Source organism: Corvus cornix, chromosome 1A, assembly GCF_000738735.6.
Source record: "Corvus cornix cornix isolate S_Up_H32 chromosome 1A, ASM73873v5, whole genome shotgun sequence".
Taxonomy (NCBI): domain Eukaryota; kingdom Metazoa; phylum Chordata; class Aves; order Passeriformes; family Corvidae; genus Corvus; species Corvus cornix.
This window is the reverse complement of record NC_047057.1, coordinates 53,088,593-53,222,463: the sequence shown is the minus strand read 5'-3', so window position 1 is coordinate 53,222,463 and position 133,871 is coordinate 53,088,593. Positions and strand designations below refer to the sequence as shown.

Below are 133,871 nucleotides of genomic sequence, written 5' to 3'. Positions count from 1 at the left end.
CAGAATGTCTGGTGAGGGGCAAGAATGTCTTGAATCATCCCAATACAAAATGCCAAACCTCCTCAGTCAAAGTCTGCAGCCTGTTAATTAATCCTTTCCCTTGACCATGGAAACTAAAAGTTGGGGTTTCTTGTCTAGCCATGCATTTAAGTGCATATAAAGTAAATACGTGACTATGCAAACATTGCTGAAGAAGCTTCTATACCATATTCTGAAATATTCAATCTCAATTTCAGTTTCTCTTCTATTTTCCTATTTTCTTCTTTCACTTTCCTCTCTTTACTCTCTTTTTTCTTTTTTTTTCTCTTTTCCTTTTCCTTTTTTTAAAAATTTCTTGTTTACATTCTGTTCTTTTCTAACAACAAATACACATTTTTATAAAAATGTCATCTTTTTCATAGGCTAAAATGTATAACAAATTATATATAATATATGGAGTAGAATAGAAACTAGTTTCATACATTACAGCATAACTGACATAACACATTTAATATTTTTAAATAGATCTACACACACACAAATATATCTGTATGTATGCGTACAAAAATCCATTACAATCCTTCAAGATTTTTCATTACCAGGTAGAAAAAAGGCTCAGCGGGGGAAGAGCAGTGAGAACTCCATTCAGTAGCATGAATCCTCTTTTTGTCAGGCTACCTCTTGCTGCTAAGGTCACTACCCTTTGACAAAAATGGCCTCTGACCTCCCCATCCCCACAATTCTGTTGTGACTGACCCTGAAACCCATGAAATTCAGGGGCAGACATTGCTTTGGAAGGTTTAGATAAAGCTGACTAACATGGGAAGGGCTCATGGTATGCACCCATCTGAAAAGGTCTGGCAGTTCTTTGGCAGAGGATGCAATTTATTCTGTCCCTCTCTTTCACTGAAATCCTAATCCTTCATATGCTACATAAAGTGGAAACTAAAATGCACTGATGATGAATAACAATGTGCCTTTAAAAGGCAGTAACAGTTTCCTAATCTTTATTTTTCAGGTTTTGTAATTTAAAAAAAATTAATTAATTGGCTATGTGCAAGTAAAATGAGTGTTTTGCTGTGCTGTGAAGTAAACCTAAGCAGGCTTATGTGTTATTATAGAGTTGTAAATCTAACAAGCAAAAGACTCTTTTCATTGGGTTTTTCTCCAAAGCTGCATTAGTTTACACATGGATCTGACTCAGAAGAAATGGCTGCACGCTGGATGGCTGGACTTTGTTACTCCTTGCAGTCCAGTGACTGTGCTGTTCTGGTTTTATATTTCAGTTCTTGTGGCAAGAAACGCCTAGGGAGGAAACTCAGGTTCTTGTTTGGGTCTGCATATTAAACACTGCAGGCAGGCACCGTCACATCTGAGCACCTCAGCGCCCCGTCCCTCTGCAGGTGCAACCTCCCTGGCGTTGCCCGCTATGGAGCCGGTCATTTGTGAGATTAAAGGTTTCTCTTTCTCGCGGAGTACCTCCTGAATTGTAGGAATACATATTTCAATGAGAGACCGGCCACAGCTCCGTATGAACATGTTTTTTTTATTAACTTCAATGTATCATTTTCTGCTATCTGGGCAATGAATTTCGATTATAGGGCGCCTTGAGTATGAAAATACTGTGTATCTGCTCTGTGTAGTTTAAACCCACGGTCTTGCAAAACCTTTATAGAGACATGGTTCGCCTATGCCCGGCTCTGCCGATGCAGCCCACCTTCCCCTCCTGCCACTTCCTGAACAAAACGCAGAATTTTCGTGTACCACCATTGTTTGGTGGGTTATACCTGGGAAAAAGGCAGTTGGTTTTGCCGCGACACGCTGTAGCGAAGCCCCGCTTCAGGGAACACACACAGGCTTCGCCCGCCGCGGGAGCCTAATGACCTAAAAGCTCCAGAAAAAGCGGCCAGCCCTGGTTTTGGCAGCCTTTCGCCTAGCGACAGACACGGGGTGGACAGGGCAGGTCGCAGAGAGCACACGATCGGACAAGCCCAAGGAGGAGGGAGGGATGCCCCGGGCAGTGCCCTGTGCCGCTGAGCGTCCGGAGAACGCGCTGCCGCCGCTCCTCTCGGCGGGAGCCCTCGGGGCTGTGGGCGCGGACTGCAGCACCCATCGTGCCCCAGGGCAACAAAGCCCCGCTCGCCCCGCCGCGGGCCGCGCCGTTCGGCATGCTGGGAGATGTAGTCCTCTCTCCGCAACGGCCGGCCGGCGGGACGGCAGCCAATAGGAGGGCTCGGGGGTGGGTGCCGCCGGCCCCTCCAGCCAATGGCGCGCGGACGGTGCCTGCCGGTTCGGGCGGCTTCCGCGGGGAGCGTCGGGCGCGTCAGGGGGCGCGGGGCGCGCGGGCGGGGCGGCCGCTGTCGGCGGCGCCGGGTGGGGCGGAGCGGGGCGGTCGGGCATGGAGCCGGGCGCGGAGCCGGGCCCCGAGTTGGGCGCGGTGCTGGAGGCTGTGGAGGGGCGCGGCGGCGGCGCCGAGGCGGTGGAGCGCGTCCTGGCGCGGTACAACGAGGAGGTAACGGGTCCCATCCCCCTCCCCTCTGCGCCGCTCCCCCGGCGGTGTCGCCGCCCCGCCCCGCCCGACATCGGCAGCGCCGCCGGCAGAGTCCCGCTGCTCCCTGGGCTCGGCTCTGCGGCGGGTCCCCAGCGCTCACCGCTTCACCGCTATGCCCCTGCCCGCCACGGCCCCTGCCCGGCGCAGCCTCCCGGCCCTTCCCGTGCGCTTCCCGCCCGCAGGCCGTGCAGGGCACCGCGGCACTGCCGGGGCGGAGAGCCAGGGCAGTGCCTAGAGGAAAGCAGGCTCCCAAGGGAGCACAAAGCCCATTGCTAGGCTCGGCCCCCGGCACCTTCGGTCTTGCGTTCTACGCGTCCAGTGGGCAGTGTGGGTTATCGGCGATCGGGCTGTAAAAGGAGCTATTTGATAGCGTACATTTGCCTCAGAAGTCCTTTAACCTACGTGTGCCACTGGGCAGGGGCTGGACAGAATAACACTGAAGTCTCTTGGGTACCTGCCCACCTGCCTGAGGTGCTGCCCTTTGTGGGCAGCCCTTTGTCACCGGCAATAGAGAGGCCTTGCCATCGCCTGTGTGGCCGTGTACAGCGTGCAGGGACAGGGGGGGTGTGTGAAATGGGCTGACAAACCTCACTTCATTTTTCCGTGTTTCTGGCCAAGCAAAACGAAAAGGGAAGATAGCTTAGAGCAGGTTTAGCTTTTAATGCTGGCAGGTATGAAAAAGTAGTAAGGGTTTACTGCTGCTGCAGCTTGATATGTGTATGCTCAGTCAAGAAGTGAGGGGGTTTCCTGCTAATGCAGGAAAGTGAAAATCAGAGTGAGAATAGATATTGGGTGGATTTTTGTATTTTTTATCCACCTAGATTTTAGTAGAGCAGTATAGTCCATTTTCAAAGATTATGTCTCAACCCATCAGGTGTCTGCCCTTTGTGTAGATGCTTGTGTGGCTGATACACAGGTCTGTAAAGCTGGTACTGACTCAGAGTTTGGCTTTGCCTGTAATTTAAGTGCAGTCATGTTGAACTAACTGTTGACTGAAATTTAGGAATCTCTTATGGGAAAGAGCATTCAGATTTTTAATTAAAGTTTCATAGCTTTGTTATTAGGGGTGAAGCCAAATGAATGTGGATGTGATGTGGGTATTCTTCAGCCTCCAAGAGGTGTCCTGAAATTTGCTGTCTTAAGTGCACTATGTTTTACATCTAACAATGGCAGGAGTTGATTTCTTCACTCAAACTGGAGCTTGTAGAAGCTTGGGCAACAGCCTTGACATAGGCTGCCTTTGTGCATTTGGAATTCAAAGGTAGAGACTGATGGAGCTACAGGGCACTTTCTCTGAAGGATTGGTAGATCAGGAGTTCGTGAGACACATCTGTTTTAACTTGCTGACCTGGGAGGTACAGAGGAATGATTCTGATTGAAGGAACCTTTTATCTCTGTCCTTACTCTTCAAAATGACCCTGTGTTAAATGTGTTCTGTCAAAAAGCCATGCACAAGCATAATTTCTTAATTTTGCTGTACTGGATTTTATGCCTGCTCAGCAGCTTTCCCAGATGAATTATTTAGGCTTGAGTTGAATTCTCAAGGACACAGTGAGAGCTTGTGCAGCTTCTATTCTGACATTTCAAGTATTTGAGTGAAGTATTAGAGTTAAATGTGTAGCTAAATACCTCTTTTGGAGTGGGATGGGGAGCTCTTAGTACTGTCTCAATATGCCATTGCTTTACTGTGTTTCTTCCTAGAACTTTTTAATCATATTTCCTGCATCTCTTTTCTGTACACTTTGTTACTGACGCTTTGTGGGCCAGCAGAGACTGAGCAGAGTACTCCAGGTTCCAGGGCTTTAGGTTTCCTTAGCTTTTTTCCAAATAACAAATTAAATATGCTTTAATTGAAAAAAAAAAAAAAAAGGATGGATCAAGTGTAGTTCCAAGGTGCAGGTGGCTGTAGAATAACTATAATGAGAGAAATGAATAGATCTGTTGGTGCTTCTCTGTGCTGTCCAATTTGCAGTGATTATTCCAGATCTCCTCTAGTGCTTAGGCTTCTTGCTCTCACTACAGCGCTTCTGTAAATTTGCAAAAATGTTCATGTGCAAACGTAAAGTTTGCATTCTCTTGGTTAATTGCTCATCATTTAATGCTCACCTGCTCTTGATTGGCATGTTGCTGATCTCCTGTGGTCCAGTCGGGAGCCCTGTAAGACAGAGGATGGGAATTATTTGCCCACCATTGAGAGAAGAAGGGAATGACTTTCCTGCCATCCTAAAAGCTCTAACTGATGTTGGTAACCTTTGGTGGTTGGGTAGATGTCCAAGGCCTTTCTGTGTAATCGTGAGTTTGGGTCATGAAAGGTAAGAGGCCCATGAATGTGCTCTGGAAAGTCACTTTTGTTTTCCAGTCGCTTCCATGATGTAGTAAGTTGCATATTAGAAGTAGAAATTGAGAGAGAATTGAGTAGAAATTGAGTAGAATAGAAATTTTTTTTTTTTGGAAGCTGCTCATCATTCTTGATCATTTATTTAGACTGGAAGTATTAAAATGTTAAGAGAACTGTCTGGTATTAGTGCTGTTTTCTTTGACTGTCATAATAACTTTTGCCGTATAAGTAATATTCCACTAATAGCATTCTTCAGGATACTAACATAGAACTAGACCCAACTGCTATTTGAAGTGTTTAATAAAAAATAAGGACTTGTTGTTAGACCATGTCTATCTTCTACCAGAGAAACAAATACCTTGGTAAGGTGTTTTGGAAATTGCCAGATCACAGAAACTGGTAGTTCTTGTAGCAAGGCTTACTTGATTTGTACTACTTGTTTTCTGGGCAAGGTGATGCTGTGGTGGTTCTGGTTTGGGACAGTCAGAGCAGTCAAAAGCTGATCAGCAAGATCTGCTCGGGGAAGAACCTGAGCAATGAGATGTGTGTAAAACACAAGGCAATCTCTCTCATTTTTCACCCTGTCAAGTGCTATATGTGAGGTGGTTGACTCACATCCCACAGATAAAAGGTTGCTCTGCACCAGTAGTAGATGTGAAACTCTTCATTGGAGTCACTTACTGAAGCTTTTGCTGTGGGGGAGGATGGGAAAAGGGTGATGTGGTTGTAGCCTCATTATCTGAGGCTTGGTTTAACAAGGCTCCTGAAGTTTTTAATAGTTTTGCAGGTATTGCCTCTTCATCAGCTGCTGTGCACGTAACAAACACAAACTGTTGTTTTTACTTACAGAATCGGGCTACTTTCAGATTCGATCCTGCAGATGAAGACAAAAGAAAGGTGAGTAAAATAGGCTGTTGAGCTGCATATCTCAATGTAGAAGTATAAAAGAGTAAAGGCAGTCTCTTAACTTAGCTGCCATTGTGAAATGGTGCAAGCAATGAGTATAAAGTTATATTTTAATTTTTGCTTCTTCAGTCCAAGAGACGTGACAACTACAAATTCCCTTTTTTTTCTGAAAGAGAAATTCCACTAGCAAAGCCCCCACTCTTGAATGAAAGTAGTTACAGAAAAGCCCATAAATTATTTTGCTGGGTACAGATTTGAGATGAGGTAGAGGAATAAGGGTAAAGATACTCTTCAATATCTACTGAGATAAAATTTTGCAATAGATTTTTCAATTTTCTCTCTTCTCAGCAGGTAGCAGTAGGACAGATGTATTTCTTGTCTATGTGAGATGCTTAAAGACTACTAGAGATTAAGATGAAGGGATAAGTACAGAAGAAAGCTATTAAGATGTAAGGAAGACAGGGTTGCAGAAGCCTATTATTCCAAAGGTGGCTGTAATCAGTGAGATGTGGTACGTGCATGTCAGGTGTCAAAGATGGGAAATGTGTATTGAGCTGTACAGGTGTGTCAGGGCTTAACACATCCCTTGGGATCCATCCACAGCCTTGCATTTAAAGCTAGGACATGGATTGGTTTTATTTTTTCCTATTATTTTTAGGGTGTAATATGTAATAACAAGCCCCTTCCTTTCCGTTGTGTAATTAGCTTTGGGGCTGATTTGCATATTTATTCAGAAAATGTTCATTAGTGAATGAGGCTGTATGTTTCTGCTGTTTCTGAAATAAACTCAGAGCTTGAAATCAGAATTGCAAGGTTCCTACCAAGGATAGCTTGTCTAAAATAGGGTGCACATCGTTTCATTTCATGATTTTATGCAAAATCTAAATATTTTAAGGGGCTTTTTGTGGTAGAAATGTGTGGGATGATAAGTCTGGCAGTCTTTTGCATTTGCAAACCCGTCACTTGTTTGTACTGTAATCTTCAGTTGCAATTCCTTATAACACAGAGGACCCAGAGACCTCTTAGCTTTGCTTTATCTGTGGCTTTACTCGAAACTGGCACTCAGTGATCTCAGTGATGTGGTGGTGGGCTGTGTGTGTCCCTTCTGATCTGCAGAAGAGCTCAGCTGGGATCCCAATTTGGTGTTCTTGCCTCTGTTCCCTCACTGTCCCTACCATCCCTTTTTACACTGCAAATGAGCAAATGTCTAGTCTGAGATATTGATTGCCAGCTACAGAACATAGGAAAGGAGAAGAGAGCAGAAGCCAGACTGGCAAAAGCCAAATAAAGACAATGAGTTTGGAGGGGTGTTTGTAAGGTATACAGTATAAGGATTTTTTTTTTCCCTGTGGATGGTTGGGTTTGGTTTTTTTAGGGTGTTTGTTTTTTTTTTTTGTTTTTAACAACCCATACACACCAGGGACATGCTGAAAATACAAAAGGTAGAAAGGGCAAAACTATGGCTTAACTAGAAGCTGGGTAAACTGAACAGAGTAAATTGTTCTGCAGTGATCTATGGCTATCAAAGCATGATGCTTTAGGCTATGGCCTAACTAAATCAGCAGTGGGTTTGTGGTACTGAATTCCAGGAGGAAAGTAGATTGTGTCCTCTAGAAGGCAGGAAGAGAGGTAATGCTTGTTTGTCTGGACATAGCCACAGGACTGTAATACATCACGGGGTGATAAAAACACAAGATTGTAATGTGAGCTGTCCTTGTACTTGTCCTGGTTGTTTGTTTAATGGTGTATGTGTCTGCATTGTCCTATCTGTCATGAGTGTTATGGATATAAATCAGATGGAAATCTGTGTCGTATTGTAAGGTCCCTTCAGATACCAGGCACATCAAGTCAGTGCCAATCCTTCTTAACTTGTTATATACCAATAAAAAATATGAATTTCTGGAAGCCTGTTTTCAGTTTCTGGGTGTAAACAGTATAGAAATTGCCAACCAGAAGTAAATGTGTTCTGAAAAAGCAGCTGAAATTGCGGCAGCGGGGTTGTGTCTGAGGAGCATAACGATCTCTTAGAAATCTAAAATATTTGTCTCAAGCAATCAAGAAGTTGTTGATGGTGTTTTGCTGGAAAAAGTTGAGTCTTCAGAACTGCAACACTTCACAGCACCGTGGCATGGTTGAGACAAACAGTTGGTTCTTTAGGTCTGTTCTGGAATCCACTCCAGAGAATTAGTATCTGTTAAACTTGACCAGGCAGTCACCTTGGAGAGAGTTGTCAGGCATAGTGTCTCCCTCTCTGTGGCACAGCAGGTGCTTCAGCTCAAGCTCACATGTCCTAATACAAAAAGGAAAGGGTTTTTTGGACCACTTGATCCTTATTTAATAGCTTTGCTCTCCATTATTTATACTATGTCAGGGCCAAATACTGCTTCTGAAATAGCAACACATTTGTGCTGTTTACAGACTTCAAATGGTAAGAAAATTACAGTACTGTCTGTGCCCTGGAAATGTCTGTCAGCACTGACTGCCTGCTTGGCCACAGCATTCCACAGCTGGAAGTTGCTACAGTGCTGTTTGCTGTGATATAACAGACAAAGTAAATCTGTCCAAGATGGCAAGTAAGGCTTTTTAAATTGCATGGAGGCACTGAGTTTGTGAGAGGAAGGGGAAAAAGGGGAAGCAGCAGCCAAATGTAAGAATATGACTTACAAGCCGTATTCTTACCTGAAATGATTGAGCTGTTTCTTCTTCAGCTCCATACCTTTTTGTCTGCTTCACCATTTGTAGTACTTGCAACATCTGATTTCTCCTGTATCAGGTCCAGCTTACTGTGCTGGATCTCTGATAGAAATCTTCAGAATTTGAGACCAGTGTCCTTGAGTTATTGTCCAGGTTCAATTTGAACATGATGGATCTAAAATTCTGTGGGAAGAAAATCGCCAAAACAGTCTTTTCCCCTTGCATTGCAGAGTGTTTTCAAGGTGTTGAAATAGCTGGTGGTAAATCATATCAAATGTATCATGGCGCTTTCTCTACAAATTAAATTCATGATGTGGGGAGATTCTCTAAGTCTGTGGACAGTACCGTACCTTAACTCTGGAAGGATGGGAGGAATGAAGTATGTTGATGGAGCAAGATGCTGTCATGCTCTAAATCTTAGAACCTCATTCTTAGATAGTGCTTTTGACACTGTGAAGCTTCAGGGAGGTCTGAAGGTTCCTGCAGCCACCAAGGCACAGTTTTTTTCCTCCCAGTAAATTTGTGGCAAGCTTTTAAAGTCTGTTAGTGAGTGTCCTGTAAAAATAATAGGCTCAGGTTCTCCTGTGGGCACACTGTGTGGTAGCTTAGTATTAGTTGCTGTTGTTATTGTTCTGACTTCACCAAAACCCCTTAAGGGAGTACCAGTCTGTAAGAGGAAAAAAGTGCTAAGTATCCTTCATTAATACTGAGCGTTTGTTCTAATTCCCTCTGGTCCTGCCCATTCCCATCCAGCATTTTTCAGCTTTTACTGAAACCTCTTAAGGTTCATGACAAGCCAGTGAAACCAATCTCTCCTTTTAACACCCTTCTTTCACCACAGGATTACAGAGGGTAAAAGCGTTCTCCCTCTCCCTGTCCAGTAAGGTGAGCAAGGAGGGCTGCTGTGAGTGCAGCTGCCCAGGACTTCACCTTTCTGTGACTGTGAAGCAGGTGTTTAATCCACCAGTTCTGACAACAGGGATTGCTCGGTGTGCTCCTCACCTCACCTGCAGAACTGTCGTGCTCTCACATGTTCAAACCTTTGACTTGGAGCTGTGCCATGTCAGAGCTGGCAGGCTCCTGCCAAACAGCCAACCTCCTGCTGTCAGTGCGGGCTCAACAAAGCAGTGCTCGAGTGAAGCGGGCTGAATCCTCAAGGAATACAAGTATCCACCTTCCCTCCCCACCCACATCTGTCCACAAAGACTAGGCAAAAATTTGTCGTGGCCTTCTCAGGGGAGATTATCTAATTGTCTGTTATTCAGCACACTTGATGATACATGTTCTATAAATGTTGTCTTGGCTTCCAGGGGGAGCTTTAACTAATGTTTCGAATATCCTTGGGCTTCCTTCCTCAATGTCTTGGATGCTTAGCTCTGAAACCTAATAGAAACTTAAGCACAGAAACTAAAGAGTTGTACTCCCCTTTCCTTTCCTTCCTGTCCTCTCCCCTCCCCCCAGTCTAATCCGCCTGTGAATAAAGATGGTGGAAGATAATGGAAGTAAAGAAATTATATTGGCCCAAAGCCACACAGCAGGTCTGTGGATGAGCAAGGGAGAAAACACAGGTCTCTTGTATGTCAGGAGAGGTCTTTTTCTACTGGGCTGTGTTGCTTCTTAGCATCAAGACTTTATGCTGTCAGGATAAAGAACCAAAATAGGTTAATAGCTTATATGTCAAAACAAGATGACAAATGGGTTTTTGTGGCATTCCTGTTTTAACACAAGATTTAACACTACAGCATAGACAAAAGGAATGGTGTGTATTGTTCTGTGTTAATCTTACTATTAGCACAAAAGCTGAAAAATCTTGAATTTCAGAGAAATGAATGGCTTTTACAATAAAAAAAGTTAAAACTAGAAACTGCCTTGAGTCTGTGAACAAGTATATAAAAAACAATTCTTGCTGTAGCATGGTTGATGAAAGTCAAAATGTTATCTGGATGTCAGAAGGACAGAACCCCAAACAAAGAAATGTGAAAATCTTGCAGTGACTTAAAGGGTAGCAACAAAGCAACTGAAACTAGAACAATTATCATCCATGTTGTGGAAGGGGGAGGTACCTTCCTGTCTGAATTTTCACTTGCTTTCATTTCCAACCATATAAATGAAATCTGTGCCCCTTAGTTTATGCCATGCTAATGGCCTACAGGGTGGTAGAAAGAGCACCACCTAAAGAAAATTAAAAGCATAATAATGCTTTTGTGGTCACATCTCTTCCTGTTTCTCTTCACTCTGTGTATTGTTTCCCTTGTACCATCAAGGCCAAAACAGAAAATGTGCTGTATGGCATTTGGTTTTAGTTGTCTCCAAGGCAATTTCCTAGTAGGGTGCATCTTCAGAATTTTCCATGGATAGCTCTGCAATTATAATCAGATACTGTAGCTTTTCCTGAGCTGCTGATGGCTCTTGGGATCAGCCAGCAGTGGTTCACTGTCACAGATATCCTAACTGATTGCTGATTCCTCTAAAATCACTCTGAATGGCTCACTGGCTCTAACTCCAGAGAACTTTGTCAGAAGTTAAGCTGTAAGCAGGTTGCTAAATCTCAAAAAAAAAAAAAAAAAAAAGTTCTATTTAATATCTCTCTCTAGTACAACTGTTCAGAGTTAAAACTCTCTGGGTGCTGCGTTTCACTAAGGTTTGAAGCCAGGAGATGATTTTGTATTTTTTAATTAAATTACTTGTCTTTTACTGTATGGAGGGAAGGTTAGACTTCCACCTCTCATAGCAAGTCAGCAGGAGGTTGCTGCCCTTTGGGATCCCTCCTGCAGTGCTTTTGACATTTTGCAGTGACACTTCCATAGCAGCAGGTGCGTAACTTATAGAAAAAAGAATTAAAAAATCATTCAGAATTTGAGAGGCTTGGTATCTTTGTAATCAAACGGGTGTTCAGAATTTGGATTAATTGTTACAGGCCATCTTGTAGCAGCTGATACCAACAAGGAAGACAGTAACTTCTAGCTGGAAATGCTTAAACACAAACTGGCATTTTTCTGAAGTGCTGTGAACTGTCCATTCACTTCTGTGTTATTCCTCAAAACCAAACAGACTCCACACTTCAGCTTGCAAAGCAGAGTTAATTGTATGGAAGACTCTCTTAGCAATAGGAAGTGAACTCTTGTAAGAAGTCGAGTTGTGACTTGGTAATTTGACTGTGGATCTAAACTGGTCATTTTGTGTTTCCTAGGCATTTTTAGGAACACTTCAAAGATGCCACCTTCAGAAATATTTAGTGCAGGTCTAGCATACCATGCTTAAGTCAGGGAGTTGTGCAGATCTGTGTGAGCAGCATTAGGTTAATGGTGAGGAACTCTGAGAACTCTGTACTTGAGTATGTTTTTCCAGCCACAGTAAGGACCTATATGCCTGTACAGGTGGTCACATGTGGGGTCTGTAGTGTTGTGGTGTCTCTGATACTCTGATAAAAATTTCTTATGTTGCCTGTGTGATAGTAAGAGGAGGAGCTCATTCCTTGTTTTCAAACTCTTACTGAATTAGTCTAGTCAGGGGTGTGGAGATGCAGCCAAGATCTTGGTTGTCTGGATGGTGCTTTTGGGTGGGCTTAACCCCAGGACAAGCATACTGGAAATCATATTGTGAGTTCCTGCTGTTTGACTTTGTTTACAGATTTTCTTTTAACATTGTTGAAGTTAAAAGAAAACAAGTTGAAATCTTGTGGTGTTTTCTCCCTTATTCTTCTGGAGTGTCTGTTCTAGATGTGCTTTAGACTTAATGTTTGTTGTTGGTTTTTTTTTTTTTAAATTTTGGCTTTAATTCTAAGTCATCACAGTAATAATATTGGCTTAGATGTCCCAAGTGGAACCTTTGTTTTGAGCTTTGTGCCAGGGTCATGGGCTTCTGTGCTCCCCACCTTTTCATTGTGGTGGTGATGGTGAAAAGTGGAATTCCAGAGTCCATTCCTCAAGAACTACTTTATACTTTACTAGTATTCCTATGCTTTTTGTAATCACTTTCTTGACACAGACTGCCTGAGATCACAATATGAATTTCGGGTCCTAAGCAGACTTCTGCGCTAGTGCTATTCAACCCAGTTGCTGCTCTGGCTCCTTTGGTAGTTTATTAATGTTGATGGTCAAGACACCAAGCTGGGGAGGTGGAAGCATGGAGGAACTGTCCTGGGAGGTACAGTCCAGTTTATATTGTATTGGGAACTTCTTTGTGACTATACTTCTGATGCTAGTACCCACGAGGAGTAGTGTTGTCTTGAGCTTAAGGCATAAAAACCCATTGGAGTCCTCTCACATCAAGCAGTCCCTTCTGGCCTTTTTCCCCTTTTGATTGATTGTGCATTTCTGTCTTATAAAAGGCAATACTTCTGTAATTCAGATGTTACAGTTCTGATCTGCAGATTACTGGAGTGTTGTACTTTCTCATGCTGCATTTATATGATTGTTTACCCTTGCAGTCCTGTTGGTATAAAGAATCCGTGAACTATTTTGACATCAGGAGCAATCTGTGTTGATAAAGCAGCAGTTTTGCTGGCTTGGTAAAACTGCTATAGTCTGTCTTCAAGTAAAACTGCATTATGTATCTGTCAGAGGTGATATTTCTAAGAGTCTTACTTGAAATGGCAGAAGTGTGTCAATTAGGTTGAAGTGGCCACACAAACATGGAGTACTAATCCTTGTATGTTAAGTAGCACTTATTTTGGTTTCTTTTTCCCCCAGCCTCCTGACTGAAACAACCTGAACTTAAAATTCTGCAGGTGTTGTAGGTGGGACTGTTGTACTTTTATGTATTTTTAAAACCTTTCACTTCTCTCTAGCTCTGTTACTCTTCTGGAGTTTTTAGTCCTGATACTGTAACTGGCAGTGGTGGGTAACAGCTGCCATTTTGGCTTAATGCTTTTGCAGATGTTGATGTATTTGGGTTGTATCCATGAGGAAAACCGCTTTTGGTGCTCTCTGGAGGCCTTTTGTAACAGTTCATATTTTGAAGAGCTAATATGGAATACCTAGTTTCTCAAGTCAGATAAAACCTCAAAAGTTATATGGAAGCTTAGCAAAGTAGTTTCTTATTGCCACCAATATTTTGACACTAAAACTGTTCCCTTTTTCTTTGTTGTGTTTGCCTAGAAACTGTGTGAGGGAATTCTGAACATCCTTGAAAAAGACACAAAAACTTCATGTCAAGTTGCCTGCCTGGAGGCCCTCCGGATTCTCTCCAGGGACAAGAAGGTTTTAGTGCCTGTAACCACAAAGAGGAACATGCAGATCCTTATGAAGCTAGCAAAGCTGGACACTGTGGAAGATCCTTTGGAGAGAGTATCTGAATTTCCTGTGATAGTAGAAGCCTTAAAATGCCTCTGTAACATAATTTTTAATAGTTCAGTTGCACAGAAGCTCAGTTTGGAACTGAATCTTGCAGCGATGCTCTGCAACCTTCTGCAGAAATGTAAGGACCAGCAGCTGGTTGATGACATTAAATGCTTTGATTTGCGTCTGCTCTTCCTCTTGTCACTTCTGCACACAGATATTAGGGCACAGTTGCGTCAGGAACTACAAGGGGTGCAAGTTTTGACTCAGGCTTTGGAGAGTTCCCTGAGTGTAAGATGGACAGAAGAATATAAAGCAGCAGAAGATCGTGACAGGCCTCCTCTATCTTTGCAAGAGACAGATTGTGCCATTGAGGCACTAAAGGCTCTATTTAATGTAACACTTGACAGTTGGAATGTCCACAGTAAGGTAAGGCTTAGCTGAAGTGCTTTTTTCAATTGATTTTGTTTAGCCTGCAAGAACCAGCAGGTAGATAGACAAGAGGCACTTATTGTTCCTGTTACTACTTGGGCAAAAAATTTTATCCATGCATTTTCTGTGTAGTGGGAGAACAGTTTGGCTTGCCTAATGCAAGTTAAAACTGTATGTTTTTGAATACAAAAATGCAAAAAATACTATTTCATAAAAGTCTTAGATTTCCAAAAGAAAATAAATGTTGTTCACTAATAATTAGCTAGCTAGGAAAACCTTCTTAATCTAAGTGTACCAGAGGGCTGCATCTCTGGAGGTTGTGGACCATGGCAATAGGGTATTAGATAGAGCTGACAGGACTCCCTAGGTTTTGTCTGTTTTATGATAAGTACATCAACTCTCATTTTTAACAAATAACTGATGAAAGAGTGGTACTGTTTTTAATATCTTTGGCCCATTCTCCCAACACCAGCTTTGGACTTAAACATTATCTTTTAAGATGAGATCAAGTACAAGAACCAAATACAGTTTCATTGTTATGTCTTATGAATAAGGTTTATCTTGGTTTGTTTTCATTATTACATCAGATCTTTTTTTTCCTTAGATAACTGTGCTTCCTATGTGTTGCATCCTTTAATTTATAAACAGAAATTACCAGGATAACTTTGCTGAATAAACAGAGTCTGTGCTACAGCAGAAGAATTATGTAGGGAACCTTTCTTTTTAGTCCACATCATAGTCTCTAGAACAGTGTTGTTTACTTGTCACTGCGCATTGTAAATATGCAGCATATAAAGCTGATCAAAATTCTACAGTAGTTAAAACTCGCAAATAATTGTTCTCTTTAGTGCATTGGACTAAACAGCAAATAAGACATTAATTATAACTTTAAGGAATGTAAAACTTGAGAAAAGTCTGAAGTTTATTCTTTGCTTTAATGTCTCAAGGATATGGTGAATAAGAAATCCTGAAATTTAAGATTCAGTGACGGAGGGATCAGAGAAGCTAATATTTGAGTTAAGGAAATACAAAGAAAGTGAGCTTTCTTTCTTCTGTGTATAGTCCCAACTTCGACCCTTATTAAAAGTATCTTTAACTTTGTCAAAGTTCTTTGTATAGACAAGTGATTGTTTTGGAGGTAAAAACGCATGTAACACAGTTATATGGAAAGTTGGAAAAAGAAACTGTATTACATGTTCACCTCTTGAGAGGTAAGCTCTTGACAGCTGGAAGTTGGTTTGCTCTTACAAAATACTGAATCTGGAGAGATGTAAAGCCCAGCTCACTGCAGGAAGGCAGGCAGGAGATGGCACATGGTTGTGCCTTTATCTGCTGGGGTTTTGTGTGGCTGCTGTCTGTGGAACGAGGGAGAGTTTGTCCTAGAAATCTTTTCCTCCTTAATATCCCAAGCGTGCCTGCAGCTTGCCTTTTTTTTTTTTTTTAATGAGAGTTTAAGACATCTCAGGGCAGGAGAAGCTTATTTTGTGTTTTGAGATAGAGTTTAGATAGTAACTCTTTGCTAGAAATTCCTAAAAGCAGAAAACCTTTAAGTTAAAGAACTTTTTAGTGGCTGTTAGCCAGATATGTTAGGTGACATTCTATTTAGTGAATATTTCAGTGGCAATTTTAATGGTCTGGAAGAAGAGTGAAAGGCATGTTAATGAAGTGGGCTGAACATGCAGAATTTGAAGAGATTCCAAACAGGAGAACACATGGAAAATAAAAGGAGAGCACAGATGTTGGGAATGTGGGTAGAAAGCTAAACAAGACCCACCCTAATGTGGAGAGAACCATTTGAAACACCAATATTTAATGCCCGGAGATGGTTTCAAGGTAGCAAAGCCAGACAAGAGCTGCAGGTGGTTCAGCTGGCAGATTTGGATGCTGATGCTACAAAAGATGCATTGGGTGCTTTGTGCCAGGTCAAGCACTCCAGAACATATAGATGGATGCCAAGAGGAGCTGTTGAAAAAGGGTGAGGACAATGGTACACAGTTAAATGGTTGCAGTTACTGGTGTAGTTTTGTGTGGCTGCTGTCTGGTGGGAGACTGGCATTGCTTGGAGAGAGGACAAAGCAGGGCAGATAAGGTTGCTGAGAAGTTACTGGAATGCAGGAAAGGTATCAAGGGAACAGAAGCAAGGGAGTTAGAAAAAGAGACAGACTGGGTGGAGGGAATGAAACGTGGCAGGAAAAGGCCTAAATGAGGAGAAGACAAATTAAATGAAGAACATACATAGTTTAAATGGATGAAGAGGTGGCCTGGTGTAAATATAAGAAGGAAGAGAGCAGTATGTTAGGAACAGTGGTATGGAATTGAGCGAACACTTGTAACTGGGTTTTCTAGTAATGAAGGCTGATTTAACTGGAAAAACCTCCCCAGTGAGTTTTACAAGGCCTAGTTCAAAGTCAGCTTATGAGAGTTACGTAGCATTAAGCATTCAGTGAACACTAAGGTACAGTCCTTTTATTGATAGGGATGGATGTTATGATCTAATAGGTATTTTCCATCTTTAATTTTTATTATTCTAGTGACCTGAAACCCTCACTTGCAATCTTCAAAATGAAAAAATATCTTCATAATTTATATTTATATAGAATGAATCTCATCAATTTCGTTACATGGCTGCCATCCTTCGACACTGCTTATTAACCACGGGCCCTACTGAAGAAAAAACTGAAGAGTTGCACAGGTTGGTAGAACTGCAGAACCAATCTATGTTAAAAGGTTTTTTGTTTGGTTGGTTTTCCTGAATAGAAATTACTTTGCCTAAAATCTAAAGTGGAAATCTGAGAAACAATGAAAACTACTAACTTGGAGTTAACATTGGTAATCTTTTTTTGATGAAAGCTGTTTTCCTCAAATATTGTTTAAACATGTCCAGTTTTCCAGAGAGAAGGTGGCTGGCAGGATTGTTATTTTCTATCACTGATAATGAAGCTCACCTTTTTAAAATTTTCTTTTTATGTTCATGTGTGTGTATCTGAGGATGAAAATACATATGGAAATTCTAAGTGTAGTTCAAATTGAAGTGGAATACAACTTCTGTTGTTTTGCACAGAAGCTGATGGGAACACTGCATTTTGAGATTTCTATATGTAAGTTTTGCAATTCTGATGGATTGGGGTGGAAGTAACAAGTTGATATTTTATCCCAGTAGTTCTAGGCTGCTTTATTGGAAGTACAAATACTTTTTCCTTGGTAATAGTATTTTTTTCAAAGATGAGTGAATCACACAGTTTTAGGTGTGTGGTTTGTTTGTTTTCCTCAGTCCTGCACCCAACTGTTAGTATTGGCAGCCAGTAATTCAGTCAAAATTCAAATTATTTGTGGTGAGGTGGTGGTTCTTTGTTTAGTGTTATTGTTCTTTCTCCATGACACCCTTCTTTTACCAAGTAGGTCAGCTGTTCACTGGGCCTGGCAGTACAGTAGCTTCTGTCAGCAATGAAATGTTGCCATTTTCTTCTTCAGAAGTATCTGTATGTCTAACTGTAGGGTCTTTTGAAGGCCTTCAAAAGGAACCAGTCTCTAGGAAGAAAGATGCAGCTTTTCCCACCCAGCAATCTTGAAAGTGTTAAATGACCTTGACTAAAATCTTGGAAAGCTCTTAGAGATCAATAGTCTTAGAAGGTGAACACTAAAATCCTACATCAGAGCCCTTCTCAGCTGGTGCAGACTAGTTTGGAATAATTTAGGATACTGCTGCAGTAGTTGCCATGACTGAAGTTAGTGCTGAGTCGTAAAGGGCAGTTAGTGTTTTCTCTTTGCTGCTGCTTGTTGTGGGTGCTTTGTGCTCTCAGCTTCCTTTAAGGGAGGGACTGGCAGGAATAAAATCCCTACTGCTGGGAGAATTTAACAGTTTTGGATACAATCAACAATTACAAGAGAGAGTTACAAGAATTATTATACAGCTGATGCTCTTCCCAAGATCTGTTTCCTTGTCCAGAAATCTGACTAGTCTGATCACTCTGTTAAGTACTGCCCTGTAAAATTTAATTATCTTGTGCCATTGCAAAGGGATGGAAATTATGCAGGTCCTTTTGGTTTTAGCTTTTGCAAACACTTGCAGATGAGATCCAGAAAGGCCTTTACATAAAGAAGTAGGCAGCTGTGAAGATGTAGTGTTGGTGTGATTTCTGTCCTTGCTTTTTCAGTCACAAGGGAGATTTTTTGTAGCAGTGCTGCCCATGTGGGCCTTATGGAGACACCAAGTCAAAGCAAAGGCTCTCCATAATTCTGAGAGGGGGAAGTAGGAAAGGAATGAGGACACACATCACTGCCTTGAGTCACTTCCATTGTTCCCCCTTCTCCAGCAGACTCAGTGTAGCACTGCATCAGTCTTTCTGCTATGCTGAGAAAACAACTTTGTCCCTCAGCAAACTGTAGCTGGTTAAGTTAGCTGAAGAGTAAAGAATGCATCATTGCATGTGGTATTTGATCTTGATTTACGTGCTACAAGAGCACCGTGCAGGATTTGACTGCTGCAATTCAAATATTTCAGCAAAAATGCTGAACCTGAGTTTTGTTTCTGAATGCTACAAGGATGCAGTAAAAGCTGAATAATTGAATAGGCTTTTCCACCAAGATTGTTCATCATAAGGCAACTCTGGAATAGAGAAGCTATACTCAGAAGTAATGCCCTGCAAATCCTCAAAGGAACTGGGGCTGCATCAGAGGACCCCACTCCAGTCTGCTGATGTATTTGGACAAGCAGAACTTAATTCCTGATAGGAGCTTCACTAACAGATGAGTGAACTGTTGTTAGCAGTGTGTAGCTAAGAAAGAGAGGCTGTGTCATCATTTGGGCTATGCTGGACTCTGACCACGCAATCTTTATTGCCAGAGATGAGGTGTGAGTCAGAGAGCAGAGCACAACTTCCAGCTCTGCTTTCCACCTGGAGCCTATCAGCAAGGCAATTATGAAAACTGTGTTAAAAATAAAATAAAATACCAACAGTGGTGAATGCAGAATAAACTTTAAGGAGCATCAGGGAGATATAAATATATTTCTTAGGATTGCTGATCACTTGCACTTCCCTAAGTCTGTAAATCTGTGGAACCTAAGATGCTTCAGTGAAAGGTTTGGGCAGCCCGTTAAAGCACATCGTTCGTATGCCTGTGCTTGAATCTGTAAGTTGAGGATTTATTTTAAGGGAACACTGAATGTTGGATACATGCCCTGAGCCGTGATGTGCTGATTGTCAGTGTGACTATTTCTAATAAAAAAGCAGAAGTTAGCCATAAAAATATCTTAACTACTTTAGTACCCTGTAATGTCATTGTGGTTCTGTTGCGTCATTACTTAATGTTTGAATATGAACAGCTTAAAGTATCACGTATTAGAGTGAGTGCCATTTTTGCCCACTAACAAGGTTTTAATCAAGGCATTCACTGGCTCTAAATAGGCCTTTGCTTCTGAATTTGCATATCAGGAGGGGGCTGGGAGCATGAGTGGGTGGATGTCATGTCCCAGTGATTAATGATCTCTAGGAAGCCGAAAAGGGGAGAGTAATATACGCAGTATTTCTACCCCCTGGAGTAGGAATGCAAACACTATTGTGCATATCTGTGCATAGTCACTGACTTCCTGGTAGCTGGAGAATTTCATACACTCCTCTGCCACAAATAAAACTGTCAGTGGAGTGACAAAGATCAGAAAGCCGGCCTTAATTTATTGAAAAGAATAGCTCAGACACAGTGATCCAGAAAATTAATTTTGTAGGTGTTTGGGAACTTGGTTGTTTAATAAGAAACTGGTAAAAAGAGAACTTTTGATGAAAGGCCCGAAGCCACCAAATATTTGTTGAATTTCAATCTGTTTTGTTTCTGACTATTCCGGAATTATTGGAGAGGAATAACTTCCGTGATATAAAAGACATATCTTGAACAGGAATTAGAAACAAAACAAAGAGAACAAGCGTTCCCAAAAGTAATAGTTGTCTGAATTTCAATTACTGAAAGAGCAAAAGGGAGATGGCACAGTGTGGAGCAGCCACCCAGTCTGATCAAACCAGAACCAGCACATTTGTTAGAAATCCTGTTATGGTCTGATGGCCATGATTTGCTTTCTCTTTTGCTAATTCTTTGTTAGAATTGTATTACTAACTTAGAAACAGAGGGCAGCTTCTAAGTAGATATTATTAAAAGTCGTAAATGAAGTTGTTTGAAAAGTTTTCTCCATTCTTGGAACACTTCATTAGTCCTTGAAACATCAGTGCTCATTGGTTCATTGATAGCTTTGAGGTCTGCATGGGTAAACCTGAATAGTTTTGTACTGTTTCTAAATACATCCATTTATAAGTTTAGTTGGACATCAGCAAGTAAATAATGACAGCATTCTAATTTTTGCAGCATCTGCCTAATTTGTCCCAGTACTCAGGAACAGTACAAGCCCAAGTCTGTACAGTGAGAACAGGGTAGATAGCAAACTCAAGGGATGTGTACCCCACAAGAGACACCCTTGCAAAGTAAGTCCCACCTTACTCCATTAAAGAGGAGGGAGGGACCCTGTGGTCTAATTGAAATCACTTAATAGCTCTTTGGAAATGCTCCTCTTTGTGTGTTGTAGAATGAGAACACTGCCAGTTACTGAAGGGTGGTGCTTGGTAAATAAACCCGAGTCTTTTTTTAATGTGTCAAAAGCCTCCTGTATTTCATGTATGCTGCAAGCTAAATAAAAGTGAAGATATTTCAGGGCACCTAAAAAAAAGGCTACCATGCCCCCCTGTTACAGCAGGAGGAAATGTTGTCTATATTGTATTTTGTCACATTAATTTTGGTAATGTGGATGAGTGGCAAAATTTTTTGTGTTTCAAGGAGGGAAAAAACTCTGACCACTGCAAATCAATGTGAGAGTTCCCCCTGCTGTCCTGCAGGACCAGCTGCCGTAGCTTGCTGCTGGAAGCTGTGCCTTATCCATGGGATGGGACACTGTGGGGGCTGGAAGTAATACTGCACTCCTGCTTTTGGAGCTTTTTGTCTTTCTTTTTCCTTGTTTGTTCCAAGAGCCAGCACTCAGGCGATAATGCAGGCCACCTTCTTTAAAACCCAGAGAGGAAAAAATAAAGCATTGTTTGAGTTGTAGGGTCTCTCTTTGATTGCAGTTGTACAAGCAGTTTATGGTGAGTTGTACTCTGGTTTTAATTCTTTTTTCCAAATGAATAATGAATTTTTAAAATCTGTTTCAGCAATGCAATCAACCTCTTAAGCAATGTGCCTGTTTCTTGCTTGGATGTTCTTATTAATCCGTCGTCCCAAGAGGAAACAGATATAAAATACAATGGTATGAATATGGGAGCTATTCAGATTTTACTGGATTTCATGGAGAAGAGAATAGACAAGGTATGGACTGCAGGGATTTTTCACAAAAGGGGCCTCTTTCACTAAAGCAAAAAGTGCACATATATCAAGCTTTGTATAAACCTTTCAGCCAGTACTTAGCACAAATATGGATGTCCTTCCTTCTAGATTGTGAAGCACCTCAAAATAAAAAAATTCCTGTGAATATCTGAAGCTATTTGCTTATGTGTGTCTGAGGGTGAACATTGGCTCTTTGTTTATGTAAAGTCCATATTTTGGCTGTCATATAGAACTTCACTGAAGTGTTCATAGAATTTGTAAAGGAAAGGTTTAGTCTTAAAATGTTTTATTTGTATTTGGTTTTATTTTAGGGAAGCAGCTATAGAGAAGGCCTGACTCCAGTTCTCAGTTTATTAACTGAATGCTGCCGAACTCACAGGAATATCAGGAAGTTTATCAAAGCTCAGGTAAGTAAAATATTCATCAAAATCTGAATACGAAGCTAATGATGAACTTTGAGGTTTGTACATCAGTGCAGAACAGTGCTATAGAAATAATTTTTCAGTCATGTAAATCATGAGTTCCATGATACATTGTGTAGAGCTGTTAAATGATAACATCAGGGATATTGTAAAGCTGTGTTTATGTGAGTCACCATAATCGTATGAGACGGGTAAAAAACTCAGTAAGGTCTGTTCCCTGACACCCAGCATGTAAAAAACATTTCAGTGCAGTTAATTAAACTATGCAGAGCCGTGTGGTGGCCAGTGAGAATGCAGGTGTTTTTACGGGTTCTGCTTGAGGTTTAGTTTTACCTCAGCAGGAAGGACTTGTTGGGATTAAGACTTGTGTACCAGTGTGGATCAGCTATCCTGTCAGAGTAAAACTGTCCCTGGTCAGAGGCACACTTCATCATGTTGTCTCTTAAAAGAGCTCTTTATTACAGTATTGACAGTATGGCTTTTTACAGGGAAGAAGATTTTTGTGCCATGGTTAAAGACCCAAAGGATCTGTGTAGCTTGGTGGTTGAGTGTGGGCTTTTCTGTTTCGAGGTCAAGTGGAGAGAAGTTAAAAGATGAGCAAGAGAAAGAAATTGCTCCTCTAGTTTCTGCTGTCTTTCTCCTAAGCTGCAGTTTCTGCTGTCTTTCTCCTAAGCTGCAGTGACTTTTGAGTTGCATCCTAGATGCTGCTCCCAGATCAAAGCTGTGCTTGAATTCATAAATGGAGTTTAAAATGAAAAAGAGCATATATTTTCTGCCTCTTTCATCTATATCAGAAAAGTGGTTTTGAGGAATTTAGGGAAGTCATTCTTGTTGATTTTGTCTTCATTCACAGCAGTTCATTTTTAGGATACTTTGCTGATCTGTTAAAAAAAAAAAAAAGTTGCAGAGCCAAGTGTTCAGAAGCTAGAAAATGAAGTTGTCTGCATGTTTTTACGACATCTCGGCATCTCGATGTCAGGATACAATTGCATGCTGACTCCTGCCACAGGACCACTGCCTCATATAGTGCAGAGAATGGATGGATGTTGCTAACTGCATGACTGGATATTTGATATTTTGAATTACCCTCATTGTTAAGTGCTGGCCTTGGGCTTTATTTATTGTGTGCTATTCAAATTGTGATCTGAAGACAGGATGATTGATTTCCTCATGGACTGTCCTATGGCACTCATCACTGTATTAGTATTAGAGTACTCTAAAAACATTAATTCATTCTTACAACACACTGGGAAATGGCAGTCATGGTACTATCCCCATTGGGGGGAGTAAGCAGGGACAAAGTAAAATGTGTTTGCTAATTGTTTGAATACTTAGCTTGAAAAAGACAGGGTCTGTTTTATCCAAAGTAGTCAATACTGTAGCATTCATGTAAGGATCAGTTCCCAGTGAGTCCAATTTCAGTAGTAATTGTGCTGTAATTTTACACAGGACATGGCACTTCATGTTAGACACCTAGAAGAAAGACAAAGGACCTGCACTTTCTTATGACAATTAGTGACATGCTTTGTTTTATTCCCTAGTAAAATATTGAAGATCCATAATTCTTATTAGAGTCTTCAGATCATTAGGTATTTCATATTATGGCTCATATTTGTTTGCAGATCATATCATATATCCTGTGAATGCGAAAAAATTTACATAGATTTTGAGTCTGAAGGCATCCACACAAGGAGGCAGAAGTTAGTTTGCCAAAAAAGCCATCATTCATGCATCTCCTGCCTTTCTTGAAGGTTGAAGTTAACAATATTAATGACCTCTCATGAAAAATAGTGTGTTTGAGGAAATGTTAAATAGTGATTTCTCCAAAATATTTCTGAAATTTAGCTTGAGCTTTTGTGTTTTCTGGTTGAAGTATGCATTTCCTCTATATGTAGAGCCCATTTTTCAAATAAAGTAGTAGAAACTTGTAGTAGAACTTGCAGTGTATTTTCCTGCTTTTCCATTATGAGCATATCATTGTTCTATATAAACTACACAGCATTTTAAGAGTGTAAGTTTTGTTAAGCTGGTATTTCTAATACTTTTACCAGATACATGAGCAAAACAGAAGAAACAGAGAACATGAAGTTATGGCTGCCTGTTGACCAACACTTTTGGGACACCCATTTGTGCTCATAAACTCCTAATAATTGGATTTTTAAAGTCTGCATTTGAAACTGAGTACTTTTGTGCCCAAAATGACAGACCAGAAAACTTAAAATATATTAAGAAGCAAGAGACACTACTAATGGATGTAGGCATAGTTGTCTGATTATTGCCTTTTTTTTGGAAAGACAGAGTATTTTTTAATTCTGTTGACTACATTTGTTTTTGCAAGTATTGGGTAGATATTTCCATGCATTTTATGCTATTCTTCCCTCTCTTTTGTGCTGCCAGGTACTGCCTCCATTAAGAGATGTCTCAAACCGTCCTGAAGTTGGCACAACAGTGAGGAACAAACTCGTGCGCCTTATGACACACGTTGACCTTGGAGTAAAGCAAATTGCAGCAGAGTTTCTTTTTGTTCTCTGTAAAGAGAGAGGTAAAAATGACTTTTTCTTCTCCCTTTTGTATAAGGTCTTGCTGTTATTGGTATATTTGCCTCTTGCTATAACTCTCAATTCTCGTAGCACTCTGGTGGGTTTGTTTTGTAGGTGATTACAGCTGAATAATTTTCTCTATCCTCTTTGCAGTTGATAGCTTATTGAAATACACAGGCTATGGTAATGCAGCAGGATTGCTGGCAGCCAGGGGCCTGCTAGCAGGAGGAAGAGGAGATCATTGGTACTCAGATGATGAAGATACAGACACAGAAGAATACAAATCTGCAAAGCCAAAGTATAGTATTGTTTTCAATTCCACATACCCTGTTGTGTTTTGGATTCTTTTGACATAATTGTTTTGGTTTTTTACCTTTTTCAGAGAGGCCAGTCTTGGAATGATACATGCTTTTATTAACTCTAGTCTTCTGCTGATTTCATGGTCTAATTATTGAGAAACCAGCCTCTAATGGTGGCCATCACGTAGTCATATATGGTCACAGCGGGGAAAAAAATTGCTGTGAGAATGATTTAACATCAGTCTGAATAACTACTTAAAATTCAAGAGTGGAAAGAGATTTTTAAGACTACGATAGAAAAAAAAATATAGTAACAAACTTAGCAAGGATGGGTTTTGTCCCAGATTTTTGAGGAACTCACATGAAGTTGCCAAGCTGCTAACTGTTGTTTTTGGTGTATATCTCTGTAATGGAGAAAGTAATGGTGTCAGATATGGCTAAGGGTTTTCACCAGAACTTTGTTAAAAAGGAACAAGCCAGTAGGTCTAGTTTCAGTTTTGATCGAGTTTCAGATTGCCTGGTACTAAAATTTTTCTAAAGAATCAAGTAGGTTGCATATGTAATATGGAAGGAGCAAAATAACATCTATAGAAGTCATGCATAAGGAATCCAATATACTTGTTGGAAGGATTCAGTGACCACATAGAAGCTCTGTTGATCTTTATTAATTGTTATTGATTGGGTGTTAGAGGTTTTAGTTTGTCATGTTATATCTAAGATTTGGTGCCGTTTTAAGGATGTTCTGAAATTGTTGATAGTGGAGATCTGAAGTGTTAACATTATTTTTCTGTTTTACTCTGTTTGCCTTGAATTACACAGATGTGGTTAGGTGTATAAGGGGAGCTTGTGGTTTATTGAAGGATTCTTATTAAGGTACATGAATGAAGGACAGGATTAAATGGATGAGAATTAGAGGAATTACATTGCTTTTATGCTAAGAAATTAACTCTAAGCCAGGAGATTTCTTTTTATTTCTGCACTTCAGGATTTTTTTTCTTGCTGTTTTCTCTCTGCTCTTCTTTCAAAAGCCTGACATTCAGTTATATGCATACAAGTAAAACTATAACATCTATTTAGCTAAAAGCTAACACTTAAATGAAAGATTCAAGACAACTGTCAGTTGATTTTCTGTATTGCTGTTAAATGTTTGTGATTAAAATATTTGAAAGGATAATGTGCCCTGACAGTTTTCTTTAAAACTACTTCTTTTCTTTTGTTACCTTTTCTGTATCACTGTTCACTTATATTAACAGTGAAAATAAAGCTGGCTTTGTAAATTCTCAAAGTAACTTAATCTGGTCTGAGCAAAAAATCATCATTGTGGAAGGCCAACAGTTAACTAATTTAATGGAAAATTAACTGGAACCTGTCTATATTTTTAAAATTGTGCCTGTACAGAATTAGTTTCAGACATGTATCTGTCCTTCAGTTCCTTATTTTTGTCATTAGTACTAATGACATTGTCATTGTTACCATCATTATTCCCCTGGTTTCAAACTGCTCCTCTATGGATCCAACAACAAGAACTACCAGGCGGTGCATTTCTGAGTACTGACAAGACATTAATGCAGTGAATCAACAAGAAGATACAGTCACGATTCATGAGAAAATACAGTATAAATATGAACCTTGGCTATTTATAACAGAACCTTTCATGTGCAGTTCAGACAGTTTTAGTCCTGATGGTTTCTGTGAGTTCTTCCTCTTTCCTGCTATTAAGAAGACAGAAAATGTACCTATTCCTGCAGTAAACTGTTGTTTTTTCACCTGCAGCATTAACCTTATCACTGGTCACTTAGAAGAACCAATGCCCAATCCTATGGATGAAATGACAGAAGAACAAAAAGAATATGAAGCTATGAAGCTTGTCAACATGTTTGATAAACTTTCCAGGTATTATATTATAGTTGCTTTTGAGAGGCAGCTTGTGTCCTGGCTCTTTACTAAGGTGTAGTGCTTCAAAATAGTGCTAGAATCAACTTCTTTGCAGAATTAGGACCACTTTAATTACAGAGGAAAATGTTTAGCACTTCAAAGAAAAGAGTGGTATGTTGCAGGACTTCAGAGGAAACCTCTTTTGGAGAGGATTGGACAGAACTGGGAAGATCTGGTGGTGAGGGACTTGCCTCCTGAGTAGATAGGCTGATGGTAATGGAGAGAATTTCTTCTTTTAAAGTATGGGACACAATCCAGGCCCAAGGCAAGCAGGCTTATTTTCCCCAGGTTAATGAGCAGCATCTCATTGTAACTACTTATGTCTGCTGCTTATATGAAGAACAAATATAGTGTGAAAATAGTTGTTTTCAGAAACAATAAATTGTATAATGGAGCAATTAAAAGGGAATTTACTGTTAAGACTTACTGTGGATTTATTAGGCTAAGTGTGAACTGGATTATAAATCAGCCTTTGTAATTTGTTATGTGATGAAGATAATGCCATGAAAGAAATGGGTACTTAGTCTGACACATACATTGTGTCATACATCTGTTACATACATTACATAGTATTACAGTATTGATACAGAGAATTGATCTTCAGTTTATAACTTTCTATGTACAAAAGAACATAGACCTATGCTGTTATCTCTAGCTTTTTTTTTCTCTTTGGCTCAGTATGCCTAGAATTTGCTGGTTTTTCTTTCTTCATACTTCTATCCATACTGGAGTGATTGCTTGTAGTTTTTTTTAATTCGTAAGCAAAGAAAGTTACATTCTTGAGAAACACTTATGTAATACTACTTTGCTATTGAACTGAGCTGTAAGAGGTAAATATGTAACTGTATCCATTCTTCAAACATGGCAAAACTCAGCAGCTAGAAATGTGCTTGTTTTGGGAGAGTCTATAGATAGTCAATGAACAAGATCTATTGAGAGAAATTCAGCAAAACCAGTATTTTTTACATCTCTGTTAAAGATTGGGAATATAGCAAAAGATACAGGAGAATCTGGATTTTACATTAGCTGTCAAAAACTGAATTACAAGCAGGATCAAAAGCAGGGAAGGAACTTAGAGCAACTGATCTGAGACTGTTGATGAAGTAATTGGATATTTTTTCACATTATTTGCATGGAAAGCAAGTGTAGTATGTCATAGTCTTCTTAGGAAAGAGAAGAAAATGCAACGCACATGTAATCCTAATTGAACTGCTCTGTAAAATGGAATCATTGCTATGTTAAGCTAGAGAATTAAGATGCTGAGCAGCATCAAGGACACTACAATAAAATGACTAAATGGTCTAAAATGTATTTTGAAAGAAAGATTGAGACTGTGGATAAGCTGAGACTGAGGACAAGTCAGTTGCTGTCACTGCAGCAGTTACACAAAAACTCCCAATGGTTACTGTGGCACAAGAGCCCTTTCAGTTTGGAGGGTCGGAGGCACCTGCTGCAGTGCCTGCCATGGGCTGACAATAACTGAGCAGCTGCTGCCCTGTGTCACCACTTATCCTCTTGGCCAGCAGCTCTGCTGTCACCTTGGGCTTTCTGTGCCCCTTACATCCACCTGCAGTTTCTTCTATAGCACTTACACTGCTTCAGGGCTGGCACTCTTTGCGGTAGGGTTTTTGTTTGTTTAGTATTGTGGTTCTTGTGGGACAGTGTTGTTGATGTGACCCCTTTAGGTGCTGTGATAACATGAATAAAGTCATATCCCTGTTCTTCCCACACTTCTTGTTTTACTAAAATTTGGGGAGGAGGGAAATGCTGGCAGGAAGGAAAAAGAAAGTAAGACTGGGATTAGGGAGGCTGTGGGATGTTTTTCATGAATGTAATTGAGTGCAACTGTGGGCCTTGCAGATGTTAAACAATGTGGGAAATTGCCAGTCTTGTATGCAAGAAGGAGTTAGTAACATGCTGATAGTAGTGGGAGTCCCTCCATGGTTTTGGAATAGGACACTTGTGCTGCCTCCAGCTTCAGCCCTTCAGTGCTGTGAGTTTGCAGACTTAAATGTACATGGAATGCACTTCTTACCCTTGGTTTGCCCCCTACAGATGCAAAGCAGAGGTTGCTTGGTTGGAGTCTTCGGTTGTTTCTGGAGTTTGAATCTTGCTTTGAGGCAGAGTGCTTGTGGCGGGTTTCCTGCTTCTGCTGCTCTCTGTTGTCGTCATAGGGGGGGAAATGTGCCATGAACAGGTTCAGTTTGGTGCAGTGCTTTGCTTATAAAGGGGAGGAAGTTGAACAGTAACAGACAACTTCTTCTCATCTTGAAAGAGTTTATATAACTTTGTGTAACCTGAACAAGAGCTTAGAGTAAACTTGTGTGATGTACAGCAAAACAGGTTTGTTTAGTTCACTGGTATTGTCCCAGTAGTGAAAGATAAGCTTTAAAGAGTTGCCACACTTTTACTGGAGAAAAGTATGAAAAGAAATGTTGAAGGACTGACAAACTTGCTTCCCTCCCTGACTGATGAGGATAATCAGGCCAGTCTGTCACTGGGGTACTCCAGATTTGGCTTTGACTGGCTGAGTATCAGAACTCAGAAAACAAGTTTGCAAAGCACTACTACTTCATTGGAAAATTACAGCTTTCATTAATGGCTGCTGAATGTTTACACTGTACCCTTTGTAAAGGTTTATTGAAGCTCTAAGTACAAAGGGACATCCTTTCCCTAGTTCCATAATATGCCAGTGGATTTTTGCTGTTCAGGTTTCTTTTTATTTTCAGCATTGGCACTGAAAAATTGAAACTTCTTGAGGTCATGTAAAACTGATTGCTGTTTCTGGTCATTTCAGGTCATATTTCTAAAGCTTTTCTATTATTTTAGATTGTTGGTGTTTGGATCTGTTCATGGGGTAGTTAACCATCAACATGGCTAAATTAAAATTTATTACCCAGTTTTGACTCAAAGTCCTGTAGGAAAGCTGAATATTTTATTGTGAACCTATTTCCCCTGCTCCAGTATTTTAACATAGACTTGGATTCCACAAAAACTTTTGTAGAAATTAGTATTTTGCTCAAATTTGGCTGGGTGAGATTACTTTTAAAAATAATTAAATATATATAAATGATAAGTGTAAATGAACATGAAAAATCTTGATTACTGCATTTCTTGGGAGCTGTACAGGTTACTTAGGCTGATCTGGGATGCCTGAACTTGGCCCTGATGTAACTCTGTTGGTTTTGTCTTCAGTAAGTGTCTTGCTGGTTCTTTGAGAGCTGTTTGGTGACTGTAAATCAGTGTCCTCTGCGCATGATGCACATCTCTGAGCTTTGAAAAACTCCCCACATCTGCAAGGATCAGCCTTCCATTTTTTTGTGCAAAACATCCAGTTAGCCACCTTAAGTCAGTGTTGTGTGATATTCTGTCTATATAATAGATTATTGGAGATACTCTGTGTTAATTAAAATGTCTGGAAAAAATGCTAACATTTTTTCTATTATAAATGGTAGGTAGAATTGTATATTAATTGACTAATTTAAAATGTCAGGATGCTTTTTCCAAGCCAACCTTGTATTAATAGCAAGAATCCTTTTGCTGATAAAATGGTCTCCAATTATCACAGCTCGGGTTTTGTTGTACATTGAACAGAAGTCAACAAAACGAGTAAGAGAACCTGTCTAAATAAGGTACCCTACTCATTAAAACCACAAAATTAATCATCGGATCAATGAAGAAGGCAGTGCTACATCGAGTTTGTTTTTTTTTCTTCCCCTTTCTAATCATAGAACAAAATAATGTTCCCTGAAAGGATCGGAACTATTATGTGGCACTCAATTATAAGGAGGTGAATAGGTCCCCAAGAAGCTGTTTTATCAAAGGGGCAGGCTGGTGTTTACATGATGGCTGTTTGATTACAGACACCATCATTAATTCTGTGTGGCAGTGCTGCCCTGCAGCACAGACAACGGGCAGGAGAGAGTCACCCTTCCAAACAAGGCAATGATTTTTGGGTCGTTATCAAGCTAAATGGCAAGCAGGAAGGCAGAACTTGTATGGATATATTTGAAGGGACTCTTGGGAGATCTGGAAGTGGAAGAAGAGAATGCATTTTACCAACTGTTTAATTATGGTGTATTTCTAAGTACACTTGAATAGAATGCTTTGTTTGCATTAGAAAAATGAGTTGTTGCGAGGTGCATCTGAGTATGTGGAAGGCCACATAAGGACATTCAAGCATGTATACACACACACTGTATGCTCATATAGATCTTCATGGATACAGAATTCCCACTGCCATCTACTGGGCTGAGGCCAGTGATGTTCTATGCTATGGATGTGCTATAAACATCCAGTTTCTGGACAGTGAACTGTTCTTTGAGGCTCTGCCTGTCAGTTCCTGCCACTTCCCTTCTCACCTTGTCTCTCCCCATGGACAGTGGCCTCTGGTCGCCCGGGGTGTCAAAGCACAGCTAAGGTCTCTAAGCAGCCAGAGCTAAATGGGCAAATTGCTGAGGCTGGCAGGGCTGAGACCCTTCCTGCCAGGTAAGGAGCAGCTCTGGGGGCTCTTGGTGGTACTGAAGTTTAGCTGAGTGGTGCCTCTGGCATCCTACCCAAAATTCTGTTTTTAGCAGAAAGTTGTTCTGATCTTAGGAAGCTGGCTTTGTGGGCAGCCCAGACCTTTTCATCTATCTCCCTCCCTCTGTCTTTTCCCTCTCTGAAAACTAGGAGTGAGCTTGTGTGGTGTTCAGAGCTTGCAGCCAAGTCATCACTGACAAAAGGATGCCGTGCTCAACACTATTTTAGGACTAGATTATGGTTAGAAACAAAACTTCCCTGCTTCTCCTCCTTCTTCCTTTGGTGGCTTAGCATATTTCTGTCTTTGCACAGTTCAGTTTTACTGGGTAGCACTTGCCTGAGAAGGGATGTGAGGAATTCAGCCTCCTAATGCAGAGAGCAGCAAACCCCTACTAGCACTCTTCCATCCTGCTCAGGGACTTGCAAAGCAGGAAGCTCAGGCAGGAGCAGAAAGGCACTTGATAAACATCCTTGTTTTTCCATGCAAGGTGAGCTCAGCCTGGCTCCTATCGTTAAAGCCTAAAGCTAAAGCGGGATGTGAAAGTGAGGCTGGGAAAGTGAAGCCTCAGAGAAAGAGCTTTGCCTTTATAATTGGGAAGTGATGAGATGGGACATCATGACAATATTTAAAGACATGAGAATTGTTGTGAGGAGAGGGAGGTCCCCACATAAAGGAACCTTGGGACCTTGTTTTCCTGTGTTTCTCTTTCCTTTTTCATGAACAAATTCTTTCTCCTTTATTAACCATTATAATTCATTTATTACCAATTATAAATGGTAAATGGCTAGAAAACTATGTGAGTCCCTGACTTCTGGCTGCAATATTTAATATTGCAATTTAAGAGTATGCTTTGGGATTTTTAAAGCAAAAATCTAGGGTGCTTTCAGCTTAAAGGGCAAGCAATGGTGATTTTGTTCTTTGTGGCTATACTTTTGCATTTTAGAGGACACTTGTTTTGTATGATGTTTTAAGTTTGAAAGCCAAAAAGACCGTAGATGTATAGGGTGTTTCCATTGTGGAAAGAAAAGTCTTTGCTATCAGACACAACTCCAAAGCACTCCAGGTTTGCCTTTGGGGGACCCCTACAGCAGGCAGGGTTCTGATCCTCTTTGGACACCAGATTTGCAGTCTTCGTGTCCTGAGCCCTTTCAATTCTGATTTCAGGTATTCTTTTGATCTCTTTTCCACACATCTTCAGCAGATTCTCTACGAGTGCTGTCACTTGGACAGAATCTGCACACTATAGATTGCATTGCCAGAAGGGAGAGGACTCCCTGGCAGTCCTTAAGTAATGGGAAGCTCTCTCCAGGCTGTTTAAACATAGATCCTGCTCTTCCTCACACACTGAGGGAGAGCCTGGCCTGTGCTCTTTGATCTGGTCTTGCAAACCTTGTCCCCTGGCCTGCAGCTTCCCACCAGACCTGCTCAGCCAAACCACAGCAATTGTTTCTAGTGTGGCATTTGTGAGTTTATCGCCGCAGTATCTGATTGTCACATCAGCACAAACAGCTGCATTTATCTTCCTGGTCTCTCTTGGAGAATTGATTTAACTGCATCTTGACTGTACAGTGTCTGGCATATGCATGCCTTGTGACTCAGATGTTGCCTTTCTTGCTGTTCCTGTGGGTGCTTCAAGGTTGGATTGATTGCCAGCTGTGTACAAGGAATTGTTGTCCCTTTTTTCAGCCAAGGTAGTAGTGCAGACCAGGCAGAGAGCTGGGAGGAGCCTTTGCTTCCCCACTGAGCGATGCAGTTTTATTGTCCATGGCTTGGGAAGGTGGTAGATGTATGTTAAATTGACAGTTTTACTGGGCTGCCTTTCAACCAAGGGGTAAATTAACATCAAACCTCTGCTCCTTTATTTAAGGTGACTCCTGAATATTTAGAGGTATTTTCTCTTTTTTTTTTTTTCCAGCATAAAATCAAAATGTTATCTTTGCCCTTACAGCTTTTGCCATAATCCACATATAAATGAGGTGATAAAAAGTAAGGATTAAATAAATCTTTGCTAATACTTTTTGATTGGCTTAATCAATAATTAATCATCTCTTAGATGAGGCTGTAGCTTGTGGAGTAGATATAATTGGATTAACTGCTGAGCAGCCTTTGGAGCTTTGAAGAGATTAAAATGGCTGTAAATCCTGTAATTAAACTGCCACAAACAAAAGCAATAGTATTAGAATCAGTCAGCTTTTTTAAAATGAATCAGCAAGTCCTTAACACACCCCTAGTAGTGGTGTAGGCAGAGTCTGTTCTCTTAACTGATTTATTTCCTTCAACAAGATGAATATGTATCAAATCATTGTTTTAATTGCTTGGGCATATATTAGCCAAAATGGCAGGTGAAATTTTAGGAAGAACTGACTGTCAGAGAACTCTTAGAAGAAAAGCTAGTTTGTGTGTCCAAAACAGTGAACCTGCTCCTTGTTTTGAGCCTATTAAGCACTGACTTTTCATGGTGTCTTTAATTGGCTAAGTAGGTTTAGCCTACATGAATGAAGTCTTTATCTGTCCTGCTCTTCCCCTCCCACCTATTTGGGAAGGGTTTTTGTGCCTTTTTCTTCAAAACAGAGGGCTTTAGCAGAAATAACTTCCTTTTAGAGGCTCATTATGTACTGAGGCATATACTGTATGTGACTGTACTATAGACATGTGAATTGATATGTGTGCACATGCTAATATGGATTCTCTTTTTAAATCTCTCACAGAGATGAGCTCATAAAGCCAATGGGAGTGCGGCCGGATGGGACAATGGCTCCTTTGGAGGAAGCAGTCAGCCAGTACCATACCAGCAAGCAAGAGAGCTCAGATTCAGACTAAGGCATCACCTGCTTCACTCTCAATTCTCCTCTAATCCACACTTCTTAGAGCCACATCTTTTATCCTCACATTAGCCAGCATCACTTTAACTGTTCTATTATTGGCATATTTAAATGATGGGTCCTGTGCTGTAATGTCTGAATTTTTATTATGTCTCTTTAGAGAACATATCAATTTATTAGTTCATGATCTTTATTAATTTAAAGTTAAACGTATTTCAAAGGGATAAAAAGTGAAAGCCTACAGTGTAAAATAAAAGTCCACTTTCATTTTCCAGAATCCTGTTTTCTGAACTCTGTAGGTTTTCCCATTCTTGATAATCTTTTGTATTGCCTTGCCAGTCTTCCTCTTTATATAATTGTATTAATGAAGCGTGTTTACTTAATGGCATTAGGAGCAGAAGGTGTTTAGACTTAGAAGGCTGATTGACCCTGTGAGGCTGCTGTAGCTGGCATTGAGCAGTGATTCCAAAACTCCCCTTTTTAAAGTGCCCTGGGGTTTCTTACTCTGCTACAAACTTCTCCAGTTAAACTGCTGCTTAAGATTTTAACAATGTGTCAGTGACAGACTGCTTCTAAAACTGCCTTTAAATTGGGAACAAGATGATGTATGTTGTATGTCTTCCCTCCCTGGTTAAGACCACACGAATCTACCCCCTCCTCCCCTCTTTGGTTAAGTAAAAACATCCTTATTGAAAATGGTGTTCAAGTATTGCACTTAAATGTTGCCATGAATGGGAGAGGACTGGAGTGCACGTGCTAGTGTTTCACTGAATTGGGGCCTACTTTTGGAGATTAACTGCTATGCCTCACTTCAAGGGAAGTCAAACTAATCAACAAAGAAATATTTCCTGTCAGAGAGAACTTAGAAAGCAATGGGATAGAGAATGAGAAGGTGAAAAGGAGAAGAAAGTGTCCCTTTCAATTCTGTACTCTTTAAAAACAAAGATTAAAGTTTTAGGCGTGCTGCACTGCTGTTGTTTCCTCTTTGCCTGCTTGGTTTCTTTCTGTGTGTTTCTCCCAGCATGAATTACATGCGCAATAATCCATGCCCTAGTTTCTAATTCTTATTTTGTGCAGAAGCTGACCCATGCCAGTCACTGGGAATGTTTCAGATGTTGGTGATGGTTCTCCAGTTTGTTTCTTATGACTTGACACTGGTTCTCTGAACTAAGGAAGTTGTTCAAAGACCCTGTAAAGGGAGGATTTGGTATGAAATTGTGCTGTGGTTGGTCATGTGAGGACCTTCTACAGATTATATTAGTCTTCCAAAGAACTGAACAGAAAAAAAATGCACTGCTGTCCTCTCAGAAGTTCAGTTAGTGTTTCCAAAGGACACTGCTCAGCCACAGCAATGTCCCTCCTGATACGTATGTAATATGTCATAGCTATTCTGTATGACTCCAGAAGAGGAAGGGAGCAGTTGTCCAAGAGAAGAAATGTGCTTGGCTGCATCTAAGCTGGGTCTCAAAAATGTAATTCTGGGTTTAACATCATTCACTGACTACTCTGAGCCCAGCACAGGCAAGTATTGTGTGCTCTACACCTGCAATCTGTGATCCTGTCCCGAGGAGCAAAACTTCCCCAGCTCTGTTAGTGAGGACCTGTCTTGGTGTCAGCTGGGACTGTTTTGTGGGGCTGGAGAAGGAGTTGTTTCAGTCATGAGCTTCTGTAGGGGCTTCTTGCTGTAGAGCACTATGTCCAGAGCCTGAAAAAGAGCAAAATCTCAATTGTTGTTTTACAAGCTGTAGAATATCTCCTACAATTAGCTGGCTAAAGAGATTAATAAAACAATAATGGCTCCAGGGACCTCATTACAAGCAGTAGAGCACAAGGCTCTTGTGGTCTGCCTCTTGTCATTTGCCACAGGGCAGCAACATTTGCAATCAATAGTTCTGTTTAGTTTATCTTGGAAAACAGATGCTTGTAGAAGGTTCTGCAGACATGAGATGCTGCTTCAATTAAGAAGAAAAAAGGGAAGACCGAGCATAGGAGGTTCTGCTTGAATCCTTCAGCTCAAGAGTGGCTGTCACAACTGGATTGCCTGTAGTGCAGGTGGATGTAGATGAATTAATAACTTGCACTAGTGCAGTGCCCCAGAGCATCTCTTGCTCCAAGGCTGCTGCAGGCTTTTTGGCTTTGCAATGTAACGTAGGTCCAACCTTAGCTGCACTGACTGGAGATCTGGGAATATCTTGGGACAAAGGTCCCTCAAATCAGCAGTGCCTCTGCTTCCTTTTGTGCTGGTGTTTTCAGAGTAACTGTGCACAGGGTAGGATTTCTCTTGGATGGGAGTCTGGAGGAAAGGGAGGTTTTGGTGGTTAAAAAAAGGAGCTCCCTGGAATTTTTTGTGTGAAATTAGGATTTGCTCCTGAATTTATTTTCAAAGTTGAACCTCCAAAACTGGAGGCTCGGGCAGCTGAGTCTTGCTTAAACTGGCAAACTGGGTAGTGTGGGAAAGGGTCTCTTTGTTCCCCAGCAGAGCAGAGAGGGGCTGCCTCTGGCTCTGAGTGAGTGTGGGACATTCCTGGCTGGCTAACTGACCATGGGAATCTGCTCCAACCTGCAATGTTGCAATACCTGGGAGTCCCAAGCCTGGACAACAATGAAAGGTCTGCTGCCTCTGCTACCAGGATTTCATCCCACAGGGTATGAGCTATTCTGTATTATATGAAATATCAATATTTAGTTATATAAATGCATACTTTTTCCTCCAAAACACTTGAGTAAGAAAATACTGTAATCAGGAGAAAGAACCCTTCTGAGTAAAATGTCAGTAGATTTTCTAGTGGTGACTGTAAAGGTGTTATCCTGTGGGTTTTGGGGACACGTACCTTTTATTCCCATAAAGTCTTCCACAGTCAGTCCCAAATCCAAATCTTGTGTTTCGGTCTTTACTTTGGCATCAACAGTCCAAAGCAGCACAGTTCTCATTAAAGCTCATCAATGATTTGGAAACTTTGCTTCTCTTTGTTTCCCATTAGAGTTATGAAACAAAAGATGATGGGAAATTGCTGAAATTTGTCAGAATACTTTGTTCTTTTGCAAAATAATACAGACATATTTGTTTAAATGTTCATGAAAACTTCCTGGCAGGTATTCCCAAATGCTAATTGAAACTTCATGTGCCCCAAAAGTGGTTTTTAGGAAAAAGGGTCGTTTACAATCTGTTAAAAATGTTGTGAGAAAATTACCAGAACTTTAAAGAAGGTTGCCAAAGGGGAAAACCACATTAGCTTTGATGTTTTGAATGTACAACATTGCTGTATGTTTGTGTGGCCAAAGTAGAATTTTTACCCTATATCTTGAGTTTTTCAAAGTACCTGAAGATAGGCAAAGGCTAAAAAAAAAAAAAAAAAAAGAACAACCAGGCAAGAGCACATTTCTCTTACAGTTCTTCAAACTGTAACTTTCCTGTACCTGGGTGAAAAATCAGTTGTCAAAGGCGGCTTTAAGGAAGAGAACATTACAATAAAGCTGTAGCATTAGTGGGTTGCCAAGCACCCTAGTCTGAAAGAGGAAAGTAAACCCCGAAGCACACAAGATCCCAAATCTCCTGAAGGAGCATTCCACAACATTGTACTTCACCTTATTACCACAAAACAGCTAATAAAATCCTGTGCTTTAATAAGGCTGGCTGTAAAAAGACTCTTCCACTGTTCAAACAGTAGAGAGCCAGACTTTGCTGGTCTTTGAACAGCAAGTTAAACAGCTGCCCAGGTCAGATTATTTTCTGGTCAAGCATGGAAAAGCAGTGATTTAGTAGGAGTGCAAAGATGTGGCTCACTTTTAGACAAAAAAAAAAAAAAAAAGCAATTTAATCCTACAAATTAAAATCCTTCTTGCATTAACATCTTAGTTACTTGCATGAGTAACTAAGTAACTCTGGCCCTTCTGGAAAGTGTCAGGGAACATTTCTTGTTCTCCATGCAAAAGCTTTTGCTCATCCTGAAGCTGGTTCTCTCCAAAATACTCTGGTCATGCAATATTTATAGACCAGGAATTTTGGGGGAAATTGATGTGCTTTTGGCTTTTCCATGTATCCTCTAGCAGTGCCTGGGAAGCAGCTCCCTCAGCACTGCAGGAAGAGCAGGCAGAGGAGCCTGAGAGGGTGTGCTGGAACTCCTTCCTGAGCTGTGGTGCCAGCCTGGGTGAGCTGGGCCAGGGAGCAGAGCTGGCCTGGGAGCCCCTCCGCCTTCCCCCGCTGCCTGAGGGAAGCAGGGCAGGCACGAGGCTGCAGGGGGCCCAGGTGGATATGAGGTGTGGGAAAAGGTGGTGGTTGACTACTTGCAGCAAAGCTGAGTGTTTTTCAGGTCTCCTCCTCTCACCACAGCAAGGCAGGTGAGTCCTGTTAATCCTCTGCTTTTCCCTGCGGCTCGGCCCCGGGGAAGGCTGTGCCAGCCTCAGGTTATTGCCCTCGGCTCGGAGGGTCGGTCACACTGTGGCTGCTGCAGGTCAGTCCCTTACGTGGGAGCTGCACTGTCCTGCTGTGCCCTGCTGTCCTCCTTGAGAGCAAGCCCCTCTTCCTTGCTCTGGATGAGTGAGGAGGAGGAGGAGGGAGACCCACAAGAAGAGACCAAACTAATTTCTTGGGAAGGAGGTAGGAGCAGCCCTGTCTCCTCTCTACGCAACGCTGGAGTCGCTTTCAATTCCGCCATGAGACAGCTCCGAGGGCCAGGCTGACCTGCAGCTACTCCCACCTCAGCGGTCTCTAGCCAGGCTCAAGGACAGCAGATGCGGTCTGTGAGGCAGGGAAAAAACCCCAAACCCCAAATCTGCTCATTGCCACAAGCCATCCTACAGCATCATCTCACAGCATGTGGGTCAGCTCAGTTCTCTGTCCTGGCTGGGAGCTACAGGGTCCACCAGGACCAGGTAAGTTCCTCGAGCTTTCTTTCTCCAGAGCAGGCGGGAGCACAGATCACTGAGCTGCTGGCGTGCCTGGGAATCGATCCCTCCGACAGCATGCCAATCTCGGTGGGGTACCTAGGCATGCTTTCAGAGGCTGGTGGGGAGGGAATTATTCAGACCACCCATCTTAGCTGGCTAAATTACCCTGGTAGTCTCTTCTAACTCCTTTTCCAGTCACGGATGAAAGGGAGGACAATTCAGAGTAAGGCTAATTTGGGTGCACTGAATGACCCTCTGCAGGAGCTTTGCTTTCCCTCCCTCGACTACACAGGAAACCTGGGGAGACCAGCTGGTTACATTTAACTGCTAAATTGGTTGCCAAAAGATGGGTGGTGAGAATTCCTTGCAGTTTTCCCCTTTGCTGTGGACCACACTCTTCCCACCGCAGGATGCTCACTTGCTCTCTCCTGCAGATTTGGAGACGGCTCAGTGCAGTGGGATACAGGCCCCCAGGAGCCACCCCAAGACAAAAGCTGCATCACACCCCTTGGCAGGTACTGTATAACGCTGTGTGCAGGATTTTGTGGACTTCCTGCTTAAACAGGTTCTTTAAAGCAGCTTTGCTTATGGGAGCCTGTTTAACATCTTGCCTTGGTATAAGCCAAGTTTTACATACGTTCTGAAATTTGAAAAACAAAGTGAAATCTCCAGCAAAAATTGTAACTAGAGAGGGACAGATAAGAGAAAGAGACTTTTAAGTTCGCTCTGAATGTTACAAATGGAGAGGAAGGTAAGGCCATTCAAAATAAACCCTGCTGAGATTGCCCCTTCCTCTTTGCCTGATAAACCCATTAGAAATTAAAAGAAAAGCAGCCAAGATCATCAGGCTTCAGGATATCCATTAGCCCTCTTTTACATTTTAGAGCTTGTAACAGATGCAGACTGTGGGCTTTAGTCCCTTGTCTAATCAAAAAGCCCAGTTCTTATTCTAGAAGCTTAAAATACAAGTTTCTTCTGTATAAAAGCCAACAAGTGTAAGAATTCAAACCTGAAGCTAAACTACCAGGATTCTCAGGCTTCAGGATTATTTTATGCTCAAGAAGTGATCTTGCCTGGTACATCACAGCGCTGTGGCACATCACACTTCCAAAGGCATTCGAAAAAAACAGTAGTTTATTAGTGTTTTTTCCCTTCTTGAGAAGACACTAGTGACTGTCTGGATTCCCTCCTGTTTTTTCAGTCCCCAAATGTTCATAACACCCTGTTGGGGAGGAATAATTCCCATCCAAGTTGTAAAACACACTTATAAGTAGATGGGAAAAGCATGAACAGAGCTGTAAAGAAAACAAAACCGCCAGGAACAAGATCTTATTTTGCATGCTTCTCACTGTTGTATTTTTGCCCCAATTAGCATATTTTAAAGACAAGCCTTTTTTAAAAAAAAATTCTGCTATCTGCCTGAACTGTTCTCAAGCTTTGAACTTTTTCATCCTTTCTATTGATTATGGCCAAGTGACCCATATTTAAAAAGCATTTACAATAAAATTATAGCACTTTCTTTTGTGCTGCCGGCTTTCCCAGTGAAAAGCTAAAATGTTTTAAAATTGCCACTTTTTGACAGAGGTAATGGCTGTAATATATTTAGTCTCTTCCCCCTTGTTGTGCTTAAAATGGCTATGCTAATAAAGGGCACAGCTGTCGATACTTTATGGCCTGCTGGGGGAAAGAGGGGGAACGAAGGCAAAAAACAGATTGACTGTGTGTCAACAAATGCAGCTGGGAAAGAAAAAAAGAAGCCCCTTGAAGGCCCCTGCAACTTAAAGTCCAAGATAAATGATGTCCCTATGCTTAAAAAAAAAAAAATGGAGGTTGGAATTCAATAAAGGGGAACTGAAAAGGAAACTGCTTAAAACTGAAAGCCTTTTCTCTGCCTCTAGACAGCTTACAAGAGAAATGAGCAAAACTGACCACAGAAAGAGGGTGAGCGGCCAAGAAAGAAAACAAAAGCCTATCCTGGAAAATATATTGCATCAAGGAATTATCTGAAGTGCACTGCGGCCGGCGGGCGGAGCACGTACAGTTTAATGGAGATGCAGCAGCTTTTACTCGCCGCCGCCTTTGGGGAGCGGGCAGCTTTGTGCCCAGGGAGGGAACAGGGCAGCTGGATTATTCATATCAAAGCAGTAAGAGTGGGACACAAGGGCAGTGGGGTGATGGTGGCTGTCCCTCCCTGGGGAGCTGGGCTGGGCTGTCCCCATGGCTCCTGCCCTGCCACTGAGACTGACGGCTTGGGGCTGCTCCTGAGGCACGGAGAGAGCAACAGCAGGGCTGGGAGGGGTGCAGGGATGGGCAGCTGGAATTAATGCAGTGAGGAAATGGCAATATTGGGTGCAAACCTGCAAGAATCAGGCAGTATTCATTCCCCAGGTCATAAGGCAGCTGGTTTGCATGGAGGCAAGCTCCTAACAAAATAACAAGTGGCAGGGAGCCATTTGTTCATTGTCATTTCTTGGACAATTATGGAAGATGAGGGCAGATTTTCCCAGCCTAAGGCAAAACGCCTCTGTAAGTGTGGCTTGTGTTTCCCAGAGGTATCCTGAGAGTATGGGCTGGCTGCACCAGTGCCACCAGAGCTGCTGTATCGACCTGCTGAGAACCAGGGCCCAGGCACTCCCACTGCCTGTTCTGGGCCTGGAAAGAGGCTTCCTGGAAAATAAACCCTTGGCAGCAGGCAGGGCCAGGAGGGCTGGTGAGCTTGCAAATAGCCTCTGCCTCTGCAGTGGGAGGGGATGCGGTCTGGGATGGGATGTCCTGCTCTGAGGAGCTGTCTGCTCTTCTCTTTTACTTTCCCACTTCTGTCATTCTTTACTCCCACCACTTTTTTATTTATTTTTCATTCAAAGCCTTTTTTTCCTGGTGTGTTGTTGCCATTCAAGAACATCTGGAAAAGGTAGTCAAATGGAAAAAAAGAGTTATCTGTTTTCTCAGTTTCTCAGTTTTTGTGTGTGTGTATGTATTCCCTTTAACCTCTGCAAATTCTGTAAAAATGGGAGGAAGGAAAAAATAAGTAACTGAAGACAAGGTAAAATCAAGAAATTGAAAAAAATCCTGAAATGAAATGAAACAGTCATGTCAAATTTTTACTAAAGCAGCAGGACATTAAAATGGCATAGTGAGTTCTCATTTCCTTCTGTAATTGTTTGAAAGAGTTTTAAAAGGCCATAATTTTTACTATCCTTGCTAGATTTCACTTGGTAAAGCTCTTGCACCATTAGAGGTCAATACCTCCCAGTGATTTTGCGTTTGAGGGATGAACAGTTTGGCTTTGCTTTTCTCCAGAGAGGAATGGAATTTGGTATGGCTGATGTGCAAGAGGAAAAACTGGAAGGTAGCTGTGCCCAAGGACAGAAGAGTTAAGAGATTCCCCTACCCACAACTGGGACTTAGGGAAGCAAACCTCCTTGCCTGTGACAGTGACTCACTCTGTGGGTCCTACTGCTGCTTTGCAGTTGACAGCTGGGAAAAAACTGAGAAAAAGAGAAGAAAAATACCTGAACTCTGAGTGTGTGATACAACTGATGTGTCCACTGGTGTGGTTTGGGGTGGTTCCACAGGCAAAGGTTCCCCTGCAGCTGGTCTGAAGGTGGGAACACATGAGCCCTGCTGGACAAAGAGGTCATGTTATGAGAAGAAGTAATGCTAAAGTTGGTGTGGCACAGGTAGCACGGCTGTAAAGTAACTCAGCAGTACCTGACCTGGAGCTGCTGTTGGAGAACATTCTCCAAAGGAAAACTTCCAACAGGTTTCTGGAAGACCCGTGTCCCTGGGGGACTCGATGTCCCACATAGCCATGATTGGGAAACAGCCTGAAGGGGCTGGAGATATCCCAGAGCTGGTGTGTGCTGGTCAAAGCCAACGAGTTACACAGAGGCTGCATAGTCCCTGCACAGGGCGTGTGTGAAAGTGCCACTGGCCACAGGGAGCTGATCCCTGTGTACAGTGCTGCAGAGACCACGGCTGTGGCCAGCTCCCTGCCCACAACCCACGGACCTGCAGAGGCCTGGAAAACCCAGGGCAGTGATTTACGATGGTGCTGCTCAGCACGCCCAGGGGAAGGCTGAGAGGAGGCTGTGTGAGAGCAGATGGTTTTGGCAACTTTTCCTTTGCAGACCAGCACAATTTTCCAGGGGAGATACAAGCCCGGGATAGTGGCTGTTGAGCTCACAGAGTTGCTTTGTTTAATTATCAATTGCAGACTGTTTGATAGGGGCCTGGATACCCCAAGAGCCACCAAGAGCCAGAGGCTGACAATCACCAAATATCTCTGTAGGAACAAGGTATGTAAAACTTTCATTTATCTAATGGAGCTGAAAAATACTCGAAATAGTATTTCATTGCATAATTGGGCATTGAAGTGACAGACTCTGAGCTCTGGTGAGCTTTGCTGTCATCTGAAGCTCTTTGGTTGGTCAACTTGCTTTGGTTGGTCAACCTGTGCAGCCCTGCCTGCTGGTGCCATGGGTGTTCCATGTGCTGTGAGGGGTCTGGAGACCCTCAAAATGTCTGTGTTTTGGAGCAGTTACTTCTAATGCAGATTTTCATGTTAAAACCTTTCAGGTACGGTGTCTCCCATAGTCTTTCTAAACAAAAAAATCTCAGCCAGCAGTAGGTGAAACTTTACCTTTTGTTTTTAATATATATTTATAAATTCAGGCACCTTTGGATGTTGTCCTCATTTCTGGGTCTGTCAGTTTTAGGGGTGAAGGTTGTCAATACATTGTGTCTCAGCCAGGGCCTGACCTTTGGGGCTGGTGTTCTCTTATTTGCAACCCACGTGGTGTGTGGGTGCCTCTGCTTCCCTCCAGGCTCTGCTGCTCTCTGCTGGTCTCCTTCCACTGCACTTGGGTTTCTCAGAGGAGTCAAGTCACCTAAAATTTAAATAGAGGAGGCAGGGACAGGGGAGGAAAGGGTTCAAATGTGCCCTTTGCCTTTATAAAATGGGAAAAAGTGTTTGGGGTCAAGCTGGTACCTTCTTATATCAGGACCTGGGCACGGATTTGTAGGAAATGGGTTTTGCTGGGTCTTGTGTGCAGGAACAGAGGGTCTTTTTCAACAGTTTCTTCAGTAATTGTTTCATCCTTCTAACAACACCAGCACTGTGTGGAGGCTCTTGTGTGCTTCCATGCTTTCCCTGTGTGCCTTCTGGTGGTTTTAAACCTGCTGGCCCGCTTGAAATGCATCTGTCAGCACAGTGAGGGTGTCAGAGATACATCAGTGCCACGTTTAATGGAAGTCTGTGCCCTAGAAGAAAAGAGAGGTGCAAAATAGTCCCCCTCCAAGGGAAGGGCTCCAGTGCATGCTTGCAGTTTGCTGCAGAATTTCCCATGCAAATACCCCAGCTCAGCCAGTCCCTGGGTCCCCATCAGACAAACATCTGCAGGAGGCCAGATGTTAACCCTTCCAACACACCACAGCAGTTTTTCTCTGCTTCCTCCCTGCTCCTTCTCTTCTCCTTCTCCCTTCTCTCCCACAGAGACAGCCTCTGGCTTTACCTTGCCAGATGATGCTTAGAGGTGAGTTTAGGGATGCTCAGAGGACATCTGGGGGATGTGCTAGAGCTCAGGGCTGCACCTAAGGCAGGCATCTCCTGGCTTTTTTGCTCTAGAAAGCAGGTCAGCCCACCTGGGAGACCTGTCTTGGGAGGCATCACTCATCCTCCAGGGCTTCCCATCTCTACACTGACTCTAGAACAACCTGCAGCAGATCACAAACCTGTTTTTCAATCAAATCCTAGAGTTTAATTTTAATACTGCCTCTAACTCTGGTAGTTAGATCCCGAGACCTGCTCCCAGCAGATGTTTCCCAGGTGAACGAGGAGGGGCTGATCTGCCCCACTGCAACCCCTGAGCTGCCTGGTGAGGTGTGAGATGCTGCAACCAAGGAGCCCAGAGTGACTGTGCCACCCTTGCCCACACTGTGACCATGGCCACCCCGTGTTTCCAGCTAGGAAAGGAGCTCCCATACACAGCAACCTGAGAAACACACACACACACATGTGGGTGCCCGGGTGTATTTTTAGCTCTCCTGCCAACCCTTCAGAGTGAGTTATGAGATGGCTGAGAGGGATTTGGTCCAGATTTGTGTCTCTGCCACCAAGCCAGGCTGTGGACCAGCATCAGGCAGGCTTTTCCACCCTCAGCTTGCCCTTAGATGGGGACAAAGCAGCTGCAGGAGCAATTTGTGGTGTGAGTAACTGCAGCATGCAGCTCTGAAATGCCTTCTGCTTGCAGACCCTTGTACTGCCCCAAAGGAATCTGAGCAGATTGTCAAGGGAGGATGTTACAGTGCAGGATCCCAGAACTGTGAAAGGATTTGATCCAAACATTTGAAGGAGTCAGCCAGTTGGATCCTGACAGGAGGGACATTGGTGCAAAGCCCTTGCTGGGTCTCTGACGCCCAGAAATCTTCCTAACAATCCGTGTCATGAATGCTTTGGTGAGGAACCATATAAAAATTCCAAAAGTATGTTATGCAATAAGATGTTTGGGGTCACAGGGGAGACCTTGCAAATCTAGCCACGAGGCATTTGCATGCAAAAAATAACAACATCTTTTTTAAAAAATTGTAGCTTCTTTCAGCTGCAACCTAAACTTTGCGCTAAGTTAAATCTCCCCAGCCCTGGTCTGATCCCTGTAGCCCCTCCAGGGTTTTCAATGCATCCAACAATGAAAGTGAAATCCAATCCCATCCAATTAGGGGAAAATGAATGGCTCATCTACAATAAATGGGCTCTGAATAACAATAAGCCAACAAGAGAGCAATGAACTGGAGACAGAGTACAATCTTCCTGAATGTTAATCGACAACTAACTCCACAAGCTTCTTAGAGGTGGAAAGAATTGGAGGAAAATAGATTAGGGAAGCTTTAGAGCACATTGCCTTTTAACTGCTTAGGCCTCACATTTTTACCTAAATACAAGAATGTTTCTAATGCTGCCTTTTGCAGGGTGAAGGGTGTGTGTGTGTGATGGGGGTGTTTGTTCTCAGAGTTAAATGTTTTCAATTTATTTATAATTTCACATGGTAAGTCCTACTGTATGGCCTCTAGTATTATTTCATTGTTTCATTTATCCAGAAGGCCGTTTTTAAAATTGCAAAGTAAAATGGCAAAAACCTTGGAAAATGCTTTCTGTGGATCTGAGGAATGGGGCTGAATGAATCCAGGAGTTAGCCTGAGACTGAAGAGAAGCTGGAGAGGTGAAAGAGAAAGGATAAGGAAAACTCTGCAGTTCAGTGGTTAAGTGCTGTCTGTACCCACAGCTCCCCCAGTGCTGCTCGTTGGTCCCCCCTAGACACCTTTTCACCCTGTCAAGGCCTGAAACTCCTGCAGAGCAGCTCAGCTGCTGCTTTCCACTGCCCTCAGCCCCACAGGTAATTCTTGTAAAGACAGGGAAGATGCAAGGTGTCCTGACCTATCACTAAGAAGCTCCCACAGCCATGCAGTCTCCATACCCAAGGCAACAAGGTCTCACCCAGCTGAGCTGGGCTGCCCATCCTTTCTGTTCAGCCTATTAATTCCCTAATAACCTCCAGACAGGCAGAGAGCTTATTCAGCTGGCCCAGCACAGCCATCCCCTCCTGCCTGCCCTCATCCTCAGGAGCCAACTCAAAGGCCATGGAAGCCAGGTGAGAGCAGGCTCACCTCACTGCAGGCTGGGCTCCCACCTCGGCTGTGGGGGTGGAGGGTTGACCCTTTGGAAAGCAAAGTTCCCCAGTGCTGGTGCTGCCACAAAATATGGCATGGAGAGGTCCAAGCAGAAAACAGAATGGAGTAACTTTTAAGGTAAATGACACTTTAGGTTGTATCTTTATAATTGATTCCATTAGCAGGGTTTTCATGTGTTGCATTCTTTATCACAGAGGTCTTCCCAGAAGCAGCTCCTAATGTGCTGTCTCGTGGCCTAAAAAGCTGGCAAACAGGTCAGTAGGAAACCAAAGTCTGTCCTTTCTCTGCAAGATGGGAATGAAGAGAGGAGCCATATCTACCTTTCCCTCTCCTGATCTGCTGTACAAGAAAAGGGTCAGTTCTTGCATTCTTTCAGAGGAGCAAGAATTTGATAGGCATATAGATAAGCTATTAAGTAATATACATGCAGAGCTAAAGGGGATTTGGAAGGGAGAAATATTAATTTGTAAATTAAATAACAATTTTGTCTCAGCGGCATTAAAATACATTTCCAAAGACCATTGTTTGCTTGAACAAAGAAAGGAAAGGAACTGTTAGAAGCAGTTTACACAGCTCGGATATGAGGGGTTGTGTGTCTAAATAAGACCAGTGTTGGCGCTCAGCATGCAGCACAGAGAACACTTTTGCTGCAGTGTGCTGGGCATGCTCTGGCCAGCACTTGGGAATAGCATCACACCCTGCCAAAACTTAGCATGGAGAGCAAGAGATAGAGAGCATAGAGAGCCAAGGGGAATTTCAAATTTCACAAATGCATTTTCACTATAAACTGACTTTAACTGTGGGCCAGGACAAGGCAGTGGCCAATAGAAACCTCTGGGTATGGCCTTTTGGGGACAAAATACTGTTCCTTTCCCTTTCAGCATCCTCAAATCACCGTCATCCTTCCCCCATCTTGCCTCACACCCTCAGCAGTAAACACAGAGCTTTTGCTGGAGTCTCCCATCTTGTTTTGTTTCTCAGCTTTGGCTGCCAGTAACTGCAAAAGTGATTCTTTGGTTAGTTGGGGATTTTCAATGCAAGAAGGTTCTTCTGCAAGTCCTGGGAAAAGTTAGGAGTGCTTTTCTCCCCAGATAAAAGGCAGTATAACATTTAGCCCAGGCCCAGGCACCTTAGGAAGCACTAAAAATCTTAGCACTCTAGCCTTATTGTGCAAAACTGCATGGCTTTATGCTCATTGTATGACAAAAAGGGAATGGCACCAACAGGTTAAATTGTTGGTCTATAAAACCAGGTTCTGGTAACTCAGTTTACCCCAAAGAGCAGCATCTGTTCCTCAAGGTTGTGCCTGTGGAGACAGGGGTACTGCTTACGTAACAAGTGCTTCTCATTGTGGGGAGTCATACTGAAGGTATGAGGTAGGGTAAGGACATATCTGATGACAAAAACAATATTCTGTGAGAGTTTCAGAGCAGTCATTACCATTTAGAAGAGCAATATCCTGTGTAAACAAATTCCCTTTTCATAGGTGCTCATCACATTTTCATTTTTTGGCAGAACCAGTTCCACTTGCTCCTGTGACTATAATACCTCCAAAGCACTGTGGTCCAAGGGCTGATGTCCATTTTCTTTTGGCACTGGACCTCCTCTCCCATGAGGACCTGCACCAGGAGCTCCTAGGAGGCTCCTGCCCCTGCTTCACACAGTGGGCAGCTGAGATGCCAAAAGGATGGATACCTTCTCTCAGCCAGGAGACTCCAACATCAGCCCTGGGGTAAGGTCGGCTGTGGTTTGGAGGCTTAGGGCTGTCCCCATATCCCCGTCTCCCTGTGACCTCTGAGTGGCAGCCTGGCCTGCAGCAAGCTGGCTGTGACATTGGCAAAGAAGCACTTTGAAGTCACTAGCACCACAAAGGTTAGCCTTGCTGGGCAACAGAGAGGGCTCTCTGCTGAGATCTGTGCTCGTGGGATGGATGTTCCCTGTCATATTTTGTATTCCCAGCCTGCTGAAGCGGCTGATGCCCAGAGCAGAGAGCAAGGCCAGTGCTGCCCTGGCACTCTCACAGCGCTGCTCCCCCTGGAACAAAGCACTGTTTGAGACCAGCTTGGGCAGCCCATGGCTCCCTATGGGGATCTCTTCCATTGCAGAGAAGTATCTGGCAAATTTTTGTCTTTTCTATCCTGACATTTGTGGCTGTTCCCACGTCAGGAGGGGTAAGTCAGGGACAGAACAAGTCGGCTCCTGCAGCTCCCAGCACAGCGCTAAGACCAGACACCTTTCCCTTGACAAGCTTTATGGATGTTGCATAATTTGTAGGTTGATAATTAATAGCTAACTCCACCTATGGGAATCTGCTTTTGCTTTCCTCTCTGTTGTAGATTGTCTGGGAAACCAAGATGGGTGAAACAGCATTTTAAAGAGGGTAAAAATTGTGCCCAGGTAGTTCTTGGAGGAAATGGATGTCCAGATGATTTTTCTATATATTGACGTGAACGTTTTACTGACCCCAGGAATATCAGTAGTCTGAAAGGGAGTGCTTACTGAGAAGCATATTGTTTATTAATACTTTGAAAGAAAAGGATCTGTTTTAGAAGAACACTGGTCTGGGTGAAGGCTTCCTGTGCTGAACTGCGTTGTACACGTGGGAACAAAAGTGGCCTTATGAAGATGGGAGATACTGCTCTACCATGGGAGCAGTTGTACCACCTAGTCATGTACCTAGTCATGGCACCTATGCCCAGGAGAGGGCGAGGTTTAACACTTCTCACTTCAGTAATCCCTCTGAAAAAACAGAAGCAGATTTCTGATTTACAACTGGAGCCAAGGCTCAGGCCAGAGGTGGCCCTTAGGGCTGAGGTGTACAACAGTTATTGCAGTACCCATCTCCTTTTTTAAATTCAGGCACTCATCATCTCCCACGTTTATCTTACAAACCCATGTTGTTTAGATTCAGATTTATTCCTGATATTGTCTTTCAAAGTCTGTTGGCAAACCTTTCTGCTCCCAGCTTGCTTTTATTTGAGTGATTGACTCTATCGACAGTGGCAGACGCTTTGTTCCATTGGATCTTGTAGGGGAGCTCAGCATCTCTATATCCAGTGTGTCCATCCCCCTCCCAAAATTCAGGAACTACCATAACACTGTAACACTCCTGCAGCACCACCATCAGCAGGAAGCTCAAACTCAGACCCAGCTTTCCTAACATGCAGCTCTCTGCTGTGTCTTTATTAGCTGTAGCACTGCAGGAGGGAACATCTCAGATCTTCATGTGCACCTTTTTTCTGCTCAGCTCACCTGAAAAGAGAGGTTTTAGAATATCTTTGTCCTGGGACAGCCAGGATTTAGTCTGCAAGCTCCTGCTGCCCCCTCCACTTTCTGAGGTGTTACAGGCCTGCCACATCCTTAGAGGCTGCCAGAGCATAGCACAGTTCATTTGAATTTGAATAAAGTACTGAACTTTATTTTGAGCCCTAAAATTCAAATCAGAATGCAATGAGCGCACGCCTGGAGGATGTGCATTTTAAAAAGAGCTGCTGAGGTCTTTTTTAGAGCTGTCCGTGTTTCCCATCTCTCTGGTTTTATCATCTGGAGAGCAAACACTGAAAAAAAGGAAAAGCCTCTGCATTAAAACATTTCCCAAAACACAGACCTCACTGAAAGGTTTTTTGCTGTCATTTTTCCATGACAGGGAAAAAGTGACCCCTTAGATAATATATCTTCGTTTCTTTTTCATCAGAATAAAATTTTGGCTAACTCAGAGAGGCTACCCTACATATCTTAAGGAAAAAAAAAGAAAAACAAAAAAAGGGAAAAAAACCCTTAAACCAGTAAAGTTTAATCCCAATTAAGATTTTGACAATTTGGGCAGAGCTATGTTTTTTTGGAAACACAGTCAAAACTGAAAATTATCTCAAAGTTTGCTACAGGAAAATGGCCGTCACATTTAGTGAGTGCAGCAAAAAACCCTCAATAGTTTATAAGAGAGAGAGAAAAATAACCACCCTGTCCCTGGAGTTATCCAGGGCTCAAATTGGCAAGACTCAGCAGGTAATCTTTTTTTCAGCAGAGGTTTGCAGAGAAACTATCAAGCCAATCCAAGAATAATAAAAACATTAATTATAGGCTTTGTCTCCCTGCAGAACACATGGACTTTAATGCCTCTTGTAGGGATTTATGACACGTGAGAATGTGGTGTATTTTTTACTGCTCCTTCTTGCTCTTTTACTCATGAAATTCTGGAGTTTTCCAAACATGATGCTCTCAAAGACTAAATCCTTAGCTGGTAGAAAATGGGATCATGCAGCTAATTCCCTCTGCAGCTATCCTGATTTGCACTGGCTGCAGATCAGTCCTGTTACATTACCTAGGCACAGACTGGAGCTGCTTTAATTCTTTATTCTTGCTTGATTTCAATTTCAAAAATAAAACTGTCTTGCAAAGTACACGTTTACAAGTGAGTCAAAACCCATTACATGGAAACTATTTAATTGTAAGCAGGTTAGATCAGCTTTCCTATGATAACATCTTCTGATATTGGTGACTCTTTCTTGTTCAGGCTTATAACTTTGCTTGCAAAATCTCCTTGTATTCCTTTGAACTCCCCTGGGAGATTAAAGAAAAAAAAACCCCAGTTAACACTCCCTCATTTCATTTTTAAAGGTCATGCTTAGAGCTGGCAGTTGTTATAGGAGCTGTCCTCTGTAAAGAAAAGTCTTAACTAGCCAGGCACAGACTTAACCTCAACATGGAAAAACTAACATTGTCACTAGGATATGGAGAAACCATGGTGAAGAACTAGCAACAGCCAGACCACGGCAGAATGAGCAGTCGGCATCTGCTCGGTGGGCCTTTATCATGCAGTGTTGTATGTACGATTCAAAACGCACAGGACGATTGTTGAAATGATGTAGACAAATTGACTCAAATTAGTTTAGCATGGGCCATGCAAAGTTTAAGCTTGTTGAGCCCAGACACATAGCAACAGCTCCGCAAGGCCCCGCGCTCGCGGCACAGGCACACAACGGGCACTGCAGCCCACGTCCGTGGCGTTTGCTTTTGTGCCTGCCTGCCTCTTTTCTTTCCATTTTGCCTGGCTCTAGACACTCTTGGCAGAAGCAAACCCTGCTGAAGACTACGCTAGCACTGATAATTTTATAGAAGTACTTGTGAGCTTTAATGTCATTTTATACTGCCTTAATCTTTTGACTGTTACTTAATGACAAACAAATCCCCAAAGAAGTGGGGAGGTGGGGGGAAGATTAAAAGGATTTTGAGATTGTATTCTCTGCTTTCAGTCAAACTGTCCCAAATCCTGCCAACACAATTCTCCAGTGCCCTATGACACTCCTCCCCAGACCACCAGGAGTGAGTTTCTTATTGTATTTACAGTAATCTAATTACAACAGTTCTTCAATTCACAGCCAGCTTTAGTATACAGACTTTAGCAAGAACTCTCCTCTAGTGCAGATTGCAAACTTTAATCTTTTAAACTAACACAGAACACCCCCCTTCCCCCCAAAAAATTTCTGAAATGCCTGTGTAAGCTACAAAGATGTATTCCCCCTTCCACACCCGCCAACACTTGCTCATCTTTTTGTTAAGTTTCCTTTGTGCCAATTTACTGCCTAAGGTAGTAAGAGAGTTCCTGAGAGGTAATATTCTGCAAGGTTATAAAATGATGGTAAAAATGAGTTGCCTGCCAGAAAATTTCTTCTAAAAAAGATATTTCTCTAAATATGTGTAGTTACCTTAGGGTTTTTTTTCAACTTCTCTCTGTTCTTTGTAGTCAAAGAAGCAGCTATGTAGAAAAAATATAGGCTGAACATTTTACTTAAAAATTAAATAGTTTCTACTTAAAGTTGTCATTACTCAAAGCCACTTGATGCAAATCTTAAAGCTGATTAACTTTATATAGATGGAACAGATGACAAAAGTAGATGGAGTTTGTACATAATAAAAATGTCAAGAAAACGAAGACAGAGAAGATTGTTTTACATGAAGCAAAATACAAACAAAAGTACATCCACAATCAGTTAGCAAATCTGGACATTCTTAGTGTGCCATTGCAGCCATCTAGCTCTGGACACAAGTATTGCACTGTTCACTTTCCATCCCAGGTTTTCCACTCAGAGCTTTCACTGTGACGTCGAGTTTACAAAGACACATCTTCAGCAAGTTCTTCAGCTTTTCTCTTCTTCCAGTCTGGCATTTGACTTTGTGAGTTGTGCTCAGTCTAATCTGGAACTCGTTAATGAAATCTTCACTCCCAAAAAGATTAGGAATAATTTAGGTCTCCCTCATTACTGTGTTCTTCTGAAGATACACAGAGAGCAGAAATAACATATGCTCGTATTACATTTGCGAGTGTTTCAAATACTCAGTTTGTCCTTTGGAATCTGGTTGGTTGGTTTCTGTGAGACCCATCAATCATTTTGCTTTCTAGTACGTTATCAGCAGTCCTTGTCATGTCAAAATTGTTTTAATATTTAATTCCTCTTGTTGAGATTCATTGCTATGCAAGTGGAAATGAGCTGGCCAGTCAAACCTCAGCTATTTCCTACTGTTTTCTGTGAATCCTGAAAAACTAGGAACACAATAGTATCTTTTCTGGTCTCACATTCTCTCTTGAAGAACTACTTCTAAAGCACCTTTGTGCTGTTTTCATCCCAAGAACAATGTCCATGGCAAAGCTTGATAAATGATGCAATTATTTAGCTTGTAAAATCTCTGTGTTTCTAGATGATCTCTATACTCTGCTTAATCCAAAGAACTCAGAATAATGAGATAGCTTTGAAAAGTTCATAAGAAAGAGCAGCTGCATGAAAACTTCCCAACTTCCATCAAAGTGTCTTGCAAATGACAGATTGTATGTAGTAGTTAATTTCTGTGAGATCTAACTTCAGTTTTAATCTCCGAGATAATAGATCTAATCTTCACAGTCCAGTAACTTATCAGGTTGGGCAATGTACAGGAAATACTCCGACCCTTATAAAAACAAAGTTCTTTACCAGTTTGGGAGATATTCTCATGTGAGGGACTCGGGCTCCTCCAATGAAAGGAAAATGCTGCGTTGCTGCAATGGGAAGTGTGGAGCAGGGATCCCGAAGTGTATGGATGCCATCTGCTGGCACTAAAGAATATGACCCTCTATCCACCTCGAAGATGGATGTGGAGGGTCAGATCTCATTTTTCACATTGGCATGAGCCACTCACGTTATTCCATGTCTCAACTCGCGTCATTAGAAGAAGAATTAAATTGAGATTATATAAGCCCTCCTTTAATGGGTATCTCTGTGCTTCAGCATTAGGTTTGTTTAATGTTTCATGTCATCAGGGCTTAGTTACTGAGAAATAAAAGGTATCTCTGCTTGCAGTTTTGCTGAATATCATGTTTAGATGTACTAATCCTCACATAAGTTTACATCCATTAGACCACTGTCTTACATGCAATGCTGCATGGAAAGGGTTCTGCCAGGAAAGCCAGGTTTAGCCCAAGGGATTTCATTGCTCTGGGTTTGTGCCCTTTATTGCAGCAGTGCAAGGCACAACCTTTCCAAATTTGACACAGACCTCCAAACTCACAGGACCTGAAAAATACCAAACATCAAATGGGTTTAGCTGGCCCTTGCATGCCCTCTGGCTCCTGAGCTGTTAAGATTTACAGGCAACTCATTCTCTCTCTCCACAGCATTACTCCAGACACTGTAAGATGTCAGCGTGGATGGAACAGTTGGCACGGGAGCCTTCCCAAAGAGGAAGGTGTGTGACCAGGGTGTGTAATTTAATCTGTATAGAAATGAGACTGATTTGGGTCGTTTTGCCTAGAAATGCTAGGGTGAATTTAGAGAGTGCGGTTGTAGTTTATAATCAGAATTATCATATTGTCATTTCATAATCAAAAATAGTCAGAATATTCCTTTCCACATGTTTGATAATTGTCTTGGGACTATGCACAAGAAAGGGCACCACCTCCATCATACTCCCCGTTATGCACAGTGGATATGATACACTATACTTTTTCCAAGGATGATCCATTCTTGTGAGGCTTTCCCCATTTCACAGTTCTTCCTAGAAAGATGTTTTCTCTTTTTCTTTTTTACTCTAGGCACTTCATGTTGTTAGAAATGACCCAGAGCCAAGCAAGCTGAGAAGCCTGTCATTATTTAGTGCCTGAACTCTAAAACAGGGTCAGAGCCAACAGCGTAGCTAATGATGGGAAGAGGTTAATGAGGGATCAACGAAGGGATATGACTAATGAAGGGAAAAGGATTGCAGAACTGCAAAGTCACTGAGTGCACTGCATGGCAGATAAAAACTCTGTAAGTCCTTATAACCCCAAACCCACAGCCATGTTTTGTCCCTCCTACTCCTCGTCCTTGTAGCACGGCAAGAATTTCCAAACCACCCATGTCAGGACCTGGCAAAGCTGCAGCTCCCACTGCTGGAGATCAGGCTGACCGCACACCACCTCTGCCACCCAGCCTCTCCCTGCTCCACAGGGAGCTCTACAGAGAGTTGTACTGGGAAGTCCCCTAAGCAAGGACGTCAATCCCATAAATTCTTTCCCCCCCAAAAAAGGTGTTCTGTGTCCTCTACAGACTGTTAACTGCATTACAGGAGTGAGTCAGTGCTTTAAAATGTAAGTAAGTAATTATGCCACCATCATCATCACTGTTATTATTTTTATCCTTTTCTTGAAGAGAGAAGAGAATTAAAGGAATTATAGGGTTTGATTTGAAAACTTGGGAGAAGGAAGAAAACTGTTCTCCACATAGAGAAGAAGGGTTCTAAACCATTGTGCAGAATTTAGATCTAGCTGTGTATGGGGTTGTATTTGACAAAGTTCAGAGGCTTGAGTCCGGGGTCTATGAAATCCTTTTTTTCCTTTACTTTTCAATGTTCCTTTCATTCTCTCAATATGCCAACTGTCAGTATGGAGTGGTCAGGCAGAGATCAGGCACAGCATTAGAAAGCTCTGTCATCAAGTATTCACTCCTTAGCAGTGTCAATAGGGTCTTACTTTTTATTTGAAGTAGGTGACTTGTAGTTCAAAATAACCATGAAGGTACTTCTTGTGAGTGTTCCTATAACTATTTTACAATTCTCTGTTTCGTATTTGTCTTTTCATTTGCAGGAATAAACACAGCAACAGCAAAAAGAGTCTCTGGTACGTCACTATGGCAATATGCACAACCTGAGAGCCAGTGGCAAGCTGTTGGCTCTCCTGATTAGGAGCTGGCAGTGATCAGACCAATTACTGGACCTTAAGACATCGGGGAATGGTTTACTGTTATGCTGCCACCTCTGAAAGGTACCAAGAGGACCTGAAAGCTTTTGCTCATCTATAACCCAATAATTAAATAGCTGTAACAAAGTCTGGAGGTCCCTCCTGAATTTCCAAATGCTTGTGTGTTTCATCAGTCCACTGGGAAGAACAAGGAAGCAGAGCAGGGAGCTGAATGTCTAATTAAACTGGTGGAAAGCATCCACCAGCTCTGCAGAGACCTCTTGGGAGAGAAAAGCAAGGGAAGAGGTGCTCGGTGCCTTTACATGCCTGGGTTTTATCTTTGCTTTGTTTGTAACCTCAAAAACATGGAAGGACTTCTTGCTGCGTAGATCTGTAAATCCAATCATGTTAATGTTTTATTTCATAACAAAAACGGAGGCATGGTAGAGATAAACCTTAGGAGTGACTTCATGCTAAGCACAGCGTGTTATTTTAAATGTCAACCTCTTGGGGAAGGTTCCCATGCCAACAATTTTCTTTGGAGGTTATGCTGTGAAAGTGGGTGAACACACACCCAACTCATAACTCACTCAACCTTCCACCTGCGTAAAACAGAGCAAAAAAGCTTATGAAATCACACCAGCAAGTAGGGCACACAGCTGGGAAACAGCAAGAAGGATATTTTACTTAAAATTGAGAAAAAAGCCAAAATGTCACAAGAGTTGCTGCACTTCTATGCAGCACACCACACCTAGGAGATTAAACAGCAGTATTGTCATTTGTACCTATTTATTCAAGGCAGGGATCTGACCTTTCCAGGCTCATTTGTTTCAGCAAACTTTGCTCATGCTACTCATGGCTGCTCATATTCATAAGGCTTGCAAGATTAGAACATCAAATAATTGCTGATAATATGAAGACAGTGTGATAGAAGGAACAATAGTGTTTCTTGTTATGTGATTATCTTTCTTTTTGTTTTAAGGCTCTGAGAAACCAATTATTTTGATCATTTTCCTGTCAAAGGTAAATTTTTTAATTGGCCACTGTGTTTCTACAGATAGGAAACTTTGCTGTGATCTTTGCAAATCTCAGTGAATACATTAAATCAGATATGATAGTTCTACTAAATAATATTATTGTAATTGTTTTGTTCTGGGTTTGCCAATGTCCACCCAATCATTTTCTCAGTTGTATGGAAGAAATGCCACCCTGCAGGTTGAGCAACAGATCCAGCCTGCTTCAGGGGATGGGTGGCTTCAGTCTTGTCCCTTGACCCCAAAATGACACCGTGGCCTGACCTATAAAATGAGGACAATTAAATCTATTCACTTTTGTAAACACTAGTGCAACCCATGGTTGAATAGCACTATGTAAATTTAAAATCTTAATTATACTGAGGCAGAGCGCCAAGTAATCACAAAGCACACACTACTTGAAACCAGCTCATTAACAGCTCTGCTGCTGGAACCAGTTTCTTAATGGCTCAGTAATGAGCTGACTACAATCTGCAAAACCATGTTTCTTGATAATTTTTTTTAAGCATGTAATTATATTGTGATAATGTCTTGAACTTGTGTGTGCACAGGTAACAAAAAAGATACCTCCAAACACTTAACAGCCCAAGATCTAAAAAATCTATTATTTTTTATTCATGATTTGTACAACTCTGTAACAAAAAGGAAGAAGGATACTCTGGCTTTTTTGTTGGCACTGCTGTGGTACTTCAGTAGAACATTTGATCTGTTACTGCCTGGCCCCTCAGCCAAAAATATTGTGCAAGCAACTCACTTCTCCAAGTTTCTTTCTTCCCTTGCATGCTACAGTCACCCAGGACAAGCAGACAGTCAGTTTCCTTTTCTATGAGACGAGATGCATGTGCAGGTGAGGCATCACGCTTAACCAAGCATGTCCCTTCATATGCAATGAAGACATTATGTATGTTTGAGTGGGGTATGCTGTTCTTTCATCCCTGCCTGGTTTTGTCAGTAGTAAATCAGCCAGCAGCCTCACTACCAACAAATGTTGGATATTAACCTCCCTGCCTCCCTCCCTCCTTCCTTCCAGCACACTATTAATCTAGGTTATCTACGCAGGGAACACATTTTAAGCCCCAAGGTAGATTTATATTTGGAATTTGCAAAAGTACAGTCCTTGCCTAATCCCTCTCCATTACACCACAGGCATGGATCTGTGATGGGGAGGTATTCATGGCATTACAAGTCAGGAGATGGCATCCTCTAAAGTCCATCTCTGGCCTTGGCTGCTCCACTTCAGAATTTTTAGAAATGGATCAAATGTAACAACACATCTGAACAAGCTTTCCTGTTGCCTTCCCTGTTCAGGTCTGCTGTTGAGCACCCAGTTCAGCTGGAGTTTGTTGTCAGTCATATGCCTGTAGACTTCACCAGACACCTACCAGACACAAACCCCACAGCTCTGACTTTTCACAACAGCTACCTACAACAGGAAAATGGAACTGCAAGGCCTAGGAATTCAGGAGACAGTAGTCACGTTTTAAATTAAGTTCTGCACTGAGAGAGAAGGACTTCTTTTAGGGCTCTTTCCTCGGTCTACATTGAACCCAACACAGTAAAACTCCAACTCTGGCTGTAGTTCCCCACAGCTACTGCAGCAGAAGCAACCACAATCCTCACAATAGAATACAAAATGTATATATTTTGACCTTACTTCAATTATGTTCTGCATCTATAATCATAGTGCATTCACAGATGAAATGTAAAAGCCTATAATCTAAATGAAGGAACCACTCCTCCACAGGGAAAGAGAGAATGTTGTCTTTTTTCCATTTTAAAATTGTTAAGAAGGTAATTACATGTTATTTCCAGTGAAAGCATGTTATTTATCTCTCAGAAAGATTCAGTAATACTTAAGAAGTCTTTTCTGAATATACCAACAGCAGACCATCTTTGAGCCTATTTATAAAGGAAACGTTCAATGAATGAAAAATTAAATGAGACTAAAAATAGTCATGATGACAACACCTCTGCAACCAAAACCTCTCCCTCAGCTTCAGCGTTAGTTTAGCAAAGTAACAGGGACACTGCTCATTTTTCTGTTGTCTGCAGAGATGTCAGCCTGAAGTTATTTCAGTCATTACACCTGTCAGTGAGACTCTTCTCCTGAGTAAAGCTGTGGCTTTACAAGGAAGTTGGCTCTTTCTGTTGGCTCAGCAAAACACTTAACCGACCGAGGTCCTGTGCTATCCTAAGTCTTTCAGTGTTTGAAAAGAAGAGATGTTAATCTCTGTGAGGCCTTTCATTTTCAGTGACTAGAAGGCAAAACATTCTTCAATGCCTTGTGCTGTAAAGTTTATGAGTGATTACCTCTATTACAGCAAAAATGCTCGAGCAGCAACTCTTTCTGCTGCCATGAGAAGCTTCAGGCCTTGCATTTGAAGCATATATAGAAAGCATGTATAGAAAGCACTGTGTACAGCTGGGCCTTAGAACAAGGGATGAATAGCAGCAGTAAGAAAATATCCTTATCTCAAAGACCAAAAAGATGTCAACAGTCGCAGGTGTCATCTATTAGAACCAGGCAGGTAAACACTAAATAGTAAACACATTCTGCAAACACTGAGTGTCTGCAGAGTTGCAGCCTTCCAGATGGAAATCAAGATCCCAGAGTAGAACTCCCGTGTGTCTGTGCAGTATTACTTCCAAAGAACATGACTAATTCATGCACTCTATGTGTCTCCCATATCCTGACAGAATCCATGGCGTGCTCCCTACCAGACACCACCCTCAGTGTTTCACTTGGATTCTCCCACATCGATGCTTTCACTCATTCAGATCCAAACAAGAGAATATGGATGTTATTCGTTCAGCAGGTCAGGAACGCCAAGTCCCTGTTATCAGCAAGCTCCTCTGAGCCCATGCAGCATTGCTCTGATAGATTACATTGACACACAAATAAAGGAGGAAGCAGAGGTGGTATTTTGTCTACATAACTTTTCTAAACTTGTGAAGCATTCAATAAAGCATTTAGTATTCCTGTGCTTCTGAGAGCAGTTCTGTTTCTAAACTCAAAGTACCTGCGCCTTTCCTCTCTCCCCCGGCCATCCAGCATTTCCTTATCTAACAAACTTGAAAGTCACTGTTCATCCCCAGGGATCCCTAGGGATGTACATGGAGAAGTCCCAAAGAAGGGGGTGAGCATCATAAAACCTGTCTTTCCCCAGCTATCCTCATTGGTGCAGTTACCTATCAAGCCATGCCCTTAAACCATGACTACCACGAATTTATTCTCTACAGGTGCCATGTGAGAAGCTCAGCTCACTCAAATAGCTGGGATAAAGGACGCAATGTAAATATTGCTTAACATAAACGCAGATCCTTGGGATTAGCGTCGTGGCTCCACAAGACGCCGCTGGCACTGGACTGGGTGCAGCTCCTTGTCGGAGTGTGCTGCTCTGTGCTGCAGGGAGTTTCTGCAGCCTCCCCGTTGTGCCAACAGCACGGGCAGGGTGCCCCCCAAGGAACCATGTCTTCTCCAGGACCTCTCGGCCGAGATGCTCCCCAGCCCAACTGAGCGCCACAAGCCCCTCTCCTGCACCCCGAAGCATCCCGGTCAGCTACGGCGACGCCGGCACTCCTCCCCTCCTCTCCTCAACCCTGCCACTACCCGGCATCTTCCTCCACCTCGGTGCCCGGCCCCGCAGGACCCGCGTCGTGCCTGCGAGACGAAGGTGGCCCCGGGCCCGCAGGGTCCACGGGGTCGGGCCGGGCCTGCGCAGGCCCCCGGGGGCGCGGCCGCTCGGAGGGAGCGGGCACGGGCGGCGGCGGCGCAGGAGGCGGGGGCCGGCGGGTCCCGGCACCCCCGGGGCGGGGAGGGGGCGGGAGCGGCGGCGCCCCCCGGCCGCCGAGGGGCCGCGCCGGGCGCTGGGGCGGGGTCTGCGGGCGCCGGCAGGGCGGGCAGCGGCGGGCGCCACGTCGGCAGCGGGGACGGGCGGAGGAGTAAAGTCTGAGCGGAGCCCGGGCGGGCCGAGTGAGCGGCGAGCGCCGTGCGGTGAGTGAGGGAGCGAGGGAGGGATGAGCGGCCGCTGCTCCTCGGCCCCGCCGCCAGCCGGGCAGCCCCCCGAGCGTCCTCCCCGCCTCCCCTCCCTGCCTCCCCGCGGAGAAAGGGGAACTTCGAGGGGAGGAGGCGGGAGAGCGCCCGGCGCGCCCCGGTGGAGCCTGCGGAGCCGCCGCCACCTGCCCCCGGCGCGGGCACAGCCCGGCCGCCTTTGTGCTTCCTGCCGCGGCTCCGCGGGGAGGGAGGGCCGGGCCGGGAGTAGCGGCTCCGCCGCGGCCTTGGCTGCCACGTCAGTGCCGCCGCCCTGCGCAGAGATGCCGGCGGTGCCCGCGCTGGCCCGGCGGGGCACACGAGCGGGGGTCGCTGCCGGGCCGCCTCCGCAGCTCCGCCGGGCACGCAGGTAGCTGCGACGGGAGGACGGGGAGGGGACTGCGGGGCTTGGGCCGCCCTCGGGCGGTGTGGAGCGGCTCCTCGGGTGCGGGGCCGCGGGCGGGGTGGGCTGCTCTGCCCTGCCGCTACCACCCTCCCTGGGCCGGGCGCCCATGGAGGAGCGGACCCCGCCCACCTGGGAGGGCAGCGGAGGGAGCCGTGGTCGCCTCGGCCTGGCTCCTGGATGGTCTTGTTCTGCCTCGTGAATTTCTCTGACCTAGGAGAAGCTTTGTTTCGGGTTTTCTTCTTTTTAAACTTTGAAGTGTTCGGATGTTTGCTGTAGTAACATGCTCTTTGTTTCATCCATGTCTTTCGAGTCCAGCTTGACAGAGTAGCATACGAAGAGGGTTTTTTTTGTGAACTGTTTGGGACCAGCTTAGCTTTCCACATTCACCTGGCCCAGGCGTTTATGTGGTGTGGCCTGGAAACAGAAGCAAGTTATTTTAGCCATATGGCTGTTTCTGGTCATTGTGTGAACCGCAGAGACAGCCTCTGTGGATGCAATTAAATGCTTTCTTCTGCTCATAATTGGGCTGAAAATGAGAGCTCCGAATCAGGATGTCACTCCATAAGGAAGATAAATACCAAGCACATGTAGCTTGTTTCAGTGTGTCCACTGTGTTGCTTCAGGCAGCATGCCCCTGTATAACTGGGTACAGGGTACGTACAAGGTTGCTTAATATAGCATGTAAATACTGGTTTGTATGCACATCAGTTTTAAGACTGCTTAGTAAATGTTATCCAGCATATCATGTAAAGCTCTCTTAAACTGTTAAACTATGGCTAAATATGCAGAAAGTTAGTGTTGCCTCCTCTGCGTAGAAATGGACAGTACTGCAAAAGCACAAACTGAAAAGTGGTCCTTGTCCAGCAAGTGACCAGGTCTGAATGTCAGGTAGGAGCCAACAAACAGGTGGTGGATGCTAGGAAAAAGATTCTTTATTTTGTTAGCAGAGGTGGCAGGGAAGTTCAGAAGCTGCTTTATCGCTGGCTGTTAGGCACAGTCAGGTTTTGTCTTTGAGGGCCTTCTGGAAAAGGAGGTCTGAGACTGATCTGGAGCTCAGGCATTAGGAAAGTGTAAGAAGAAATGGGGAAGACTCTTCTGAAAACTGAGCTAGCATGAAGCGGAGGATGACAGAACTGGTAAAATGGAGTTTTCATGGTCTTTCTGAAGCTGTACTGGAATTTACCATGTGCTTCTTAGGAACCAGTTTTGGAGAACTAGAAAAGGGGAATTCCGTTTCATGCCACCTTTGATTTTGTATCTTGTAAATCATTGCATCAAAGAAAACTTGATTGCCAACATCAGGTGTTCCCTAGAGCCTTTTCTGGACCCTATCTATGTTTTAGTTGACAGTGATGGAGAAATAGTGGATTCTCCATCCATGGTAGATATGATATAGTAATGTCCTGGGCAGAGTTAAGGGCTTTTTTTGCAGGAGATATTATACCTCTCTTTTGCTTTTAATCATGGTGTGTGTGTTTGGTTTCTAATACTGATATGTTGCATTACCTTCCCAGCTGTGTTCGGTATCCTGCATGCTGTGAGCTTGTTATGTACATTACTTATGGCAACTTCTTTTGGAGGAAGTTGTCTGCCTGCTGTAGGCTTGGAAGTAAGTCATGGTTCACACCTGGAAGCTTCTGATCAACTTCTTGGGGTCTTCACTTGAATGCAGTCTTTTTTTCATTTGAAGTGGGCATACTTGCTTCCAATCCACTCTTGCTTTGTATATAAATCAGAATTTTGAAACTTGGATTTTAAACAGAAGGCTTGTTGAAATACTCGCTGTGCTCTTGGTTTTTAGCTACATGCTTTCTACATGCCTGGATTTGTTTTTTTACTTTAGTGCTGTTAGCACTGACTCTTCTTGCAGAAGCTCAGTCAACTCTCTTCCCTGCAGTAACAAACTGAAGCACACATTTCCATGTTGGCTGCGCTCTGAGGGTTGTGTCTGAGAGAACTAAGAGCACTGAGCACACTTACCTGTGACATGTTACAAGCCCTAATCCAAGGAGTAAGGCAGTGAAGCTGATAGTGAGGGGTCGCTTGTGCAGCTGAAGCAGTACCCTGAAGAGCAGCCATGGATGGGATTACCTTTTTTGGCTTCATGTTTATTTCCTTGTTTAATTTGGAGAGCACAGCACTGTTGCTCTTCCAAAAATTTATTTCTTTAACTATCATACCTACAAATATTTTTTTTCTGTGTATGTGAAATACATCAGGTTCATTCAGAAATCTGCTGTAGCTGCTGAAAGAGGGGAATGCATGTGGCAAGGGTTGTTTGTTTTCCATCAGCTCTGTAGCCTGGCTTTCTAACTGCATAGCTGGTAGCCAGAAGGAAGATAAATTCTTTTGTGGTGGAACAAGGCAGGGAGATGGGTTTGTTTGCAGCTCTATCAGGTGAGAAGTTCCAGCACTGGCGGCTGCTGTCTGGAGCAGCATTAAGCTGCCGGCTGAAATTGGCCCCATCCTTGGGTCGTTTCATTGCTACCCACAAATATCTGAGTAGTGGCATTGAAACAAGCCAGTTTTCACTGCCTGCTGCTTGGGCCAGGTTTACTGTGCTGAGACAGAAGGGCTTTTTGTCTGTAAAGTCAGAAAGACACCGAGAACATCCGCTAAAACTCGGGAAGTTACACGTCTGCAATGGTTAGAGCCCACTTCTCAATGGAAGGCTAAAACTTTACACAAATTACTGTCCAAGAACTGCAGGCTCATTAAGAAGCATTTATGTCTTAGCATGGATTATCTTGCTTCATAGCAATCCTCATGGCAGCACACAGAGCAAGTAAAATTATCTCTGTTGCCAAGAAGGAATTGGTGCTTTGGTGACATAAATCTCTAAAAATGTGGTATCTTAAGGCCATACCAAGTGTGCTTCCTCCATACTGTGGGGATTTGTATTCCTGATTCCCACTGTACACCCATGGCAGGTGTGTGACAGTTGCTGTTCCATAAAATGTCATTAACCTTCTACCTTTCTCATAGGTGTACGCAGAATACTTTTGTGGAAACAACTAACTAGAAATCTTCACAAAGGAATATATTTGGTGAGTAAGTTTTATTTTAATCAGCTTTGATGTGAATGTATGTATAGCTCTGCCATTACCTCTAGAGCTTCTTGGTGCTTTCATTCAGGGTCTTATAACACTGTTAATGTTACAAATAGCTCTTGAATTAAAAACCCTCTTCTAAACAATTTCTTTTTTATTTTTTTACAACAGGGTAAAACAGTTCAGCTTTCTATGTCTTTTGTATTCTGTAAATATGGAAGTGTGTTTTCTTTCAAATCAGTTGAGTGACTTCCATTTTTATTTTTTAAATCTTTTTCATGTGAAGGCTATAATTTATTTTAGTGTGTTTTTAAGAAAGATGAGAAGTTATCCCATATCTCTTGAATGAATAGTATCTTCATGAGCATACAGGGGAAAAAACTCCAAGAGGTAGTTTACATTTATCCCTGTTTGAAATCTCTTTTAAGAGCTGGGTTTGCTTCCACTTCTTGACATGAGAAAACACAGATGAAGAAGGAAACTGGAGTGTGCCAGTGATATGATAGGTTTCTGCTTCATGAATGTCCCTATGAGTTTTGCTGGGCCTCATGGAGATCCTGCCTCATTCCATGTCATCATTTAATGAAGATGTTAAATGAAGCTGGAGGCTTTTCTGCAGTGACACAAGTGTCAGTGAATTTGGCATCAGAGGATGAAAATGCCGAAGAAAGATCTCTTTGCTTGCTTTATTCTTCCCTTTTTCTTTGGCCAGTCTGACTGTACTTTGAAGAAGATTCTGAAAAACATATCAGAAGAGTTCCAAAGTTCAGGTTTCTGATAAATCTTTGCCTTGTTGCATACACCTGCAGTACTGGTAATCATTGTGACTAATGATTCAGTGCACAGTGGGGACTTTGAATCTGCAACTTCCAAGCTTCCAGAGTTCCTTAACCTATATCATGTCTGAATGACTTAACTCTGTGCAAAAGTCTTACACTTGCATCTCCATGTCACTGCTTTCGATTTTAGCTGAGTTGTAATCTCTGTTGGGTCTCATGAATTTTGCTTTCTTCTTCTTTGTGGGGATGCATCTTCAGGAGAAATCTTGAACAGGATCATCCCTTAGGATACACTGCAGTCTCATGACCAGAGGATTCTGATGCAAAGCAGGGCATACAGGCCTAGATCTTAATAGTCAAAGGAGGCATTGAGTGCTTTCACCTTCATGGTATTATGTAAAATGTGGTGAGTGGCTTCTGTTTTTCTGTCTCCAGTTTTTGAAGATAAAAGTTATATTCCTGCCCTCTTGCTCTGAAGACTGGATGAAGTAATCTGCCACCAAGCAATTATTCCAGGCCTTTGACCTCCAGTCAATAGAAATACTCATCTTAAATCTCTGGAGGGGAGCCAGGTTTAAAACATGCTCCTGTGCATATCCTGTTCACCAGATATGCTGCACCTTGTTTAGCACACAGAATTTTTGGATCACTTTTCAGAGTCTTTCAAGTCTCCTGATGTGTTAAATTGGATACCAGTATGCTTAATGCAGACTGGAACGTAGATATTTGAAAATTTTCTGTAGAAGTCCTTTGTTGTATCTTGGTCTTGATTCTGTGATTCCCTGGAGAGCTTCTACAGAAAAACAAAAGGACCTGAATTGTGCTTTGTGAGGTCTTATGTGCCAAGCTGTGTTTTGGGTCAGGCTGTGAGCCTTTTCTGACAGTGATGTGATTCGGTTTTCACTTGCGCTGATGATATAGAACAGTGAGTAAAACCTAGCACAGGCTGGTTGGGCACATCTCTTGCAGCATCATAGAATCATCAAGGTTGGAAGAGATTTTCAAGACCATCCAGTCCAGCCACCCACCTAGCATCCCTGGAGTGCTTCTAGGATCTGTAGAACCACCCATCATACAGTAGTTTTCAACTTTCTGGTCTGCAAACCCCTGAAGGCTCCCTTCTGTGTAGAACAAATTCAGTCCTACCAACAGTGACTTACTTGCCTTAGCTGCTGTTCTCAGGCATGTGTAGTTCTCTGTTGAATTCTGGGGTCTGATAGCAGCTGGTTGCCAGTGCCTGGGCTGCACAAGATAAGATAGACCACTGGGGTCTTTGTAGTTGTGAGTGAGTGAAATATTTCTGTTGCAATGGTGTTAAACCATTGCACGTGAGTTATATGTATTGTGTAGTATTCCCGTCTGACTTTTAAGGAGAAGCTTGGGGTCAAGAATTATGTAACTTCGAAGTTCTATGGAAGGTAATGGGAAAGAATGCCTAATCTGAACCACTCTTTGTATATAGTGCTGTGATTTGACATGTGCTGCTATTTTTATACTAATATACTTTTTAACTAGACTAGAAACTCTGCTGTGAAATTCCCCTGCCAATACATTGCTTTGCTCATTTAGCTTTGCAGGAACTGAAACCAAATCTGACAGTCTAAGCTAGACTGTGGAGACTTATGAAAGCTTCCCTTACCTGTCTTGTCTGCCAGTCTTACTCTAACTCTTTCTATTGGACAAGTCTTATCTTAATTAACTACTGATATTATGTCGTGTACAACAGATTCTAGGGGCTTCATCTGGGCTGTATCTGCTGTTAGGGTTGCTGTATCCGGTACCTTCTTAACAGCAGAAAATACTAAACCTTGTGTGAAGTCTTGTGACTCTTTCTAGTGTTATGCCTATGTCCAAAACTGGTAACTTATTCCAACTCCCCTCTAAACTTGTTGGTAATCCCTGACAGTGTTTTCTCTGTCCTCTTAAGATTAGATAACTTCTCTGAATCTCTTATATGGAATTGTTGACAGAAACATTTTGGAAGCTCAAACAAGCAATTTTATCTGGTGTTCTTTTAGGAGTTACATGCTGTCTAGATACAAATAAATTGGTGGAGGTAGTTCTTTATAAAAAAATAATTTACCTCTGTCTTTACTCATTTGTCTCCATTGAGTCTGCTTTAGAACTGTTTTGATCACTTTTTTATTCCTTTGTTTGAATTAAGACTTGCTAGGCTCTGACTTTTATTTTACTCTCTTTAGGACTTTCCCTAAGGAAGTGGTTAAACTCCTTCCACATTCCTAGTAGAGTAATCATCTTCATGACTGAAATGGCCACATGTTAATTAGGAACATAGTTGCTTCATCTTGATACAGATGTTTTGATTGATAATGTCAGGCCTGTCAGTTTCTTCTGTCTGCTCTTTCTTACAGTGCTTTTTATTATTTCAAGTTGGAAAAAAGCAACAAACCTACATGTGACTTCACACAGTGAGGATGATAACCTTTTATTTCTTCCAGCTTGCATTAGATGAATGCAAAGATGTCACGTAGTATCTGAATCAGGTCCTTTTCCAGAACCTGATTGCCTTCAGTCGCTTCCTGTGATTGGTCAGGTTCTTTTTTTAAATTTTTTTCCCCCTTATTTGTGATTAAATAAAATAACAAGGAGTTCTATAATTGATACTTTTAAAAATTGTCTTTTAGCCCTCATGTGTTTTAGTCTCCCAGTTTGCTGTGTTGCTACTCTACAACTTGCTCACAAGTGGAAGCAGAGGGGTGGACACTGATCTCTCTGGTGACCAGTGACAGGGAATGGCATAAAGCTGTGTCAGGGGAAGTTTAGGGTGGATATTAGGAAAAGGCAGCCCCACAGGGTGGTTGGGCACTGGAAGAGGCTCTCCAGGGAAGTGGTCACAGCACCAGCCTGACAGACCTCAAAAAGTATTTGGACAACACTCACAGGTGCATGGTGTAATTCTTGGGGCTGTCCTGTGCAGGGCCAGGAGTTGGACTTCAGTGATCCTTGTGGTTTCCTCTCAACTTGGGATATCATATGATACTTTCCTGTTTCTTAGCTATCATGTTCACATGTCTGGCTTTTGAGTGGTACTTGTTCAGCATTTCCATCAAATTGGCCATCCTGGTAGTAGGTATTTTTGCTTGCTTTCCTGTTCAGCTTCTGGTGTAAAGGTACTGTGTTTTCTGAGCCCTAAACTGATACCCTTAGTGCTGATTGGGAGGACTCTTTAATGTTCAATTTAGGCTTGCTTCTCATCCAAAGATCTATGATTTAGCATGTGGGTGCCAGTTTTTACTGTGATGTTTTAACTTCATAATAATACTGTGAGGGTTTTAGCTCTTGTTTTCCAGATGAGTCTTCCCACCTGCTTCTGCCTCCGCATTCCTTCTTCAGATCCCAACCACTGCTTTCTCACCCAGAGGAGGTACAGAGAGATCTGAGCACAGCAAGAGAAGTAGGAATTTTTGTGGTGCTTGTTGACTCCTGGAAGAAATTAAATTATTTAAAGACTTGTGCAGAGGGAAGAGAACTAAGAGGTCAATGGCAGAAAGAGAGAAGGATGCTGATTGGTGTAATGTGACTTGTTTTTCCTTTTTCTGACCTTGGTTCCTGCTCAGGAGGGAAAGCAAGATTAGCAGGAAGATTCAGGGGAGGAGGCAGGACTTAATATCAAAGCATGCTTTGGTGGGGGAGGAAAGCAGGAAGGAAACCTGGACTGGTTATTACTTTCTTCCACTCCAGAGGAAAAATTCTGTAAGCAGAGCTGCTGATTTGAGCTTTCTCCTATGCTTCCCCTGTCAGGCACTGCTGCTCTAGAACTGCTCTAGTAAACTGCTTCTGGTGTAAAAAAATCTTTTCTGAAACCTTTTCATTGGAAAGTTTGTGTAGAGTTAAAACAGCCTAGTTCTGCTGCTGTCACTGCACCATTTATGCAGTTCTGTGACAAGATAAATTGTGTGTTTCTGTTGCTGTTCTTCCATCTTGTTTTCATGGCATTTGTTCAAATTATGCTACAAGGACTTTTAAACAGCTTTCCAGGTATCAGCAGATCTCACAAGCATGCTGCTGTTGTTTCTCTAGTGGCCACTACCTCTAGGATCACTAGGCTTTACTTTTTCAGTACTTAAACATAAGCTGTTGTATAGCAGTTGCTGTTTTGTTTTCCTGATTGTTGTCTTCCTGATTGGTTTTTTTTTTGAGATGCACTTGATGGTGTGACTGCTGATGTGGTGGAGAGCACCTTTTTCAAGTACTGAGTCTGGTTTAAGAATGCAAAAGCACAGTCTGATAATACAAATAGGAGCAGTTTGACAGGACTTGCTAGCTTATCTAATAATGAAAAAGAAGTTCTCTTTGTGGAACTTAAGCTACTTGAATTTTGGATTAATGGATTACATTTATGCTTTGCTGGGCAATATGTATAGCACATGTGAATTTCTTTTTTTAGGCAATAATGAATCAAATGGACAAAAGTCAACAGGAAGTCCCATCATACCTTCATGATGAACCACCAGAAGGTATGTATTAGTTTTCATGATATGAAGTAAATTATTCAGAAGTTCAGTTCTCTCTTAAAGAAATGCATCTGCAAGCTGAACACTTTAACTTTCTTTTATGTAACAGTAAACAAACCATCCCTGGGATGAGATAGGCCTGGATTATTGTTCACTTCTGCATTATCCTGATTACGAAAAGGCCACTGAATATAACTGAGTAAACAACTGTACCTATAAATTATAGAGAAGATGGGCAGTTACTGAAGGACCTAATTTGCAGATTAGTTTCCAGAGATATGAATTGGTCTAATGGGTATTTATTTATTCTATTCATTATGTGAGATGGAAAGAGCCCAGCTTCATTTTTGGACACGTTGCTGTGTTCATAATGCATGTGACTTTTATACAAGATGTGTTTAAAAATATATAGAACTTCATTACTGCTTCTGGAGACTGTTTTCCATCATACAATTAACCGTGGTTCTAACTGTTCACAATCTCACAGTTTCATAAAAACAAGCACGCACTTGACTTCATTAACGAAGTGACGTCATGGTCCCCTGAACCCCTGAATATTAAGCTGATTATTAGATCTGCAGAGGAAATGCAGTTGCAAATGAGCAGAGTTTCTTCCAAGCTGTGGACTGGCAGGATTGAGCAGAGTCCTGTTTGCATAATGTGACTGGAAGCATACTAGATCAAAAACCGTTCTTGGCACATAGGTTGTCTGTGTTCTGTCTGCTTTAAAACCCAAATGTGTTGGATGTAGAGGTCGGTGAGTCATGATTCCTCTTGGTTCATTGCTCTTCAGTTTATAATGGCCCTTTAAAGTTCTGTTTGTTGGTCTGCCTTTTTTTCACCTTATCTTTTATATGTTGTATAACCAAACAATTTACTTCATTTGAACGACAGAATTATCCATTAACTGTAGCAGAAAGGGTTGAAGTGGAATAACTCACTCTCTTCTTGACAACTATTAGGCAGGAAACACTAGCAGAAGAAGATGAGAGGAAAGGGAGAAGTAGATTTTCATGGCACAGTGCTTCTTCAGCTCTGTTATACTTGAACTTGTTATAGTAGCATGGTGTGGGGACAGAAACTCTTGCTCTTTTTGTGTTAAGATCCCAGAAGCATTTCTGCTAGCAAATGCCAGACTGGAAACTATACCTTAATGTGTTACCTTCAAGTCTAATTTTTAAGGCTGTGTTTTGTTTGCTTAGTTCTTAGGGGTTTTTTTGCCTTAAAGATTTAATTGTGTTCTATACATGGTAAACATCATGTGTAGAAAGTCAACAGTGGTCTGAAAACTAGAACAATTTTTTTATTAAGGCAGTGAAACAAGTGGGTATTTTTTATCTTCCTAGAATATTCACTAGGTTTTCCAGATTCAGAGCATAACAGCAGAATTTGATCATCACTGGTTATTCCAAAGTTTTATTTCAAATTTGTGAGCAGCTAAGACATATTTTCTTCTGCACAGTTTTCTTTCAGTATGACAATAACCAGTTTGAATATGAAGTCTAAATTAGATGGAGAAAATTGGTGTAGTTAGAGGGAGTAGAATGAAGCACAGCTCATCTTAATGTAAACTCCATCCTTGAAGAGGCTTTTTCCTTTTGGTTCTGGTTCACATGTACTCTTCAAGCCTTATGAGTTTAGTTAAAATACTGGAATACCATTGAAAAACAACCTCCTTTTGAATGTTGGGCAAGGCCTTATACGTGATACACTTACACCATCATAGAAAGATGGCCAAAATGTGGATGGAAGGATACCAGTTCAATGCTGGCAAGATCATCTCTCAGACTAGGCTGCCAAAATACTCCTTAGAGGAAAGGCTCAATTCCAAAACCAATTTCCAGTTTTTCCTAAAGATAGAAACAGTTGTAGTTTGTTCAAATCACACTCAACAAGCTTGGCGCCCAAAGGCTTTAAAGAATGTGTGGAAGAAGCTTTTGTGCTCCTGCTTTTTATGAGTAGTGCTATTCTAATGCTGTATTTTCTGCCTTGCAAGTGGCACCAACCTTTGCAACCTAAGTTCATTCAAATTCTTGTTCGTTCTTGGATTCCTTTCAGCGGGAAGCTGGCTGCAAGATAGCCTGGTAGAGCCAACTCCTGGATAGGGAAGTTGTGTCATTTTCTCAGTGCTCCATAAATCACAGAGTATTCTCAGAGTAAATACTCTGAGTTTCAAAGCACCCCACAAGGATCATTGAGCCCAACTCTTTAGTGGAGGGCCCATGTGGGGATCAGCCCACAACCTTGGTGTTATCAGCACCATGTCTAAATGACTGAGACAGTCTCCATAGATTTAGGCATGGTCTGGCACTCTCTGGAAACATACTCTTTAGAAAAAAGGAGACCAGGGATGTGTATCCTAGAACAGAAATCAACTGGCAATAAAACTTTGCAGCTCTGGGCATTTGCTAGACCTTATGGACAGTGCAAACAGGACAGAAATGGAATGTCAGCCATTACCAGAAGTTAGTTACACGCTGTCACATTCTGTATTCACACTTGTGAAATAGAGTAGATGATGTCAAAGGACTGGCTACCTGAACTAATGTAAAGAAAAACACATAAAGATTACTTTTGTTTGTATCTCTTACTATTTTTAAAGTTAGTTATGATGGATCATTTCTTCCTTACATCAGTTCTGATTAATTGAAATCAGCTCTTAAAATTCTGTGGTGTGAAACTTTATGCCTATTTCACCCTGATTGTAGTGAACCAGTTAAGTGGAAGTGAAACAGTTTCTGACCAAATTTGTTACAAGTTCTATTAGTCTGGTCACAAGAATCCTCTAGTGAATTAGACATTGGATTTTATAGCAGACTCTGCACACTTCCTTCCGAGTGTGATGCTTTAAAGACCTTCTGTAAGTAAATAGAAATTCTGCTCTCTGTGTGCTTGTGTTGGCAATGCATGTTTGCTAGAGATTTCCATGTTGAAAGCTGCTGGCCTAGAATGAACCAGGAAGGGTATTACATGGCTTAAAGTACAAGGCTGTCATTTATGTTTTCAGTTTCCATTACCCTTTCTATTATCTATGTCAATTTCTTAAATAGGAGACTAGTGTAAGCTGGAAGGACTTTCGGTATTTTCTGCTCCTTTGGGCTTCACTATTCTGTATCCTTGTTTTCCTTTTTGTCAACTTCGTAGGAAATTCTCTCATCTAGGTGGCACCTTTTGTTTTGGAATTATTCCAGGCATGCCCATAGGAACTCTGACCTTTAGAGTTTTTTAATGAATTCTGAGTCCTGGGTCAGTCCTGGCATTATCACAAACACATTGGCAGTGCATGGGAAGTTGGTCACCCTGGTTTTCATCCAGTAGTAGACGAGTGCTGGGATGTGACTCTCGGAATCTGTGCCCTGGATGCAAGTTGTCAGCAGTGAGAGTGCTGGGGACAGACCTGTTCTGCTGCTTCTCCTAAGGTGTGTTGCAGTGGAAAGTCAATGTGTTGGCAGGGCTGAACAGAGGTCTCTGGTATATCCAGAGCTGATTTTTCTTTCCTACTGCCTCCTAGACTCATTGTCCTCCTCCAAGCATGTTACTTCTGCTCCTGACTCCCTCACCTCTTTATTTCATGTTTGTTTCTTCCCTAGCTCTGCCCACTATGGTTCCACTTGCTCTTTTCTTGGTTTCCTTGTTGTTTGTTATTTGGGACTAGGTGGTGTATGAGCATCCAAGAAAAGCAGCCTGCAAGGTAAGTATAGGCTGTGCAATAGCTGTTGGGCTAGAAAAGGAAATATTTATGAGTAACACTTTTTTTGAAAATGCTTAAATCCTAGTGCTGAAATTGATTTGCTTGTTGTTTGTTCCCTTAGGGTCACTCAAAGACCACCCGCAGCAGCAGGCTGGCATGCTTTCTCGTGTGACTGGTGGCCTCTTCAGTGTCACAAAGGGAGCTGTTGGTGCCACAATTGGGGGTGTTGCTTGGATTGGAGGGAAGAGCTTGGAAATTACCAAAACAGCGGTCACATCTGTGCCTTCTGTGGGAGTGGGTCTAGTCAAAGGAAGTGTTTCTGCTGTAGCTGGAGGCGTTACGGCTGTAGGATCTGCTGTTGCAAGTAAAGTGCCTTTAACAGGAAAGAAAAAGGACAAGTCTGACTAAAACCAAAACTGAGACATACTCGATTCTCCAGAATGTTGCGTCAGTGGCATTAAAATCTGCTAGGATTGGGACCATGAGAAGCCATGTGTCTTAGACACTATCTTCTAACAAGTTGTGCAAGTAACTTGATGTCATCTGAAAAGGACAGAAGAAGCTTGGCTATCACAGCGTATGAGGATTTATTAGAGCCTAGATTGAAGCTTTGTATCTGGTGAAATGTTACATTTGATAACCATAGAAGTGAGTGTATCTGAAGGAGTAATACATATTTGAATATTCATTTACTGTAAGTCTTCTGCAGTTTTGGACTAAAATGTGAATGTAGAGGCTCAGTAGTCTCTGCGATGCCATCGATACAATGAGATGCCAGTTACTGTTCTCAGTGGTTTCCACATCCTCTTTTTAAGGATCCTTCAGCTGTGTAAAAGCATTGTTGGATGTACCCAGTCTTGGTTATGAACCTGTATTTGCAGGCAGCCTGTAAACTATCCCTGACTGCATTCTGCCAGTGAAGACTGGAGCAAAGAGACTGGAGGTGTGCAGAAATTGGAAATGAGAATGGGAGATAGAAGTGAAAACGTTTAACAACATGGTAGAAAGGATCATAAAGAGTAAACTAACTTAATGCCTTATTAGAAAAAAATCTTCTTTTACCAGGTGAAGCTGTGTAAAGAACTTCCTGTTGTTTCAGTGCAGTTTACAAAATGAGCTTTAGGCTCTTTATAAATCCTGCTATCTGAAACTTTGTCAATTTTTACTGAAAACATGATCGCTCCATCTCAGGTGTATTTAATACGCATCTATCTCCTGCAAGTGAGAACTTGCTTCTAATAAACTTCTTATAGACACTAGAAAGAATGACAGCCTGTGGAAACTGGGCTGATGTTTGTGGTCGTCTAGCACAACTGTCTAACTTGCTAGAAATTCCTTTGTGTAGCTGGAAACCACTGAAGAACTAGCAAAGCTGTTCTCTCAACTCATGATGCACCAGGTTAGCTTTTTGCTCTTTTAAGCAAATGCAAGGAATTTTTCACTACATCTCTTATACTTTTCATTTTGATTTTTGAGTAAAATGCAATACTTTTATTTAAAGCAAACCAAAAATGGTAGATGAGGCCTTAAAAAAAAAAAAAATTCAAGTAATTTGTATACTGACAGGTTCCAAATGTTGACACCTCAAATGGGAGCATGTGTACATCCTCTGCAGTGTGTGAGGCAAAATGCACTTGAAATGGCACAGCGTGAGATTGCCTTAAAATAGAAACGATTTGTGATCTTTTATTTGTGTACTGACTTTGCAAATAAGTAACCTCTTTGGAAGCCCATGGAAGGCATCTGTTCATGTTGTATATGCAGTATTTTCTAAAATCTTGTGTTTCTATGGAGAACTTGTACGCTTACTTTTTCAGTGGCTGTGGTTGTACTAGAAGGATATATGGGGGGGACTTCTTAAAAAGGCAAATATTCGAAACATATCACTTGTCAAACCTAGTCCTCTGTTCATGGGTGTTGAAAGTACACCATGTCTGAATTATGGTACTGTCGTCACCCAGTCTGTCTGAGCCATTGGTACTTCAACTGCACTCTGTAACAACTTTATTTTATATCAGTGATTGTATATGTTGGAAGCATGATACTTGTAAGCATGGGAACTTGGGGTGGTGGGGAGAGAAAAAACCCAAGAAATGGTGTCTGCTCCTTCTATTAGATGCACCAGCTGCTTGGTTCTGATCTGCTGCAAGGGTGTAATGAGGTAAGTTTATGCAACAAATGGAAGCCTTTAACTTTTTTTTATAGTCAAAAGCAAATTGCATAGAATATAGTATGGTTTAGAGGTACCAGTTAGCTCTAGAAACGAGCTAGCCTGGGTATCAGAGGCAATCTAGTTGCAGCATGTAATTTAGTATGGTCTGCTCCACTGCAATTTCCAATGTAGCCATGTCCCCCAAGTGCTGCCACTGAACTTTAAGAGTCACCTGTTTGGAGCACAGTGATAATTTGCGACACTCAACCAAACCCTTTCTAATAGTTTTTCTGAAAACCCATTTTTTTATTATATTTTTTAATTTTTAAACTATGAAACTTGCAGCAAAACAAGTGTGGTCTGAGATAAGCAATGTTAGGTATGTAAAGAGTTGCCAACACTTCATTTTGTTTTGTTCTTAACATATCCTGTAGCTATTATTTTGAGTCTTGTAACTGAAACTTTTACATGGCATATGGTTTTAGTTTTCAAAGAGCTTTGTCCTATATCCTGTGTGTTTCCATTCACTTATAAAACTTGCTTCATCTTAAAAACTTGTTCCATTTCTGTCCTGGCACCTGTGAAACATTAAATTGTTGCTGTTTCAGACATTTGAAAGCTTCCTTAGCTTTGTGGAAAAAGGCATACTTAGTTACACATCTTCCCACAGTACCATGCTCCAGAGTGTCTTTTATTTGTATCTACTTAGCACCAACCAGCTCTTAACAAAAGGTGTAACTTCAGTGTGTAAGCTGTGCACAGACACAGCACAAAATCCTTTGCACTAATCTTCTTTTCCCCTGATCAATGATGCTTAGGAATACCCACTTTTAAGATCATAGTGAGCTGAATGGAATATGGAACTGAAATTTTCAGGGGGAGTAGTGAGGTTGTTCTTACATCTTGGGATTGTTTTTGTGGTAGCTTTATGTCACTTTCCTTTTCCCAGTCCCTGTTTCAAAAGGGGAAATATTTATGAAGGCAACTTGTATGCCTGACTGCTTGCTATGTAATGAAAGGCTTACTCACAGGCTGGTCCACAGTCACTGTGAGTAACAAGAGATGAGGATTTCAGCAATACAGTGTTTTGGTGACTGGGAGCTTTCCTGAGGTTTTATTGTAAATGAATCCTGTGAAGAAGACAGAAACAGGTCCCAGGCATAGAGTTATGAATGAAGGATTGACTGAATTTTTATCTGGTAGTAGAGAAAAAGCATTTCTGCTCAAGCTTTTATTTTGAAAGGGGAAGAGAAATTGAAACATTCAGAATGCAAAATGAGTTTGTGATAATTCAGGCTGTGACTCAGTTAAGGAAGTACATCCTTGTCCTGTTCTGTTGCCACTGGAGATAATGTGATGGGAATAAGCTGTTCCAAGAACTTTGTAAAAACAGGTAACTGTAGAAATGCTAGAACTAAATATTCAGGGAAAGCACTGTTCTATGTCTTGGTTTCCTTTTCCTCCTAAGCCACCAATCAGGTCTCTGGCTCAGTTACACATTGTGTTATGAAGAGCTTTGGAGAGCTGAAATGCCCCCTTGTGTCTGAGGGGAAGGAGGCTTTTGAATTGAGACAATATTGTGGTCTGTTTAACAGCTGAGCAGGGAAGGACAGTCAGAAAGTGACAAAGGCAAGTTCCTATGAATTTTTAATACGGCTGTCTTACCAGTTTCCTCTTAAAACACAGTAACCTGTTTTGAAAGAGTCAGCATAGACATGGCCTAGTACCACAGCCTGAGTTTCTTCATGCTGGTGATATGTCCCCTTCTTAAATTCCTGCCAGTGTTGCACGCGCTCCTGTACGAGTGGCATTTACCCCCAGGAGCTCCTGTCACATCCACAGTTGCCTGCAGAGTGCTCAGTGTAAGACCTTCAGCTGTTGAGATCTTGGCACTGCTCCTACCAGGTGTTTGCTGCCCTTCCCCAGTGCGCAGCCTGGGGAAGGGCAGGTGGCAGACTACATAAAATCATCATCTTGCAGCCCACCCTCTGTACCAGTATTCAATACCAGCTTTCTTTAGCAATTCAAAACTGCATTTTAAGAAATGGAGGCCTGGACTTGCTGCCAAAATGGGTGTTAAAAATGACCTTGAATAATGCCTGGAGTGAGGGTGGTGTATAGCTGGTTTTTATTCTGCTGTCAAGAGGGGGAATGTGTGTGGAATAGCTAGGTAGGAAAGTGAGAAATAAAATCACTGATGATCCTAATTCTATTGAGATGATTGTCAGTGATACTACTATTTTATATTATCATTCACAGCCCATAAATGAGAAGAAATCAAATCCCCTGAGAACTTAAAAGCTGTCTGATAGTTACTATTTTGAAAGCCAGCACTTGTCGCCAATTGTCATATGGTGTTATCTGAGATGCAGTGCCACCCATATATTTAGAAACTGTTGCAGCTGTGTGCAAATCTGGTAGTCATTTTTAATCCCCAGTGGTTTACAGACTAGAGTTTTGTTGCACCTAATATAAAGCATGACTTTCTCTTTTCTCCTACTGTCACTTGAGACTTGAGTCTCTCCCTAATTTTTCTTATCCCCAAACCTTGCTAGAAGAGATTAAGAACTATACAATAGCAATAAATGTATTTCCTCGTGTCCCAAACCTTTTGAAAATTTTGAAGTCTCAGAAAAGTGAAGGTTGTCATCTTGTAGTTTCTTTGCATTATGGTTTGTACACAAACATACTAGGGCCTCACCATAGCAGTCACTGAATTTAGAAAAAAATGTCCCGCTCCCCTCTCAGGACAGGGCTTTCCTATCCAAGAAATCAAGTCTGTTGCAGGTCAGGATCCAGGAGCTAGAGCTACTTCAGCAATAGGGAATAGAACTCCAAGAGAGTTTCCTGAAGATACTGAACCAGCAGACTGATGAACGCTGCTGGAAAAATAATCCTCCTCCTATCTTCCTCAGATAAAAATTGTGCTAATCACTACCACAGGCTGGACTGTGCAGTGACAGAGCTGAAAACCTAAGGCAGTTAATGCCCCATCAGGTAAGAAAATGTCGCATCTGAGGTACCCTTAGAAAAAAGCAACCTTTATCATAATTATTACTTCTATGATATTATTTGAAAGCATTAGAGTATTACCACTGTATAATGAAGCTGTGCCTAAGACCCCTCCTGTACAAAGTACAGTATAAAACTACAGTCTGGTTAAGATTGCTTTTGTTCCATCTCTTCTCAAAGAACCAACTTCCCTTTTAATTTGTTTTTGCATAACTTGAAGTACAGTATTCAAATTAATCTTCAATGTGTAGAGGAGCAACAGGATTAAAAATAGGTCTCTCCTTCTTTGATTGTATCTTACCATAAGTGACTTCAAAATCTTTTTTAGTACCATTCAAGCTTTCTAGATTTCCACTCTTTATATCATATCCTAATGCAGAGAGCTTTTTAATTCGGTACTGAACTATTTGTGTTGTCAACTCCAGCACCATTGGTGTCTCTCTAATCTGTGCTATAGAAATTCCTTCCTTCAGTAGTCCTTCAAGTCTTTCTTCCAAAACTGGAACAGAATAGTAGAGAAGGGCTGGGCATTTCAGCACTAGTTGTTTTAGTTCTTGATCACTGCACTTAAAGACGTTTTTGGAGAAAAGCATACTCTTCTGCATAGTGGTAGAATTAAGTTGAAAAATGAAGCCTTTAAGTTTAGAGAGCAGCTGTAGAACTTCCTGGTCAGTGAAATCATTCTTCTGGAGAAATTCCAAGTTCTCCTGGATTGCAGTGGAGGTATTTAATAAAATAAATGGATTTTGGCTCAATAGCTTCAGTATCCAGATCTTCATATTTGCTTCAGACCCCCCTAAATTTAAATAATTTCTTTGTAATGTCTCTATCACGTTTTTGTTTTTCTCAACAGGATTATAGAAAATATTGGGTGCACTTGTCAAGAACCTGGTGATTATATTATTCTTAAGTCCCAGCTCTTGAAAAAACAGTATGTTTGCCTTCTGGTTCTGCTGACAGTCAGTAGTAAAAAAAGACTCTGGAAATTGCTCTATTAATTTAATCAGCTGTTTTTCATTCTGGCATACTAATTGCCATAAAGCTCTTTGAGAGTTTATCTCTGCTGGGGTGTGGAGAATTGCCTCGGGGCAGCGTTCTATAATGTTGGCTACAGCGGTCTCATCTGCTCCCATTTCCTGTAATATACCAGCAATTTCTTTTACATAGGCCACATCCTGGAGAAGGACCCATTCCTTCAGTCTGCGTATCTTCGTGACATCAACTGACAAACTGTAGAGACTCTCAAGGGTTTTTTTATTTTCCTCTCTTGACTTGGTATCAGTTGTGTAACTGGAATGTATTAGGAAGCTTCTGTTTGCTACGTCAGGCCATACTGAGGAAAACTTCGGTCCCGGGTTACAGCTCTGAGATCTTGTCAACAGAAGAGTGAACGTGTCTTTTGCACAGTGAGCGACTCCTCTCAACATCATGGAAGTCAGTCCTATGGAGACACAACAACTGTAAGAAAACACATTTAAGGAATGAGTTAATGGTCAGAATTCATGTTTAGACAGAACTGGCATAAGAAATTACTCTCAAGAGTGGTTTTTGTTACTGGTGCAAAATCCAGGTTTCACATGAAAGCAGGGGGAAAAGACTATTTTTGAAAGGTTAATGTTCTGATGGATATGTCACTGGAACAGTAACATGGATGCAACAGACCTGACGTGGGGCAGTGCTCTGTTCATATAAATGCCTGCAGTCATACAAGCTCCAAACTGTCAGCCATTTCTTGCAGCTAACATTGTCATTGCATTACAGATCACTCATGCTGCATGAGAAAAATGATTCATGTGATTTCATTTGACAGCAATCCCACTAAATTAACAAAAATGGCAGCTTAAATCTTTCTTAGTTCTTATGAATGTATTTGCTTTAACTTCTCAAGCATTATTTGGAGTGTGAATTGTTCTTTCATGTGTCAGAGACCCATCACGCAGTGCTGCTTCAGCAGCAGTTTGTAGCATAACTTCATTTTAAAATCATTCTTTATATAATTAAGGGAGAAAAAAACTCACATGAGCCCTTATGTAAGCGTTTTTCACCAGCTGAGTGTGTTAGTTGATGTTGAATAAGCACCCTGGTATTTTGGGGGAGGAAGCAAGTACACAGTAGCATTTCCATGCCTTCGCCTGCCTCTTCTAGCACCTATTTTGCTACAGCTGCCCCTTGCACCAATGCCTTTTTTCTGCCTCCAGGTCTCTTCTGTAGGCAGAGTCCTTGTGGAATAGGTGTGTGGCTGTGCTGGAGTCCACAGGGCCAACCCCACACCTCACCTTTGCTCAAACTGGCTGCCCAGTTATCACCAATAGCACATGTGCTGTCACCTGCTCTGCAGGGGCAAAGGAGCCGCAGCAGTCAAACAAAGATATCATCAAGTGTATCTTTAACTTCCGGGGGGGTTTTCGTAACAACCCTTTGGAAGTACTGAGTGAGAAAGGGAGAACTGCTGATCTCTGCAGTACTCCTGCAAATGGCTACTGCTGGTAACATGCTTAAAACTTCTCAAACTGAAAGTGAGAACATTTGGACAGTTGCTTTCACCTCTCCCTAAGTATAGCACGCTTCAAAAGGTACCTGCATGAGCACTGTTACATTACTTTTGTTGGGTTTTTTGTTGTTGTTCTTTTTTGTTGTTTGTTTTGTTAGGAGAGAAAATACTGTTATCATCATGCAGTCTAATCTCCTACATAACAGACCAACATACCTATTGCCCAGCTGTACAAGAGCCCTAGAATTTTCCTTATAGCCCATCTTCTAAGAAAGTACATAGTTTGTTTAAAGAACTTTAGTGATAGATCCTCTTTCTAGTTGCCAGGTAAGGTTAAATATTTTCTAGAGGTAAATCCTTTATCTCAAGAAAGTGTACCTTTGCTTTTAGGTTGCTTTTTTTCTGCTTCTAAGCTGGACTATTGTTATGTTACTACATCATAAACTAACAGAGTAAGACAATTTCCTATATGCACAATTATGTTATTAACAGAAGCTGTTTATTGATAACTTGTTCTTTAGTATTATATCACACCTCTAAGGCAAAACCAATTTCCTAATGAGCTGCTTGTGTCAGAACCTCAAGGCTGATGGTTTTGTCTTCATACAGCTTGTGACTTCAGAAGTGCTGTCCCAAGCCCCAGCACAAGTGATTTTTTCCAGTAACCCTGAAAGCACTGGAAGTGTAGGTAAGTCACAGATGTTTTGTGTGCTGACTTTTTCCATGTCCTGAAAAAGTGACTGCAAACTAAACCTCTCCTCTACAGGAGTGACACAACTGCCTGTGTCTGAGCACTCTGAGCAGTCCTACTGAGTTTAGTGGGTCCAGTCAGAATAAGCAAATCTCTGAAGAATCAGGGCTTTCTTCATTAATGCTTCAGCTCAGCTAGAAGCTGCCAGCAAAGTGAAGTGTTGTAAAATTGTTTGGGATGTCAAATAATACTTCCAAAGTACAATCTGGAAAAATAACCATTACTTACTTTTACTTCAACATGTAATCCTGCTGTTAAACAAAATTGCCTTGTGAGTAATGCAGTCCCTTAAAATACTGTAATTTTTACTATACAGAGCTTTTAAAAAGTTCTGATATAGTAAATTGTGCTCTTCTAAAATCTGACATGGGAATGGTTGTTATATTCACTTAAAAGGGGCTTTACATTTCCTAGAAATGTCTGGCATCATAGTCGATTTTTCCCTGTTGTTAGTAAGGATCATCAGAAACACAGAATACTGTAAAAGACAGGAAAACTTTATTTGCCAGAACTCATTTGACTGGGGTACTCAGGAGCCCTTGTAAAAAAGCCCTATGCAAAATACAACATATAAAATAACATTAATGAATTGGAATGTCATGGTGTTCTATAGAAACCAAGAATATCGGAGTTACTTGACGTATTTCCAAGTCCACAGATAACAGTATCACATTTCCAGGGTATGTAACTGCTTTCATGAATTCAGAGTTCTCTTAAAGCTCTTGTTGGATCTAATGCATGTTCTAATGTGCAGGACCCCATTGTAACTTTTTACATACTTAGATTGCTGTTGAGGCTGTAAACCAATTGAGAGATTTAGAAAAAAACCCAACCAGCTCAGATAAGATATTTGCTCTCGCTGCCAGTAGCACCCTCTCACCACCAAGTGTAAGAACAGCAATAAGGAAGTGAGCTAATGTCGAAGTTACTTGTGATCCTGCTTGCTAGCACACTTGCAGAGACTTGTATATACAGAGCAAAGGGGTGCTATAAGGTTCATTATTTAAGGAGCCTTCTACATAGATCTTCTATAGCAAGTGGATACAATGATCAACTGGTTGATTTATCCCTCATTTGAATTTCTGAATGTGTGCTTTGAGACTTAACATCTCACTTTTTGAAAATGAGCAAACCCAAACTTTTACTCATGTTGGATTTTTCACAAACTCTTAGTAAAGAGGGCAACAGTATGACTGCCTGACCACTACCATTCTCATTACAGGAAACTTAGTAGGCTATAAAGAATTAAATGAAACTACTGAATGCCTAGATTGAACTTTAACCAGGAAGAGTAAGTATCTACCTAGAAGAGCGCAGTGTAGAAAGGGTTTGAATAGTTTGTGAAGGAAACTGGGTAGCGATAGGTAGCAGTTTTGTACATTAATGCACAGTAAATATTCACACTTCTGCACTTACAAAAAAAATGAATCCCTGCTTTGCATTAATGGTGGAAATGAGGTAAAGGATTATAAAAGATAAGCTAGACCAACATAAAGCTTTCTAGAAAAAAACATAGAGGATCCTAGGATAACCCAGGTTTGAAGGGATCTCAAGAGCTCGAAGCAGAGTCTGCAGGATCCAGGCTGCTTTGTCCAATCAAGTCTTTAAAGCCTCCATGGATGGAAGCCACCCGGCCTCTCTGTTCTACTGCTCAACTGTCCTTATGGGGAAAAAGCTTTTCCTTACATCCAGGAAAGGAAAGACATTTGAACAGTGCTTAAGGACGCACCGCACTATTTAAACCACTGGTCATCAAGTGGTGGTGCTTTCAGCGCAGAGAAAACAAGGGTCTCCATCACAGCCTGCTCCCACAGCCCGGCCACCTGGACCGTCCCTTCTCACCCTTTGGACTCCGCTTGGGGGCGGAGAGGCTGGGGGCGGATGTTTTCCTGCAGCCAGCACGGGAGCAGAGGCTGCAGGCCCATCCCGCCCCGAGAGCCGTTCCCGCAGCCGCTTCGTGCCGCTCCTGCCGGAGTCACCCGCGGCCGACGCGGGGCCCCGCGCCCGGGGGTCCCTCCCCAGCCGCTTCTCCCCCTGCCCGCCGCCCGCCCCATCCTCAGCGCCGCGCCGGCGCTCGGAGCAGGCCAAGCGGAACGCCAGCCGGCCCCTCCGCCCCCAGTGCCCCGGCGCCGGGCCGGCCGAAGAGCGGCCGAGCTCCCGCGGCCGGGCCCGCCGCTGCCCGCCCGCGCTCACCGGCCTCGCCGCCGCCGCCGGACCGCACCACCGCCGCCGCCGCGCGGGGGGCGCCGGGCACGTACCATGTGCCGGGGAGGGGCGGGGCGGGCAGGAGGACGCGGCTGTCCCGCAGCGTGGGCCGGCACGGGCTCGTCCCGTGCGAAACCGCCCGAGCCTCCGCCACTTGCCAAAGCAGGCTCCACCGGCACTAGGAAAAGTAAAGGCCGTTGCGTTAAAACAGCTTGCAGAGAGAAGTAGTGGGGTAAATAGAAAAAAAAAAAAAAAACTTGGAAAAGAAATAATTTCGAAGTAATATAATAGCAAAAAATGAACGTGTTAAAAGTTAGACTACTTGAGTGTGCTCTGACGGGAAGCAGATAATTCTTTTGATTCGGTAACACCGACATGATGATGGGAGGCTTGTCTTACACCGGTATATTTTCTTCATATGATCACTGCCTTATTACATAATTAATTTCACATATAGCCATTGGGCTTATAGCGTTTTGCTGGTGGCTTTTCAGAAGTTCAGTGAGAACCATCTTCCTCTATCTTATTTTTTTCAGCTATATCTACTTCTATTTCTCTTCTAGAGTAACAAATCAGCAGTCACATAAATGATTTCTAGACTAGAAGTATTTTACCAGGGCTGTTTGGATTTCTTAACTAACTCCAAGTTTGCACAATCACATCTTTCAGAGACTGAAAATCACTGCTGTTGTCTCTGTGAACCCTTCTTTTGTCAGCTCCATGTTCAATAGTCTGCACTGGATCTGTGCAAAAGATCTAATGGAGAAGAGCAATGCTACAGAAAGAAACCCTGCTCAAGGAACCTAGTTCGGGATTGGTCTCCTAAATAAAAGCTGTTCCAAGAACAGTTAAGAAAATCTGTGAATATAATGCATACAATGATGTTAAAAACATGCATCCAAAAAAAATAGCTTCTAATTTGTAACACAAAAATGTATTGTATACTTGCTTCTTTATGTTTTTGTCACTTCATGCCTTCATGTTATTTTTTCCCTTCTATCTCCTCCGCATTCTCTTCATTTTTACAATCACAGTCTGGTCTAAATTAGCAATATTGTTTAAAAAAGTTATTCACAAGAGAACACTGCAGTGAGGTTTACTTGTATGAGTTCCTTGATTAACCATCATTCTATTTTCTATTTCAACTAACTTGGAGTGACTCTCCCCTTGAGATCTGACATTTTAATTAATATAGTCTGCATCTATTATATATTAATATATCCTATTACAATATTTATATATTATGTTCTTTCTCACACTTCTTGAGTCAAGAACAAACTGTCTCGCGTAGAAGGCATGGCTAGAGCCAAGTACTGTTTTGACATAATGATATGCTAATGATATACTGCGATTGTTATTTAGTCTGTAGCAACAAACAGCCTACAGACTGATGGTTTTCATGGCTGCCATTTGCTTATGAAGCCATAAGGTCTAGTGAGGAAGGGCTGCTTCCACCTCAGTACTCCCAAGAAGGCAGATTGGTTGATGCTGGACTTTATTCAGGGCTACTTTCAGTGTGGCAGCCTTGTGGGGAGCTAGCAGGACAAATAACGAGTGTGAAAAAGCAATTAAAAAGTTTGAAATAAAAACTGTGTTGTGAAGTGACTTTCCTTGAAAATAAGGAATCTACTTGTTCAATGTGTTCAAAAATTATAGAATTCAAATGAGTTTGATGGACAGTGGTCATTAACTACTGAATTTTCTTTTTCTTTTTTATTTATTTGAAAATTATTTACCAAATATTTGGCATATAATAATAATAATAACCAACCAGGCAAATAAGAATGTACTTTGTATTAATTGAGAAAGCAATGCTCAACTTTACAATGAGCCCACTGCCCCAGCTTTGAGTTGCAGCAAGGGTATATGACAGGATCCCATAAGTTCTTGGATCAGAATGATGAGCTGTGGAATATGTTGTTCTACATACAACAAAGTAGTAATTGAAAAACTCATCATCATCAATTTATGCTGCTGTTAAAGTCAGTGTTCAAGGACTGTTCAGTCTCCACACTCTATACCTTTTATACAAACTTTCTTTCTAAGACCAAACAGAAAGGGATTCTAATCATGGCTGGGTCATTTGCCACTAGCATACCTTGGTCGTCGCTGTCAGGTGGGGCATCTTCTCCCAGGCAAGCTGTGACAGGACAAGAGGACAGAGCCTCAAGCTGCACAAGGGGAGGTTCAGGTTGGACATCAGGAGGAATTTTTTCACAGAAAGGGTTGTTAAACATTGGAATGAGCTGCCCATGGAGGTGATGGAGTCCCCATCCCTGGAGGTGTTCAAGAAGATACTGGATGTGACAGTCAGTGCCATGGTCTAGCTGACATGGTGGTGATCAAAGGTTGGACTCAGAGGTCTTTCCAACCTAAATGATTCTGTAATTCTATTATTCTATTTATTACATCATTCAATATGAGGAAAGAAAAGCATGAAGGGAAACATAAGATGCATGCGTCTTCTTGTTGACTTGATGTTTACTTTCCGTGTATCTTAGCAGAAAAAATATTTTAGGAGAAAGAAAAATGACAGTTCTTAAAGTACTGTCTAAAATTCTCGAAGTTAAGAAAGGTCAGTACTGCTGATTTGGGTCCTCTGCCTTTTACTTGAGACATTGAGACCACTTTTGCTGTTGCTACCCACTTATTTTCAGATCTGCATCTACAGCTGCCCTGTGAAGACACAGAAGGGTTCTACCGAGTCGTGTCACTGCGATGCCTCGGTCGGTTGTTGGCCGTTCCCAGTGTAACCACGGAGCAGGTCCAGGGAAACCCGCTGTGTTGGCAGCACACAGACGGTGGTTTGAGCTCTGTAATTAACAGGCGTGAGAAATTCACCATTTAGTAATGACTTTACTAACGGTGCAAGAGGGACCATTTTAACTCGTTCTGCTGCCTGGAAGCGTATTTGGGCGCGGCAGCGCCGCACGGCCGAGCCGCTCTCTCTTGCTCGGGGGTTCTTGTCCAGCTCTTGTGACCAACACCTCCCGGCTGCAGCGGGCGGCTACGAGCCCTGGGCCCGCGTCACAGAATCGTCAGGGTTGGAAAGGACCTCTGGAGCTCCGCTGGTCCGACAGATGCTCTCTACGCACACGCTTACATAAGCGCCCCGCCTGTTTCCCGCGGATGGGACTGGATGCGGTGGGACCGGCGGGCACAGCCCGGGCTGTGGGGGGGTGACCGGAGCGGCACGGGCACGCGCGGGGCGCGATACATAACAGGCCGGCGGGCGCGCGCGCGCGCGCCTGCGCCTCCCGGCGGAACCGGCGCCACAAGAGCCGCCTCGCGGCCCCGTGCTCATCCGGGTCCCGCCGCACCGAATCGCGGGGGGGTGGGAGAGAGTCGGGCCCCGCCCCCCGCCGCCACCGCCCCGCCCCGCCGCGGCCTGCCGGCCCCGCGCCGCCTTGGCGGGTGGGATTCCCGCCGAGGTCGCGGGCCCCCCGGCTGCCTCCCGCTGCGCCGCGGGCGCGGGGCCGCCCGGCCAGAGCTCCCTTCCCCCGCGCGCCGCCGGTACCGAACACACCTCAGAAACGTGAGGGGCCGCGGTCACGTGGGGGCGGCGCCGGCCAATGGGCGGCGGGGGGCGGGGCGGCCGGCGCAGCCCCGCGGCCGGCGCAGTCACAGGGCGAGCGGCGAGGAGGCGGCAGCGGGCACGTACGGCGCTTTCCGTGGGCAGGGTGCCCTCACCGCCTCGCAGACACCGCCGGAGCCAGCGCTCCCACCTTTCGTCCCTGCTCTCCCCGGCGCGGGGCTCCGCGGGGTGATGCGTCCCGCCGGGCGGGGCCAGCTCCCGCCGTATCGCCGGGTCCTAGAGCGTCCGCAGCGAGGCCCGTGGGCCGCCCCGCCGCCCGTCCGTGCTCGCCCGGCGGCGCACGGGCCATGAGCGGCCCCGCGGGCGGCGGCGGTTCCCGCTGAGCGCCCCGCGCCCGGCAATGGGGGTGAACGCCGTACACTGGTTCCGCAAGGGGCTGCGGCTCCACGACAACCCGGCGCTGCGGGAATGCATCCAGGGCGCAGACACGGTGCGCTGCGTCTACATCCTGGACCCCTGGTTCGCTGGCTCCTCCAACGTGGGCATCAACAGGTGGCGGTGAGTGCGGGGCGCTGCGGGGCCCTAATCCCCGCGTTATGTATTCGGTCACGCTGCCTCCCCGCCATCCCCTCCCCTCCGCGCCCGATTGGGCCGCTGCCAGCTCCGGCTTCCCTCGGCCGCCCGCCCTCCGCGCGGCCCGGCCGTGTTACATATCCAGCCCAGCGCCCGCCCGGGCTGCGGCTCCCGCGCGCACGTGGGAGGGACGGGAAAGAAGGAGCCGGGAAGCCCCTGGAACAGTGCGGGGCGGGGGGCCGTGGCTTCCCGGGGAGGGAGACCCTTGTTCTCGCCCCCGCGGGCGGCGGTTCAGTGCCCGAGCGCTGGAGCTCAGAGCGGGGCTGCTGTCGGGCGGAAAGCCCTGTGGGGAGTAGCCCAGAGCGATTGCGCCATCTCAGGAACTCTGGGCAGTCGGGAACCCCAGGGTGACTCCGTCCTGGAAAAACTGTGAAGCTGCTCGCTTAGCTCAGAAGTACTTTCTCAGAGTAGCGTTCCTGCACGAAAGGTTATCACAGAATATCCTGAGTTAGAAGTGACCCACAAGGATCGTGGAGTCCCAACTCCTGGCCCTGCACTGAAGAGCCCCAAGAAACCCACATTGTGCCTGAGAGCTTTGTCTAAATACTACTTGAACTCTGGCTGGCTTGGTGTGCAGTGTCCCTTTCTGGAGTGTGGAGATTTGTTCCTACACCTTCAAGCCATTTGTAATTCTCCTCCCCAGTTTAAAAATGAACTTCACTGTGGAGCTGTGACTGATGCTTGCATATTAAATGTGTGCCATAATAAGGCAGAGAGGTTAGTAGGACTTCTGTGCATGCTTGTCATGTGAGATTAGTTAAAACATCACTAGGAATCTGAAAATTGTTACCCTTTAAAAGGATTGATAATGCAGTAGAGTTTGTGTATTGTCTGTCCCTCCAATGTCAGGAACTTAAAATGCTCCTGAACTTACCCTGCCCAGACTACAATGCTGAGAAGTTGCCTAATTATGGAACAAGCAATGAAACTTAGCTTAACCCTATGTCATAGAAGAATGACAAAGTTTAGATACTTCAGGTTTCAGTTGAGTTCACTTGAAGGATTATTCCTTTTGGATTTAATAATTTTTATCCCAGCTTATTAAATACTTTACCAACCAGGTAACTTACCTTTGCAGTTCTGGGTTTCTATTTTTTTTTCAGATTTTGAGAGGTTTTCCTTACAATCATCTTGTTTTCAAGGGATAGAGATACTAAAGATGCTTTATGTGAACTTTACCTTGATGCTTATTTCATTTGCACTGACAAAAACAACTTAAGAATAATTGTTAGATACTTTCCTTATTTGAGATTCATGATGTACGTTTCGTTTATAAGAGATTTTAAATTGTTTTTGTTTTGAATAAATTTTTTTGAATAACATTTTGACTTCATGAAGAAGCTCAGAGATCTTAATTTTGTGGATCATACATGAATAGCTATTTAAGTTTTGAAAGAATGTGGACAATTGGCACAAGTCTAAGTGTTACGGAAATCACATGTCTAAGAGTACATGTCATAGGTTTCTAATGTGCCCTGCAACTGAAATGCTGAGCAGTTTTTGGTTGTATTCTCTGAGCTAGTGAATGATAGACAAGTGTGAACTTTGATTCTAGCAGAAGGAAGTTCATGTCTTCAGTGCTATGGCCCTGGTTCTTCAATGACTGTGTAATATGATCATTTGCTAACAGAATCCTTGAGTACATTTGTGTGTGATATATTTGCTGATTGGTTTGCTTTAACAGTGTTTTCAGTGTTTAGAAGGCATCTAGTCCTTCCACTGCATTTTGCATTTGGAGAAAAATGCCTGGTTTTAGTTGCTGGTCAGAGGGACTGAGTTCAGGGTATATTACAACTCCCCTGTCCAAAGCACTTCAAGCAATCTCCTGGTACTCAAATACCCTCAAAGCACATGCTGCGCATGGATTTGAGTAGGAAATCTTGCTGCCTGCATAGCCTGGTTTTGTGAGATCATCAGGTTTTTTTCAAGTTTAAAAGTACAATAACATTATAGAATAACTGTCTGCTAAAGCTGTATGTTTATTATGGGTCTTCTCAATACATTTTTATTTAAATGGACAGTTACTAGTTTGGTATGAATCCATTTTAGGTCCCAGTGGTTTTAATGAGATGCTTTTAACCAGTGCAAATACATACATTCACAATAAGTACACACAAGATCTGTGATGCAGCTTTTTGGTTTGCCAGTCTCATTTGGGACTTGTAATTAATGATCAAACATTTTATGTTCTTGCTCACTTGATGACCATGAGCAGAATCATTGCTAACATGCCTGTTGAGTAGGGTGTTGAATTAGACAAAACATTTTCTTTGAGACTAGGAGCAGAAGCCCTTCAGCATTAGGAACATGAGTCAAATTTAACTAACCTCCTGGTGTGAATTTACGGGGGTTCGTTCCTAATTTGAGTTGATTGACACCAAGTGTTTGTGTTCTGGTGAGTTTGTGGTTCTAGTGCCCTGGGCAAAACTCTTCTCTATCAAACTATGACTAACACAATCTCTATGAGGAAAAATGGTGAAAGAATACAAGAAACCAGGAGGTTTAGTTTCTTGTTAGAGTATTGTCACTCTGTTGGGTCACCAGTTACGGTTTATATAAAAAAATGTGTGTTAAGTCTGGTAAATAGCAACCTTTAATACATAGATGCTTTCTAATTAACTTTAAACAGTCATGTAACAATCAGGAACTAATATTTTTGTGTAATTGCACTACCGAGCAAGTCTAATTACTAAGCAGTCACATGGTCTTACTGACCTCCTTTCTCCTGGCATTCAGCCTACCTGTTCTAAATTCGTGAATGCTACGTCACAAATGCCAGGACCTCCCTCAGCTCACTTCATTTTTTTCTGGTTCTGTTCTGTTTCTCCTTATTGTTCCTTTTTTTCCAAGCTGTCAAATAAATCAAGATGTGCTTTCATTGAGACATGCTTTTTCTATGGGATGAATTCGCAGTGTTGTTCACAGATCAACACTTGAGACGAGAGAAGTTACTTGGTGCAGTAAAAGGTGATGGAGAAATGGTGGAGGGAGATGCTAAATGCTAAAATCACACTAAGGCTCTCCTAAAATTTTGTCAGTTGCCCTTAAACGTTTGGCACCAGCATTAGCTTGCATCTAATTGTGTCAGCAAAGCGGACAAGGAATGTAACTTGCATATTCCAACAAGTAACCATTACCTACTTCTGAAAAAATGTGTTTGTATGTGCTCAGACTTTTCCATATTAAGGAGAATGGGATCTTATGCTTAACACCATCACCTAGGGGAGAGTTTAATTTAGTCCTAGTTTTAGTGCAGTGGCAATTGATCACAATACCTGAAAAGAAATGCAAACATTCTGTTAGTTGCTGCATAAGGATTTACTTTAGGTAATAATTTACTTCTTTTAGTTTATCTTTTTGAGTGTGTATGTCTTGTCTTTAATATGTTACCTAAAACACTGGTGTGCAACAGCTGATTTTATAAAGATGGATAGTCTAATCTTGCCCAATCCTTGTATTTCTTTTTCTTAACCATTTTTGAAGACAACAGATTTCACTTTTAAAATAAGAGTAAGAATTTTTTTGTATATCTCTTAGATTTTCTGAGAATATTGATGTGTTCAACATCCTTCAAAGTTAGCTGCTGCTATTATGGCAGATAGTGGTACTGATTTTGGAGAAAGAAAAGAGGTGATTTTTTTTTCCATACTTAAATTTCAAGCAAATTAAACATTAAAACCTGAGGGGAAAAAAAAGTTTAATTTCCAGGACAATCACTGCAATTCATGGAAATGGGAACTTGTTTTTAAAAATTAATACTTATAGGCATGTTTCTGTAGTATCTTATTAAATTTTGCTATTCTGTGCATGTGGTTTTGAAACTATAGTTTCAGCTTATGTAGGTATGATTTGTCCAATAGAGATGTGTATGTTGGATGTGGGATTGGTGGAAAAAGTTTGTCAATAGAATTAATCTATGAGTGATTTGAGTTTCATATATATAATTCAGGCAGACACAATTTGTGTATTATACTTTGTTAGTTTTGGTGACATGATTAGTATGTAAATAGGAATACACAGAAATATTTATGACTTCCCTGATGAAAACATCCCTCTAAGTTTGTTTTTATTGTGTAGCACTTAGAATGAAAATCTATTTGATGTATGAAATATTTAACATGAAGCCCACCAAAGGCACTCTGTCATTCCCCTCAGTTAGACAGGGAATGGAAAATACAACAAAAAGCTTGTGGGTTAGGATAAGGGCAAGGAGAGGGCATTCAGCCATTACCATCATGGGGAAAATGAATTAATTTATTACTAATCAAATCAGAATAGGGTAACAAATAATAAATTAAATTCTTAAAGCACCTTCCTCCCACCCCTCCTGTCTTTCTGGGCTCAACTTCACTCCTGTTTTCTCTACCTCCTATCCCCGAAGAACACAGAGGGATGGGGAATGGAGATTTTGGTCAGTTCATCAAACATTGTCTCGGCTGCTTTTTCCTCAGGGGAAGGACTCTTCACACTCCTATTTTTGCTGCCATGGTCCTTTATGGGCAGTAGGTGGACAGCCTTCCTCTCAGTGGCTTTTACCACGGTCTGCAGGGGAATCTCTGCTCTGGTGCCTGGAGTGCCCTCCTTCTTCCCTGACTTAGGAGTCTTCAGAGTTGTTTCTCTCACATATTCTCATTCTTCTCTGGCTTCAATGGCTCCCAAGCAGTAGCATTTCCTTCCTGTCAAATACGTTATCCCGGAGGTGCTGCCTTGGCCAGTGGCAGGTCTGTGTTGGAGCCATCTGGTACTGGCTTGGAAAGACATGGGGGAAGCTTCCAGCAGCCTCTCACAGCAGCCACCCTTGTAGCCCCCCAATACCAAAACCTGGCCATGCAAACCCAATGCAACCCATCATGCCCTCTAATGAGTGGCTTCAGCTCTAGGGCAGTGTGTGCCACTTGGAGCACTTCTGTTCACCCAGCCCATTAAATTGAGGGTGATTAATCTGTAAAAAGTCTGTATGTAGCTTGTTTCCAGAAGGTGCATGTTCAGATGGGAGTTCTGTGGTACTAGCAGTTAGATTGGAGAAACCCCTTAGTGCCACACCCCTAGGCTGCTCACCTGTTCTCTTCCATAAAAACCATTTTTTACCCCAAAAGTGCCTGCAGTTCAGCAACTCCCTCTATAATTTGTGTTATATGATCTAGCCCTATGATTTACAAAGTACGTCACTGAAGCACACTGACGTATGTCCTCATGGGTTTAATCCTGCACTGTTGATGAAAGGGTTGGCTCCACCCTTTTATGATAGCACACTGCCCTGTGGTGAGCCAGTTTAGCTCATCAATCTGTCCAAAAGAGATTAATTACCAGTTTTGGTGGGATTAGCTCTGTGGTAGATTGTGCCAGCAAAAAGGTCACGGTAGTAGTAGTGAAGAGGCAAAGAATGGAAAGGGCAGGTACCATTTCTTTCAGTGGCAGTATGGATTTGAGTCAGTTTACAATGGTCACGTAACTCTGGCCTGCATTGCTCAAGTCTGCAGTAACCACCAGGTGCTTTTTGGAAGGGGATTATTGTTTTTTTCAGTGGCTTGCCATTTGTTGACACCCTTTGAAATGATACTGCTGAAAATAGGTATTGGCCTTTTTACTGTGCAGGGAAAAGGTGCAATTTATTTTTTGTCAAACTGTCAAAATGTGAGAAATAAGCCTGCTAGCTGAGAAATTACACTGTGTTTGTTTCCTTATTTTGGTGAGTGATCTTGTATCACCAGATTCAGTAATGTAACTATTATTCAGTTGGACAAGAAGACTGCACTGGTTGGTCTGGAGGGAGCAGGCAGTACTGCAAATTGAATTGTGCTCAGTAAGTTGGTTTTTCCAAATAGCCGTTACTATAGGCCAGAAAAATTATAGTGAGCATCTATGCAATTTGGGTTTTGACTCCAAGGTTGACCTTGAAGTAATCTTAGTTCCTCAAGTTAAGAAATTTTGAGGTTTTAGACACCTGGTTTTACATCATTAATCTCCAGGTTTCAGGATGTCCAGAGAAGATCTGGGTCAAGTGTTCTTAATGTGTGAGAATAGTATGTGGGTTTTGAGTATTAAGGAAGAAATGTGGTTTTGAAACAAGTCCATAGGGTTTTTAAGTCTTCCTTCTCTTGGGACCAGTAATCTATTTTTGTTTTATTTTAAATAAGTATCAATAGATCACGTTGTAGGGGAAGGTAATCAGTCTGCACATCATGGTATTTCCTGCTCTGGTCACAAAGGGGGAGGGTGATAACCCCCAACAAACACCATCTGTGATGAATGTGAAAGCAGCTTTTTTTAGGCAGTTGAGAATGCAGCATTCTTTTTTTCTCAACTGATCAGTATGTGGCAGTGTCAATGAATTCTGCATCAGTTCTCCAAGTTATTTTATATATTATCATTCTCTTTTGGCCATTTTAATACAATAAAATATACTCTCCTCCAGTTTGGGAAAATGTCTTTATCCCAACCAATGGAAGCTACTCTTTAAATATATTATGCAAGTGTTGCAGAAAAGCCTGTTTATCGTTGTGCTCTGCCTGAACTTTTTGGTTTCTAACAGTTTATCTACAGCATGGAAGCCTTTATTTCAGAAGTGGTTCTTTTCCATACTCTGTCTCAGTGCCTGGCAGGTTTTCAGGTTAGTTATATAACCTGTGATAGGAGGAAGGTCAAGCTGCCAGCAAAGTCGGCCATTTTTTCAGTGTAGAAGTCACACTAAAGTCTGTGATATTATGAATTTGCATACTGGAAGAAACTCTGTGCTTTACAGAATTTTGTGATCTTCCCATAAGGACCTAAAAGGGCAAAAGTCAGCTTGAGCACGAGTGGGTTGTGTAAGCAGTGTGAGAGTATGTGGCTTTGTGTGCCATGGGCTTAGGAATTTGCATATCACGTTTTAGCAGGTTTAATAGCCATACCTTTGGCTACCCCTAGGAAAGGACTGGATTTGATTACCAGAGTAAGAACTTCGCAGTATTTTGGTGCAATACATTTCACTTAGATTTCTCAGAACTCTTAATTTAACATGGAGCAAGGTTAGTTTGTGTGCTTCTGTGTACTTCTGGCTTTCATGTTCTTTGCAATCTAGGTCAAGAGGTGAGCTATAATTGCAATGTTCTTCTAACCCTGAAGCCTCCATTTGTTTTTCAGGTCACCATAAAGCATTTGCTTTCACTGCTTTGGAGTTTCATGAGTGTGAATGATTTTTTGTAAGGGAATAAAGCTTCAGTGGAGGTGAAGGATAGACTGGAAAGGACAGGTCAATATTTCAGTGTTCAAGTGTGTAAGTGGAGATGGCTGTGGCAAAAGTCTACATGTGCATCTGTATTTTTGGAACAGTTACAAATTGGAGTGCATTCCAGTTACCAGTGAAGATAATAAAAACCAACACATGAGCTTTGTTAGCATTAGTTTAGACAGTAGCTGAGCTGCAGTGAACAGAGCTTCCTAAAATACAATTTTATTTTTTGCAAGTTCTGTACTTTTCTTTTTTTTTAAATTATTATTTATTTTAAAATTGCATTAATATTTGAAAAGTCTAAAATTCAACATTGGTAAACCTGGCCAGGAAATAAGAATTTCATAATACTCAGGGCTTCAGAAGTAAATTCAGGTGTTAAACTGTTGCTTATAATCTCTTTGAAAAGTGCAACAACTTTCTTGCAATAAGACAAAACCTGTTCAGTTTATCAGAGATGGAAGGGATTTCTTCCAGTTGAACATTGGTTAGGATGTGTCTTGCATATCTAATTTTTGTATTGACAGGTATGTGATGTACACCAGAGCTTTTGTGTTATGCATTGCTTTCTCCTGCAATTAAACTAGAGAAATTTTATGGACCTGCTTCAGAAATGTACTTTATCTCAGTGTTTATTAATTTGTAGGAAATCTTTCCCTTCCTGTTCACTCTCATGCATTTCTTCTCCAACATCTGTGTGGTTGAGGCTCTTTCACAGACATGAAAAGTTAAGGCTGTAAAATTCTTGCAATGAAGGTTTGTACCCTTTCATAACACAGACCCTCATCCCTTCAAAATTAAAACCAGAAACGTTGAAAAAATTCTGTTTAAGCTCAAATGGGGAAGTTGTGAAGTATGAACATGTGCTATGAATTCTTCAGTGATGGAGATGAAATATCTATAGTACAGGTTACTTAGGAACAATTCCTGTAAGGAAAACTTGGATTTTTCTATCTGTTATTTATCCAAAGTATGATATCCATGACGTAGGAAATGCTTTATTTTTTATAGTAAGGAACCTGTGGAGTTCAGTGCTTGCAGAATTTTGTTTGCCTGTTTCTCAATGCCAATGTTCTACTGACCTTGTTGGTGAGGGGTAAACTGTGCTGCAATTGAGAGAGAGAGACAGAAAGTGGTTGAAAAAACAGAAATAGGAGTGTAAAAAACAGAAATAGGAGTGTAATTTGCATCAGCCAGAGAAATAAATAGGTGACTTGTTCATGTAGGCTGCTTGCTACTTCATGCCTTGTATAGTTCATAAAACATGATCGTGGTCTGAATGGTTGCAGTTTTGCTGTGCACTAAAGATACAGAACACCATGGCAAACTTTATCTCAATTTCACAATCTGTGCAGTTCTGAAGTACTGGGAAAGTGTACCAGAGAATTGTGATACTGCATTTTATAGAGCCACTGGCATTGAAAATAGTTAGTGGTTTGATTTCTAATATATTGGATTCGTTGAAGAATGGACTAAATGTTGTCTTTGCTATGTTCTCTACAGAGTTTCCTCTGAGTTGAAATTTTCTGTCTGTAAATCCTGTGACATCAAGTGATTTTTTTTTTTTCTTTCTCCTTTATATTTTATATTCTAGAGACTAAACAAGCTCATTTTTTTTCTAGAAGTCTTAAAGTTGAAGAAAACATTGTGGCTTTTAGCAGAGATTACCTAATATTTTTTCCCTTTTTTCTGTCTGGTGGGAGAAGCATGACTACATCTGTAAAATTGAGACATGCGTTTAAAAGAAAACATTCTCCACAGTAATTTTTGCCATCCAGGTTTCAGAAGGGCCTTTGGGGGAGGAGGTTGCATTTCAGTTTTGTTCTTTATAAGTCTTGCTGTTAGTGAACTCATCCAAGTCTTAATGAGGGTGATCAAGCCAAGGATGGCATCTGAATTATTTGTTTTATTTGTGTTGCCTAGGGATAATTCCTGTGACTTTCCATCATTACTTTTCAGTAGATGACAGGCCTGGTATGGTCTAGTTTACAGTGCTTTATCCGTGTTTCTTTTTAGGCAGTGTAACTGTTTGCTGTTTACTGCTATTGCACAGTATCTCCCAAGCCCTGTGAATGCTTCCTTAAATGACTCTATGAGAGACTTAAATTTTTAATTTTTTTCTCTAGCACACTCTTTCACTTGGATGATCTAGAAACATCTACTAGTATGTAGTTTGTTCAGTTTATGACAAAGGAAAAAAATTGTAAATTGCTGTGATATTGACAGTTCTGCTTTAATTGTTGTGTATTTCCCCCTTTTATTTCAAGGCTTTTGTAACCTGGGGAGACCTGTGTAAAATCAATTTTCCTCATATAGTCATGGTGCTTTTCAGTGAGTAGGGTTTTTTTACGTGGTTGAAATTTCCTTTCTGGAAGGTAGTTGCCAATAAATTTACTGTTGAGAAGTACTTTATTTCAGCAGTAGTGTGTTTTTCTTCTAAACCATGGAGAAAATCATGAGTTTGTGGGGGATAATGTGCATCTTTCTATTTTTACATTTTAGAACTTGGCTTTCTGCATTCTTTTGAATATAATTTCACCAACCCCTCTTTTTCAGTGCCAACACCGAAACAGTATGTTAGTTTGTCAAAGCAAAATTTTTCAATGCTGCATTTGCTGAAAGTTTTACTCCAATTTTTTACTGCTTCCATATGAGACAGCACAATGAAGCTTGCATTTTTGGCACTGGAAGTCACACTTTCAAACTGAAAACTGTTACTAGTAATTGTATGTTCCTCTTTCAGCAGCAGCCTTCCCTATTTTTTTTTCATAATTCTGCACTTTTTTCCTCTATTAGTCTGTCTTTATTCCAGAATCTTACCTTAGAGTTGTTGCTCTATGGCTTGTCAAGTGCAGTTGTAAAGTAAAAATAATTTTTAGGCTTTTAGGGTGTTTTTTTACTATTCTATTTGAAGAGTATGTGATTTTCAGGAACAGTTATGTCATTTTAAGTGGCTTGTTCCCAAATGAAAGTGTGGGGGAAATTCCAAAAACTTTTCCACTTGCAGTACCGTGTTGTCACCAGTTGCAGTATTTTTCCTGCTGAACTTAGAAATTTTAAGAATACTTAAGGTAAAGTAAGCTTTGGAGAGCTTTTTTTCTGTGTTCTTTGTTTTTCTGCTTATATCATATGAGCTGTATCTGTCAGAAGCTTTCTGTTGACTGGAGTTTTAATTACGGTGTACCATATGGTAATGCCTAGCTTGCCTTTTCTTGGAATGAATTTTCTTTTGCTTGGAAATGTTTGTCTCTTGTGCTTGTCTGTTTAATTTTACCGTGAAGGAAAGCTTTTGAACTTGGGATTGAATAAATTGATCAAAAAATACCTAAGTACCAGTCACTGTGATTGATGTTTGAAGTCTTGCAGTCTTGTTTCTACAGAGGTAATTATTTCCTTCATTAGTTTAAGAGGTGATACTTTTTTCCGTTGTCATAAGGAAAAATGCTGATTTTAACAGCAACAGTAAACAGGAAATTATGTAATTGTCAGCATTTCTTCCTGGATTTGTGTGGTGCCTTTGTATCTCCCCTGTCCAGCGCATGCAGGGTTAAATAGGGTTTAAAAACATGTGAGCTTTACCTGCCATTCACCAGGGTTTTTCTTTTACGCAGATTTAGTGTTATTTAGACCTGTAATGAATGATGGTGCCCATGAGCTTGTGCTTGGTTGGTGGTACAGGAACAGCCTGTTTGTGCCGAAGTTTGGTGCCAGCTGTTGAGTCTGGCAGGGGACACGCTGTTCACGAGCGGCTGTTCCTTTTCACACCTTCCCCTTCCATTCTTTATCAGCTCCTCCGGCTCTGAGCGCTGCCGTGGGACTTTTTGAGCTCCGAGCACATATTGGGTTTCACGTAACCTTTAGCCACCAACACTTCTGAATATGACACAGAGGAGCAGAACCGACCCGCTGCTTGTACCTGCTCAAATGAAGCCTTTCTCTGTCCCTGTTGGGAGTAAAGCTCGGCTGTGGTACAGGAATCCTCTCGGAGCGGCTCCATAGGGGAGGAATATTCGGCTCTTACTACAGCGGTTACATATAACTGGAAAAAGTAGGTCATTGTGGCAGGGAGTAGTCCAAACAGCCGCCCGGTTGCTGCAGCAACGACCTACTTTACGAAACTATTTTTGTTGATTCATATTGAAACGTTCTTCTTGAAAGCGCTATAAGGAAATGATCAGGTTAGGAGATATGTAACAATGAAAGCTGCAGGCTTTGTGGGCTCCTCCTGCCCTGCTCCTTCCCCTCCACCCCCCGCCCCCTTGGTCTTGCCCCCTGATGTTGGATATAGGAGGATTAAAGCAAATAAGGTTTGTTTCTGTTCAGTTAGACCTCTAGTGGGGAACACCTTTTTTTGCATTGTAACAATAATGCCTATCATTGATTATGTTTCCAGAGTTCAGAGCCTACAAGTCTTCCCCTATAAATTTTGTCTATAGAAATAATTTTAGAGTTAAAACGAACAAACAAAAAACCCACCTTGTTCTAGGAAAAGATAAACTCTTTCTTTAGTGCTGGAACAGGCTCCCCAGGGAAGTGATCACAGCATCAAGCCTGACAGAGTTCAAGAAGTGTTTGGACAATGCTCTCAGGCACATGATGCAATTCTTGGGGTTGCTCTGTGCAGGGCCAGGAGCTGGACTCTTTGGTCCTTGTGGGTCCCTTCCAACTCAGGAAGGGACCTTTTCTGGAATGCTAACAATTCCTCTTGATATTCAACTGCTCTTATACTAATCACTTGTCTCCAACAAAGTTTATCCACATTCAGGAAGGTGGGCTTGGTGCCCGCCCCTTTTTTTTTTTTTTAATTGGCAGTGTTCTTGTCTGAGTCTTTTCTTTTGTTATTAATTCTAATCCTTACACAAGCAAACTGGAAAAAAGTGCAGTGATTCTGTATAGAAGGATGTTCTCCAGTTGTCTACCTTTATTCTTTCAACAGAGTAATAAAAAATGCTGTCACTGATGTTTAGGCAGTGAATTTTGGAAATCCATTCCTGTCTTCTAAAAGGAATGGATAGATGGGGAAAATGTAAAAGTACAGTTGTTATAGTAAAGGTTTCATTCTTTGTAAAATAATTCTTTATCTAAACTACTATGACTTGGGCAGAGATGACTATCACTCCATAGTTATCAGAATCTTCTACTTAACTGTACTATGTAACTTTTTAACATCAATTTAGTTACTTCAAATGATGTACTTTCTGTTGGTCCTGGCCTTCAGTATTGCAGAGAGCTGCTGAAGTTGTGGCAGATGAAGATAGCACGTTTATCTAGAAGTTATTTGGATTTTTTCGTCTGTTGTGTCTTGAGCTATACTTCAGTTCCAGGACTTATGTTACTGAGCTCTGAGCATTTCCTGCGTCAGCTCTGTAAGGTCTCTGCAGCCTGAAGTGAACAGTTACCTCCATTGGTCTGCCCACGTGCTGAGATAGTTGAGGACAAAGTGGAGGTTTTTGGGATTTGTGCAGCTTGGTAAACAAATCTGTGTTTCAGTTACTTGTTTGGGGGGGGGGGGGTTAAGTGTTTTGTTTTTCTACATGATTATTACTCAAAACCATGAATACATCTTGAGCAAGTTTACCTTGTATTCAGCTATAAATGACTAATTTCATCTTTGAAAGACCAGTTCAGAAAACTTTGGCATTTTGATTCATAAGAGTAGCAGTGGGAAGTTAAGACAGTGCTGAAAGTCTGAGCACCATAAGGTGAGCACCAGTCAATTCTAATTAAGATTTCCAAGAATAGCTTCAGGGTATTTTTTTTCAATTTTCCAAACTTTCTACCAATTTCTGTGCTTGCTAAAGGATTTCAGCTATATCCTTAATTCTCTTCTATTAGGTAAATAGATTCTTAGGATATGGGAAGCCAGAGATGATGGAATTGTACCTTAAGGACTTATTTAAGGCAATTTCTCCAGTGTAGTTAAGAAAAATACTTATTTAAGCCAATGTTTTATTTCTAGGAAACATAAAACTGCAAAATTTTACTAGCACTAATTGTAACTTTAAAGAGGTCACTTTAATGTAAGGAGAGGGAGAGGGTTTTGTTAAAGTAAATGAAGGGCAGTGTAAAATCTGTCCTTCAGAATCAGATTGCAAGACTGTCTTGTTGGAGTGCTCTTATCATGCTTGCTCTTTTAAAATGAGCCTTAGCTGTTACTTTCTCATGGACAGCTTAGATTGCTGAAAATAACATGGCTGAAATATTTTATAAAGCAGACCGGCTCTCTGTTAATTACATCAAGCCTTAAGAGCTGCTAATTTAAATAAGAGAGCTTGGATACATGAGAATAAGGTGATTTAAATTTATTTATGTATGAGCATGTCTGTACTCTCAAGTAACTCTAATTTTGTAATTTGCTTCTAGGTAATATTTCCCCAGTTGTCTCCAGTACAATTTGTTTGCTATTGGGTTTTCCTTTATGGATCCAACCAGTTTCTTTCTGGAGAGAGCAGGCATGAAGAATTAAAGTCAAATAATAAAGATTTTGATTTATCAGATTGGAATTAGAGGATTAGAAAAAAATAACCCCAGAATATGTGCATTAAAGAATGGAAGACACTGGGAGAGAGAGATTTAGGAAGCTGTGAGCCTCTTAGTCTCCTATCACCAGCAGGCTGACCTTTGTAACATGAACTAATTTGAGATGTTAGCTTCGAGTTACACGGGAATATTTTAGGTGAGTAATGGGTGCCCTTTGAGTATGAAGTTAAGATCCAGACTTCATAGAAGCTAAATACACTATTTGCTGTGATGTATGGCTCACAAAATAGAAACCAACTCCATAATGCTATTTCATGGAATCACAAAATGGTTGGGGTAGGAAGGGACTTTGGAGATCATCAAGTCCAACCCCCTAAGGCAGACTCACCCAGAGGAGGTTGCAGAGGATGTGTCCAGGTGGATTTTGAGTATCTTCAGGGAAGGAGACTGCAACTTCTCTGGGGCCTGTTCCCGTGATCTGTCACTCCCACAGTAATGAAGTTTTTCTTCGTATTCAGATGGAGCTTCCTGTGTTTCGGTTTGTGCCCATTGCCCGTTATCCTGTCACTGGGCACAGCTGAAAAGAGTCTGACCCCGTCCTCTTAACACTGCCCTTAAGATATTTGTATGTATTGGTAAGATTCCCTCTCAGTCCTCTCTTCTCCAGACTACACAGGCCCAGCTCTCTCAGCCTTTTCTCATTAGAGATGGTCCAGTCTCCTCATCAACTTTGTAGTCCTCCCCTGGACCTTCTCCAGTAGTTCCTTGTCTTTCTTGAACTGGGCAGCCCAGCGTACCCGGCCACAACCCTGGACACATCACTCTGGATGTGGCCTCACCAGTGCAGAGTAGAGTGGGAAGATCAACTCTCTTGACATGCTAGCAATACTCTTCCTAATGCATCCAAGGGTACCACTGGTCTTCTTGATGAGAAAGGCACACTGCTGGCTCCTGGTTTAACCTGTTGTCCACCAGGAATCACAGGTCCTTCTCTGCAGAGCTGCTTTGCAGTAGGACAACATTTAACCTGTACTGGTACTTTCATGCACTTCTCCTGTTCTCCATGACCTTTCAGAGATGATAGAGAGTGGATGATGGTTTAGCAATAACATCTGCCAGGTCCCTCAACACTCATGAGTGCATCTCATTGGGGCCTATGGATTTCTGGATGTCAAGCTTGACTAAAGGATAGCTAATCTGATCCTCCTTGACCAAGGGAAGGTCTTCCTTTCCTCAGAATTTTGCTCTTGCCTCCATGCTCAGGGATTCCCATAGTCTGGCTTTAGCAATAAAGACTGAACAAAGAAAGCATTCAGTAACTGCCTTCTCTGTATCCTTTGTCACCAGGGCACCCACTTGATTCAGCAGTGAGCCCATGTTTCCCTAGTCTTCCTTTTGCTACTTGTAGTGAAAGGTAGGAAGGTGTAGAAGAAGCCCTTCTTGTCATGTCATACATGACATCCCTTGCTAGATTCAATTCCAAATGGACCTTAGCATTCCTTATCATAGCCCTGCATATTCTGAAAACGTGCCTTTATCCCTCCCGAGTGGCCTGTCCCATTTTCCATATTCTGTAAATGTTCTTCTGTTTCAGTTTTGTCAGAAGCTCCTTGCTCATCCACACAGGTCTTCTGATCCTTTTAATTGTTTTCTTACGAATAGGGATGCTCACTGGTCCTTAGCTTGTGAGAAATGATGCTTGAATATTAACCAGCTCCCTTGGACCACTTTACCTTCTTGGGGTCTTAACCCTTGGGATTCCTCCAAGTAGGTCCTTGAAGAGGCCAGAGGTAGCTCTCCAAAAGTCCAGGGTTGTAATCCTACCTATTACCCTGCTTTCTTCATCTTTGGGACATTATGAATGCCTTTTGAATAGGACAAAGAACCAGTGTGTTTCCTTCCTTTGGGAAAGGCTAACGTTGAAAAGATAGTTCAGTTGGAGAGAAATTAATGAGGGATGGTATGTAAGGAAATGCTAGCTTTGTGCCCAGTGTGAGCTAGGTTGGATTCAAATTAGTTTGTTGTTCCTAATAGAGCACTATTGCTTGCTGTAGTTGATATTCTATTCCCACTCCATATCTGAAATGGTCTTTATTCCTTAGTGTCAAAGAAGATGCACCCAAAAGGACTCAGCTTGGAGAGATTAAATTTTAAACATGTTTTTCTCTTGATTATTGTTCAAAGCCCTTTCTTTCATCTGTTTTCAAAGAATGGGTTGGTTTTTTCCCCTGAGAACCTCTTTTACAGCTGTACATGGGCTTGGATGTATCTTGCATTCTTCCTCCATCACAGCTCTGCTTTGGCTTAAAGATTATAACAGTAGTAAATATTAGGGGAAAAAAAGCCAAGTGACGCACTTCATGGTCAGTGTTTGGTTTTGTTTTTGCAAGTGCATCAGCTCTACTAAGTTATGAAAGATGCTGTAGTCCTGAATTGCTCTCTAAAGGAGCTGGTTTTTCTTCACTGAGTGTAGAGCAACCCTGCAGGAGATTAGTTAGCTCCCACAGCTACTTCACTTAAGTATCTAGAGTTGAATAACATGAACTTTTTCCTGCTCTTGTGTATATGCTCAAAGGATAATACCTTTATGAAATGTGTTATTGTATACCATTTTAGGATGTGGAAGTTGGATGTGGGATTCGTTGAAACAATGTGGTACAATAAGGGATGCCTCTGTGACCTTGATTTGGTAACAGGAAAATACTACTGTGGCTGGCTGCCAAAGGGTGCTGTGGAGTGTACATAACACTTAAATCCTGTCTGAGCTTAATCTTCTTATTGTTTCGTAAGAATATACTGCTTGCAGTAAGACACATTGGTTGGTGGCAATCAAACAGGAAAATACACTGGTAAAATATTAAATATTTGTATAAAGGGACATCAAATTTGAGATACTTCCCAGTGCCTCATACTCTGTTTTGGTATTAGATTTGGTATTCGCATCGTGATTCCTGTTGAAATTAGTATGAGGTGTATGTTTACCTGATACTGAAATCTCCTAATAACCTAATCAAACACATGGCAAAGTATGTGTGAAAGAAAAGTGCGCTCTCTCTCTGAAGAGAAAGAAATGGTGCGTGATTTGTGTGACTAATACATTAGGGTCTAATGCTGTAAATTATACTCCCTCTAATAAAATGTAGTTGGTATTATACAGTGTGTAATATTCTTGCTTTTTATTGAATCCAGCTCTACTAAACTCTGAAAGATGAAGGAGGAATATCTGATAACAGTGTTGGAAAAAACAATTGAACAGGGTAATAAAGCTAGCAGATATTAGGCTGCCTAAGATAATTCTGCTAGACAAAGCTGGGTGGCAATCAAATATCCATGAGTCTCATGTTTGACAGAGCTTCTCTATTGATGGAAATCAATGGCTTGGTGTGAGGACTAGTGGATAGATAGAAGGTGTTCAAAAAGACAGGTTAAACACAAGTTTGGATGGATTGCTGGAAGTTGACCAGTCGTGGGTAAAAGGTATTAATCAAATTAGGAGCGGAACAAGTTTTATTACTGTTCTTTTTCACTCAAGTTCTTAAATTTCCTCTCGGAGTGAGGAAACCTAGCTAAATTCTTATATTTTGTGTGTCTGTGCAGTCTAACACTCCTATTAATGGTTAAATTCAGAATCTGGATTAGTTCAGAAAAATTATTCTTAATGGTTTAGCACTAGCATTTTCAGATGTGAATAGCACCTGCAAGAGAAGTCAATGCATTTTAAGTCCCCTCAATTCCCAGCAACTGCCCTCATTTTGTACTGGCAAGGATGGTTATATGTGATTGTGGTTTCTGGGTGTTCATTACTCCTAAAAATAACCCCAAACAAGACTTAACGGTAGCCTTATATAGTGTGTCTATAAGTATCCTTCTTGCTAGTCTCCTCCCCTAAATAAAAGTGTTACCTTTTTAACAGACTGCTCCTGGATAGTCTTTAGTCACGTTAATAGTGCAGAGCCAGGAGCATTGCGTGATGTAGTGCTTGCTTTAGGTCATTTTGTTAATGATTAACTGTGTTAACAATTATTAATTGAACTTTTGAATAGCTACTTTGATGGTATCAGTTTATTTCAGTTGCAGGGTAGCTAAAATTATGACCCGTATTATGCAACTATTGCCAGTTTCTGGCAATTAATTTATATTTTAGACCCCAAACGTACCTTGTATGATTGACAGCAGGGAAGGTTGTGGAGTTTCTAGGAGTCAACTACTAAGATTTCGTGTGCATGTCTTTTAAAGAGTGAAGTCTTCAGCAGCTTTGATGACAGTTCTGAATATCATAATTAGATGTCTCTGGCAAAATGTGTGTAATGCTCTCTAAGAATGTTGCTTGCAGACAGGTATGCTTTGCATCAGCATCTTCCCCATGTTAAAATAAGTCTTTTCTGCCTCCCTCTATCATGCCAGTGGTGCACGTACCTCACATCGTTTGCTACTGTGAAATTATTAGGGAACATTTCCTTCTGGTTTGCCCAAGGGATCTTTTAGACCAGATACAGGAAACTGGGCTGATGCGTTAATCTGATAAAAAAAAGGGCATCCTTTTTGTGTCTTTTAATGAAGTCCTACAGCTCATGTAATTCATTCGAAGTATAAAAGACAGTGCTTTCCCATTGACTGTTAGGTTAAGGGAAAAAAGTTAGTTTAGATTGTAGACTCAGAAACATGACCTGGTATTGTAGGGAGAGATTTAAATACCTTCTCATTGCCGCAGTCTGGCATAAAGTATAGTAGAGTTCAAGCCTAGTAGCTCTTATTTCATAGCTGCTGTGAAGAAACTTTGCCTCTAGAGCTCATATACTGAAAAGAAATACTTTTTATGAGATGGAAATTTCGTATTCATTTTCAATTCGTAGACTAATTTACCATTCATTTTTGGTTTTGTTCTACTGTGAAAGGAACGTGTTTGTGAGCATTTTGGTGTATCTTTTCAGAGAGAAAGGTCAAGTCATTTTGCATACAGTTAAAGATGCTGTGCTGCTTCTGCAGGTTTTAGGGGTACTCATGAGAAAAATAGGACATGAAAACTTGGGTTATGACAAATAGTTGATTCGATTATTAAGTTTCTTGGTAAGGGGTGTATTTAAAAGCGATTATTTAAGAAGGTTCATATTGAACAAGGCTCTTTGCGGGGGAGATTGGACTAGATGACCTTTAAAAGTCCCTTCCAACTCAAAGTATTTTGTGATTCTATAAATCTTTGTAAAGGCTTTTATGTTAGACAACTTTTATTAGCACTTTAATGAGAAAATGCCTTTAGATGTGGTATAGCATAAACACTGTTGATGAAAACAGAATAGATGATTAATTATTTGCATCACATTTTGTTAAAACACATTTGGTTCAACTGAAAGATTCAATGCTTAAAAAATGGAATGCTTGTTCTGAGTAACTACTTGTAAACTGAGTCTGTGTTCTGGAAGCCAAAAGCAGTATTCTTTTGCATTGCTGTTACTCTAGATATTGTCGGGTCACTAGGGCTTGATTTGGTCGATTATTTTTGAACATTGTGCTTTCCGTAAGTATTGCAACACAAGCTGTGGTTTGGCTGTTTTTAATTTCTTCTGGTTTTTGTTGAGGTAAGGGGGGGCGGTGTGTGTGTCCCCTGGCCACCCTCCTGCTCTCTTCCTACATATATTTAACAGTTTGAGTCTATGCTGTTATTTTTGTTAAGTACCTAAAAGAGTTTTATGGCGATTGAAATGCTGGAGTGTGGTGAGAGATAAGAGAGATAATAGAGGGGATTTGGGGGACCAACAGAGATTAAACAGTATTAAGGGCAAGTTTAGGGATCTTGGATGTGAATTGGAGACTGGGTCGGTGCATGTTATCTTCTTGAATAGGATTTTGTGCCAAGTCCAGACTAGAAGTTATGTATTGTGGTCAGTCAGGTAGGAAGAAAAGAGATTGAGAAAATAGAGGGAACTGAAATGTCAATAGGAAAAAAATCAAAAGTTTCCTGAAATACAGGAATAGTTATGAATATTTTATGTCACCAGTTTCTCTTCATAACCTTTCCCTATACTCCATGAGATGAATTTAGACAACAAACAAACCTGTGTAACAACAACAAAACTCCATAAAACCAAGCCACAAAAAAAACCCCCAAAACCCTCTGGACTATTCCAAAGTTATCCAGGACAGTATTGCAGTTTGTCTTCCTAGTGATTTGTGAAGTGTATGTGAATGCACATGCTCCTTGAAGGTGAGATTCACATGGGTAAGACTAATGAATAACATCTGTCATTCCAGGTTTAAAAAAATGAAGCTGTAATTTTCAGAGTCCAGATGGAATTGACTTTGTCCTGGGAACGTGGGGCTCAAGTTCTCTCTGATAGAAGCATATACAACTCTGATCTGATTCTTAAAATGACTCCTGCATGGTTTCTAACTAAAGGAGTATAGAGAAGTTTCTTTTTCTTTTCTGACTAGCCTAGAGTTTTTTCAAAACAAAACCGAGCAAAGTGAGAAAATTAGGCATTTTTGGTTTGTTCTAGTCATTAAACATCTCACATAGTTTGCCAGCCAAGAGGCCATTGTATTCTTTTATGCTGGCTGCCAAGAGTCCTGTTCTTACTCTTTCAGGTCGAGTGAGCCACACATTTTAGGCATTTAATAGCAGCCAGGGGAGGTTCCTCCCAGCCTTTTAGATAGTGTTTTTGGTAAGTTTTTTCCCCATGTAAAGTTGGAAGCAATGTGTGTTAGGTAGGCATCACTTACATACTGCTAAATACTTAGAAAATGGATGTTAGCAGGTTTACAGCAATCATGTATGCTGTATCCCTCCTAGAAGGTGTAGCATTTTCATTGTATCTGGTTAGCTTTTAGGATTCGTCTTAAAAATCTAGGTGTCAATGAGCTCCTGATTTTAGTACACCTGGTTGCTCAGTGTCTTGTCTTCATAACACTGTGGGCACTTGCAGAGGTGCTCCTGCCCTTCCATGGTAGCTGTGCACCTTCTCACCAGGCACAGGCGCCGTCTCCAGCTGTCGTGGCACTGCTTCCCCGGCCTCGGTCTGGGGCGGTTGCTCCAGAGGTGTTATCGCTGTGGCCTTGCACCTGCACAGTGTCATTACAGCAGCTTTCCTCAGGAGTAATGGACTGCAATGTGGGAATTGCCTCTTTTTCCCTCCCCCCACTTTGGGTGTAGCTTGTGGTTTATGGCAGGGGATCCAATAATGTGTGAGCACAGAAGTTAATGACCACCAGGCATTGACTCAGCAGTTGCCCGGATCACCATGTGCTTTGCTGAGTGCCAACAGCACTGTAAGAAGGAATGGCTGAGAGGGCTTGAGCAGCTCCTGGTGAAATATATATTGTTAGTACAGAGTCATAGAATGGTTGGGGTAGGAAGTGACCTCTGGAGATCACCTAGTCCAACTGTCCCTGCTAAAGCAGGTTCACCTGGAGCAGGTTGCACAGGATCATGTCCAGATGGGTTTTGAATATTTCCAGAGAAGGAGAATGCAGCCTCTCTGGGCAGCCTGTTCGAGTCTTCTGTTACCCTCAAAAAAGTTGTTCCTCATATTCAGATGCAGCTTCCTGTTTCAGTTTGTGCCTATTGCCCCTAGTCTTTTTGCTAAGCACCACTGAAAAGAGTGGCCCTGTCCTATCGACGCTGCATTTAAGATATTTGTATGCATTAATAAGATCCCTCTCAGTCATCTCTTCTCCAGACTACCCAGGTCCAACTCTTAGCCCTTGCTCATAAGAGGGATGCTCCAGTCCCCTCATCATCTTTGTAGCCCTCCACCAGACCCTCCCCAGTAGTTCCTGGTCTTTCTTGGACTGGGGAGCCTAGAAGTGGACTCAGCATTCCAGATGTGGCCTCACCAGGGCAGAGTAAAGGGACAGAATCACCTGCCTCAACCTGCTGACCACATGAGAAAAATATTATGGAGGAGCCACTTGTTAGACTGGAGAGAGTCCAGGGGAAGGGCACTCATCTGGGAAACCCCAGCACTTCTCTTTCCAGCTGGCTGCAAAGTAGAGTTCTTTTTTTCCTCTTTCCTTTTGTTTTTATTTCTTCCCCAAACCACTTTCACCATTGGAGTTATTTTAGTTGTTATATCTACTAATAAATCTTTGCGCATGTGAACCTGTTTCAACATTCTTTGTGCAACTACCTGTTTCCTTTGAACACTTGCAGATTTGCAGCACCCCATTCCCCCCCTTTTTTTTGTCTGATGTGCTAATTTGCTCAATAAATAATTCAGGTGAGGGTACAGTCAAGATGCATATGCTACGTAGAGGGCTGTTTCTATAAATGAAGACCAGAGGGAGAGTCATGACTGTGTACTCCTCTAGTATGCTGTTTTTAGTAACAGTTCAGTTTTGTAAGAAGGACTTGGATTAAGTTCAGTAGCAGTGTGCCAACAGCTGATTATCTGTGTTTGTTTGTTGAGGGTTTTTCTGTCTTTAGAATGGCAAGATACTTCTAGTTTTAGTTAAGACTAGAGTATGTTTTAGTCCATTCCAGACCTGAATAACATTGAGGGGAAAACTGTGAAATGACAAGTGTGGTTTGGTTTTATGAATTATGTATTGTGGAAGATATTACATGGTTATACCACTGTAAGCCAAGTGTAATTAGGATGTGAACATGCATGCATCACCAAAAAATGCACCAAGCACTCAAGGTCTGATAGTTGTTGTTGATTATTCCTCTTAGTTACCTTTTTCTATTGTAAAATTGTCTGGTTTGCCTCAGAAAATAAATGTTTCTTTACAATTCTTGCAGATTCCTGCTTCAATGTCTTGAGGATCTTGATGCCAATCTACGGAAACTGAATTCACGTTTGTTTGTTATCCGTGGACAGCCAGCAGATGTTTTCCCCAGGCTTTTTAAGGTAAATGCCACCTTGCACTCGTTGTTTCTATCCACAAGTATGACCAACAAATTAATTTCAACTAGGAATCTTTCTTGTACTGATCCATTCTGTGCAAGTTATTCATGCAAATAATGATCTATCCTTGCAGTTTCTCATTAACGTTGTTTGTTTTGAATTTTTCCTCTCTAATGTACATATCACCAGCTGAACTGAGTTGCTTTTGGACTTTACTGTTTTTTGTTTCTTTCCTTCCAGAAACAGAATTGATTTCAAATGGTTTGCTAAGTGTAGGTACTGTATATTACTACATTTTCCTTTACAGGTTCCCTTTGTAATACTGAAATAAAATTTTGTGCATGTGAATCGATGTTCAAACCATGACCTGTAAAAGCAATGTTTTATTTAGGCCAAACATCTGCTGTGATTGCTTTTTGGCCATTAAAGGTGATTTAATAAGCTTTTTTCTAGTAGTAGTATTGTTAAAAGCATAGTGTAACTAGAAAGCAATTTCTAGTCAAAGAAATTTAAGGCTTTTTTGGGAAAGGGTCTTACTGAAAATATTAAAGCTGTGAGTGATTGTTACTGATAGTAATACGTTGGCCATGGATAATAGTGTATTTAAGGTAATAATACTATAATAGTGTAGTAAAAATGAACACTTGGCAAATTGATTTAAAGAGTTTTTTCAGAATGACTGAATTCAGGTGACTGAAACAAGCAAGACTGTGGGGGCAAAAGTAGATACCCATTTTTCCAGAGGTCATACATTCAAGATTTTTATTCCCAGGTCTTCAACACCAACCTGAAAACTCAACCAAAACTCATATTTCCATCTTCATTATTGTGGTTTTGTTGTGAAGCACTAACTGGATGATACTTCTACTGGACTTTCCTTGATTTCCCCTCAGTGAAGAATTTCCTGGAGGAGTACTGTGGCATTAGCTGCTGCTTGCAACCTCTCAGATATTCAAGCTTGTTGTATTTATCTGCCAAATTTAGTTTGGTTGCGTTTAAATAGGAGCAAAAGTCTTGCTGTTGTGTGCATTACCTTCTGGATTTGAGCAACTTGTAACAAGTCTTCTTAAATACTTTAATGGCTACTTTGACAGCTCCTGTTGCAGATCTTGCTGCTAGGCTGATCTTTCAATGCCTGGCAGCATTGGATTGCCACTATTTTAGAATATTAATTTTAGTGGTGAGAAGAAAATGAAAATAACTTGTAATATAGATAGCGTACAGCAATCAAAAACGAACATTCACGTCTGTTTATGTCTTGTGGTTCCTCAAATTAAAGTGCCTTTATCATATAGTGGTTCACTGAGGGGCTTTGAGGACATCCTCTATGCTCAAACAAGTTACTGAAGCTCTTGAGGACTTCTTCACTTTTGGCTGAAGTCTACCTGGAACATGTATCTATCTCTTAAAATTATATCTCACAACTACTTCTGCCAGAGCAGTAGCTGTACATCAGACACTTGCAGTGCAGTGAAGGGATTGTAACACTGAACAAAGCGTTCCAGATCATCCCTATTAAATGTTTCAAAGGTGAGCAATGATCCTGACCCTGAAGAACGAACAGATGTGGAAAAGATCAGTTAAGTTTGGAAAAATAACTTTAGCTAAGTCATGGTAGGAGACAGTGGAACTTCGGTATGGCCTGGTGTCAGTAGTCCTATCACAGATGCCAGCATCTGTGGATTTCCTGGGAATGAATGTACAACAGCTGTTTCTTGGTAAGGCTTTCCTTTTCACAGACTGAAGAACAATTCCTTCAAAAGGCAGAACACTGATCTATCTTTATCCTTGCCAAAGGCCTCAAACACCTTTAGGGTCTTTCATTTCAGTTAAGTTTTGGTTTGTTCTTGCCTCATCCTCTTCAATTTGTCCTGGTCTGCTTTCTGTCTTTAGCTCTTTGGGCTTGTCTCAATAAAGAAAATAAAATTGAAACAATCACTGCTTTTTTTAATGCATCAGTGTTGCTAAAACCATTCTGCAGTATGAGTACGTGCAAAATGATCTGTGTCCACGATTCTTCTAATTGCCTGGCTCACGTTGGTGTGATCTGGGTGTATTCACATTACACAGCAGAGTTTTCTTGACTCCCTTAGGGACATGGCTCTGGGTCTTGGTCATGGTTTTTTTATGGTCATCTTTGCTATAAGCCAGAGGAAAGAAGGGTTTAGAAAAGTATCTGCTGCAACTTGTCAGACAGTGGTTTTACATTATGAAATGGGAAGTAAATGTTATGTGATGGTGTAGGAGGTTGCTTGAGGATTCAAGGCCTGCTGGATTAGTCTTGGCAGACTTAAGGATGGCCGGAGCCCAGCCTTGTTTTGAAGAGCAAGCACTCCTTGGAATCATCTGTCCTCAGGGCTGGGAGAGAGCTGGAGTTCAGAAGTGAAATAGCACCTCAGGTGATTAGCACTGAGTGCCCTTGTCTCTGGTGTAAATCCAATTCTCTGAAATACTATGGTGTATTAAACCAAGTCATTAAGATTCTGAGGTATTAGAAAGGTATTTCTTTGAGTTTGATTGGCATGATGGCTTTCTAGGATCATCTTGTGCATACTTCAGCTTTCCAATTTCCTACTGTTGCAGAAGCCTTAGCCATTATTGATCCCTTTGTTCGCTTCTTTTTCCTCACCTGTGACTGTGGCCTTGGTAACAGAATCTGTGACATAAAGAATATTAGACTTCAAGGCATAAGGTATTCTCTTTGTAGAAGACAGCCTTTTTTTCTTTTTTTTTTAATTAAGAATTTGAAGATTGTCTGAGTGAGGAGTAGGGATTTGGAAAAGGTAAAGAAAGTGTTTGGTGTGAGAGAGTGGCAGTATTTCCACCCCTCTTCCCTGAAACTTCAGTTCTGCTGCTAAAGCTCACAGGCATATGTAAAAAGCTTTTCTGCAGAGCAAGGTACTGCTGCTGATCCATGTTCAGAAGACAGTCTTTGTCATCTTTCCTTTTCTGTTGAGTCTCTTAAGGTATGTGGATCCTAAAGCTATAGATGAGTTTTCAAAATTTGCATGGAAGTTGTTCCATTACAGTGAACATCCACAGTAATAGGACAGATGGAGGCTTTTTTTATGCCTGATAGCTACTTAGATGCCAAAAAGTTGGACTTTATTTTTGTTATTCTGGGTGCCTAATGTATTTTGGATCTTTCTGTATCTTTGATAACTATTCACAGGTAATAGCTGGTGTTCCATTCTGCCCCTGTCCTTCCAGTTCTCCTTTCCCTCACCCTCCATCATGCAGCTGAGTTGGTAACAACTTTTGTTTTGTGTTGTAGGAATGGAACATTGCAAAACTTTCTATTGAATATGATTCTGAACCATTTGGGAAGGAAAGAGATGCAGCTATCAAGAAGCTGGCTAGTGAAGCTGGAGTGGAGGTCATTGTTCGGATTTCCCACACATTGTATGACCTAGACAAGTAAGTTACTGTTTACCTTGGATTTTAAAAAAGGAAGAAAAAAGCCCCTTAAAATTTTATGTAGTATTAATTTATATATTGTGTGCTACTTTCCACACTGAACACTTCATGGTTAGGAAAACTACAAATTTGTTTCATGTTTCGCTTTTATCCATCCATCCATCCAAATTTTACTACATACTGAGTAGAACTTTGAAACTCTAAAAACTGATATATAACTGTATCTGAAATGCAGTTTTAATTTGGAGTTCTTTTGAAAATAATGTTCATTTTAATTAGTTGTCCTTTATAATTAAGTTACTCAAGCATGCCTGTGGCATCTCCCAAGTAACATGTTTGTTTAGTTGTTTTGTTAAATTGTTTTGTCTTTATTTTACTTCTTGTCCTTTGTTTTTTTAAGAACTGTTTCCTACCAATTTTCCATTCAATAAGTAGTTGGGGATTGTTTGCTATCCCTGTGTTGCCTTACTTAATGTCTTGTTTATATTTTTCCACATATCTATTTAATGGATTAGTGTTAATTCCCTATTACAGAAACATAATGCACAAACTAGTTAGAAGTATGACTTGTCTTCTCTTGAGTGATTTATTGTGGTAGCTGCCCATTGTACTCTGTTACAAGCCAATGTATAAGAGACAGACACATGGGAGGGCAGCAAAATTGGAAGTATTTACTTTTTGAAACTAATGGCTGACTTTTTTTAAAATCCCAAATTGAAAATTCCTTTTTTTTCCCCTCCCACCCAAACACCCCACTAAATAAGCATTTGGTTTCATCTATCACTTTGTAAATTTTTCTTTGAAGTTTTCCCTTTTTTCCAAGACTAGTTTAGATATATACAATACAGAATACGAAACTGTGTTTTTACAGCAGTCATTGTGTATAAGCTACATGTTAATTTCCCCCCCATATTAAGACAGTTTTAATATCAACTACTGTTCTCAGTACCAGAAGGGAAAGATGGGTTTTTTGAATGCAAATACCATAGTCTTGTAAGTGACTTGGATATTTCTGTATGTAGCTAGGATCTCTATCTGCTTTCCTGATCTGTTCTTTTCTTTGCCTTGAACTGTCCATGTTCATTATATTCTTGTTCATGAGGGAATTTCTGTAACCCAGGAAGGAAATTGACTTGCTTATAAACAGTTAATTTATATGTCTCCGTAGTGGGGAAAAAAGGATGGTATATTTAAAGTTCTGACTGTCTGAATTACCATGTATATTTGGGATTCTATATAAGCTGGAGGAAAGTAAGAAGATATTTCTGTGTATGTATAGCTGAGTATATTTTATAAGAAAAACTGTTAAATACTATTGTCTGACATGCTTCTTTTCTTTTTTTTTCTTTAATATAGAATAATAGAATTAAATGGAGGACAGCCTCCTCTTACTTACAAGCGATTTCAGACCCTAATTAGTAGAATGGAACCCCTGGAGATGCCTGTGGAGACTATAACTCCAGAAGTAATGAAAAAATGTACTACTCCAGTTTCTGATGACCACGATGAGAAGTACGGTGTGCCATCACTTGAGGAGCTGGGTATGTTCTGAGATGGCTTTGACATTTTGAAACAACTAAGATATAATCTCCCACTAAAAGCACAATACTTAAAACAATGAATGAGGTCCTGCTAGTGGTTAATTGTTAACCTGATGCAATTATGGCATACAAAAGGAACAAAAAAAGATAATCAACTCTGTAAATTCTGGTTGTTTTCTGGTAAATGAGGGGTCAGGTCAAAATATACTAAGTACTGTTTGGCTTCTTGTAATACAGCATTGCCAGGGTACCAAATAATCTTTAAGCTATTAATTAATAGTCTTTGATGCTTCATTTTGTATTAAATACACTTTGTATCTTTGTGCTTCAGGTCATTAATCTGTCATTTAACAAACTAGTTTAAAAAAAACCCCTCTTTCCTTGATATACCAAAAAAAGATAGTAGTAAGACAATTACTTCAGAAGGTTCTGGGGGGAAAAAAGTCTTATGTTTCTGTAAATGTAATTTTAAGGAATAGTGTCAGCTATTGTCCTGTGACTCTCCTAGTCTCTTTCCTGTTTCTCCACACACCTCCCAAAATAGAAGCAAATGCGCTATGACCTCCAAATTGCTAACAAAAGGGTCTGGACAGATTTTGGTTAACCTGTGACTGCCCTGTCAAGTCCATTTGAACTCTCGCAAAACAGACCTTGGTTTTTAAAGCCTTTCTAAGAAGAGATGATCTCACTATGCAGTGGTTAAACTATAGACAGACATGTTCTCTCATGCATCTGATGAACAATCTTGGGGCAGGTGGGAGGGTATGGAAAAAATCTTATTACCTTCTTTTTATCTTTCTTTTGTGGCTCAAGTACATGTTTGTCATCAAATTAACAATCCCTGTTATTTAAGTTGAGGTCAGTGATATCTAGGAATGTTCTGAAGATGGCACTCACACTTTTACCTTGGTGGAAAAAGTTTTTAGACATTCTGTAAATTACAATAGGAATTGTTGCTTCTTAGTAGTAATAAAAAAAAAAGGTTTTAGGATATAGCCTGCATATTGCAGATTTGGGAAATGATAGAGAGGTCACTTTATGAAAAAAAACCTAAAGAAACCAAAACCAGAAGAAATGGGACTGAAGTAAGACCATTCAGCGTGTAAAATTTGTAATGTATATTAATGTAAATGTAAAAGGAAAAACTTGAGTTTTGCTGCATGTTAAAGGTATTGGATGTGCTTTGAGAAGTCTTGGTCACATACTGTTTTAAAACACACTTTTTCATGTATCCTAACTTAGGGTTTTTCTCAGGATGCAGTAGAATGTAGTCAAGTATCAATATGCTATAATTTTGTTGCCCTACAGTATAAACAAACAAGGAATTTCCTTGTTTCAATTTGTCTTTCAGGTTTTGACACAGATGGTCTGCCTTCTGCAGTGTGGCCAGGGGGAGAAACAGAAGCTCTCACGCGACTGGAAAGACATTTAGAACGAAAGGTATGTTTCAGATCACTGCAAGTCTGGCATATCTGGCTGGGAAACATAGTTACTCTTTGCCATGAAACCTAAAGGGATTTGGGCAAGTTGTGTTAAAAAAAAACCAAACCCCGCAAACTTGAACTCAAGGCATTAATGATATAAATCAACAGTTTGTTTTTTAATGATGATAGCAGATTATCTTTGCTATGAATTTTAGAGACAGTCTGGTTTACTCTTCTGTATTAAAAAAAATTAAATTTATTTTTGAAGTAATTTTATTCGAAGCATGCATTTTATAACTTTGAAGGGGAGTTCCTCTGACAGCTAATGTGTTGCTAGTTGTATTTCCAATGTATTTAAAAGAAAATCACAGATAGTTCTGGAAGACAGTCCATGCCTTCTGTATTGAGCTGAACTACCTTCTAGAGGTTCTGCTGATGCAAAAGGAACGCCTGGGTATCGTAGGTGACCTGACCATCTGTCCACTGTTTGCATTCAGTTACAAACAGTGCGTGATTTCTCCCTTTATAAGTTGCTATGTAGCCTCTAGTCTGATTTTGCTGTGTGGGTTTTGTTTTGTTTTTTTTAAGGCTTGGGTAGCAAACTTTGAAAGACCACGAATGAATGCAAATTCCCTTCTGGCAAGCCCTACAGGGCTTAGTCCCTACCTCCGCTTTGGCTGTTTGTCCTGTCGGCTCTTTTATTTCAAGTTAACGGATCTGTACAAAAAGGTAGGATTTCTGTGTAGCCAGCTACATATTGTTAGATGCCACAGTTTTCCCCTACTTCTCCTAATAAAATGTTTTTCTTTAATGATGATCTTCAGGTAAAAAAGAACAGCTCCCCTCCCCTCTCCCTCTATGGCCAGCTGTTATGGCGTGAATTTTTCTACACAGCGGCGACTAACAATCCACGGTTTGATAAAATGGAGGGGAATCCTATCTGTGTTCAAATTCCGTGGGATAAGAATCCTGAGGCTTTGGCCAAATGGGCAGAAGGCAGGACAGGTTTTCCTTGGATTGATGCAATTATGACGCAACTTCGTCAGGAGGGTTGGATTCACCATTTAGCCCGGCATGCTGTAGCATGCTTTTTGACTCGAGGTGACCTCTGGATTAGCTGGGAAGAAGGAATGAAGGTATTGTTTATTATTCTTGAATTTAAGTCTTGGAGTGCCTATTAAAGTCATTCTAGAATTGTTACTGTGTCTTGTAAGTTGAATTTTAAACCTTGAATTGTGGGCAAAACTAAATCGATTCTGAAAAACCAGGTATGCTGAAATTTTGCCTCTCGAATGTTCTCTTTTATTGGAATGTTAGAGTGTTTCTTGCAGTTGGAATAGGTCTGAAATTCTTTTAAATTTGAGATTTCTTTCTAAATCTGGGCAAATAAACATGCATAACTATTGTAATTGAGGTTTTTTTTTCCCCAGTCATTCTGTGTCAACAAGTTCTATTCATATCTTGCATCTGCTTCCCTGCAAAGGGGAAGTACTATGGGAATTAAAGAGAGAAAACTAAAAACTGAGAATGTTGTTTCAGCAATTTGTGTCACTTTGCCCAGTGTTAGAAGTGTGAGCACAGGCAACATGATTTGGCTGAAGGCTCAGTGCAGTTAATTTTGTGCAAGTATGAGATGCTGAAGCTCAAATTTAAGATGTCAGGTTTTTGAAGAAAACAATGGAATAATTTAATCTCACTAAATTAAACCTTTGAACAGTTTTGCATTTTTAGAAAGGTAGCATAACTTTTACTGAGCAATAATAATCTATGAAAAATTGAGAATCAGACAATTTTATTTTTGAAATCTGAAAAAATTTACTTGCCATCAGGATTGTGACCCCATATTTCTATATGTATACAATCATAGGAAATTTCATTTCTTAAAAATCAGTTGTAAGCAAACACCTTTCCGTTTAAAAAAATTGGTTACTTTTGCAGTTCATAAATACAAACATTGAAGATCCACATAGGTAACTTAGATATATTACTCTGTATATTACAGAAAAATGGCAGCTTGTTCTTACTTTTGCAATAATACAGAAGGCCCCAGATTTGTGCAAGATGTTCAAGTCACGTGTCCATAGCTAGCAAAAGTTAATCTGGCCTTCCACGTGGTGTTATTTCCAAAGTCTTACTACATGGCAGCATCTAGTGGGACAATTGTATGCTAACACACTTAATGTCTAAAGATCTTGTTGCATTATGAGTCACCATCTGTTTTTTGAAAGTGTTTTAAGATAAACCCTATTTTTTCAAAACAAACTTTTTTCCCAAGTAGCTGCAGATATTTAAACAAAGATACTTTTGTAACACTTATTCAGTGTATACTGTGGAATGAATGCCTTGTTGAATATATGGCGAGAGAGATCAGGAGATTATTGTTTAATGGTATTACCTTATTTAGACCCTGTATAGGAATAATATTAGTTGAAGCTGCATGGCAATACTAAGATGTTGGGTTTTTTGTGCCTTAGCATGAAGAAAGATGGTAGTTGCTTTGGAACATTTGGAAATTATGCAAGTTTGAAAGGAAAATCAGAATGTGCAAAAATATGTATTAAATAAGTATCTGTTCTTAAAACTACTTGTAGGTGCACTCTTTTTATAAAAGGTCCTTGAGCACTGTCCTTCACAGAATGAGGCCTTTGCTCTGTTTTTTGTCAGCCTGCACTGCTAGTGATCTGACTGAACAGATAAACTTCTTTTTATACAAGTTAGTATTGTCTGTATCGAAGATGAAAAAACAATCGGTGCTGGAAGCTTGAATGTTTCACAACTACTGAGCTCCGGATTTAAAGTGAAACCCTCATAAATCTTCAACTTTCTCTCTTTTTTTTTTTTTTTTTAATATATATAGTAGGGGTAGCAAATTGGAATTAAAGTTTTTGGGAGTTTTTTGTCTTCACTCCAGACTTTATCTGTCACACCATCCTTCAGTGTTCTTGGTGGTTCAAAATACCTCCAGGAATTTGAGTGTGTTCTCAAAACTGTGACTTGCTAGATTAACTATTAGCCTTCAAGAACACAACTTCTGCATGTTTGTGCTACCCTGAAACTCTTGAGATTCCTCACATAGTGAAAAGTGCTGTGCAAGTTGAGGTATTCAGACCAACAATTTGAGTTCAAAATGCACTTTGTATGTTCCCTGTTTTCTGGAAGTTTGCAAAGCTTACTCAACTGTGATGTGATGAAGCAATTCTTCTGAAAACAGCAATTGCCACTTGGAAGCCATCAGGCTCCAGCCATCCTTTGGGGATTTGTTTTTCAAGGATGTCTTTATGTAAGAATGCTTAGCTTCCTGAGATGTTTACAAGTTTGTTTACAGGATAAAAGCCCGGTTTTGAATTTTTTGTTTTGTTCTTGAGTTTGGTGTTAAGGCATTTCAATTGCTACTGAACATTCTGTGAACGCTGCCAGGTAAGAAAGAGCTTAAATCAGAAACTCAGGATCTAATCCTGAAAAAGTAGGTGCCTTGACAGTGTGCCATGTCCAGACTAACTTGTTGCACTAATTTCTTAAGGTCTTTGAAGAGCTCTTACTTGATGCAGATTGGAGTGTGAATGCTGGAAGCTGGATGTGGCTATCCTGTAGTTCCTTCTTTCAGCAGTTTTTTCACTGCTACTGCCCAGTGGGTTTTGGCAGAAGAACTGACCCAAATGGGGATTATATCAGGTAACTCACAATCCAGAAATTGCAGTGATTGATTCATGGGTGTTGCTTAAACTATTGAGCAGCTTGATATGTAACGTGACCTTTTTACCTTTTTGTTATTTTTTTAAAGACGTTATTTGCCAGTACTTAGAGGTTTCCCTGCAAAATACATCTATGATCCTTGGAATGCCCCAGAGAGCATCCAGAAGGCTGCAAAATGTATTATAGGAGTTAATTATCCCAAACCAATGGTAAACCATGCAGAGGCAAGCCGTCTGAATATTGAGAGAATGAAACAGATCTACCAGCAGCTTTCACGATACAGAGGACTGGGTATGATCATCGATTATTTGCTTTATTTATTTTTTTTAAACTTTTCTCATCTTCTAGCAGTTAATAGTTTAGTCCCATAGCAGTGGGAGTCAGGTGTAAGCTCAGGGTAGTGACCAGGCTTTGTATCCAAGTAAATGAAAATAATATATGTACTGAGAAAGGAGAGAGTTTGAGGGGAGTGCCTCTCCAAATATTGCCTGGATTTTCTTTTCTATGGGTTTTTGGAAGTGTTTTTGTTAAACTGGGCCTTTTGTGCATTCTGATATTGTCGTACAGATAGGTTTGAGTACCAGTGATTAGAAATTTAATGTGGTTCATAACTTTAATGATAGTGTATTTGCATATGCAAATGCTGTTGCAGAAGTAGGCACCAGCCCAGCCCCTGGTAGCATTCTCCCCCTGTGCTCCAAGAGGTAAACCAGGTGCATTGTACTGCTCAGGAAGGTGTGAGCAGTCAGTATGTTCAGGATATGTTGCACTTAAACCCAACATATTGGATACGTGTAACTTAAGGAATTTTGGAAAAGTTACGCAGAATATTAAGTAAATGTGAACTAAAATAGTTTGGCAAGAAACAGAAGTAGGCAAGACAGAGAGATGTTCTGTTGTAAAAGTAAACTACTCAAGCTGCGGGTGGAGAATTGGCTATCACAAGGGAAACAGAATGCTGCACTTAATTTTTTTTTTCTTGCTATCTTTCTTTATATATTTTATTTTGTTTTTTAGGTCTTCTTGCAACAGTGCCTTCTAATCCAAATGGAAATGGAAATGGTGGCCTAATGGGCTATTCACCAGGAGAAAGCATTTCTGGTTGTGGTAGTACAGGAGGTCAGTCAAATTCTTACAATGCATAGAATTATTGGAACTGAACTACATGAACTTCTTTCATAGTGCCCTTGCCATTTCATATTATAAGAAAGAACTGCTTTTATAAGACAATTTTTAGTGCAAGTCACAAATATTTTCAAATTTATTCACTGTTTGATAGTATTTGTATAAAGACATATTGAAATTATTAATCTCTAATATGCAAATATTTTTAACCTGTGTTTTTTCCTTCCTCCAAAAATTAGTTACTAACTTGTATTGAACAGTTTGACTTCAAAAGTATTTGAATATGATTTTCTCCTAGAAGTGTATAAGCATCCTGATATTTATAATAAAGAGTGACTTGTGAACTTTCAAGTGAGAATTGTTAACTTGTGAAGTTTTCTAGTGCTGGCATTAGATTGCTAACTGGAATTTATTGCTACTAAGAAAAAATAAGAACAGTATTATGATTGTATTAACCCATGGCGGGTCTTAAATACTTAAATACTATATACGCACTATATATACCTTAGACTCTTCAGTGTAAAAGGATTCAGCAGAACTGGAAATCTACTGGTTTTATGTTCTTCATAGGCTTTAGTCAAGGTTAGAAGCAGATTGTGGAGGAAGATGGACCTGATTGTTCTTAGCCAGTACAGTTCTCTTAAGGATTAAAATGCAAACTCCTTAAAGCTGGGTGCTTGAGCTTTTATTTCTTACATTTCTTTATTTCTTAGGACATTTATAAGACAAGAAGGTTTTATTTTTAAAAAATTAACATTATTTGCACTCTTTTCTCATTAAAATGTATTAATATATACATGTACTTACACTTTTCACATCAGAAATGTATTCCTTTTGTCGGAGGTTCAGTGAATTTGGAAAAACAACAATCATTAGAGCTTTGGACGTGTAATGAGGTGGTTTGAAAAAAAAAAAAATTAAAAGCCACAATAAAAAGCTTATCTCTTGAAGAGGGGGTAAACCCCCCACACTTCAAATTCCAAAACTAGAATTGTACCTTCTGTTATGTTTAACTCTTCTCCCTGCCTCTCCAGGAGCTCAGCTGGGAACTGGTGATGGTCATACTGTTGTTCAGTCATGTGCCCTGGGAGACTCTCATACAGGAGCAAGTGGAATTCAGCAGCAAGGTATTATGGCAGTCCCTGTCTGTAGAGGATCTCCAAATCCTTGCAATTATGGAAAACCAGACAAAACATCAAAATAGCATGGATAGATTTTGGGTGACAGCTGCTGTCTACAACATGAACTGACCTTGTTTCTGTTCTCAAAACATAGAAATTATTTCTTAGAGTGAACTTGTTTGTCTTGTCATTTTTATCTCTAAAATGCTCATCTAGAGCAATATTTGTATGTTTTGAGTGGGAGGGATCACAAGTGTGACTAAACAAAAATTAATAAACATTATCCTAGGCTACTTTAAATGAAACTGAAAACCAGAAGTTCACCTTGTGTATTGGATAGCAAAATTTGTATGTTATCTTTTCCCTGATTTCACTACCACTCTTTTCATATATAATTAATTTCCACAGTCTTGTGTGGGTAGTCTCTTGTTGTGGAAGCAAATTCTTGTTACTTTAACTATACAGAACCTTAAGCTGTGGTTTGTGATAGATCCAAGTTGCCATCAAATTTAACCCAACTGTTTGTTTCTTTGCAGTCTTAACACAGGTGGTGTGTTTACTGATCATGAAGGGCTGTAATCTGTGTTTTGTTTAAGCACCCAGAACATAACCGGAACACCGCAACTGTTCAGAACAAGAAACCTTGCAACTGCTTCTGCTGATTGCACTATTCATGCAGAGTACTCAGTTTCAAGGTTGCCAGGAGATAGTTTACATGAATCAGAAGAAAGTTTGCATCTTTCTTTTAAGTTACTTGCTTTATTTGTTTTTCCACAACTAAGTTGTGCTAGGGATTCATTAGCATTGCTATAAGAATATAATAAAAAGGATGAGGAGACTTGGCAGAAGTAATGTTAAAATTTATAACAACTTATAATTGAAGTGTTTGGCTATATAAACATTCTGCTTGTTGCAAAGATAATGCATAAATATGTAGGCACTTAACGTTGTTCACTCTGCATATATAAGTGCATATATGTTTAACTGCTGTAGACTACCATGAGGCTTATTTTTCTTTTGCATATGAACTCTTCTGCATTCAGGATAGTTTCTGGCAGGATTTTTCTTGATGATGGAAAATAAATCAATTGGCTCCTTTTTGTTGTTGTAAAGAACATAATTTTACGCTTGCTTGCAGCTCTAAATTTTATGTAGTATAATAAATATCTACTGTATCTGAACAGGTTACTGTCAAGCAAGTAGTATCTTACACTATGCTCATGGAGACAATCAGCAATCACATTTATTGCAAGCAGGTAATTTAAACAACAACAACAACAAACCCCAAACACTTTTCCTGAATATATAAGGGTGCAATAGAGTCTTAATGTAAATACTAATTTTAAATTATCAGGGAGAACGGCCCTTGGTACTGGCATTAGTACAGGGAAACGCCCAAATCCAGAAGAAGAAACTCAGAGCGTTGGACCAAAAGTCCAGCGACAGAGCACAAATTAAACTGGTAAGATCTGAGGCACCTTAAAGCTATCAAATTTCTGTGCAAATTTTGTGTCTGTGATAACATTCATGTCACTGCAATGCAAAGGATCCTAAGGTATTTCTGTAAATACTTGTTTTCCAGGGACTGTACAGACAGTACAAAATTCTGGCTCTAAGAGTTTGTGAAGTATGAGATAGGAAGTAGTTGCAAAAATAGAGCCAGACTGAAGATTATCAGACACAGATCCAGGTGTTAATGAAAGAGAGATGGATAAACTCTGGTTTTAATACATCAGCAGAGCTGCTTAAGTAGCTTCAGTTACTCTCTGGTCCCACATCTCACCTTAAGTTGTGCCAGTAGCATTGTTTGTGTGAATGTATGGTGACTTGAATCGGGAGACTTAAGACAACTTAAGAGGAAAAGCTCAGGGCCTGGATTAGTTTAGACATGTAAGTGGACTAAACAGAACATGTTTTAGAGAGATAACTGCCAAAAACCTTCAAAATGCTGGTGTAGTTATTGATTGTGAAGATGTAGGGACAAATAAGATTTGAAGACATGAGCTTTTGTCATTGGTCTGTAATTGAAGCAGGTTACTCAGACTGCCCAAGTTTGTCAGGCTGTGGTGAAAAAGACTTGAATTTGGAGAAGGAGGCACTGCAGATAGATCCACACAAACAGGTGTGAAAATGTGTAGAGAGAAGTGGAAAATTGGAGAAGAAATTTTGTATGTGTAAAATCATCAACAGAGAGATAAGTCGATTTTGATTTTCGGATGAAGTCGGGAACAGCATAGAGGAAGGAGAAGGTCAAAATTGTAACACCTCTTCCCCCAGTAAGCTTGATTTGAGAGCCACAAGGAAGATGACCTGAAAAGAATCAAGACTAAATTAAGGAGTAATTACTAAGGAGGAAAGCCAAATAATGGAGGACTGTCTGAAATAAGAGGGGACAGAATTTCATGACTGGGAGTGTGGCTGCAAAGATTAAAGGTGATTGAGATGTTTATAAAAAAACCAGGTGGAGCACTTGTCATTATGGAGTTTGAAGAATAAGTAAGAATAGCACAACAAGCGAGATAATAGCACATAAAGAGATTTTGTTGGAACTGAAAAACAGGGATTCCGTACAGCAAGTGTAGGAGATACATTCATCATCTCTAGAGATAAAAAGGGAAATTCAGTCTACTTCATTTGGATTCGACAGCAAGATCTAATTTTGCTTGTTATGCAGTGGCAGCACTTTGTCAAAGTTACTGCAGTGCATTATGAACAATTGTGTCATAGTGATTTGATTCAGTGCAGAACCGCAGCATTGTTTCCATAATGCCGTCGATTGAGGAAGTGAGCTGAGACCTTAGTGAGTGATCCATCTGCTATTTTCTCACATACTAGAAGCGCTGTAAGCTGCTTCTGTGTTCTCAAACTGCTTTCTGTTACTCGGATGAGCCTGAGTGGAACATAATTCCAAGGGAGTCTGTGTTTCAGTAGCTGTCTAATCCTTAGTATGTGTAGATTCATTCAGCATCCATGTTTTGTATTGCAGAATTCCTTAGGTGCTCGTGTCTGTGTAGAAGAAGTACCTGCAGAGCGAACGTCTGGTTCCTGTCTAAGCTCTTTTTCAATTGAGAGACAGGTTGGAGGGGTTTCTAGTTTGGCAGAGAAGACTGATTTTGTTAGGGGTGTTCAAAGCATGCTGCAAAAGCATTATAGTCAATACAAACATCAGCCAAGACCATACTCAAAAACACTGCTGGCAAAAGGTTGTGCACTTCTGAATAGCACTAAAGTACAGAGTACAGAGGCTTTTGTTGGGTTTCTCTTATTTTTTTTCCTTCCCCATTTAGCCTCTAAGGTGCGAAATAAGAATTCTGAGTATTTGGGCCAGTACAGATGGGGACAGGGCTTCCTGCACTGAGAAGGGGGGAAAAAATATTGGTCCCTTGAAGTACTTCTGTCTTCTTCAAAGACTCACATCGAACTGCTTAAGAATATATTTTTTTCTTTTTTTCTTGCAGCTTGATTGGAAGAGAAGTTTGCCACTCAAAGAACACATGGGACAAAATTCCTGCTACTCTGTATTGGAACTAAAGTGTTGTGAGAGTTCATGTTCTAAAATTACATACTTTTTCATAAATTATTTTCAATTGTTCTCAGTTGTTGTAAACAAGTCCAATTTTTGGAATGCATTATTTCTAACTGGCATTTCTATGGTTTTTAACTTTTTAATGACTCTTTCACAAAGGGCAAATTGAGTTTTGTATATAAAGTATTTGGTGAAGAATTTGCTAACTTATTGTAAATATAAATATTCATGATTAGTGATAGACCCATCAATATATTTTTGATAATCTTTCATGTATATGGTAGTAGGAAAAGCTATAGTGCTGTTCTGAAAAACAGATGAACATAGAAAGTTTGGAAGTTTTTAAATTGTTATTTTTAGATTCCATACTTGAGCTCTGTATGATCAACTTCATATTTTCATAACGTAGGTGCTTAGGACAGTGTTTAATCAAATACAGTAGAGCTGTAACCGTAATTAATCACATCTGTATATAAAACATATGCCAATTTTAGTCGAGTTGTAAAATTTTCATGTTTATGTCCAGTCCTTGTATTTCCCAGTTGCCTTGTTCAGTAATGACATACCTTGTTAATAAAAGAAAATTGTATATATAGATACATATCTTTGTCTTTTGTGTACTCTATTGCTCCTGCATAGATTTCCAAACAAAACTGTTTCAGGAAAGAAGAGAAATACTCTTTTTAGACTTAATCTGGAAGGCACCAACAATGTTACCTTTCACTTCAAGTTTCATGATACTGAAGAAAAACAATATTCAAATTATCCAGGCCTTTTTCTTGGAACTGCATGTATGTATTCTGACCATTAAGTGTTTTTCACTGATGGACTTATTAAGTGTTTCTTCACAATCTAGGTGTTTGAGTTGTTTTTTTTTTTCCTGCTATGATTAAAATTGGCTTGACAGCTGGGAAGTCTTTCCTGCAATGCATTTAATTTGCTGCTTTTTGAAGATGTTGATTTCAGACTTGCTGAATGCTCAGTCAAATACTGTCTCAAATGTTTATAGAAATTGTATGTAAATGTTTCCTCAGACCATTAAGATCTCTGAAGAAGCAGTATGAATTTGCATATGACTAGGTTAGTTCCCTACTTGAATGGGTACCCAAATTAGAATCCTAGAATATCCTGAGTTGGAAGGGACCCAGAAAGATCACCAAGTCCACCTTCTGGCCCTGCACAGCACCATCCCCAAGAATCTCAGGTACCATGTACCTGGGAGCGTTGTCCAAACGCTTCTTGAATGCTGTCAGGTTTGGTGCTGTGACCACTTCCCTGGGACACTTGTTCCAGTGCCCAACCACCCTCTGGTGAAGAACCTTTTACTCATATCCACCCTAAACCTCCCCTGACACGTCTTTAGGCCATGCCCTGGGGTCCTGTCACTGGGCACCACAGAGAAGAGATCAGCGTCTGCCCCTCCTCTTCCCTTCATGAGGAAGTTACAGACTGCACTGAGGTCTCCCCTCAAGTTTCTTCTTATCCAGGCTGAAAAAACCAAGTGCCCTCAGCCGCTCCTCATACAGCTTCCCCTCCAGACCCTTCACCATCCTTTGGACACTCTGAGAGCTTTAGAGCCTTCCTATGTTGTGGCACCCAAAACTACCCCCAGTGCTGAGGTGAGGCTGCCCCAGTGCAGAGCAGAGCAGGACAATCCCCTCCCTTGCCCAGCTGTTGATCCTGTGCCTGATGTCCCCCAGGACACGCCTGGCCCTCCTGGCTGCCAGGGCACTGCTGGCTCATGTTCAACTTGCCACTGACCAGGACCCCCAGGTCCCTGTCCGTGGCACTGCTTTCCAGCATCTCATTCCCCAGTCTGTCTGTACATCCAGGCCTGCCCCATCCCAGGTGCAGATTCCAACACTTGTCTTTGTTAAACTGCATACAGTTGGTATTAATTAATTGCATACAGTTGGTATTATTAATTATTAATTAGTTCTAAAGTTAATTATCTTGTTCTTAGTATTGGTGACTTCGAGACAGGGGGCAGTTTTGTGTGTTGGTTTAAAATTCAGATTAGAATTTTGGGTTAACAACATATGCAGCAGGGCTCTTGGGGCAGAATGAATTGCCATGGTACTAGATTTTAGATTATTATTGTTAATGTAAATATCTCTGCATACTGATTTGTATACAATGGCAAAATCAAAAGCACTACTAAGAAAATAGAGGCATGTCTACCGTCTTGAGGCAGAGAATGTTTGAAATTGAAGAAAAAACTCAATGGTGAGAATAGAGAAGCAGATGCTAAATATTTTCCACAGATGAGTCCAAGTAAAATGGAGGGGTTCCCTGGGGACATACATAATAAGGAGAATAAATAATTATTTTTTCTGTTTAGGTAGTCTGAAAACAGGAAAAAAAAAAATAGGACTAGCTTGCCTCAAGACATGTTTTACTCTGTCAAGATCATGCTGAATTTTTCGGCTAACCTTATATTAAAAAAACCATACCATCTAAATTAAATATTCCACCTAGATTTTCTGAATGATTAGGCTATGAAACTCCCACAGAGAAACTTCATCAAGGTAAGAACATCTGTTTAAATATTACCTTCCCCCCAAGCAGTCTGGAAGTTCAGTAGGTGAAAGAAGAAATTTCCCAAGGAGTTTATTTTTATGGTAAGGTAATTCCCCTCTTCTTAAGTGCTGAAAGGCGTATTCCTCTTCTTGGTGGAGGCAGATCCTTGGATTTGCAAAGGAAAATCTGTGGAGATGCTGTTTCACTTGTGAGCTGGCTTGAAGGAGTTCTGGTGTCAGGACTGTTGTGGAAGAAATGGTATGTGATTAGTTTAGTGTGAGAGAGGGGAGAAGTTGCCTTCAGAGTAGCAACAGCCTCATAGAAGCCCTCTGCCTCATATTTTTCCCCTCCAACCTACTAAGTGCTGTGGCCACAAAAATAACTAAGAAAAGGTGAAGGCTTTGGTTGCACATTAAAAAATTACTAAAACCATTGTAACATAGGGTTTTTCTCCCCACACCCCCACTAACCCCTTGTGATTTTTCAAGGAGTTGGACATGTGCTATAAATCCTGTATGGAATAAGGGCCAGGATATTGTTGTTTATTAGATGTCTCCTCCAGAAATGGAGCTTAAAATATTCCTTAAAAAAGTTCTGTTCCCACGGGATTTAGCTGGCCCTTCCCTGGGCTGGTAGGAGAAGGGGAGAGGACAGTTGCAAACTTGTGGTCTTTGGAAACCAAAAAATGTACTCTGGAAGCATGCAGGAACAACTTTAGGGGATACCTGGGATGAAAAAAATAGCTTTTAAGTGCCTTCAAGCGTTCAGAACCTGAGTATTTGCAAAGGAACTTTGTATGACCCATCTTGTACTGGTGCTACCTGCTTACAGAGGTTTTTGAAAGGAGGGGAGCAAAAGGAGTTAAAACACAAACCCCTTGACGTCCCTGGTGTGTGTTCGTGCCGGTGCTGGCTGGGGCAGAGTTAATTTCTCTTTTTCCAGAGTACCTGGCCCGGAGCTGTGTTGGATTCGTGCTAGAAGCAGTGCAAGTTTATTGTGGCCGAGCGACGCTGGCCCCGCTCCCGGCCTGCAGGGGGCGCTGCGAGCGCGGCCCTGAGGGAGACGCTGGCGTTGGGAGGGAGCAAAACCAGCTCCTCGTCATCCCAAGTATTCGGGTAACAAAGTACTCCGGGGAAGGGGAAATACGGGGAAATTATAGAATGGCTGCGTAATAGCTACCCTGTGCTTCCCAGTCAGAAATCAAACCTCTTCTGTTACTCTGAAAGTTGCTTTTCAGGAACGCTGCCGCGTGTGCTTGCCTGCACAGACATACAGTCTCTTTTTCAAATGCACTGTGCCGAGAGATTGTTTCCAAAAGCCAGTTTTAAAGTACTGTCAAATTTTTACCTATTTGAGATGTTTACTGGGCTGTTGCTGTCCCCGGGGAACCTTTCGGACCAGATCATGGAGCCAGGACGCCTGAGATCCAGGTTGTTGTCTCTGCTCCATCACAGAGCTGCTGAACAGCCTCAGGTAGAGCTCTCCCCATTCCCAAAGCCTTCCTGCACAGGCTCTTGCTGGCAGCCGTGTTGTTCTGCTTTAGATTGGATTAGATTAGATTAAGCAGGCTACAAAGAGAACCTCCTTTTTCTTCTTTGTGCTCCTTATTTCCAATAGAAAAGTGTTGTTTGGGCAAGAATTCCTGCTCTTAAAGGACTAAGCAATTGAAATTCTCACACTTCACTCGCTACCTCAGCTTTCAACTCAAATGCTTATTGCAATTTTTTTCCCCAGAAGTTTAGAGTTTCAAAAGTGGGGTAAATTTCTGGGTAGAGGGGAAATTTGCATTGATCCAGAAAGCACAGGGAAATCTAAAGCAGACAAAGAGAAATAATTTTAATGTTGATTTCAAGGGAGCTAAGCTCCTGGTTCTGAACAGTGTGCACCGCAAATGCAAAATTAATTCAATATTAAACTAAAGAATGCAATCTTCGCGATGCTGTTGGTTTGCTTGCTTGCAAGAGGTCTTAGTGCAAATTTCAAAATCCAAAACTCTTAAAGAAAAGCTGCAAAATGCCGAAGTGCAGCCAATGTGCAGGATTGCATTCAAGAATCTGTGGTTAGTGGAAGCTTGTGCACCTAATGCAAGGTAAATTATACTTTTCTCTGCTTTTCTTACCCCTGCTAATTACACAAAACACAAGAAGATAATCTTATTAACTATGATTATTCTGACTGGGAGTAACCAATAAGCACATTAGCTAATAATAAGAGCAGTTTTTAAGCAGCAATTACAGAGAGGGAGAATTTTCTTCAGGTCTGTTTGGCTTTCTAGAGCTTCAGACCATGTGGTCATCACAAGGCTTTTAATTATCTGGACCATACATTTTTCTGAAGTGCCTTTTACCTGGACCAAGCTAGGAATATTTTTAAGCAAAGTCATCTTTACTTGATAGTGGCAGAAACACATCCCTGTTCTGAGGAATGGCTTACACCAACAAACATCAATAATGTTGCATTCAGACTTCAGGGTGGCTACTACACACCCAAAAAACACAGGATTTCAAGAAAACTTGGCAAAAGGTGGTGGAAGGAAGGATTTTTTGCAGAAGCCTTAGGGAGGGAAGAAGGAAAATTAAAGGGATGGTGCAAGGGAAGTAGCCAGCTGAAGGAAAGAAGAAAAAAAGCAGGTAAGAATTGGTAGATAAGGGTTTGTGGATACATTTAGCATCCATTATATCTTGGTTAACTAGATAATTGTTCTGTTATAATATAAGCCTTTTTTAAAGAGGGTGAAGAAAGGGAGGAAATGATCCTTGCAGATATTTTAGGTGCTACACAGTGCTACAATTTTCTGAAATACTTGCGTTGCATAGGGTTTGGTTTCCAAGTGCTTGTGGATTTTGATGGATTTGGTCCCAGTTCTGCTGCCAGCCCCTCCAGGGAAGAGTTCTGGGGTAGCACACCCGGCTTTTCTCCCTCCTGCAGGGCAGCTGCCCCGGGGACTTCAGCATCCCTCTGGTGTGCTCAGCAAAGCATGGCTGGGACTTAAGGGACTGCCTTGCCTCATGTAAAATGTTTGCATGTGTGTATTTTTTTGCAATTAGCGCTGTCAGGCCTTGATTTTATTTGTGACCTCAAATGCTACTAATTACAACACTTACTGATGAGGGGTCCCCTCCTCTGCTGTGGCTCCTGTTGCTAGACTTCTGCCTGAGAAGCTGGAGCTCATCAGAGGCTTTTTCTCCATGTCACATGTGTGTTGAGGGTGAAAAAGCTGGGATTTTAGATGCTTGTAGAGGCTGTGGTGGTGTGTGGTTTTGGCAGAGTTCAATATGAATACATTATCCAGCTCTGCTCCTGGGCAGCAAGAGGAGCACTGAGGTGGCTGTGCAACCATAGCCACTTGCAGGGCAGAAACACCTTGCGGTCACTCAGAGTAACCCAGGCTGCCCCACTGTGGCCCAGGTCACCATAGGGAGAATTAAGAACCCTTCCTTCGTTTCTTGGAGCTGCCTGCTCTTGAGCAAACAGCAGCTTGCCGGGAGACACCTTTTATTAACAACATTCTTAATGGGCTCCAGATGAGACCTAGAAGCTGTAAATGGTCCCACTTTGGAAAGCACTGGTTTAATCCTCCGGTTTAATGCCACAAGTATTACATCAACATGCAAAAACCCCAAATCAACTCACAAGTGGTAATGGCAAAATCACCTTGGTGCAAATTTTAAGGTACTACCTGAAATATATATTACAGTTTTATGGTCCATACCATAAAATATCACCCAAAGTAATGAAGCCTGAAGATAGAAGAAAAATTATTGAAATGTTATCTTTATGAATGTGTAGCATTTGTACTGCAAGGCACTTTGTCATGTACTTACAGGCCTAATCAAACCTGTGTTTGTGGATCCAGATAAAGAATAATGCAATTTTGAAACCCCTGAAAAACAGCATTGCTTGATGAGTTCTCCTTTAATTCACAGGTTACAAATGCCAAAGAAATCCTGGGCTGGTTCTCAGGCTACATGTGCGTGTCCCTTGGAATTGGTGGGCTGGGAGAATGTGCACTGCTAAAAGAAGTCACTCTTCTCTTACTGCTGTTGTTATTATATATGGAAAATCCTGACAGAAATGAAGCCATGGGAGATGGGAATAAGCCAAGGCTTTCAAATTTGAATGCCTGACCTCAGGATCTAAATCAGATTTAGATGGTTTCTAAATAATTGATGACAGCCAAATGTAGTCAGAGTTTCGGTTTTGAGCTATTTCTCATCTGACACTGATAGGCATGTAGCCTCTTTCACACAGGTGCCATGGGTGTGTAGCTCCTGCCCAAATTCAATCAAAGTACTCTTTACCTGTGCCTCTGCTGACACACTGGGCGCTAACAATCTCCCCATAAGCAGGATAGCAATAAAATACACAGGAGTGTGAGTTTTCTGTGAAGTCTGTGTCCCAGATTTGTCTTCCTCCCCGTGATGTGAGCAGAGCCTGGAGTCTCTCCTCTGGCTGCCCTAGCAAATGCTCCAAGTTTAGACACAGCCTTCTGCACGCAAAGCCAAGCCTCAATCTGTAGCCATTTTGCATTGTTTGGTGGGTGCTGAGTTAGTGTGATTTATGTTTTACTATTGCTCTTGCAAGAGCTGGCATCATTGTATGGAGCATATTTACAATGGAAAGAGATTCCTGTGGCTTCACCGAGGTGGTGGTGGATTCCATTCCCCATGTAGCTATTTTTATCAGATGACCTGGGATGGGTTTCTGTCTCTACAGCTATCATGACATAATGCATTTTAATTTGGTAAATATTATTATCTATAAGTTTCTTTCAGCATCCAGTGCCTCCAAAAGGAAACCTAGGCCCACCCCCACCCAAGGAAATCATTCTTGAATGCAAGAGCACTCATTTTCAAGCCAATCTCTTCTCTTGGGACAAGTATAAATGAATG

The 133,871-nt window shown here is 41.5% G+C and overlaps 4 protein-coding genes and 1 long non-coding RNA gene across 12 annotated transcripts; 3 read left to right on the top strand and 2 right to left on the bottom strand.

Annotated features, from left to right (window-relative positions):
* The first annotated feature begins 2,363 nt into the window (after window positions 1–2,363).
* Window positions 2,364–35,046, top strand: RIC8B (RIC8 guanine nucleotide exchange factor B). The gene is made up of 10 exons (XM_039571339.1): window positions 2,364–2,491; window positions 5,718–5,765; window positions 13,568–14,176; window positions 16,777–16,871; window positions 21,367–21,520; window positions 21,850–21,945; window positions 24,358–24,502; window positions 24,654–24,798; window positions 26,573–26,692; window positions 33,965–35,046. The coding sequence occupies exons 1-10, from the start codon at window positions 2,378–2,380 to the stop codon at window positions 34,074–34,076; spliced, it is 1,638 nt and encodes a 545-aa protein (XP_039427273.1). The 5' UTR covers window positions 2,364–2,377; the 3' UTR covers window positions 34,077–35,046.
* A 25,724-nt stretch (window positions 35,047–60,770) lies between these two features.
* Window positions 60,771–76,061, top strand: TMEM263 (transmembrane protein 263). 3 transcript variants are annotated; one of them, XM_039570767.1, is made up of 4 exons: window positions 60,771–60,863; window positions 64,291–64,352; window positions 69,543–69,612; window positions 73,422–76,061. In XM_039570767.1, the coding sequence occupies exons 3-4, from the start codon at window positions 69,549–69,551 to the stop codon at window positions 73,706–73,708; spliced, it is 351 nt and encodes a 116-aa protein (XP_039426701.1). In that variant the 5' UTR covers window positions 60,771–60,863; window positions 64,291–64,352; window positions 69,543–69,548; the 3' UTR covers window positions 73,709–76,061. The 3 variants fall into 3 exon arrangements, with proteins under 3 accessions (XP_039426701.1, XP_039426700.1, XP_019148185.1); XM_039570766.1 differs by lacking the exon at window positions 60,771–60,863 and adding an exon at window positions 61,171–61,269; XM_019292640.3 differs by lacking the exon at window positions 60,771–60,863 and adding an exon at window positions 68,432–68,519 and having other exon boundaries at window positions 64,313–64,352.
* A 1,020-nt stretch (window positions 76,062–77,081) lies between these two features.
* Window positions 77,082–86,230, bottom strand: MTERF2 (mitochondrial transcription termination factor 2). Of its 5 annotated transcripts, none has more exons than XM_019292639.3 (2): window positions 86,010–86,230; window positions 77,082–79,905 (listed from the first exon to the last, which is right to left on the bottom strand). In XM_019292639.3, the coding sequence occupies exons 1-2, from the start codon at window positions 86,146–86,148 to the stop codon at window positions 78,698–78,700; spliced, it is 1,347 nt and encodes a 448-aa protein (XP_019148184.2). In that variant the 5' UTR covers window positions 86,149–86,230; the 3' UTR covers window positions 77,082–78,697. The 5 variants fall into 5 exon arrangements, with proteins under 5 accessions (XP_019148184.2, XP_010408784.2, XP_039426699.1 ...); XM_010410482.4 differs by having other exon boundaries at window positions 77,082–79,922; window positions 86,010–86,083; XM_039570765.1 differs by lacking the exon at window positions 86,010–86,230 and adding an exon at window positions 83,900–83,932.
* A 144-nt stretch (window positions 86,231–86,374) lies between these two features.
* On the bottom strand, window positions 86,375–87,475 carry LOC120411890. The gene is made up of 2 exons (XR_005604450.1): window positions 87,438–87,475; window positions 86,375–86,724 (listed from the first exon to the last, which is right to left on the bottom strand). It is a non-coding gene; the product is annotated as an uncharacterized LOC120411890 (long non-coding RNA).
* Window positions 87,476–87,779: 304 nt separating this feature from the next.
* Window positions 87,780–127,060, top strand: CRY1 (cryptochrome circadian regulator 1). Of its 2 annotated transcripts, XM_039570774.1 has the most exons (14): window positions 87,780–88,004; window positions 110,507–110,615; window positions 113,887–114,029; window positions 115,386–115,570; window positions 116,922–117,010; window positions 117,583–117,723; window positions 117,819–118,130; window positions 120,515–120,666; window positions 120,776–120,978; window positions 121,705–121,806; window positions 122,847–122,939; window positions 124,118–124,189; window positions 124,288–124,395; window positions 126,392–127,050. In XM_039570774.1, the coding sequence occupies exons 1-13, from the start codon at window positions 87,847–87,849 to the stop codon at window positions 124,389–124,391; spliced, it is 1,863 nt and encodes a 620-aa protein (XP_039426708.1). In that variant the 5' UTR covers window positions 87,780–87,846; the 3' UTR covers window positions 124,392–124,395; window positions 126,392–127,050. The 2 variants fall into 2 exon arrangements, with proteins under 2 accessions (XP_039426708.1, XP_039426709.1); XM_039570775.1 differs by lacking the exons at window positions 124,118–124,189; window positions 124,288–124,395 and having other exon boundaries at window positions 87,847–88,004; window positions 126,392–127,060.
* The last annotated feature ends 6,811 nt before the right edge of the window (window positions 127,061–133,871 follow it).

Coding starts and splice junctions, on each gene's coding strand:
- RIC8B (XM_039571339.1), top strand. CDS start 2,378: ATGGAGCCGGGCGCGGAGCCGGGCCCCGAGTTGGGCGCGGTGCTGGAG. Junction 5,766..13,567: donor CAGATGAAGACAAAAGAAAG/GTGAGTAAAATA, acceptor GTGTTTGCCTAG/AAACTGTGTGAGGGAATTCT. Junction 21,946..24,357: donor GGAAGTTTATCAAAGCTCAG/GTAAGTAAAATA, acceptor TTGTGCTGCCAG/GTACTGCCTCCATTAAGAGA.
- TMEM263 (XM_039570767.1), top strand. CDS start 69,549: ATGAATCAAATGGACAAAAGTCAACAGGAAGTCCCATCATACCTTCAT. Junction 69,613..73,421: donor TCATGATGAACCACCAGAAG/GTATGTATTAGT, acceptor TTGTTCCCTTAG/GGTCACTCAAAGACCACCCG.
- MTERF2 (XM_019292639.3), bottom strand. CDS start 86,148: ATGTTTAACAACCCTTTCTGTGAAAAAATTCCTCCTGATGTCCAACCT. Junction 79,906..86,009: donor ACCTGACAGCGACGACCAAG/GTATGCTAGTGG, acceptor GTGTCTCCATAG/GACTGACTTCCATGATGTTG.
- CRY1 (XM_039570774.1), top strand. CDS start 87,847: ATGGGGGTGAACGCCGTACACTGGTTCCGCAAGGGGCTGCGGCTCCAC. Junction 114,030..115,385: donor ACATTGTATGACCTAGACAA/GTAAGTTACTGT, acceptor TCTTTAATATAG/AATAATAGAATTAAATGGAG. Junction 124,190..124,287: donor ATCACATTTATTGCAAGCAG/GTAATTTAAACA, acceptor TTAAATTATCAG/GGAGAACGGCCCTTGGTACT.